This window comes from Ambystoma mexicanum, chromosome 5q, assembly GCF_040938575.1.
Source record: "Ambystoma mexicanum isolate Mex_15411 chromosome 5q, UKY_AmexF1_1, whole genome shotgun sequence".
NCBI lineage: Eukaryota > Metazoa > Chordata > Amphibia > Caudata > Ambystomatidae > Ambystoma > Ambystoma mexicanum.
In genome coordinates this window covers 832,417,951-832,562,129 of record NC_090933.1, presented here as the reverse complement: position 1 = coordinate 832,562,129, position 144,179 = coordinate 832,417,951, and positions in this window count along the sequence as shown.

Below are 144,179 nucleotides of genomic sequence, written 5' to 3'. Positions count from 1 at the left end.
TGTGAGGCCATCCATGCCTGAATGAGGGTGTATATCTTGTTCACCAAGCCTGAGTCTGTCTCGTAGTCGCCCGAGAGGGGTATGAGGATCTGGGTGTCATCTGCGTAGTTTGTGTAGATGACACCCAGTCTGTCCAACTTATCAAACAAAGGCTTGGTGAAGATATTGTACATGGTGGGGGAGACACAGGATCCTTGTGGGACACCACAGGTTATTTTGATAGGGTCGGCTGAGTCAGAGGTGGAGAAGACTTGCAGGGTGCGATTTGCTAAGAAGGATTGGACCCAGGCTATGGCGTCTCCGGTGAAGTTGGCGGCAGATTTGAGGTGGTTGCATAAAACTGCATGGTCCACCAAGTCGAAAGCAGCAGACAAGCCCAGTAAGAGAAGCAGGGCTGTTTTCCCGTTATCCTTAAGTTCCTCGATTTGTGCCTTGAGGTCTAGCAGAGCTGTTTCCGTGCCATGGAGTGGGCAGAAGCCAGATTGCCGTGAACCAAGCAGGTGGTTAGCTTACAGGTAATCCTGGATTTGTATGTAGGCAGCTTTGTCTAGGATTTTAAGTAGAAATGGCACTGTGGTGATTGGTCTGTAGTTGGTGGGGATGGTGGGGTCCAGAGTTTGTTTTTTCAGTAATGGGAGGACCCATGATTCTTTGAGGTTGGTGGGTACCGTGTTGGATTTAAAGGAAGAGTTTATGAGCTTGGAAATGAAGGGAGCTAGATCCCTAGCTGCGTCCTTTATTAATTGTGCTGGGCAGGAGTTGCCCTTACAATTTGAAGGTTTGAGGGAGAGTATTATTTTTTCTGTGTCAATTATGCAGATAGCCTTGAATCTAAAAAGTGCAATAGTCTTATTCTCCTGAGAATGGGGTATTTGTTGGTCCAGTGGTGGGAGTGTGGCCTTTTGTTTAGCAATTTTACATTGAAGCGAGGAAATTTTGTTCGCAAGGGCGTTTTGTATGTTTGTGCACCAAACTTTGTTTTTAGGGGCATTGTCTATTGGTTGAATAGGGGATTCCAGTTCGCGGAGGATGGCGAAGAGCTCTTTAGTATTAGAGTTGGCTTTTGCAATCCCAATGTATAGGGCGTTACCATTGTCAAGACTGGAGAGGATGAGGGCTCTGGCCAGGATAATGCAGTTGTCGTCAGATAGGAAGCGCTTGCTAGTTCTGATGAGCTTGCATGTATAGGCCGTGGCAGAGGCTATGGCGTTCACCTGTTTGGCAAGGGAGAGAGTGGTATCGTGGTAGAAGCAAAGGGTCTTAACACCTTTGGCCACTTTAATGAGGTTACCATTGATTATGAAGGATGAGCAATCCTGACCTAGTTTCTTAAGATTGGTGTGGGTACCCAGGATGATGAGCTCCATTTTGTCATCATTCAGGCATAGACCATGGGTAGCCATCCATGGCTGGATGATGAGATAGATCTTGTTCATCAAGGCTAAGTCCTTAACATAATCCCCAGAAAGTGGGAGGAGAATCTGTGTATCATCTGCATAGTTGTTGTAGGTGATATCCAGATGGTCCAGATCGTTGAAAAGGGGCTTAGTAAAAATGTTTTGTAGTGTGGGGGAGACACAAGAGCTCTGGGGTACCCCACATGAAATGGGGATAGGGTCTGCTGCTTTTTCCACTCTTACATTTCTTTTGGCCTATGTGTTTTTACTCATTGTGTGATCTTGGGCACTGGAGCACACCACTCCAGGTGCCCCTGTTCGTGTATGGGTTACACCCCACCCTCAGTGTAGTAACCCAGGGTTGTCTTTAAGACTTCCCCCTAACTCCATTTCACTGGGGCTGACTACTGTCCCCCAGAGAAAGGTAAAGTTGCCATTTACTTTACATAGTCATTTTTACCACAGACCCAGTTCACCCCATTTTACATGGAGTACTGGAAAGGGCTAATCTGTACCCCTTTCTGTCTGTACCTCCCTGAGCATTGTTTCGCTCTTTTAACATTTAGACTTGGCTGGTGGCAGTGGTATCTACCCTAACTTTTCTACCACGATTATATCTGATTATATCAGATAAACCTGGTACTGTTCTTGGCTATTATATTAGCCTCGAACATAAACCCGCTTGACCAAATCGTCTTTCTTTTGGCTCTGGTTGGGTTTATTCACCATTTCTTTTTGTTAAAGTCCTTCTTGTGTTTTACTTTGCGCGGCAAACAAGGTTCGCCTTCTTTGTTCACCGTCTTTTTGGCGGGCTTCTGCAGAGAAGCCCTCCTCAAGGCGCCTGGGTGTCTAGGGGGGCTGAATGTGAGGGAGGGGTGTAGTCACCCCCTGCACAGGGTATCCTAGGAAACCCAAGTCGCACTTTGCCATGATTGGCTGAGGTGGTTGTCCCAGCTGGACAACCCCCCTGCTGCGTGATTGACAGCCAGGCTGTGTGAATGGGGGTTTTGCGCATAAAAGACAGGTCTCTTGGGCTAGAAGTCAGAGTCGCCTCTGGAACTACAAGGAACCGAAGAGAAGCAGAGAGAACGACGGCTGTTGCATCTACCCCGTCCCGGTGTAGCCCTGCTGCAGTCCTGAGCTATCTACCCTTCGACGGCTAAGAGGAGATCCAATCCGGAGTCTTCTTCCCTTGAGCCTTGTGTGGATAACCAGCTCATCTTCTTCAGCCAGAGATCTCCGCTGTGGTTGAAATCGCTGCACACTGCTGTAGTGGTCCGGATAGCCTCTCCTGTTTTTAAGCAGCGCATCTTTTATTCGTTGTCGCTGCTGCCGGCTTCATCCCTGTGTGGTGCAGACCCCCTTCAGACGTCCTCCTTCACAACGAAGCTCCAGGAATCATGGGTCTGCGGGAAACCAACAGAAACAACTGCCAGGGCTCCAGCTGCATCGTGGAATAAGGTACTGTGTTCTACTTGAGGAAACTGGGTGCATCCCTTTTCATCATCCTCAAGACTCGTCCTTGTCTTCCCTCCTTCTTATAACTTTTGCTTCCGAACATTGGGCTACACTGAACTGTCTAACAGTGTGATCTTCGGCAACAGGTTTCCGGTGTCACTTAAACCTGGCTCCGACCCTTTGACTTTTGAACTCCTGTTTCTGAGTGTTTCTCGATACTGTCTTCCTAACCTAAATATTGCCTGTGATTTTTGCCTCCAACTCCCTCTGGGTATCTCAGGTGCTAAGTGTGTTTATTCCCCGGTAGCATTTCATGTCACGGATACGCGTTTATTGAGTAGACTGAACTGTCAAAAAGTGTTCACAACCGTATCCGCGGTAGTGTGTTTTGTTCATAACACTGGTTCATTTAAACACAGGGTACTTACCTTGAGACATACTGTACAAAGTGAAGTGGTTAGTTGTAGTATATTTAACGTGTGGTTTTGTTTAAAGTTTAATAGAAGTGTTGTGTTTATAACTGATGGTTTAAAAATAAATGTACTTATATTTTTTACCTGAAACCTTGAGTCAGTGTTTGCTTGAGTCACAGTAATTGTGGTCCCTTTGTGTAATCTCTGCTACTGCTCATATACTCTTGAGATAAGCCTGGCTGCTCTGCTACTGCTACCACTATAACTTAGTAGTACAGACTTGTACCAAAGGTAAAACTTGTATTGCCACCTGTAGTCTTAATTGTGTGTAGTGGTCCCTAAGGGCACTGCACAGGATTCTGCCTAACAGACTCAATCCATATTATGGCCTCTTTTGAGAAGTGGGCAGCTGAGTCTAAGTGTCTGCATAAGACCATGTGATCCACAAGGTCGAATGCAGCTGAAAGGTCAAGAAGTAGGAGGAGGGCTGTTTTCCCTTTGTCTCTTACCTCATCCACCTGTGACTTCAGGTCGTTAAGAACAGTCTCAGTTCCGTGTTGGGGGCGGAAGCCTGATTGTCGCGCTCCTAGGAGTTTGTGGAGTTCCAGAAATTTTGGGATTTGAAGATAAGCAATCTTATCAAGTATTTTTAACACGAAGGGTAGTTTTTCGTAATAGGATGGTAGTTTGTGGTTGTGAGGGGATCTAGGGTTTGTTTTTTAGTAGTGGGAGCACCCACAATAGTTTGCGATTGGATGGGACAATGCCAGAAGCAAATGAGGAATTGATGAGTTTGGATATAAAAGGGGCAAGTTCTCTTGCAGCATCTTTACAAGGAGGTTAGGCATACTATTGTGAGGGAGGTGGAGTTGGTATAGGGATGCTTATTTTGGGCTATTTCATTTTTAAGGGTGGTTACATTATTGTAGTGGTCCTGCTGTATGTCTGAACACCATTTTTTATCCTTAGTACAGATGTCAGGAGTGGGGGCGGTGGACTCTAACTCCTTCAGAATGGTGAACAGTTCCTTCATGCTGGACTTAGTGCTGGAAATGTGTTTGTTGTAGGAGTTACGTTTGGCCAGGTACATTTCCTTTTTGTATTGGGAGGAGATTTCTGAGACTTTAGTTTTGTTGGATACTGATGGGAGTAATCTGCAAGCCGATTCACAGCTTCTCTTAAGGAGTCGTAAGTCTTTAAGCCGAGGGGTGAACCATTTGTTCAGGTGAGTTTTGGTTTGGGCTTGCTAGGTCTAGGTTTGATTGGAGCAATAATATCAAGTGAGGTTAGCATGATTTTGTTATACTCCTCAACAAGCGTTTCTGGGTTTAGGTTGTCCATGAGCGAGTTAAGGGTAGGAAGGATAGCAGGGATCACGTTGTCCACTGTAATGCTCTTTTTGTTCCTTGTTGGGCAAGGTTGGGCAGTAGGAGTAGCTAAAGTGAGGGCTCTAGTCGTTAAGAGAGCAAAGGACAGGAGGAAGTGGTCAGTCCATGGTTGTGGGGCGATGGCAGTGATGTTAGCAGTGCAGTTGTATTCTGCCACCCAGTCAAGGGTTCTCCCTTTGTTATGGGTAGGTTCGGTAATTTTTTGGGATAGGCCAAGTTCGACTAGGATGTTAGTGGCGCTGTGGCATGTTTATCTGATGGGTCGTTCAAAACCATGTTGAAGTCTCCCTAGAGAGGTAGCTTTAAGGTTATTGGAGAGTAGGGTGTAAATGTCCTCCTCAAACATCCCAATAAGTCTGGGGGGGTCTGTAGATGAGGTGAATAGTAAGGGTCTGGGAGTTGACTAGTGGGAGTTTAGCTGTGAGGACTTCGCAGGATTGGGTGGTTTGGGAAGGAACTAGTCTCATGGCGAGGCTGGATTTGGAGATGATGGCGATACCTCTGCCTCGTGTCTTATCTCTGTCCTGTCTGAGTATTGTGTAGCCATCAGGGTTTGCTAGGGAAAGCAAAGGCCCTGCTGCTTCGTGCAGCCAGCTATCAGTTATGGCGAGAAAGTCCTAGTTGTCTGCCAGTATCTAGTGGGCTACGTCTGTGGCATGAGCCACCAGGGACATTACATTTATAAGGCTACTTTGAGAGGGAGGGCAGGTGTTGTGGTGGTGGTTGTGGTGGTGTAGAGGTTAGGTTTACTGTCTTTGATTTATACACCATATGATGCTTGGTGGTGGCCTGAGGGCAAGGCTTGAACAAGTTAGGATTATCATTAGTGGCCTTCTGGCTAGTATGGAGAATCGTTCTATTTTTAGCCATAGGCAGGGATCTGGCTAGGGGTTCGAAATGTTTGCTAGGTCGAGATTGGAGTTTAGAATTTGTGGCACCTAAAGTGCAAGGGGTAAAGTGCAAGGGGAGTAGGCTCGGGTGGAATAGCTTGGATGTCCACTAGAATAGGAAGTGTTTGATGTCATTTTGCTCATGCTAAGTGGATCTTGTGCGTTCAGTGTAGCGAGACACCCTAGCGAGTAGAGCAGAAATAGGGTGCAGGTGGTACAAAGTTGTGAGCTAATGTGTGCATGTTGAGCTTGGGGTTACAGAGCATAGGTATTGGTGAAATGGGCAAACCAAATATCGGCCTAGACTTAAGTATAAAGTTGACAGGTGGACCTAGACAGGTATTACAAGTAAACATACTAAACTATATGCTCTGGCATGCTATAGCTGACATGTTGACTTCAAGCTAGGAACTTGAGGCTCTGGCTACCATACTGAACATTTTACATGCTACAACAATGAGGATATAGCTACCATACTGATATGTTACAGACTAGAACAGTGAGGCTGGAACAGTGATATGTTATACAGGACCTACGTTAGCATAGAAGAGGAAATCAATTTCAATCTAGTACATTCAGACCAACTAGGACGAGAGACCAAGATAGGCTAGTCTGATTTTGGCTCAGCTAGGTATAGCTAAGGGCATCTGTGGCCTGGAATAAATCATAGCTGTACATAAGTGGCTATGCAGGAGGAGACAATGGCATTCATAGCTACATCTAAGTACTTGGGGAGGTCAGGCAACATGAAGCGATTAGGCAATTGGTAAACATATGCTTATATTGAGGCAATTAATAGTACGTAAACATGCACACTGTGGATGGGTACTCACTATGCTGACACGCAGGTGTATAATCACAGGGAGAATGTCATCTCACCTAGTGAGGCAGTATTCAGGCGTTCATGCCGGTACTGTAGTGAGTCCGTAGGTGAACAGTTCATTAGTGCCGCAGGTGTTGAGCTCGATAGGAGTGTGTTCAGGGACGCATTGGTCTGCCCTTCTGTAAGTCGCAGATGGTTGCCATGTTAGGACCATAAAATAAAATGGTTGACTCAATGTTTGTACAATTATGAGCCTGTGCACTTTCAGGATTAGATCAAAAGAATGTGGTGCTGCTGAGGAAAGGGCGTTGCAGCATTAATGTTGGTTGGCATGGACAAAGGGCAGTGAGCAATGCCACGCTCTCGTACGTGAATAGGTGCAGAACAGGTCTTTTCCTTCATGGGCCATATCCTGAGGCTGGGCAGGGGCTCCTGCCCACTCCAGGGCTCTGGCTGTTCTGTGGAGAGGAGGCACAAAATAGGCCTTTTCCTTCGTGGGCCTTATCCAGAAGGGGCTGGCTTCCGTCTGCTGGCAGAGGCTTCTGGGATTATCACAGTGATGTTGCCTAACAAAAGGCAAACAACCTTGTTTTCGTGCCGCAAGAAGAGGTCGGCCATTTTGAAACCAGGCACTCGCCGGGAACAAAGGCTTCCCATCTGATCGTGTGCAGCTCCTGGGCAGGGGGTGCACTGGAGCTCAACTCAATGCAGGTAAGTAATAGAGAAACTCTGCATCAAAAATGAGGGCCTCTGCTTCTGGATGCTGGGTAGTGAGGACTCCTGTCCACTTAGTGGGTCGCACGTAGGTGGAAATAGTGGTGTGCGTTGATGCTGCTCCTAGTAGGATGAGGCTGGGGAGGGCCTCCTGCCCACTCCTTGACTCCGGCTGTTCTGTGGAGAGGAGGCGCAGAATAGGCCTTTTCCTAGCATCGTAAAATTGACGGAACAAAAGAACAGATTAATCGTTAGCATATAACAATGGCTGCTATGGGCAAATGGCACCTTTGCCACTACCTACCACGGTAGGAGCCATTTCATGGTAGGTGATGGGAGAAATAACAGTAGGAATTTTGAGTATGTTCTGGAGATTCAGTGCCAGGTACCCTGTTGCTACGAACTTATAACACAGTTGCAAATGTACTGTACAAAAAGTAGTAATACCTACAAGGCGTGGTCATGGGCAGGGATGCAGAACTCGTAGATCATTTTACAGTACTTTCCCGTGCAGTTGCTTTTGATTTACAGGACACATGAACTCTGCGTGTTTAATGGTTGGTATGGACTGTTCAACAGAGGTGATAGCGTTAGATGCACAATTCTTGGATGTAATTGGTGGATGCGTATGTGACCGTTTAACAGTAGCCAATGAGGGAGTGCTGGGAAAAGACTATTGGAAAGGAAAGAAGGACTGGCCCTGCTTTACTGGGGCGCAGCCCTCGCAGAAGTTGGGGTAAGCGCATGTGCTACCTGCTGTCCTTCTTAATGTGCTTGCAATGGAAATAGGACTATGGTTTATCGAATTAGGTTTATCTCTTCTTTTCTGTTCCATGCTAGGAGGTTCTTCTGTGCCCATGAGAACATTAGTGCTTCTAGTGTGACGTTTGTCAGTGGAGCTTATATTTACTTTCCCCGTAATGAAATTAGTCTTGTGTTCCACAATGTAAAATTTTGCAGACACTTGTGTAATAATGTAAGGAGGAAAAGCAGAGAGCAGTCCCAAACAACCACCACACAAAAAGGTGTTTATTTACACGGTGTTTTACAAAAATAAAAAATAAAACACTTTTTCTATGATGCTTCAAATGTGTTTGTGCAGCCCCCCAAACAGGCCAATATGCTCGCGAAAGCCGCACCATTTGGAGGTGCGCAAGTGCTACATCCTGGTCTTCTTGGGGTGGCTGGAATGGAAATGGGACTGTGCAGGAGTTGGGATTGATCAATATGATTTCCTGGTTGTGGTGTGTAGCAGCAGATTGTGCCAGAACGTGTGTTTGCAAATAGGAGTTGCGATGGGTATGGTTGTGCCGTTCAGTAGGTGGACTATATGGCTTTTCGGCAACTTCTGGATACATTGGGTACAAGTTTACGTAAAACACTGTGCACTGGGAGCACACCTTGGGTTCCATAATGTTGATGTGCACTGGTACGCAATACATGGGATGAAGTGGCTCCATGTGGGTCCTCTTTGCGCCAGTTTGGTGACGCTTGCTCATCCAGACATTATTATTGTTCATTGTGGAGGGAACAGTTTAGGACATGTTAGCGGCATCTCACTGCAGTTTGCTATGAAGGAGAAATTTTGGCAACTCATGGAAATGTTTCCAAAGTTGCACATAATTTTTTCTTGTATTGCCCAGAGACAGATGTGGCTGCGTTCTTCTTCGTGTGGGCCACAAATGGAGAAAGTGCGGCAGAATGTGAACCATGCTTTTTGCGCTTTTTTGCGAGACGTTGGCATGTTCTCCTCCCACAATGAAAACATATATTTCGTAGTATGAACATTTTTTGTTCAGATGGAGTTCATCTGACTGATGCTGGCAATGAGCTGTTTCTGTGTAATATCCAAAATGCAGTGCAGCACTTCCTGCAAGTTTAGTAAGCCTTTTCCCTGTGGGTGTTCACCACTTCGAATGTTGCAAACACAAACAGCACAACAAGGCTCTTTTTAAAACCACCACTTAGTTTTGCAAATGCGTAGGATGTTTTTGATGGAGTCCTGCTGCACATTGTTGACAACCCTGTACGCGGCGCTCATAGGCTGCGCCACCGCCTGCATGCTTTCATTCAAATTCTATTTTTGAACAGTACAATGTAGCTCTGAAAAGAGCCTTTTTGTCCACCCCCCTTTCTGGTTGTGTAGCATTTTTCCTGTTGTTATAAGACATGTCACAGAAGGACAGGAATGGAAGGGAAGTTTGGCAAAGGGTACCAACCACAGGGATAATAAATTGCATATGGAGAGCAGAAGATGTGGGGTGGACCGCACTTGGGTAGGGGGCTCTATTTGTCATGCTGTTGGACCAAAGACTCAAAAGCACTTTGAAATTGATAACCCCTGCACAGTACCGTTTCACAGTACATGCACAATACAGTGATGTTTGAAAGGTACAGGTCTGTTGGAGTGCGTACGGCCTGCAACGCTGGTTGCAGGATACGCTGGCCCACTGGAGTGTCCCTAGTGGTGTCAGGAGCAGATGGAGAGGATGCTGTAGAGGAAAATAACCTACTGCCTTCTTGGTTGGATTTCAAGTGCTGCCGCATGGAGGTGGTTCCATAGCTGTACAAGCCAGGTTTTCTGCGACTTAGTACTATGTTGCACTCGGTGCCTCTTATCTGGTTTGCCTGAGATTTTGGCACATCTCCAATGGTCAGAAATAGTTTCCACACCCACGACTCACGCTGGCTGCAGGCAATTGGGATTTCCTCTACTCGTGGTCATTTGTGATGTCATCCTTCATGTCATGGGTGTTAGTGTTTGCAGTGCACAGTGGTGGCGCAACTTATGGTTGCTTAGCTTACCATAACTGGCGAATTCCTGGGGGTTTTCGGTTTTACTTGTAATCATAATATGGATAGGTTGTTATTAGTGCAAAGTAAGTATAATGTTCCTTTCATGAACTTGTTGCACTGAATTTAATAGGTTTTTCTTAGGACAAATGAACAATAAGGTCTCTTTAGCAACATTTTCTGTCAGTGAATTTCATAGGTTTTTAGCAGGGCATTGTAACCAGAATGTTCCTTTAGCTTAGTTTTTTCAATAAAAGTGATAGGTTTTTAGTAGCAACTGAACCATACCATGCCTTTAACAATGTTTATTGTTAGTGATATTAAAATATATCGAAGTAGAAGATTGCAGAATGCAATTTTCTCTTTTAGTTTATATACTCTTCAGAATATTACTTTTACATTTATTTTGTACTATTTATAAAGTACATCCTAGTATCAGTCCATCTCCTACTTTATTTAAAACACTTATTACCCTATTCTTCCATTTCAAACTTCAATTTTGCATGTTTATATTCACAAAGCATGTTACACATATATTTCAAAACTTTGGTTCTAACAACATTAAGTAAGCATTCTTCAAACCCTTTTGGCAATCTAGCTAGGTGTGTGACTATAGAATCATCACAAACAAGCCAATCTAGTTCTGTACCTGTACGCACCCATGTCATGAAATGTCCACATTCAGTGGATGCCCTGGTATGATGAGATTGATACAGCTACAATAAAATACAATGAAATATACAATCAAATAAACTTTCAACCTCACTAACCTAAATACAAAAACTAAATTCCCTGAATCTAAATGTCATGAATTCACAAATCATAATGACCAACTGATACCAGTGGTAAATATAACTAGCACACACAAAACTGCAACTAAACCTTCAAAAGATTAAAAACGTGTTAACACTTACTTACACATCAGCCACACTCCTGACATGTGCACAGTATCAGTTCTGGGATCAAAGCATAACACGGCCGAAAATGGTGGCTTTTATACTTTCCATAATGAATACCCAAAAGAAAGGACTATATACTAATACAACTCTGCAGGAGGCACCTGCAGAGGAGAGAGATCTACCCCCACTCCCTGCCTGGAGAAGCACTTGACCTTTAGAGAGTTGGAGGTAGCTGAGCGAAGGGCTCTTGAAGGAAGGTATTTTGGAAGAGAGTTGGATGTAATGCAGGCCCCGGCCCCAGAAAGCCATGTGGACAATGCAGAGGGTCTTGAACTTGATCCTTGTAGCCACTGGAAGTCAGTGAATAGATTTCAGGTCTGGAGAGATACTTTCCCTGTGCTTGAGGCCAAGGGTAAGTCTTGCAGTCCTGTTTTGAATTGGTTGAAGAGGGCGGAGAGTAGAGGAAGGCGGATTGAGAAAGATGCTGTTGCAGTAGTGCAGCCTAGCAAGAACCAGGGCTCTGGAGACAGTGAGCTTTTAGGGGAAAGTGAGAAAGGGAACAATACCTCTGAGGAGTTACAGCTGGTAGTGGGCCTTCTTGGCAAGTTCCGTGATGTGAGGAGAGAAGGAAAAAGAGGAGTCAAAGATGACACTAAGAGTTTCTGCCTCACAGGAAGGTGAAGGATTGTCAGTCTTCAAATCAAATCCCCTAACCATCGTCTTGCCACCCCCCCGGGCAAGCATGCTCTGGTCTCAGACAATCTCTGACAATCCCCTAGGGGCTTATTGATCACTATACACCCCCTTGCTGCATTTGCATCTCAGGCCCTATGTGCACTGTGTTACTCCTAGATTACTACTGTGGGCACAAATAACATAAGACACAAAGAAAACACAAGAATCAATTCAATTATAACAATGGGATACATTTATTTATGATCACACAGCTAAGCATAATGCAAAGCATAATAATGCAGGAAATGCTAAAACTTTAGCTACTCTTGAATTTGCACCTTTTATGCTTCTGGTGCAATTCGACCATGCAATAACTATAAGCCTTTCAGGTCTCTAATACAAGCCTGTAATGTCTAATGCAGTCTAAATGCAAGCGTCAGCATCCATCTCCTTCATGGACAAATCCACACCAATCCACACCAATCCTTCACACTCTCACTCTAAACAATCTCTGTCTGGTTTCCCCTTCTCCCCTTATGTTAGTGTCTGTTCTTATCAATCAGTCAGTCTAAGCTAATAACCATACTTCCCATTTGCATGTCTCTTGGTCTCCTGCTCTGTTTTTGCCAGGTCTCTCCTCTATGCACGACTCTGCAATCAGTCAGTCAGTGGCAGCCCTCAAGATCTGGTAACTGCCAACTGCCAAGCTCTGCCAAGCTCTCTCTCTGCCTCATCAGGTTCTGCTGCACCAAGCTTGCACCATCTCCAACCAACAGCCAACAACCTCAGCAACTCCTCAGCAACTCTCTCAAACTACTTAACTCCTTTCTCTCCAGCTCTGGTTATAGTTTCCAATTACGCACACATTTCTATGGTTACATACATTCTATAAGCTAAGAATACTGTCTGTCAGCATTTAATAAAATGCCTGCCAGTCTGTGTTTGCGTGTACTTTCATGGCATGTTCTGTGTCAAGAGTGTCTCCTCTCTCTACCACTCCATGTCGCTCACTCCATGGCCCCAACCTCTGTTGTCTCCGCGGCACACAAGCTGATAAAACTCCTTCCCTCTCCCCACTCGGACAAGGGTGACTTCTTATCTTTCAGTGTTCCATAACAATCTTCGCGCTGAGCCCAGTGCAAAACAACTTCTGTGTGTCTCCATCAGAAAATGGCTCTCAGATGCCTCGTGTTAAATGCTTCCTAGTGTTTATGATTTCTCTCACAATGCAAGCGCTAGCTACATGCAAACTCATTCTAAATACATGCTCAACATACATACATACGTGTCAAACATATCTCTAAATGTGTCTCTACAAAGCATAAAAAAAACTGTCATCATACTAAATGGCTCTCTCATGTCATTTCAAATATGCACTGTGTCATTTCCAGGCCTCATTCGTTCTGCTCTCCTGCAAACAATATGTTTCTCTCAGCCTAAGCGCTAAAATGCAAACATAGATGCATGAATATACCGTGTCTCTAAAGCACTTCATGGCACTTTAAAATATGGTGCAAGTGTCAATCTATTGCAAATGGCAAAGTGTCTAGCATATTTCTCTCCTAATGGCAAGCACTATAATGCATAACATGTCAATCTATAAGCAAATTGCAAATGCATACAAAGGTGGCAGTCTAATATATGGATAACTGTAATGATGCAACTTCTGCAATGTACAATGGATAGCTAAACAGGATGAATGGTTCTTAAAGGGATAACACTAGGTAACAATGAGTAATGATTCTCTCCAATGAGTCTAATGATTTTCTATCAATGGATCTTATGATTGTTCTAATGATAACAATTCAGGCATCTCATTTTATCAGATTCCCCAGGATGAGGGCATAAAGAGGGTGGTCAGAGTGAGAGAGGGAAAACGAGAGCTGGGGTCCTAATGAGAAGGATCTCAGTCTTAATGGCTGTGTCAGAATGTGAGCAAGCCGCAGGAGTAGGAGGATCAGAAAAAGTAGAGGCAAAGGCATCTACTGACACACACTTCATGGCCAGAATGACCGAGAAGGTAGGTGGCAGTGCTGGGGTGGGCTTAGCCTGAGGGACAGAGGGTTTCAGATGAGAGGAAAGCAGAAAGTGGCTAGTCCAAGAGAGAGGAGTGGTGAGATGGTTAGAGAGGGGGAAGTCCGAGGAGATGAGAACATCCAAGGTGAGAGAGAGCAAGTGTTGCAGAGGTTGCGGAAGAGCCCAGAGGACAGATTGGCAGCATCCAGGTGGATGTTGATGTCTCTGAGGAGAAGAAGGTGAGAGGTAGAGGCAAGGAGAGAGGAGGAGAGGTCAGCCCATTCTGTCCTTGGACCTGGACAGGTTGCCTGTAGATGGAGGCCACAGTCAGAGAGAGGCCAGGAGAGATGGAGTGTCTGCAGACCAGGCATTCCAAGGAGGAGTAGTCCTGCATAGGAATGACAGAAGCAGGGACTCACTCTGGAAAGATCTGGCCTACTACACCTCTGGGTCGGTTGGTTCTGGGCTCGGAGAGGATCTTGTAGCCATCAGGGAGGAGAGTGTCAAAACTCTTGACGGAGCCGGCCGTGAACCATGTCTTGGTCAGAGCCAGGACATGCAGGTCCAGTTCTTCAAGGAGGTGGCAGATGTCGGAGGAGTGTTTGACAGCAGAGGGAGAGTTAAGAGTAGCAATGTGGAGCATGTTACCACATTTGAAAGACTTCCAGAGTGGGTCCAGGCTTGAGGTACACCCAGCAGAGGTGCCATAGATGCCCGTGAGTGTGCAGTGGTAGTAACAGGTGGCATAGTAGCCAGAATGGAGGAAGATGTCAGAGAGGCAGTGGAAGGAGGAGGTGGCAGAGGAGCCTGTGGGTGCTAGTAGGAGAAGCAGGAGAAGGAAGGAAGTTGATAAGATGCAGGCAACGCCAATTGAAAAGGAGGAGATTGGGCTGAGGGCCCTGTACCAATAAGGTGTGATTCAGATAGACATTAATGATTGAAATTAATGATTGGAAGGAGGCCAAGAGGACCGCCCACATGGTGCCACCATTAATGGGAGAGGAGGAGAAAAGAGAGAGTACAGAGACCATATAAGAGGCCCATAGGAGTGGAGAGGGAACAACAAAGAGGATGTCAATGAGAGACTGTCTGGAGGAAGTGCTGATGTCGGTATCAGTGACGGGGTGGCTAGGTTTGGAGACTAGGATATCCCTCTTTAACTTTTTCCTTCCAGGTTCGTGAGAGGGATAGGAAAGCTGATAAAGTAGCAGCTAGAGAACATGGGGGAAACAGAGAGCACCATATAGGTTGTGATACATGTGTAGAAAAACAACATAAATACTGTTCAGGGGTTTGTTTAACTCTTTCAGTAATGCCGTTGGTCTGGGGATGGCTTCCTGCTGTGAGTGCCCTTTTGATCCCAATGATTTGAAAAAGACAAGACCAGAAATTTGAGATGTATTGGCTTCCTCAATCAGAGATGATAGTGGTAGGTAGGCCATGCAGCCTAAATATGTCCATAACAACACCTTGGCCATTTCCTTAGCAGATGGTAACCTGGCTAAAGGGGGGAAGTGAGCCATTCTGTTGAAAAAAGTTATACTAAGCATTATTGTGGTACAACCCTTTGAGGGATGCAGGTGAACGATGAAGTCGGAAGGTACATGTGGATGTAATAGGCCAACTAGTTTGGATCTAGGTATTTCGGTCTGAGCACAAATGAAACAAGCTTTACCATGTTGTTTGGATGCGTGTTTCATATTGGACAACCAAAAGTGTTGCTGAAGAGTGTTCAAGGTTGCTGTCCCTCCTTTGTGGCCTGCGAGTAGGGAGTGTTGACAAAGAAGCAAAGCTAGGTTTTGAGCCCTTTATCTGTTGTAACCTCCAGGGGTTCTCCTGCTGTAGTCCATGAATGGTTCATGTGTTTTTAGTTTCTTGTAATACCCGAGCTAAGAAGGTGTCAATGTAGTAGAGGAACGTTTTATCTTGGAGAATGGTAGAGTATGGCATAATAGGTGTTCCAATAGTGACATTCATGTGGGATAAAGTGTCTGCAATTTGATTTTGACTTCCTGGAATGTAGGTAAGTGTAAAATTATATTGGGCAAAAGGGAATGCCCATCGAGCCTGAAGACAATTCCTGCACTCAAAGGCTTGCAAAGCTTGCAAGTTCTGATGGTCGTTTCTTATCTCGACTGGAATGGAAGACCCAATAAGGAGCTTTCACCACACAAGACATGCCTGATGAATGGAAAGCAACTCTTTTTCCAAAACCTTATAGTGCCTTTCACTTTCATTAAGCATCTGAGACAAATATGCAGTAGGGTGTTCTTCTCAATCAGGTTGTTCTTGTTTCCGAACAGCTCCCAGAGTGGCCTAAGAGGCAACCGTCTCTACTGTAAAGGGTTTAGAGACATCTGATTTGCACAAGATAGGAGCCTGTGTGAACAGCCGTTTCAAGGAAAGAAATGTCTGTGTAACTTCATGGGACCAGTGGAAGGGTACAACTTTTTTCAGCAACTTGGTGATTGGTAGGATAATGTTAGAAAAGTGTGGTATACATTTCCGGTAGAAATGAGTTAGCCCAAGGAATTGTTGAATATGATTGACACAAATGGGTGTTGATCAATCCAAAACAGTGGCCAATTTTCTGGGGTCCATAGACATTCCTGATTGGGAAATAACATATGTAAGATATTGGATTGAGGCAAGACAGAACTGGCATTTTTCAGGTTTGACTAAAAAGTGCTTCTCCTGCAGCCTGGTCAATATCTGACAGACATGATCCTTTTGTTCGGAAAGGCTGAGAGAATAGATCAGGATAGACAATTACAAACAGAAATAATGTATCTGAAAATATACAGTCCATGAACTTTGAAAGATGGCTGGGGCTTCATTATGCTGAAGGGCATCACGAGATACACGTAATGCTCGAACAGGGTGCGCTAGGCTGCCACTCATCTCCACATTAAATACGGACCAAATGGTAGGCCCCCGTAGGTTAAGTTTGGAAAAAAATCACTGCCTAAAAGATGTCAGTTATAAAAGGCAAGGGATACTTGTCTTTCAAGGTTACTTGATTCAATCCATAGTAGTTGAGGCATTGTCGGAGTTCTGCAGTCTCTTTCTTTGGAAGAATGAAGAGAGATGCTCCAGCGGCTGACTTTGATTTCCTTATAAGCACGTTTCTGAGGTTGACCTCTAGGTGCTCTTTCAACGTTTGTTTTTCAGCTGTGGACAGAATAAACATGATAGCATTGGTAAAGGTATCAATGGCACAGTCCTCAGGTCTGTGAGGAGGCAGAGACCTTTCCAAACTCTCAGAAAACACATCCTGGAATTACTGATATTCCTGAGGCACTTGTTGGAGATGGGACAGTTAGGTGGTCTTTTTCAGAATGATTGAAAGACTGTTCTATACAGACTTCTTTGTTTGAGCAGTTTTAGACATCATATTTTTACCCCAAAAACAGGGTTCCTGCAGATCAGTTGATGTGAGGATTGTGTTTTTGAAGCAAAGAAATTCCCAGTACCATGGGAAAAAGTGCTGCCTTTCTCAGATCAAAACACAGGGTTTCAGAGTGTTGGGCTACTACTATTGTGAGATCTGTTGTTACTTCCACAACAGAGGTTGGCCATCTATCTCTTGGTCCTGCCGAAGCTCCCACTCGTGGCAAGAGCGCAGCTCCCTGCTGAGGGAGTCGAGGACAGTGTTCTTCACTCCTGCCAGGTGAAACGGCATGAGGAACATCCCCTGGGCGATGGCCCAGTGCCACAGTTCCTGGTGCCCACCTGCTTCCTGATATAGAACATGGTTGTTCGTGAAGACCCGCAGCACCTTGCCCTTGAGGAACGGAAGGAAAGACTCGAGGGCCCAAAACACTGCCCACAGCTCCAACACATTGATGTGTGATGCCTTCTCCTCCGGCAGTCACAGGCCTCTTGCTTCCGATGTGAGCTCCCCATCCTTCCAGGGAGGCATCCATCGTAACCGTCTCCTGGTAAGGAGGGGTCTGGAAATCTGCGCCGCCGGACAGATGTGCGCAACCTCCCCACCATTGTATCACTTGGCAGAAACTCTCGTTGAGTGTAATCTTGTATCCAGAAGGTGTCGAAGAACTCCTGTAGTGGACGCAGCCGCAGCCTGCACAGTCTAATGCGATCTTCAGGGCCAACAGCTGTTGTACCTTGCCTAAGATGTCCGCTATCCTCTCCTCCAACTGAGACGTCAGGCACAACACCGTGTTGAGTCGGGCTCCCAGAAACAGCGTGTCCTGCAATGGAGTCAAGTAGGACTTTGCATAGTTTATCGAGAACCCAAGATCTGTCAGTTGCCGGACGGTTCTTGCTGTGTGGTCGACGGCGATGTCCTTTGAGCTTCCCCAGATGAGCCAGTCATCCAGATAAGGGTATACGTGGATCCCTCGTAGACGCAGCTGTGCCACCATCGGTGCCAGGTGTTTATTGAGAGCCAGTGCCCATCGTCGCCGTGTCCGACTCCGTCTCATCCCTCGGGGTGAGTGGGAGTGGGAGGCGAAGGTTGGCAAAGAGGAGGGGGGTGAACTCTCCTCTTCTTGGATGGCGGTTCCCCCGATGGTCCCGGTGCAGCAGGTGGGGCCGTCCTCACAAGAGCCATCCTCGTCCGGATCTCCGAGCTTAAAATATGCAGAGCATAGCAGTGAGAATGTCCACTGAGATATCCCCAGGTGGATTCTGTGACGACGGAGGCGAGGGCATTTGCAGCTTAGGCTGGTCCTCCAAGGCCCTCAATGCCTTGCTGCTCCTCGTCGTCACCTTTGCCGTCGCCCTTGTCCGGATCCTTCCCGTAGGGCCTGCTCTCGACACATCGTTCCTCCTGAAAGGTCTGGAGGTTGGTAAGCTCCTCCTCTGAGGAGATATCCGTGCCCTGGAGGGCTACCGTGCCCCCCCTTTTCGGCGACCAAGGGAGATGGTTTTGGTGAAATAATAGGGCATCATCTTCTCCGATGTCTTTCCGATGGGCTGAAAAGAGGACTCCCTCCTGGCAGGCAGGGATACTCTTGCATTTGGGGTTGTGCAATGAGAATCCCCCTTGGCGGCCTTCACAAGGGACGCCACCACTCCTTCGATGGAAGGGGCCTTCGTCAGATGTACCTGGGCCTTCACGGCCTTGGTCGAGCCTGAGGCCTTCACGTTCTGCAAGAGCTTGCCCGGATGGTCCGACTTCCTCTTCTTTGAAGATCCTGAGCGTTGGCTCGTGGTCGAAGGCGCTGGAGATGCTGTACTCTCCCTGGCCACCACGGACCCCGTTGCAACGGCGCTCCCAGTGGCAGTGGACTTGCAGTGCTTAGCCTTATGTTGGGCCCCCACGGAAGGGGTGCCCTCAAAGGTCTTACAAGACCGCTCAACTTTCTTCTCCTGGGCAGGGGAGCCATGCTGCCGGGACTCACCCAGAACAGGAGCCTTGCCCTTCAACCACTCGTTGAGATGCCTGCGCCGATCGTTCAGTGTGCGGGGTACCATCTCCCAACAAGATGCACAGTCATCCTCCACGTGCGTCGGGTCCGAGTGCAGGCAGTGAAGGCACAGGGAATGTCTGTCGTCCGAAAAGACATCCCGTAGTTTGCAGCCGGGGCAAACCTTGAAAAGAGGTGCCGAGTCCTTCTCATCCACCATGTCCACGCAGCATAGGCTTAGAAAAAGCTACTGGAATCCTTCAAGAAGAAAACTCGATGAAATTTGCCCATGAGGGGCGGTGAAGAATCCGAAAACGGGTACCCGTTAATCGGACGGTGGATTGATGGAGCTTGAGGGTTGATTGACCAAAAAAAGAGACCAAAACTCTTAGAAAAATCGCAAAACACAGTAAAAGCATGAGAGCTATAGCACGAGGACTCCCAACACTTGAACGTACGGTACCAATCTGAAGATGGCTGCCAGAGGAGGGGCTTAGGTAGAGGCAGTCATTGACTGGGGGCAGTATGACCCAGAGACCAGTGATTGGTTAGGAGAAAGACAGTTCAGAAATTAAACAAACTGATTTTTTCTTTACCAAGGATTCCCAGCCTGACGACGGGGAATATTCATGAGCATGTGAATCCATCACAGACCCCATGCTGGAGAATAATATTTCTTACCAATCTCAAAACAAATTTTAAGGGCAAAGAACATCTTTTAATAAGCATAAAGTATTCCTGTTGGCTAATTACTTTTTTTACTCCCTGAAAAATAATTTCGCTCTAAGCAGGAAGCAAAGCCTTGCTTGTAACCCTCACATAGGAAGTAAAATGACAGGGCACGTAGTACAGCCTATACTTTTGCCTGCCCTTCCTCACCAGAGCCTAGACAAAATTCAACAAGAGACTTACTGAGGTTTCTTATTGAGCCATGCTGAAGTAAATCACATATTTATGGCTTTTATGTTAATAGCATCAATGCTCAGAGGTACAACAGCTTGGAAGCCTTCTTCTGTAACTCGGAAACCCTCTGTAATACATTGTTATAATTTAAACAAGATGCTACAGTCAGTAAACAAAGAAAACATGTTTAAACTGAAATGCCCTCAGCAGCTAAGCATAGAAAGAAACAAAAAGTGCAGTTCTCTAGACTGCTATTAGAGTTCCATTACCTTCAGCAAACAAACACATGTTCTACACTGTACTGTACTGCCAAAACAATTGACTTGGTTTTTTAAAGTTACTGATTTGTTCATCACCTGCAAGGAGTCGCCTTGTGCCCTTTCAACAGTACCCTTCCCCACCTCCTGTGCTCGCCTCCAACACTAGTTGACAGGGCACTGTAAAACATGAGGGATTGTAGCAGTGAAACACTCATAGGGATATGTGTATACCCATAATACTTTGCAAGCATAACATATTTAGTGCCTCATCATATTATATGCATTTTAAGAAAATGTCATGAATCTGCAAGTTCAGAATTATTTTGCAGAGCATACAAGATCGTTTGCAATTATTCCAGCCTTATATTGTTGGGTAGGATTATCCAAATGATAAGTGAAATCATTATTGTATAACATTGAATTACAATATAATTTGTTAAGGTCTATGCTCAATGCAACTCTGAACACTTAGAAAGGATGCAGATTGTGTGAAAAGCATTCTACTGTCTGAATATCCATTGCTCTAATAGTATAGATGAGTAATACCTGACATAGCCCATACCCATTATCCCTTGCTGGCCGAGTAAGTGATATTGCAATGTTGCTCTCCACTTATAGGGTAATTTTAGCAATGCTAAAGTAGGAGACTCTGAGCAGGACAATGGTCTACTCAAAATTCTTAGAGAAAAATCATATTTGAGTTTTATAATGCGTTAACATGCAAGGGACCACTTCAAAGTGCCTGTGTGACATATGCATTAAGAATAGGACGCACGGGGTGAGGTTACACATCCAAGTAGCCTGTTTACTTACAGTCAGTATCCGATATTTGAGATGATAATTTGGTTACCTAGTTTGGATGATGCTTTTATTATTAATATTATTAGTGTATTTATTGAGAGCAGAACTGCCTTCGGGAATCAACAGAGTGCTTTACAATCGTGGGGGGGACACAGTGAGGGAAAGAGAGACAAGGGAGTGGGAGCTAACAGGGGAGGGCAATAGCAGCCAATTTGCAGTAAGAGATCTACAAGCAACTAGGAGAAGGAGACAGTGGGGGGCAGATCAGAGTCTCGGGTACGATGGGGAGTGGAGAGTGTGTGGACCTCTGTGTTATGGCGGAGCCATTCCTTGAAGAGAAAAGTCTTGAGCTCTTTCCTGAACTGTAGCAGCAATTGGAAGTCTGATGTTGATGGTAGGAGGTTCCAGAGTCTTGGAGCATAATCGGAGAAGGATGTTCTTCTCGTTTTTTATTTCCTGCACCATCAGAGTTCAAGCCTTCAAATTTCCTTACTTCTGGTGGATTGCATGACTCTGAAGATGCAGAGTTTCTCAGTGAGGTAGCTTGGGGTCTTCAGGGTGATCGCTTTGTAGATGATGCAACAGGATTTGAAGATGATACAGGCTTGAAGCGGGAGCCAGTGCAGTTAGAGGAGGGTCAGGGTTGAATTTCCAGAGTCCTTTAATTAGTCGTGCTGCAGCATGTAGGACACATCTCAGGGGTGCCAGGGTAATCGCTGGAAGGCCTTTGAAAAAGGCACAAGGAATAACAGAATAAGGAATAACAGAAGTTCTGGTACTTCAACACTATTCAAATTACAACAAACATAAAATAAGTGGATGCAGGTACATGTCTAGTAACCTCCCGCATAGTCAAGGTTGTTTGGTAATATCTAAATATTTTAACGGTAGAGGTTAGAGTAAGTGGCTCATAGACTAAAGAATAGGATTCATGGGTGGGGAGGGAACAGTAGTTGGTTAATGTGTGCAAGCATATCTTAGATAGATTTTTCTGTTCATTGAGCCACTTTTTCATCTTAGATTTTACCTCTTGTGACTGCATTCTATTCTTAGGTTTTTAAGGTCACGCCTGCATAGTAGGATAATGTAAATGAGCTACACCAGAATATCATGACTAGTACATTTTTTTAAGAGAACGCAAATGTCAGGTAATTGCTGTGGCTTGTGCCTTATTAAATCTTTTTGCATAGGTGGGAATTGTCTGTGAGCGCTGCTAAATATCTTCTGAGCGGCACCCAGAAGGAAGCTGGGCATGCACACATGCGCACAGCTTAGAGGGAACACTGATTCCAACTATCTTGTCTTCTGCATGCATCGTTTAACCTTAAAATGGTGGTCAACAATGGTTCCATATAGTATTTCCTGCATGTTCTTAGTGGGTCATTGTGAATGATTGACAGCAGTTCTCTCACCAGCTGCACAATGTCTGATTCACCTTGTTATCATGTTCTGTTGCTATTTTGGACAGTTCTTTTTGATTACGTAGATTAATGGAAATACCCCACTTAGTGAAACAGAGTTTAAGCTTGCATACTCTAGGGCTTTAACGTCATTGCTCAGGTACAAGTCTATCCGACTTCATGGGCCAGAAGTGTTATTATCCCTGTATTTAAAAAGCAGTGGCAGAGTGATCCCCAATGCTATCGCCCAATATCTCTTTAGGATACTGCTGGAAAGATGTTTGGCGACATATGGGAAACATGAAGCTTGGGTGGTAGGAGCCAGTGAGCTCTGCTGGAGATACTTAAGATCCTGCTCTGATTCTCTAATGCTCCCAGTCTCTAATGCCTGAAAATTGGTACTGTGAGTAGGCGTGTGTCAGGAGGACACTGTAAGGCCAAAAGGAAAAATGGTATTGTGAGTAGATGTGCATCAGGAGGACACTGTAAGGACGTAAGAGGAGTTGATTTATGTCTGTGTTGAGAGGACATTGATACGGTGAACCTGTGTTATGGAATTTCAGGTTATTTAGGCGTTAATGGGTCTGAGGCATTCAGACTACAGTCATCTTGTATGGGCATGAAGATGTTTGCTGAGGTACCCAACGTTCGATTTTGGTGTTAGTGTTCAGGCGTATTGTTTGCGGTTGCATCCAATGCTGATGCAAGTAGTTGCTGGCACCCTGGAGTTGATGGGGCTTGGACGTATAGTATATGTTCATGTCGGTTTATTGTTGTAGTTCACTGAGCTATGTCATGAGTTGATTTTTACTCTTTCATGTGGTTGATCAACTGCTCATCCTCTTGAATCCCTTGTCGGTTGAGTGTATTCTGATTGGCCTGGTGACATTTTCCACCATCTAGCAGTATCCTCAGCAGAGTGTTCCTTATTTAGTAGATGAGTTCTGAGCTGACTGGCAAGCAGTTCTGAAGTTAAGTTTGTTGGCAGTGAGGAGGATTCTGGCTGGCGGCGTCACCACCATGTGGTTGTGTACGAGGTTGAGTGATAGTTTTCCATGCCTCCTGTGTATGTATGTTTGTGCTTTTACCCTTCATGGTGGAATGACGGTAGGGACTCTTTGGTGAATTTTCCACTGGCAGTGGGAGGCACGAGATGCTCTGTTCTATGTTCTTCTTCCCATTTGGGACCCCCACGCACATTGCAGTTGTGTGGACCTTAGTTACCATGAGTCCCTCTAGGAAGAAAGGTGTGTCATGTTTGCTACTCTGTTATGGTTGCCCTTCCATGTCCTTCTCTCCCTTTTCACCGTGCATGCTTCTGTCATAGGTCTAAGGAAAGGAGCTGTGTTGTAAGTGGTTTCAACCCAGCACTCCACCTAAATCAATGCCTAGCGTGAGGTGCCCAGCTGGAACCCTTAATTATATATTTGTATCGCTAAAGTTCTTTTATTTCTGACTGATGTACCCTTATATCACGCCCCTCTCTTTGAATCCCGCCCCGGTCTCACTGAACCAAGAAGTAGGTTGTTTTGCAAAGTTAAAAGATTTATTTTATGGATTTGAACAAGATATATATCACACTTTTATGAATTTGAACAATAGTTAGATATCACACTATTAATATTTATACAATGATCAGCGTTGGGTGATATTACAATCAACAATCTCTTTAATCAGTAGGAGTATGGATGAGAAGAATACTGTAGCATAGAATAAAACTTTGTGTGGGTTCAGTCAAATGCAATGATAGGAAATTAATGCAGCACAGAAATAAAAACTTGATATGAATTCAATCAAATGCAATGTAATCACTCTTTCCCTCTGATACTACTAAATCCCCCCTAATATGCAACATAGAGATGGAAGGAGAGAAGACAGGTTTCAGGAATAAACACTCTACAAATGCAGTTTCAATCCCAATTCCCCCAGCAAGCTTAGAGAGAAACAGGAATGATTTCAAAACAGGTCAATTGCTTTTGAATGTGATTTTAAATGAATGGGAAAAATGCTAAAAATGGATTTAATTCTCTAAATGGGATTCAAAACTAGTGGGAGCCGCTTTAGATAGCTTCAGGTAAACACTAGCAATGAGGATTGAATGACAGGCAGATAGGAAACTGAATTCAGAGGTTGAATGCAAGAAATAGCTATTTTACATGTGTTGAAATTGAGCCAAATGCTTAGATTCGTTTGAAATCTGCGGATGTTAGCTTCAATTTGACACTTAAATTGCATTTCTAGCTTGTACGGTTCAGAAGTTATGAAGGTTTTAGTAGAGGTCGATTTTATTTAGAAAGAGTCAAGATTTTCAATGAAAGATGCGCTTTTGAATATTACAAACAATAATTTTCTTGGCACTAAGGAGGCTATGAAAATGCAAGATACCCAATGGTACAGCCACCAGAACAGGGCGCCTCTGCTCTGACTTTTGCCAGCTGAGACGCTTGTCTTCCTTCAGCAAATATATTAGCGCAAAGTTAATATTATCACTACAATTAACAAAAGACTATATGATTAAGAGAAAGATTCAGAACAGACAAAAGAGATTCTACAATGCAGTTCTGGATATGATAGAATGGTTTGGAAGGGATTACTTAAGGATAAGAGATTGGCTATGGACAATTCTATGCTAGATACTCACAACTATGGTTTTGGAATAGGCCCGTCAAGATCTGGTCAGAGGTTTTGGACAGGAATTCTGCTAGCCCACCAGACAGGATTCAGGCACCCAGTTCTGCACTCAGCACGGCACTCTGGTCTCTGCACGGCCCTCTGAACTGGATCTGACGGGTTGGTTCTGGAGTTTACAGCTATCTGGTTTCAGCTCTGCTCTACTGGTTTGTATCTCTAAGTGCTGGCAAGAGTTCTTGGTTAGAAGCAGACAACAGCACAGCCAGTCTGTTCAATTTTTGATGTGCCCCTTGGAAGTATGGGGTTAAAATCAGGTTGCAAGATTTTAAAGGCCAAGCTGAGAAGGGCTCTGCTTTAGAATTGGGCCTTCTGCTTTCGGAGGTTCTGGAGTCTTGGATCTGGGTTCTCCTGCAGAGCGCTTCACCTGTAAATCAGTTGATGGGTGAATGTGTGTGTTTTTTTTAGGTCCTAAAACAGTCCCTATTTATGTATTTTTGAATAGGCTGATTATAATAAGCCCACCCTGTAGGAATCTGATTGGTCAGAGTAATCCCCCTCTCCTGATTTCAGAAGGAAACCTAGTGCCATAGTGATGCTGCAATTTACAATCCAGGGAAAAACCTCTCCTTTGTTTCTACACAGAAAAAACAATTTTTCATAGAAAGCATATCTACAATATCACCAACTTGCTAATAATACATATTCACATCACAAATTTAATAAAGCACATATCTGTCCGAGTCCCATCTTCTTGAGAGTTTCGGTTCAAAAACCGTTTTTCGCACTTTTGGTTGGTTACCCAGTGTCAGATCTGTACACATTTTTCCACATACATGCACATGACATCTGGGAATAATCCTGTAAACTTTCATATTCCTAGCATGGTCACAATTGCTACAGTATCAACATTTTAGTAGTCCGGTCTCTGAATATCGCACAGGGTTCAGAGTCATTTCAAACTGTGAGCAGCATTTTCATATTAACAACCTATAAAATACAGATTTTTCCAAATTGTTCACAGTTTTCTATGAGTCTTTTTCCAAAAAGATATTTCCTTGGAATTTCAGATACACATATTAGTCTAGCTCCGCCTCCAAGGTTTGGCTGGGCCACGAGCAACCTGAGCCTCTCTTCCTTAGCAGTTGGTTTCTGTTGATGCCCGAATTTGCATTTCCTTTCAGTCAAACAAGCCTTTTGTCCCTACTCAGAGCAACAGGCCAAAATCTCCTCCGACTTCCCTTAACAACTCAATGCCAGTTCCTGAGCAGAGAGCAGGAGGAAGATTCCTTTGTTTGGGGAGAAGCGGTGGAATGTCTTTGAAGTCCAGTGTAGCTGACATTAGTCCACTTTTAAAACACAGTTTAAAATGGTCCTTTCTGAAATATAATTTACATTTTCTACAAATATACACACAAATCTCTTCATTCCAGTCTTTTTAAAACAGAAATTGAAGTGTAGCAACACATATTGCTTTTGATGGCAAGTCTCTTCTTTTCTACAATTTGATTTTAAGACACAAGTTTTAACTGATGGTATAGGCAAATGACAGCTTGGATACAGGAGAGCAGCGGTACTGCGCCCATCTCTGACATATTTTTCCAAGGCAAGCACCTTTTGAATGTGGATTTTTTATGATTAAAGGCGTTTCTCCTGACATTGTGCTTATGGGGATTCCTTAAACAAGGTGATGGTGAAAACCCCACAAGGATGTTGGATCTTCTCTGCTGTTTGGGAACCATGATTTTGCACTTTCAATCAGCCAAGGAAAAACGGATTTTAAAACACTTCTGGGTTTTCCTTGGAATGTAGCACTGCCTTTTCAAGCTGTTTTATTTTACTCTTTGGGTAGCCCAATGATAGGTTTTGGCAGTGCGGTCTCCAGTTTTACCACTGACATAGGCAGAATGGATTTGGCAGCCTATTTTTCAACTTTCCCTGCACACTTCTCACAGATTTTAGCGCACATAAGGCTTTTTGATGGCCATACTGTTGTTTTTGATGAAAGCAGCACACAGTGATGTTGCAGGGCAGAGCCAGTGGGTCAGAACATCCCACAGTGTTATAGCCTCCTCTGTGTGCTTCCCTGCTTGCCTGTGAGTAGGTGTGTCTCTGTCATTGGTCTAAGGAAAGAAGGTGTGTTATATCCTGCTTTCATTCTCCGTTTGCCTGTATCTATGAGTGGAGCTGTGACATGACGGAATGTCCTGCAGGAGCTGAAGCAGGTACTCAGAATGTTATGGTTTGTCTGTGGAATTCCGCCAAGGGCAGTTGAAGACATGTAGCCTGGGAGCCAGTGGGCTCTCCTGGAGATACTTAAGATCCTGCTCCCAATCTCTAGTGCCTCACATCATTAATGTTACCTGACAATGGTGCATCATAATAAAGAGCCTAATGACTTAACATGCTGCTTCTCGAAGTACTTCATTACATGCAGCGACCTCGCCCTGCTGTATGCAGATGACAAGATTCTATTGGATCTCACACCAACGTGTCTTGACTGCACCTCGAGCTATGCAGCAAGCTACTCTGAGACTCATGGTCTGTGCTTGAATTTGACAAAGACCAAAATAGTTATTTTTGGCCCCAAAAAAAACTAATCACATTTGGATGATTAATACTGTAATATTTAGGAACTAAGAACACAAAAAATTGTATTTGGGGATCCCACTTGGCTATGTTAGAAAATAAGCTGCGAATGGGACTAGAAGACCCGGCTAGATTTTCTTATGAGTTTGGTGGTCTCCGGTTAGACAAATGTCTTGATGTCCTCCAGGCCAAAGTGTAGCTCAAGGCAAACCTGCGTGCGTTCCCCCGTATTTCAAAGCCTTGAGCTACCCGAAATGATATGCAGATTATGGGGGCCTAGTTTTGGGTTTGTATGCAGTATCACTGGGGTGCTGCCTTGGTTGCGGGAGCACGGCCTGTAGTATTGCCGGGGTGCTTGATGGAGGGGATCAGGTAGGCACAAAGGTTGGTTTTGGTTTGTGTAGAGGCGTGTCATGGGTGTTCTGGTGCTACTTGTGCCTTGGGTTACTTGTGGTTATTTTTCCATGAATATGCAGAGCAGGTAAATAAACTATTGCACGCAAGTAGCTGCAGAGTTGTTTTACGCACACAATACTTTGTGGGGTGTTTGCGCTTTTTCTATGAATCGGCCCTCAGTGTTTTATCTGGCTCTACTTTCTTCCTTTGTGTCGACACTGGTCTTGAATAAGCATGTGCCAAATTATCCATCCGAATCCTGAATCACCCTAATTTTCACTTTACTTAAGATCCACCTAGCTTCCCCAACTTTAAAGCAAATATTGTTAAAGAGTTCAGGATGGCAAATTCACCTGGCTATATATCAAAGGGCATGCCTGAGCTCTTCAGCAGTCATTACAAATCTTTCATAGATGGAGTAGGGTGGTGTGGACTAGTGTCTCTGCTGGAGCATTTTATTTCATTTTCTAGGTGGGAGGTTTTGGGCTTGTAAACACAACATCATTACATGTTGCGCATTTAATATATTTACAGGGAGAGACAGAAAGAAGGAAACATGACAAAGGAAATTCAACTTTTGGTTATACGACAGAATTTGGGTAGGGTGATTTTAGACAGTGTTAATCAGGGTATAACTTTCCTGAGGACAGGCTGTATTTTATTTATGATGTTCCAACATAGCACTAGGGCACCTCGAAAACACAGTAATGTGGCATTTGTGTAAAGTTGTGTAGGCTATTTGTTTTTCATGATGCAAAATTGCTGCCTCTGAAATGAAGTCTTGCTCAGAGCAAATGATTTCTCATTAAAATGCCGTACTGTATATCAAAAAGGTAAACAGCACTGGAAAAATAACATCTGTCACCACTTGATGAGTCCTAATATTAGAACTCTATGACTCTCACTGCGATAAGTATTCAGAATCATCTTATGCAGTATTCATGAACTTCCCAAGTGCATAAATACACATTTTAATGCTAGTTTAATTAATCATAATCAACTAATATCGGGAAGGAGCGATATCAAGTGCTTTAAACATGATCCAACTAGGCGCCTTCCACTTTGTTTGGAAAAGGTTAGCTCCTGACGACTTTAACCGTTAATGTTGCATCATGATGTTATTAGAAGCCACTACATTTTCTTTTCAAATAGTTTAAAAGTAAACTTAAATCCAAAACGTATCTATGGTGAGGATTCAAAGTCTTGCAAGATGCAACCTATTTTCCTGCAAACTCTGTGACATAGAGTGGACCCGATTTATAGGTGAACCTAATTACCATTGGGGACATAAACACAGCGCAGAGGTGAGTGCCACCACCGCTGACACATATGCCAGTTATGAGATGCCAGTACATGGTGCACAGATCATGACACAAAGTAGTCCTGTCTGCCACTACGTGCGTAAAGTACTGGTATAAAATGAATACAAACATGGCTTCAATAGAGCTTGACGTTTCCACTAAACAGACCATCACACGCTCTGAATCTGACAGAAAATAGATAGCATTTGCATACAAAAAATAACTGCCATGTATAAACTGATGTTTAAACTACATAAACACACGCACACCTTGCTGCCTTTATCCGAAGAACAAAGGACAGCATCATCGCTGGAGCACCTGCACACCTGCAGTCAATTTCATATGTCGAGAGGGATGCAAGCAGGACAGGCAATTGATAGCCCAGGGTTATAAACATGCATGTGTAGTGCATGTACAATGGCCAGGACACCCTAGGACTGTGAAAGAGTGGAGTGCAGGACAACAAAGCGGGCAACAGGCATCATACGGGTGATTGTAAGGGTTCTGAGACACAGAGTCCCACCCAAAGTACAGCCCTGACAAATGTGCTGACTACAATAATCAAGAGTAGGGCTGAGGGAAACTTCCGCCCGCAAAGCAAAACGTGCATCATTCACACTGGAGTCCGGTTCCACGAAACTAGCATTACGGTTCCACTGCCACCGAAATTTAACCGGCACAGATTTTTGAGGGGGACCCGTGCTAGTTTGGTCCAGTAACACGAGAACTTTGACCAGGTTTTTTTAAAACCGTGCTAGTGTCGTGCAGTGCCATGAGCAACGTTGTGCTGTGTTGCGATTCATGATAGGTTCACGCAGAGACAGGAGAAACTGCATGCAGGTATTTTTTTAATCTTTGGGAGTTTCGTTCAGTGGCACGAGAAACTTCACACGGTTTTCCCCAATGCATGCTAGTTTCCCCAATACACTTTGCACTGGCTCTCGGCACAAGAAGGTTTGCGTGCTTTTTTAACTGTGCTATATTTGTTCAGTGTCACGAGAAACATTCCACAGTTTTTGTTCAATTTGTACTAGGTTCACGCAATGGCAGGAGAAAGTTTGTGCCACTCCTTTCGATCCATGCTAGGTTCACGCAGCGGCAAAATACATTTTGCACTGGTTGTTTCGATTCGCACTAGGTTCGCACAGCAGCACAAGAAATGTTTTGCCACTGTTTTCGATCTGTGCTAGAGTCATGGAGCATCATGAGAAATGCTGCATGGCTCATTTCGAGTCAGGCTGGGTACACGCAATGGCACGCAAAACGTTCTCACTCTTTTCGATACGCGGGGTTGGCGGATGGTGGATTGGGGCAAAACGGAACGCAATTTGTCAGATTTGTTTTCCACGGCTGGTGGAATGAAATTGAACAATTTCGGCACGCCCTAATCAACAGGGCAATGAGAGAGCAGCACAGGGACCATGGCACATTAGCCCCCAAATGCATACTAACAACCTAGTGAATAAGTCGCATAACATACACACAGATTGGTGTGAACAGATGGGTACCAACCACATGAATTCCACTGCTCCAATCTAGCGATTCCATGGCATGACACAAAAGCTTGGTAGTTTCTTGTCTTTATTATTTCATAGCAGCAAGAATAACACATATTTAATAAACGACCCCTCCCACTATTCCTTGCAGTACTGTTATTCCTTTCCTCCAAATCCTCCAACAATAGTGTCCCTGCATGTACCAAAATGGCTCCATTCAACAACAACACATTCTTTATTCTTGCTGCTACTGCATGGAGACAAGTGTCTTATTCTTTCATATTAGAACTCAATGTTATCTGTATTTTATGGTTTGATATGATGTCTAATGTTAAATACACCCGATATAATGTGAGCGGTTTGCATAGAAACATGATTTGAGAAAATGGGATTTTAACAGGAGACATCATTATTCTGAGCCATCTCCTCCATGTTCATGTAGTATCCAGTGGCCAAGATTGGTGCCGCCATTCATTGAATGAGCCTGGTGACTCAGTTGAAATGCAGTTTGTCCGGTGCTCGATGTGCACACGTAAACTCACACTGGGAGTCATTTCAATTAAAGGATTAGATAACATACATACCTGCTGGTATGTATGTTAGATACTTTCCATACCTATTGATGGAAAGGACATTGTGCTGGTCTTTTACTGTGTTGCCTTTCATTGCAGTGATAACAGCAACATGGTGTAAACTAAGCAGAATAATGAAAACACAATGCCAAGCAAAGGGGATGACAAAGAGACAGGAGATAATGAATCATTCTAAAATACATTTGCCCCATTTATTGATGATTAAAGCCCCAATGCCTTTCCAAGGACGCTGGATAAGGCAATGGTTAAGGCCATTTGTACGTCTACGGCCACCTGATCTCAACAATTTGTTCAGTGGCCAATTTAGCAACAAATGACTATCCAAAGATACATCCATATCCGCTTTTCCTACACCTCAAAGGTGGGCTCATATTCGGGTAATGTGGGTGCACACAAAGGGATATATATAAGACCCACATAAAAAAGACACATGGAAGCACCTCTTTTGAATTCAATAAACTAGCAAGACAGTCCAGACACCTGGGGACTGGGTCATCCCAGAGAGCTAATCATAGCACCTATGACACCAGGGGCCTGCAGGATCGGTTCATAGTCAAGAGAGCACAATTAGACAATACTTTAGACTTGTTGCCAAGGGATGACTAGTGGATGACTAGTGGAGATAATCCTATAGATCTGATTGCCATTATCAAACCCTTGTGAATGATATCCCTGATGCTCTTCCACTATGTCCTTAGGTTGATATGGAAAGATCACTGCAACATCTCCTATAGTAGGTTTCATGGGTGATCCAATAATCGAGCTAGCTAATGTATCAGATCCAAATGTCTGAGACTGGTAACCATTACCCCATGTGCAAACTTTGCCCAAAGTTGCCTCCACACTGAGGGAAAAGGATGAAGCGTCCAGCACATACCATGCAGGGCACGTGTAATTGATCCCAAATTGTCAATGTTCTCTTCTATATTATGGAAAGTGGCAGACAGAGCTTGTTAAACTGTTCATGAACGAGTCCTAAATGCCTCAGGTCTTCTTTTAAAAATACTACACATGGCTGAAGTATATGCGTAGCCCCTGCTAGTAAGAATGTGGGAACAAATGGTGCTTTCATCATAGGAGACACCAATGTGTCTATAAAAAGGAACACAGTAGGAGTTCTCATGAAAATAAAACCACAACTAATGGGGTCAGTATCTCTCACGCTATTGATGACTCTAATGTATGTAGAGGGAGCAGGGAAAGGATTTTAGAAATGTGTATTCACTTCCACATCCTTTTAACAAAACAAATAGGAAAATGTTTCAAACTCATATTTCCAACAAAGGGCAAGCCGAGGCATGGGTCAATTGGGCCAACTGTACTTCCAGAACAGAAGGAGATTGGCCCGTAAGAACATAAGTGCAACACAAACAGGGCCAACACTTTCTTTTTCCCAAAAAGAGGGAATGAGCAGACAGGGAAAGGTCATAGGACAGAGACAGGTAGACGAATTACTTATTCAAGTAAGTACCAACATTTATTCACTGGTGGCATATGGAGGGGTGTTTTAAGAGGGCCATCGCAAGTAACCCGCTTCAAACTTTTCGTATCAAAACTTGAAGCAAACCCCTTTCTATTTCTCATTAAATCAAGCTTCACTAACACAGCAAAAGATTTGACATTTTGGAAGAACAAAAGCAATAAAATGAACACATTTTTCTCCCCATAGTCAATTCAGAAATATGTTTCTTGTAAAAAAAAGAAAAAAAACAGAGGTTTCCACCCAGTTTTCAAACCTAGGTCTTTCAATCAATATGTGACATATTATCATTCAAAGGGGAGAAAAACTCCTGCTTACAAGGTATTTTTAAAGCTAGGAGATTGATTGATTTGAATATCTCTCTGAATTGCATACTTTGTGATCCTATTAGCACCAGTACAGAGAAACTTCATTTTTTTAATAGAATCACTTGATGTTTTCTTTTGTCCTTGTCTTTCCTCTGTTCCATGGGGATGTAGAATACTCACTCCTTCGCATTGTGTTTCTGAGAGCAAGAGATGAAAGATTATTAGTAACCCAGCGAGAGACAATCTGAATGCAACATGCATTCTGATTGGCTCTTGCCAGGTCCCTACCCGGCCGGGAATCCCTCCGTCGGGATTACACAGCCTTTGTCCCCGGCGGGGGCGTGGCAACCCCTCAGCCAATGAGGAGACTCGAAGCGGGCCATACCCGCTCCGAGCCTCCCCGCGGCTGAGAGGCTGCCTTCGCCCCCTGCCGGGGGCTCGGGTAAGTTTTAAATTTCTTTTTTTTAATTCCCTTCCCTCCCTCCCACCCGCCGCCCCAATTTACCTTTTTGGTCCTGCGTCCCCGGCGGGGCACGAGGGAAGCCTCCAGCCGTGTGGAGACTCGGAGCGGGGCCATCCCCGCTCTGCGCCTCCACACGGCTGGGGGCTTCCCTCGTCCACCGCCGGGAACACAGGTACATTTTTTTTTCCTCTCCCATCCGTCCCACTCCTGCCCTCCAAACCCCACTTACCTTCTTTTTGATCCTTTTTCGGGAGAGGACGCGCTGGGAACACAAGCGTCCGTTCGCGATGGCCGCCATAGAAAGAGAAAACGGACTCATTTTCTTTATTCTTCTTTATTTTTTTCTCCCGAAACGCTGCAGCGCCCGAAACGCAGCAGCGTTTCGGGACAAAAAAAAAAAGCTTTTAGTGCCCCGGTCACACAATTTTTGCGGGCCAGGGTACTAATAGCAATAGAACCCTCGCGTCGGGAACATTACCGACTCTGGTAATGCCCCGGGGCCTTCGCTAAGGCCCTCGCTTCGCTCGGGTCCTTACCTATGGGCCTCGGGGCATTACCTGAGTCGGTAAGGCCCCCGACCCGAGGGTTCTATTGCTTAATTAATTCATTTAGATAGTACCTTCATCTTGGCTTGCAAGCATTTCGAAGAAACAACATCCACAGAGGTTTGTGGGCATGATTTATCTCTTGTGGTTTCTAATAAATAGAAAGAAATTAGAGATTTGCCTTTCTCAAAAAGTCCAGTTGTGGGGGCTCTTGATAAATGGCATGAATGTTCCCCTTTTATTTACCCCAAAACCTATATAAGAGTTATTAAGAAAGAAAGAACAGTTCTATTTTCTGAACAATTAATGTCCTTCCCCCAACTAGCCAGTGTGAAAGGTGTATTGGCAGCATGATTGAAGCACCTTTCCGGGGACCAAAACACCACAGCGTGCTTTAGAGGCTCAAGATTGAATATTTCAGATGAGGGGCAGACTATTTAGAATGGCTCCACATGTCTCCATGTGTAAAAATAGAATTTAATTTGTGACTAATACAAAAAGATTGCACGAGATGGAAACTCAATTTTCGGTTACCCCATGTCTTCATTTAGAATCCAATGGAAAGGGTGGTGGGGGGGGGGCAAAGCAGCTCGCATTTGACTGGAGTGAAATGGTCTTATCAGAAACCTCAAGCATATACATCGTATATTAATTCTCGCAGGCTCTTTTAATGCTCAAACACAGACGATCTTCTTTTCTAGGTATCTGATGTGTATAAGGAAAACCCTAAAACGTTCATGCATTGTTATGGTATTGGGACTCATACTGCTACTCATTGAATGGTGGGCAGGTGCTTTACACCTGGCATACTACCCTGGGGCATGTTTGTTGTTTTTACTGATGTAACTGGGGCACGGAACAGAATTAAGGTTCTCACCTGCCTCCTACAATCTACCAGGAGAAACCGAATGCATTCATGCCACAATTTCCATTCTGGTGCAAATGCATTAATTTCCTTTGGAATCTGGCTGATTTTAGCACCCACTAAATGCAGGAGAATTCCATAGGTAGGTATTGTAATGCCTGCTGCCATGGGTAAATGGCAGGTGGAATATACACAATTTGAATTACGAAGTGTAAAGAGACGGTGCACTGTTTGTAGGGTTTTTTGCACATGGTGAAAATTGCACATAGAGGACCTTTTGCGTCATTTAAGTGCAAGTGTAACAGGTCCCCTCTTTGCAATTAACTTATTTATTTAAAATGAGCAAGTGAATGTGTTGCAATATTCAGTTCAGATTGACAACCTGTATCTGGTTAGGAAACAATTAAGGGGGTACCAAATACAAAAACGTAGCAAATTTAACAAAGACGTATTGTGAATTTTTGCGAACCCATGTTATTTTAATTTGTATATTTTTATTTTATTTTTGAAGCTCAACAGCCGAGGAGCTCTGTAAAGAGTGTGGGTAGCCAGCATTTGGGCTGGAATCCTAACAGTAGTGCAGAACTGGGTTGGAGTCTATGGGGGTCATTCTGAGGTTGGAGGTAAGTAAGGGTCCTTACCGGCATGGCACAAATAGCGTGTCCGTGTAGTCAATAGCCCGCTAATAGAGGGCTATTATGACTTCGCGGGCACGAGCTTTGCGCCATGCCGGTGAGGGCATTACCGCCATGCCGTTAAAGGCACGAAAAATGCCCTTAGCGGCATCATGCATAGCGCAGATTGCACTACCAGCATTAACCAATGCGGCATTAGCATTGACTTCTAATAGCGGGCAACGCTATTAGCGGTCACCGCTAATAACGGTCACCGTAAATAAGCGGAATCGGAAATAGCGTCATTGCACAGGAAAGGGAAGGAGCACGACGGCCATCTTTAAAAACACAATCCATTGCGATCCTCAGCAAAGAGGACCTGTGGGAGTCTGCTGTTTGTTTGAAAACCTTCATCTAACACACCACAATGCCCAAGGCCCTTAAGAAGGGGAGCCGCCCGCCAGTGCAAGGAGCGCTTCAACGAAGAAAAGTTGAAGATGCTAGCTGGGACCCTGCAGGAACATGCTGAGATTGGGTTCTCTGACAGCATGAAGAGGGAGGCCATCATTAAAAAAAAAGAGATCTGGGCACTTTTGGCGCAGAAAGTGAGTGCAGTCGGGAACACCCCACGCACCATAAAAGACTGCAGGAAGCGCTGGGACGACTTGTGGCTGCGAGTAAGGAACATACTCTCCATCAACAGGAGCCAGGCAATGGCAACAGGCGGAGGTCCCAGCTCCCCCATCAAGCTGACCCCAGGGGAGGACATCTGGGCCAGCATGATTGGCATTGAGGCGATAGAAGGTGTCGGTGACATGGAGTGTGGCGCCACAACAGCGGCGGATGGAGTTGAGTGTCCTAAGAAAACACTGTAATGCAGAGTCTGATCAAAGTCAACCAATATGTCCGTCCAAAGAGCCAAGCCATGGCCCAAAACACACACACTCCCAGCAAAGTTGCCGGACACATCAAAGACACATGCAGATGCCTGCAGCAAGGCAATGCGGTACCTGACACATACCACACAAAATGTAAATGCCATAAGTCACACAGCATGCAGGCCCCAACAAATATGCATGTCAAATAGCATAGGTCTTGGCCAACATGAGTGACCCCGACGTATGCCTGCATAACCCACTTATGTATCAAACACCGTGATCATCCAAACTCAAATGCCTATTACCCTTGATTGTGTGGATGATAAATTGTTCAAATGTATGTATGATGCCTATCAAAACATCATTCATGCTGTCCTTCTCTTCGACCCCCTCAAGCTCTGACCATGACAGCGATGCCCAGGACTCAAACCCCATGAAAAGCACACCCTGGAAGAGGTCCTGGGATGAGGCCAACCGGCCTTCCACCTCGGAGGGCCAACCCAAGTGCCGCCGTGCACCACCAGTGAAGACACCCCAGGTTACCAGTGCACCAGTGCTGCCAAGGGCCGTAGAGGCGGAAGCGCCAACACCTATTGCACAGCCAGAGGAAACAGCCGAGGCACCACACTCGGAGGAGTCAAGTTTGGCTGGGGAGGTGGCAGCCACAGCACCCCAGGCTGTGGAGAAGGCACAGGATGAGGTATGGGTGCCCGTGGAGGACGATTCCTCAGTACTGCCCCGCATGCCCAGTCCACAGGCATCCCCCCAAATCGCATCCCTTGAGACAGATCATGCCACCACCCCGGAGCAGTCTAGGCGGGAGTTAAGTGAAGGGCCCTTTAGTCCGATAGTGGCGAGTAGTGAGGCCGAGCAAGACACCTAGGAACTGTCCATCTCCACAGGTGCACCTGCAGGGCCGCGGCGTTCTGAGCAGCTGACTGACCTTGTGTGGAAGTTCGTGGAGGACAACGCACAGGCAAGGCAGGAGTGGCGGGAGAACATCACCCTCTAGGCAGGACCATCTTAGACAACACCACCTCCATGGGCAAGATATTTGCGGAGAACACTAGCCGCCTCTGCGAGGAGGTATCTGCCCTGCGGCAAGTACTAAGCCGCATAGCCGATGCCATGGAGTCAGGACGTCCGGCAACCTAATTTGAGCAGGCGGTCACACCATCCTCGTCTAGCTCTATCCAGACGAGCCCGCTCCGCAGGTCATCAGGCACCCTGTGCTGGCCAGACATGCCGCCACCAGGTCCAGGGAGGGCTAATTAATATTCTGGTCAGCCTGATGTAGGCATTAGAGACTTGATGGGACATGTGTGGGGGAGTTGTGGGAGAAGGGGTAGGGGGAGGGGGGTGAGGGTGTGTGGGGGAGTTGTTAAATTCATTACACCCGTTGTGTCAAAAGCAAGACCTGAGTGGACATTCATCATTGCGCATGTGTCATGTATTCCTATACAGTGCATAGTGTGCTTGTACCGCTACACCCAGTGCCCTCTGTCAAACTATCATGTCACCCTCTGCAGCCATGTGTGTCAGTAATATTGTGCAATCACTGACTGACGCACAGCTCGTCCCTCCTGTGCATTGGCACCACAATGATGTGCAGCCACTTATTCTTCATCCCCTTCATCATAACCAGGTGGTTGCAGGTCAATGTCAGGGGGCAGGGGCACGTTGTGTCGGATACACATACCGCCAGATTATCGTTTGCCACATGCACATGTCCCTGGATGTATGCATTTGTATTTTTTCGAGGTGGATTCAGGGGTGTACCAAAGGGCAGATGGTTTGGTCTTAGTTCTCTCTTTCTTCCCTCTTCAGCTCCTCTCTTGACAGTGCCACTTTACATCATCCTACAAGTTGGCAACTGTCATCCTAATCCTTAAGAAACCATAGCTAGATCCTACCTGTCCACTTAACTTTTATCCTGTCTCTCTTCTCCTTCACTATTCCAAAACCCCACGGCATATAGGTTTCAGACGACTCACCGAGTTCCTTGACACACAACCTCAGGCAACCTCTTCAATCTGGCTTCCGACAACCTGTGCACTCTACTGAGTCAGCTCTCAATGTCAGCAACTACATCTCTACCGGTTGGCATGCTAACCTTTCATCTATTCCTATTCTTCTCGACCTCTCTGCTACCTTTCATAACATCAACTATGCTGACCTTCTCTCAACACTATCTCTCATAGATGTCAGCAAGAAAGCCCTCATAGGTTTTTCTTCCAATCTCCCCCCTGACACTTCCAAGTGTCCTGCACCAGCCTTACCACCGCACACCCCCACAACTAATATTGGTGTTCCCCAAGGGTCAGTCCTGGTTCCACTTCTGCTCACTTTCTATACCCACTGCTCTTGGCACATTGAGCTCCCCCTATGGCTTCTCATACAATATCTTTGCCAATTAAACACAGATCTTCTTTTCCTCCCCCTCCTTATCTGGCAAGCTATGGCATAACGTCTAACTGTCTCACCACCATCAAATTCTGGATGGTGTCACACTCCCTCATGCTCAACTCCACTAAGATTGAAGTTCTCTACTTCCATCAAATAGGCTATCTATTCCTCTCCCCCTCTTTTATTCTACTCTCCTGACCACCCTCCCTAATCTGCATCTGCTCGCAACCTTGGTGTCATCTTCAACTCATCTCACAACTTCTCGCTCTTGATCTCTAAATCTGACACTGCGGCCAGACCTAATCGCCTCAACATCAGAAAAATAAGACATCTCCTCCCCTTCAACACTGCTAAGCACCTAATCTTCTCTTTAGCACTCTCTCGCACTGACTACTATGCCAGTCTCCTCGATCGTCTTTTCAACTATACTTTTCACCTCTCGACAAAGTCCTCAAATTTGCTATTTGCACACTCTTCAACCATGAACGCTTCCCTTCCCCACTTCACCTCCACCTCCTGAGCCCATCGTCAGTTAGGCTGGTTATCTGAGACAGAGGGCAAAGTATAAACTCAGTCTTATCATCTTCAAAACTATGCATAGACTAGCTCAGCCTTAACTATAAGCCTGTCACATTCCCTACTCTCCCACTTGCTCCCTACGATCAACCTCAGCTCACCTCCTTGCCACATCTCATGCCCCCTGCTATTCCTTTCATTTCCGCTCTCTCTTTTTCCTCCCTTACTTTGAATTGATCTTCCTCTCCCAATCTGCAGTACTCAGGCTCCATCACTGCTTAAAACTAACCTCCTAGCTCTCCTCCCTTCTGAAGAACCACTTTCTTTTTTTCTTCTTTTTTTTCTTGAACATCGTGAGTATACAAACAGTAGCCAAGTAACCTCTGACGTAGAAACAACAACATGACATGGTAACTGATTTTATTAGCTCCCCAAACTCCCAAGCCCGCCCTCCAATATTAAGGCACTTCGAGTTCCGTTGGATTGTAGACTGATGGCGCAATTGATAGAAAGACCAGTAACAAGCTAGAGCTATTTAAGCTAATTAACGGGGTGAGTTCATGCAAAGTCCTATCAACGTGGTCCAAAAATGGGGTAGGTGCACGGCTGTACAGTACAAATTACAATGGGTTCACTAACACAAATGGCTCACAATCTCATAGAGTCACATTCATCATTCAGTAGAACAACAGATCACTCTTGCACAAAGGAAGACAAAGGGCCTCATTACGAGGTAGGAGGTAAGGGAAAAACGATGCGGTAAAGGATTACTGGCATCGCTTACCGCTCCGGGCTATTACGAACTGCCAACCCGCTATTAGCGGCACCATAAATAACGATGCCTGTAATAGCGGCATGGGCGCGGGCACGCGACCCTACATGCCGGCAATAGCAGCATGGCGTAAAAAGAAGTACATCACAAGTCAGGCGGACATGCAAATAGCGGCATGAAGAAGGCGTTAAAAGTGGTACCGGCATGGCGGAAATACCGGCATCGCGAACCACCCGTAAACGGCCATGTGCAGTGATCTCAACTGCCACAGGTACACACAATTAGCACAGGTGGAAGCAATGTACACTAGGCCAGCATAAAAGGAGCACGCCACACCCCTTCCCACACCCATTCACACACCAAAATGATTCCAATACTAGTTGCAATACTGGGGCTGGAGGACATGCTAGCATTGCTACACCAGCAACAACAACAACAGGCAGCACAGAGGAGACGCAGGAGGAGAAGGAGGGTGGGACAGGCACAGCATGCCCCACCAGTGCAGGCATTTGTACCACAGAGGCAGCCCCCAATACCTCGAATCAGAGCCAGTCCATTCAACCTAACCCCTGAGAAGATCCACACCCTGTACCGTCTGGACCGGGACACCATCACCACCATTGTGGACATGATACACAACGACATCGTCAGCCTTATAGACATCCGTACCGCCATCCCCCATCTACTTAAGGTGGTGTCTGTGCTCCACTTCCTGGCCACAGGCACCTACCAGCACATGGTAGGGCAGATGCATGGCATATCACAACCATTATTCTCACGCATGCTGAACCAAGTGCACAATGCCCTCCTGAAGCACACAAGCGACCACATATCCCTACCACGGACTGCCCAGGAGATCTCCAACACCAAAGTTGGTTTCTATTCACTGGCAGGCATCCCAGGTTGCATTGGTGCCCTCGACTGCACCCATGTGGAATTGGTGGTCCCACATGTCATGGAGGTAGTGTACCGCAACCGTAAGATATACCACTCCATCAACGTGCAAATGGTATGTGACTCAAACAAGATCATCACACATTGTTGTGCCCGATTTCCCGGATCAACCCATGATTCAATGGTTCTGCGGAACTCCACAATACCACACTACATGGAGCGACATGCCAGACAACGTTCCTGGCTACTTGGTGAGTTGCATGGCAAGCACATGGCAGTGTGATGTGGGGAGATGATGGGGGAGAGATGCATACTTCACCTGGCTGAGATTGGGGGGGGGGGTGCATACTTCACCTGGCTGAGATTGGGGGGGGGAGATGCATACTTCATCTGGCTGAGATTGGGGGGGTGCATACTTCACCTGGCTGAGATTGGGGGGGAGATGCATACATTACCTGGGTGAGATTGGGGGGGTATGTATACTTCACCTGGCTGAGATTGGGGGGGAGAGATGTATACTTCACCTGGCTGAGATTGGGGGGGGGGAGATGCATCCTTCACCTGGCTGAGATTAGTTGAGAGAATGAACAATGCCCATCCTGCAATACACTGTGCCCCAAAGCAGGCCAGACTGAACCTGACACCTGAATCCAATATGCAAGACGTAAGCTGCACAACAATGACAACTAGCCAGTAATGCAACCATACCATATACATTCACATGTACAGTGCACATAATCAGACCGTAGCCTCTGCAACAGAATGCATCAACATACTGTTACTATGGGCAATGCAAATGACAGATGAACAGCGCTCCAACAGACATGCGTCCATGAGTGCGTACAAAGGAATCACATGCGGCCAATGTACAGAATTTCTCTCGTACACCACCACAGAAGTGCAGCATGTCAGCATGGGGACATCAAGCATGGAATGGGAGATCACCAAGAGTCTGGTTCCAACGGTGACAGGATCAAAGGATACGATTAACTACACATCACCTTGATCATGGCGACAACTGCCGTAGGCAAGCTCAGTGCATGAACACTCGCAAGGAATAGGACAACCCTGCCTCAACCAGACGATGCTACGCACACCTGTGGAGCATGTGACCACACACATTGCAGTTACTTTGATTACATCCATTCATGTATGGATATGTTGATATGATCAAGAAATAAATGCAGGCTTGTGTGTGATAGGTACAGGTTCAATTTGATGAAATCACTTACACATAACCATTGTTGCACCCATGCAGGTGATGCTGGCTATCCCTTGAAGAGGTGGCTCATTATGCCTGTCCGGAACCCACAGAACAGGCATGAAGAGGACTACAATCATGCACATACCCGTACCTGTGTGGTGATCGAGCAGACATTTGGCCTTTTGAAGGCACGGTTTCGCCGCCTCAGCAGGTCGGGTGGGGCTACTCCTGTACGGGCATGAGAAGGTGTCCAAGATCAGCATGGCATGTGTCATGCTGCACAATATGTACATCAGACGGAACGTGCCTCTGCCCCCTGACATTGAACTGCAACCGCCTGGTGAGGAATAGGAGGAGGGAGAAGATGGGGCTGCACATCAGGCAGCTGGCGATGCACAGGAGGGACGTGCTGTGCGCCAGCATCGGATAGACCAATATTTCTAATACACATGGATGAAGAGGGTGCAATGGATGTGGGACTCAGTGCACTGGGTGTTTGGGGGACATGAACACTGTGCACTGTTCACCAATAAAGCACACATACACAATAATTCATGTCCACTCATATGATTGTACTTGACACAACAGGTGTATTAACCATTATGTGATTAGGAAGTGCATGAACCCTCCACCCCAAACACCATCTCCCCCTCCCCCCACAACTACCCCAAACACCATCTCCCACCTCCCCCCACAACTACCCCAAACACCATTTCCCCCTCCCCCCACAACTACCCCAAACACCATCTCCCCCCTCTCCCCACAACTACCCCAAACACCATCTCCCCCCTCCCCACACAACTCCCTCAAAGATGGAGTGCATGTCAGTGCAGCATTAGTGTTCAAGAGTCACCAACAACAGGCTGCCCCTATTTCCCACGTCCTCGACCAGCATTGGGTGGTTGCAAGTCTGGCCGAAGCAAGGACCGCACAGACCTGCACAGGGGGCTGGTCTGTCTGGAGCTGGCAGAGGAGGAGGTGCTTGGTTGCTACAGTCCCTGTGCAGGACGCTGGCTCTCCATTGCATCCACGATGCAGCTGAGGACCTGCCTCACAGCTGCCAACTCATCACAAATGCGCGTTGTACTGGCTTCTATTGCGAGTTTTATGCCCTGGGCATATTCCTGACACTCCTCCCTCACAAGGGCACCCTCGCTCACGTTCTGGCCAACCAGCGCAGTGAGCTCCTCCTGGGGCTGTTGGATGAGGCTGATTCCCTGGTCTCTGCCCCTGCCTTTGGTTGATCTTCGCGCAGCTTGCGGCATGTGTCCGCCATCAGGTGAGCTGTCCCTGGGACTCCATCTCCCTGCCAGTGACTCACCACCAGACAGCTCTTGGCTGCTGGCATTGGATGAGGGGCGGGGGCTGTGGTGGGTTGACAGCTGCAGGCTGGGGGTACGCTGTCCTACGGGTGCTTGGCATGGTTCCTCTACATCAGACAGGGGTGCTGTGGCAGCTGCTTCTCCAACCGAGCTGTTGGCAGCGGACTGTGAGCCTTCTGCCACTGGCTCCTCTGTGGTGGGAGTGGCTGGTGGGGGTGCCATTACATTGTCGGTCACCCTTTCAGGCCTTGGTGACGTATCGACATGGGTGGCTTTGGGCCTCTGCGACGGTCCAGGTTTGCCAGTGCCCCTTGATGTGCTAGGCCTGGTGCCTCCTTCCATGCCCCTGGCCTTCTTCATCAGTGTTGGGGCCTGCGCTGTGGAGCCCTGGTCCTCACTGTCAGATTGTGAGCCTGTGGGGGACCAAGAGAGGGACAGCATCGATGATGGTCCAATGTGCATCATGCATATGTTGTTATTGCTGCAGTTCTGTGCATTTGGACTTTGAGTTGTGACATACAGGTTGCTTGCCATATGGGTGGCTCATTCAGTCATACGTCTTAGTGACACATGTATGAGGTGCTGCATGCATGGGGATGTGATGGGGATGTGCACAGCATATGGGCAGGGTTGTGTACATGTATGTGTGATGCCCCATGCATTGTCTGATTTCAGTGTCACATTTGGGGGACAACGTCATGCTTTGCATTGCAGTGTTTTGTGTGGACACTCACCTCCACCTGCCGATGATGGCACAACCCTCTCCATTTCCCCCACTCCCTCGATTGTCTCTATGCCAATAGTACCTACACATGTCTCCTCCTAGTGTGTCATCTTGATCGGGGAGCCTCCTCTGTCACCTGTCCCCATGCCCTGGCTACTATTGGCTGCAAGTATGCTCCGTACACGTAGGCGAAGGTCATCCCACGCTTGCGCACGTCCTTTACAGTGCGTGGGGTGGAGCCCACTGCACTGACTTTGCGTGCCACCTCCTCCCAGTTCTCATTCTTCCTTATCTGGTTGGAACGCCGCATGTCTTGCGCAAACACAACCTTTGCATTTGCAGCTAGTGTGTCGGCAAGCATAGTTAGTTCCTCATTTGAGAAATGCTCCTTGAGCTGGCGTGCAGCACCTTGCTTCAGGGCCTTGGGCATTCTGATGTGGTGTTGGGTGATGTTGGGGCTGCTGTAGTGGTGATTCAGAGGTCCTGGGAGCTAAGGATGGCAATGGATCCTGATTTTAAAGATGGCCGCCGTGCTCTTTCCCGTTCCTGTGCGATGACGCTACTTCCGGTTCCGCTTATTTATGGTCACTGCTATTAGCGGTCACCGCTTTTAGCAGTGACCACTAATACAAGATCCATGGATGGCAGTAGTGCTATCGGCGCTTTCCTTGCTGCCGCTAAGGGCGATTTTGTGGTCTTTAGCGGCATGGCGGTAATGTCCTTACCGGCATGGCGCAAAGCTTGTGCCCGCAAACTCGTAATGGCACCCAATTAGCGGGCTGGTTACTACACGGACACGTTAATTGCTCCATGCCGGTAAGGACCGTTACTTACCTCCTACCTCGTAATGAGGCCCATAGTCTCATTGGTTATGGCGGTCAACTTCTCATAGGTGAAAATAGCCCTTAACTTATTAAACCAATCTGTTTTGAAGGGGACCTGGGCACTTTTCCATTTTTGGGCTAGGGAGTATCTCCCTGCTCTCAACATTGCTCCGACCACTTTCGGAAAAGTATACAACTCAGAGTCTGGCATAGGCATACCCAGTAGGATCTCCAGAGGATGTAAAGTCAAGCTAGTGCCCACTATGCTTTTGATCCAGCTGAGCAATTCTGACCAATACACCTGAATGACCAGACATCCCCACCAACAGTGAAACCAAGAACCACGTTGCGAGCACATCCTAGGGCATAGCAGGGAGACATTTTTAAACATTTTGGATAGGGTAGCAGGCGGGCGGTGCCAAGAATGGAGTATCTTGAAGCTATGTTCCATGGCCCAGGTATACAATGACCCGGAGAAAATGGATCTACAGACTGCCCTCCACGTCGGCTCCTCCAAGGACATACCCAACCTCTCTTCCCAAATTTGTCGAAAGGATTGCCTACCCTCCAAATTAGCTGTGATAAGAACATTATAGATCTTCGAAAGGGAGCCCTTCCTCATCGAGGATGCGACCAAGATTTTTTCAAACCAGATCGGAGACCCAATGAGGGTGAGTGAGAATCCCCTTCAGGCTTAAGTATTCGAAGAAAGGGGGAGAGTTATCCCCGAACGCATTTGAGATTTTGCCAGATTTGATGAAAACTCCCTGGCAAAAGAGTTGAGCTGCCCTCTCAAGGCCCCCATCTGACCTTGACTGGGTGTTGCTGAAACCCCTGGAACCGAGATTGAATGGGGGGCCCCAGAGTGACGTTAAGGTTAAACGGCCAGTAGGAGAACTGTTTCTTGTCTTTTTTCGGTTTCCAGGAAGCCCAAAAAACAGCGAGAGGAGGGTGAGATTTAAGATGTATGGGGAGAGATTTAGGGGAACCCATAGTAAATCTCTTACTTTTTTCTGATGGGACTGAATGTCCTCAATTCCAATAAGTTCCCAACTCATCCTTCATGTGCTCCAGCATCACACGAAGTTGAGCCGCCTTATGGTATAATCTAAAGTCGAGGAGACCAAAGCCTCCACATAACTTCGGCAGAGTTAGGGTAGAGTTTTCAACTCTTGCCCCTTTACCATTCCAGATAAAGTGGAGAAGTTGAGACTGCAGACCATCATAAAAGGCCTCGAGGATCACAACGGGCAAGGCCAAGAAGAGGTAGAGATGATGGGGCAAGATGTTCATTTTTACCGTAACCATTCACCCGAAACATGAAACAGTAAGGGGGGGCCCGACGTTTAAGATCATTACTAATTCTAGCCATGATCGAGGGGAAATTAAATTGAAATAGTTGCATCAGGTCTCTGGGAATTTTGGTGCCCAAATATATGGTAACTTTCCGCTCCATTCTCATACTCTGCATCTCGGTCCCTTCCCTGATATGAACATCTCCGACACAAATTGGTATTATACATGACTTGGTCACATTAACCTTAAGCCCTGAAAAGGAACCAAACAGGACAATGAGATTAAGTAACCGTGGAAGGGAGACCTGAATGTTGGTCAGGTAAGATAGAATGTCATCTGCAAATAGAGAGAGCTTGAAATCACAATCGCCACATCGCAAACCGGTAATCTCTTTGTGCACCCTAACCGTGATAGCGAGCAGTTCCATCGCCTCAGCGTATAACAGAGGGGATATGGGGCACCCTTGACGGCTACCCCTGGAGAGAACCAAAGGAACTGAGGTGCAGCCATTAACCAGGACACTAGCCATGAGGCCATTGTACAGTGCCGAGACCCACTCTCAAAATCTGTCACCCAGCCCATTTTCCGGTGTACCTTTCCCATGTAAGGCCATTCGACACGGTGGAAGACATTTTCAGAGTCCAACGAAAGAAGATAGCCCTCCACCTCCTGCCTTGAGACCTTGTTCATGAGGTCCGGGGTCTTCCGCACTTTATCTGAGCCCTGGCAACCAGGAATGAAACTGACCTGGTCCCCATGCACCAGGGATGGGAGGTGTTTCGCCAGTCTATTGGCCAAAAGTTTAGCCAATATCTTAACATCTGCGTTAAGAAGGGAAATGGGGCGGTAGGACTGGCACTGGGAAGGGTCTTTCCCCTCCTTGGGGATGACCACTATGAGGGCGGACATCATAGTGTGTGGGATGGTGCCTGTTTGTAAGGTAGAGTTAAACATTTTGGACATGAACAGGAATGCTTTATAAAAACTAACTGTGAAACCGCCATCCCCGGGCGACGTGCCACTGTTCAGGGAAGAAATGGTATCAATTATCTCTTTTAGGGTGATTGGGAGCTCCAGGGGGCCAGCCCTATCAGGGGGGAGGCTAGGGATGGGGAGGGAGTCCAGAAACCGATCAATGTCGGCGCCGTTCCCTTGATATTCCGCAGAGTAGAGGTGCTCATAATATAGCCTGAATTGTTCTGCTATTGCTTTGTCTCTCAGGATCTTTTCCCCCTCGGGTGAGCGAATAGAGTTCACTCGCCTACTATTCCTAAGTTCCCAGAGCCTCCAAGCCAGTATTCTATCTGCTGTTTCCCCTCTCTCTATGTACTTTTGTTTAAAAAAGGACGAATTCCTTTCCGTCTGCCCTATAAGAAGGGCCACTAATTTAGATTGCAGCTGTTATAACTCCTCCCACCTACCTGGGAACATCTGCGTCTTCAGTTTCCCACCTGGTTGGATAGCCACAATCTTTTCCCTCAATATTTTTTCTTCACGGTCTCTTTCCCTCTTTTTCAACGAGCCCATCCCAATAAGGATACCCCTAATAGTGGCTTTGAATGCCTCCCATATTCCCATGGTACCCACCTCTCCATTATCATTGATAGAGAAATACTCTTTTATAGCGGTTAGGAGCGTTTTCCTCACTTCCTTGTCCTGCAACAAAAAGTCGTTACATCTCCATTGAGTCCTGGAGGAGGGGGGAGGGGGGACACCCAATTTGATCATAACCATATCGTGATCTGACCAGGGTATAGTTTCTACTCCCGACTAAGTGACCTCATCCCTAAGAGAGGAGTCTATCAGAATGTGGTCAATCCAGGAGAATATTGCATGTGGCTTAGAGAAATAGGTGAAATGCGGATCATGTCCCTGTTCAAGAGTATGTGAGTCCCTCAGGCCCAGTTCCTCATTGATCCCCTGGAAGGCTGATGCCAATTTCTTCTGGAGTCATGAGTCGAGACTAGGGTTGGACGATTTCCTATCTCGGTCCAGAGAAAGCACCATATTGAAATCCCCTCCCACCAAAAGATTACCTTCCGTGAAAGCCACAATTTTCCCTTTCATCCCTTCCCAAAAAATATCCTGTGCTTCGTTAGGGGCATATATACACACCAGGGTGAACAGTCTGCCCCGTACTTCCCCCTTGACCATGATGTATCGTCCCTCTGGGTCAGACTTTTGGGCCTTAAGAGTGAAATCAACATTAGGCGAGACCAAAAGGGCAACCCCACGTTTTTTAGCAGTAAAAGGGGAACCAAACACCTGCTGCACGGTTTTAACCCTGAACTTCGGTTCCTTGCCTTTGACCCAATGTGTTTCCTGCAAGAATAGAAAATGGAGCTGGAGCCTCACAAATTCTCCCACCACCATTGATCTTTTAGTGGGGTAATTAAGCCCCCGCACATACAATGACCCCACCATCATAAATCTGGATGTATCATCCACCAAGACGGTGAACAAAAGCTCATGGACCCCCTCAAGGGGCCTTCAGTGACCATTCGTCCATTCCGCTTCTGCACACTATAGATGCCTTTAAAGAGTCCAGCAAAACCAACAATTCCCCGATAACTTGGTGTGGCTGAAACATAAATCACCCAATCCAACCCAAAAATCTCAGATTACAGCAGCGATCCCTATTTTCTAAGTTGTCCAGCTTCAGGGAACAATTCTCCTCTCTTCTCTCCAGCTCCGCCAGGCCTATGTCGAATTGAATTTCAAGGACATCAATTGAGGCAGACGTGGTTTCCAGTGCTTGTATCCGGTCATCAATTGAGTCAACCTTTTTATCCAATGGGCCTCATTACGACCCAGGCCTTAACCATGGCGCTATTAGCGCCATGGTTGACGCCAGCACCTTACCGATTCCGCCATGGTGAATGGCGGAATTACCGCCCCATTCCAAGGTTGGCGGGGCAGTAATTCCCTATTCACCATTGGCCCTCCCTCATTCCCATTTTTGCTCCCATAGGGCTCAATGGAAATGGGGAAGGCGGTAATTACAGTACCGCAAATTGCGGTACCGTAATTACCCCCAAAGTCCCTTTGCGGGTCCCGTCCTTAACGGCTGGTAAAAAACGGCTGTTGAGGGAGGACCCGCAAAGGGACCTCGGAATTGGGCGGTAAGGGATTACCGGCACCAGTGCCCTTACCGGTACCGGTAATCCCTTACCGCCCGGGTCGTAATGAGGCCCAATGAGTCCAATCGTACAGTAATATCAGCTCTAAAGCCCCAGATTTCTTCCAGGAGTGCTGCCATACCCTTGATGTCCGAACTGGCGTCACCTGATTCCAACTGTGTAGTGGATGCCATCTCAGCATGTGTCGGAGAGCGAGGGGGAATGCGTCAAAATCTCTGCAAGGATTCCGTCCAGTTCATGTGCACTCCCGACCTTCTTGACTCTAGGCAGAGATGGCACAGAAATTGGGACCAGGGGTGGGACCAAAAGGAGGCCTCAGAGAGCTCCAAAGAGTCAAATCAGGCAAAAAGGACCATACGGGGCCAAATCCTCTGGTTGCACAACCAATAAGGCCTAGCTGCGACCCCCCACTATGTGTCAGAGTGAGATGTTTAGAGCTCCAGCGGCGGCGTAGGGGGAGATCGGGCCAATCCGACCCCCCAAGGAAGCACCCCCGTCCACCTGAGCCAGTGAGTGCATTGAATAAACTTCTATTGGTCCTGCCCCAAGGCCCTGGAACGTCCCCCCATCACTGCCCCAAACTTCCCCTGGATCCGCGGCACAGAGTTGGCCCCCGGGGGGGGAGACCGGGCCCCCCACCCGGCTCCGGGAAGAGAGTCAGGGGCCACCGGCCCAGTTAGCACGCTCTCCTGTAGTAGCTGTTCCTCCGGCAGGTAATGGGCTTCCAATTTTTATTGTTGCAGGAGATAATAGGGAATGCAGGACACACCGCTAAATGAACCAGGATGGAGCGTTTCAGTGCTTGCTCGTATTCCCAGGGTACAAAGTCCTCCAAGTTGTGTGGATCGGCTCCCGGGGGGTCAGAAGCCCAGCAGAATTGCGTGGAGGGGGAGTGAGACCCATGGGAGGCTGGATAAGAGGGCCCGCCTGCGTTCCGAAAAACCGCGGACCTGTCCCCAACATGGCCTGAGCTCCGAGGAGAGTGCACCGCACAGGTCCTCACCTCCAATGCACTCTGCATCGCCCCGTGCAACCCAGGAGGGCCGCCAATCGAACCAGGCTGGGGAGAAGGCAGCGGTTACGGCCCCTGCAGGGATCCGTTCAGGGCTTCCATCAGAACGCTCCCAAAGGTCGTGACGCAAACCCCTCCCCCACCACGGGAGAGGCCCAGTTGCTGTGGAGCTGCTAGTGGGACCCGCAGCCCGCTCCACAACGTTGGTGGCTACCTTTTCGGATCGCTGGGTCCATGCCACCTGAGGAGCCCAGGATTTCGCCAACCAGGTACGCAGGGGATCCGCTCGACGCCCCAGGGGGTCAGCAACCTCTCGTGGGGTGGTATGGGGGGCTCAAGTCCCAATAATCCAGACCCAGTGGAGGAGTAGACGAAGGTGCATCAAGCCATATCTGCGCCCCCTGGTGGTTCTCTCCAGAACCACTTTTATAGCATTCTATACCACCCGTTCTCCTCTCCCCCTACCTCATCATCATAAAACTAGCACTTCTTCCACTATCCCATTCCTATATCATGCTCTGCAGTCCTCGTCCCTGGTTCTAGTTTCTACCACCCCTGCATCATCTGGTCTTATATCCACATTCTCTAACCCATTGTTACATTTTTAAGGGCACTGGTACATTGCTTTGTAAATCAATGTAACACATTTTGTAAGCACTTTTGTGTCAAAAATGCATTGCTTTCCCTGTAATTTCCATAAATAAATAAATAACTTTCAAAAATAAATATCTGGAGTGGATATGCGCCCTGATGATTTTTGGAGGAAATGTCTTCACTCATTAAGGAATCACTGGCCCCTAGTAAGGACCACTCCTACTGAAATGACAGGAAATCCTGGGTGGGCTGGTTTGGTAAACTATGTGTGGATCATTTTGAGGCAGAGATAGTGCAAAGCATCAATTGCCTAGCACACCTGGCCTTTAATTCTTCATATTGCAGTGGTAATTAATATAGGTCTGCATTTTGACTCACCGTGCATTACTAGATAGTATTCTTATAAATAAACATCATTTCGTGAGTTGTCTACTGTAAGGTATTCCCATTTGGTCCCCTCTGCCCCACCACCAAATTATCCCCACATGTGGGACATTAATTTGGTTATTTCTCTTTTTTCAGACTCGCCCTACATTTCTGAGTTGTCTCTACATGCTTTGTCTGCAAAATTGGGTATTCTCATGTGTTAAGTTGGTGTTCTCCATAATTCTGATGTAAGTGCCTTGGATTTAGAGTATTTGAATGCACAGGGGTTTGCTTTTATATTTCATTCCATACCAAAACTGGTTGAAAAGTTACTGAGTTTCCAGCTTTTTCTGTTTGTCCAAACGTGTGTGTCGTACTTTGATTTAAACAATATGAATTGGTAACTACATATTTGAAAACCTCATCAGAGGATCCCTTCCCTTCCTTTCCATTCCCACCTACCTTTATCAGAAGGGTAAAATAGATTATGCAACTGCGAGGGATAGATGCTTCCATATTCTAAGTCCCATTCTTCACCTGGTGCTATGGCTTTGAAAGCAATTTGGTCTAGTAGCAGAATCGAAGATATTCTCAAATCTGCTGACTTGTCAAATGCATCAATATCCCAAATCTTACATTATAAACCTACTGCAATTGCTTCAACCACGGGTCATGTGGGTATTTCAAATTGCATAATAGTACACATCTGTGCAATGCCCTAGAATAATTATTTGCCCCAATAAATTACAAAGGGCAGTCATGATTGTATGAGTCGAGTATATTCCACCTCCCAGTTCCTGATGGCTGTGATTCCTGTCCTGTCTAGTTATAGCTAGCTCCATTCAACAATACATCACAATCTTTCTTCTGAGCAGTGATCATGTGGGTATAGTTTTCCCTGGTCGTATAGACATGGATATTGGAATCTTTCTTCTGAGCAGTGATCATGTGGGTATAGTGTTCCCTGGTCGTATAGACATGGATATTGGGCATTTTGTCATTCATGATGTTTTTGCTGAAAGTAGAGTGTAGGGTAGGTAATGGTCACATTGTGAAAATGTGTTTTGGTGTTGCTGAATGGAGTATTAATGTTACATGGACGGACACTATTGGCAGAGGACTTGGGTGGTGAGGTGAGAACTACAATACTACAATGGATGTTGCTAATAGTAGATTACTAAATGTAAGTTTGTCTTCCTGCTAAAAAAGTCATGAATAAAAGAGAACAGCCTAACACTCGCCTCTGTGCCATGAACAGATTGATAACAGCCCTTCATAATTTACAAGGACTAATCAGTATTATATACACAAACCTGCACATTGATGGAGCTAGAGATGGTAGGGACATGTAGTAGAGCACATGCCAGCCAGAATGTCCCCACAATGCATGCGACAAAAGGGATATTAATGAACGGTGATGCACCAGTGAAATTACATCATCATGTCACTGCAACAAAATAGGGTGAGGACGATATTTTGAAATCAGCACATGGGTGACCAGTGTTGTGTTGGGGGCGGCCACCCATGACCAATGTGCGCCAGTTCCAACACCCTTTTCCTTAGCACCTGTGGTATGACAATTTGTTGCCCTCTGAGGAGGAGTCCATCATCAGAGACGGATAGCTCGTCTCTAACTCGCCAGAGCACTTGCAGGTACCTCCGTGCCTCCTCGTGGCGCCGTGAGTTATTGCGCAGCACTTCCCTCCAATCTCCGCTCCTCACCGCGGCTTTGATAATGCTGTTTCCGTCGCTATGGCCAGTCTCGAGAGAGCCATTGGCAGTGCTCCTTCCACCACCTGACAGAGCAAACCTTGGCAATCCTCTTCACCGCTCTCTACTTCCGTATTCTCCTTGTTGGCATGGTGCGACAGATAGTCCGCCGGGTTGTTGGTTCCCGGTCTGTATATTAGCCGCACACCGTATTCCATGAGGGCCAACATCCACCTCTCAATTCTTGGTGGCGGTTTTGACGAAACTCCCGCCAATATGGGCAATAGCGGTTTGTGGTCTGTCACCACCACGACAGGCTTGCCCAAGATGTAGAGGCGGAAGTGGCGACAGCCCCACAGGATGGCCAGGGCCTCCCTCTCAATTTGCGAGTACCTCATCTCAGTACTGGAAAGGGCTTTACTCGCGTATGCAATTGGCCGCATGTCCCCCCTTTCATCCGGCTGTAGCAACACCGCCCCCACCCCTACAGGGCTGGCATCCACTACAATCTCGGACTCCACCGATGGATTGAAGTACGCCATCGTGTCTTCATCGGACAGGGCATTTTTGAGAGCTTGAAATGCCTCCTGTTCTCGAGCTTCCCACTTCCATACCGCATCATTTCGCGTCAGGGCCCTGAGCGGTTCCGCCAGCGAGGCCAAACTCTTAATGAAGCGCCCGCAGTACGTCACCATACCAAGAAACTCCTTACTTCTGTGGGAGACTGTGGTGCGGCGGCTTCCCGAATGTCTCTGATCTTTGCCGGGTCAGGCGACACGCCGGCAGCGTGAAAGATGAATCCGAAAAATCCAATTCGGTCTTTAAAGAATTTGCACTTTTGACGGTGTAGAGTGAGACCCAGATCGTGCAGTCTCTTTAGTGTGTCCTCGAGCCTTTTCATGTGTTCAGCTTCAGAGTTGGCGAACACCAAAATATCGTCACTCATATTCAACACACCTTTTAGGCCTGCCAAAGCTCCCCGGATGGTGTTTTGGAACACCTCGGCGGCCGATGAAATGCCAAAACTCAGGCGTTTTAACTGGTAGAGACCCTCGTGCGTCGAATATGTGGTGATGAATCTCGAGTCTGGGTGGAGCTCAAGCTGGTGATAGCCAGCCCGCAGATCCAATTTAGAGAACACTTTCGCCCCCTGTAGCTCCCCTACGATGTCATCCAGGGTGGGCGTCAAGTGTCTTTCCCTTTTCATTGCGGCATTAGTGAGGCGCATATCTACGCAAATTCTCACCGCGCCAGGCTGTTTCGGCTTGGGCGCAACCACTATTGGTGATACCCAGGACGTAGGCCCTTCCACCCTCTCAATGATGTCCATGTTGACAAGCGACGCAGCTCCTCCTCCACCTTCTCCCTTAGATGGAATGGGATCCGCCTATGCTTCAGGGCTGTTGGCCTAATTGAATCGTCAATGTGCAGACGCACAGGGGGCGCCTTCAACTTTCCGACCCCTTCGAAAATGCCCCCAAACTTGACAAGCAGTGATTCAATGTCCGTCAAATAAACCTCATATGCGAAATTAACCAGGTTCAGTGCTTCAGATGCTGCACAGCTGAGTAATGAATGGGGCTCACATCCGTGACAAAAAATCTTGCTTTAATCGTTTTTCCTCCCTTGGATACCGGAGTTATGAACACGCCCTTGATTGGCAGCGGAGTTTCCCAGCCGAACGTGAATATTTTCGCCGCTGACCTGTCCAGTGTGGGAGGGCCTGGAATTTTCTGATAGTGCTCTTCCGCCAGTACACAGACCAAGGCCCTGGTGTCAATTAGCACTTGTGTTGGCACTCCTTGTATGTCCACTACACACTTGGGCTGTCTCTATCTCTTGATTCCAGAGGCAATGTTTGAAATGAAGAACACTTCGTCCTCCTCTTCCTCTTCCTCCTCGGCCAACTGTAGTCTTTGCATTTCCTGCTCCAGGGCCGCGATGCTCCGTTGTCGTCTTGACCCACTCCCCCGAACTCTAGCCGGGCCTCTCTGTACAGAGATGGGAGTAGGGGCACGACACATTCTCGCATAGTGTCCCGGTCCATTGCACCTGCCACACGATCTTGATTTTGCTGGACACTCCTCCAAATGAGGCAGATCATACCCACAGTCTTGGCAAATCACGTTAGACCCATGTGGTGTTTGAGTCCCTTCCCTTCTCTGACCCCACTTGTCTTTCGATCCGGCCCACTTGCTGATGGCAAACGCATCCTCAGATGCGCCCGGTCGCACTGCGGCGTCCATTCTGGCACCTCTCGCTTCCGCCAGCTCATACGTTCTGCCACTGTCTAGTATTTGTTGTAGAGTCCACCCTGGCTCTCTCAGTATTTGTCTCCGTAGTTTCCCGGATCTACACCCTTGGATGACCTGATTACGTATCATCAAATCCTCATTGTCCCATCGACACGTGGTGGCCATCAGCCGCAGTCTAGCACAAAATCAATCCAGGGATTCCTCTTCCTTCTATTTTTCCCCGCAGAACAGGAATCTTTCGAAATCAACATTGGAAAGTGGTATGAAGTGATTCTCCAATGCAGCCTTGACGGCATCATATGTGGTTACTTGCAGGTTAAGAGATTCATATATGCGAATTACGTCCAGACCTGCGGAATAAAACAGGGTCGCCCTTTTTGCATCATCATCAGTTATCCCCGTTGCCGTGAAATACATATCAAGTTTCTTGATCCATAGCAACCACTTTGGACCTAATTTCGACGGGGGACCTGATACATCAAATTCTTGTTGCTCTCGTCGCTACTGCCGCAGTTCCTCCTTCGTCATCACTTTCTGCCATGTTCACAGGTCGAACAGGCACCTCTTAATGCCTCAGAGGCCGCAAACCTGACTGGGATTGATTTCACACGTACCTCAGATTGCTGCTTGCTAATCCACCACCTTGTCGTGTCTTACAGCACTCCTTAACAGGGTGTCTGTGTTGAGAAAAGTCATCCTCAGGGCTCTGGGGCGACCAAAAGTTCCATAAATTGCTTGGTTGCACTTAAACAGCAGCGCACGAGCAGCCTTTCAGGCCGCTACGGCTGTGTGCTTGTCTTTCGACATTACCGGAATGTTCTCGCCGGGTCCGTGCTTCCATCCGACGTAGCGTCGCTGATTTTCCACTGCCGTGTATATGAGGCGAGTGCTACGGCGGGATCCCGCCTCATCGCCAGTTGTTGTGTTGGGGGCGGCCACCCGTGCCTCCGGTGGCCCACACACACTCACAGCAGGCATGCACACACACACATGGAAGGAGACACGGGTCGTGCTGTTGCTCGTTGCGCGTCCCGGCGGCAACTGCCATGGTACGCAGTTTATTTTAACTAACTGGGTCGTCACAACCAGTACCTGAAAAGTTGCCAATAACCACACAAATATCTAAAAGCGTAGTAGCTGAGTTATATATGCCCAATAGTGGATCTACTCACTCTGGCCTATACTGTAGCATATGTTTGACAAATATACATTGATGTACATCATATCAATATGTTTTCCATGAATGTGCCAGATCTATAACACCACAGCTAAACAAAGAATATATTGACCAATACACCTATAACTCATCAGTCTAAGAGAAAGTATTCTATACTTTGATTTTTAATTTGTCACATTTAACCAAACTGTTGACCCTGGGTCTCACTTTTCTCTTCCACTGATTTCAATTGGATCATATGGCAAGGCAACAGAGACACAGAAGTTATAGCATGCGCAATGGTTAATCATATGGACATTCTCATGACCACATATTGCAGACTTGCCTATTTTCAGAGAGAAAACACTTGCCATCTGGTCCTGCTTCTGTTTGTCTCTTTACCATTGCTGTCTACTGAGCCCCGCCTCCCACACGCCAAGGCACCAAGGTGGCTGGTGTTGGAATTCTTGTAACCGTTGCTACCGTCTGTTTTTGAACTCTTTGGAAGCGGACCAAACAGTACTGTAAGTACTCTAAGCCTATTGTTTTATGGCCAGTTGCTGGTTTTCATATTGTATTCTATTGTTTTGTTCACCTAGAGACTATGGGCATAATTTCCCTTTGATCTAGGCCTTCTTTGGCAACATGAGACCGGGACTCAGAAGTCAATTAGCCCAGGTTGACCACCTGGAACTAACTGTACCCCAATATAATGGCAGAAGAAATGGCCATGCGCTTTTGGAGACCTCTTTTCTGGCAAAGGTCACTCCTGCACTCATACCAAACCCTCAAGAGGAGTTGTTGGTGGCCGCTTTAATTCACAGCTAAAGCAGAAAATCCCAGGGGTGACTATGGTTCAGGGAAAATCTGTTGGAAAAGTATCTACTCCGAGTGTTAAAAGCTCTGGGATTCCACTAATTTTGAAGAAACCCTGTTTGGCTCTCAAAACGTCAATCCAAAATACTACTTTTTCACCTATTGCTGGCCAGAGAGTTATTGTCCATTATTTTGCCAGATCTATAGGTACCAGCACTGAAATTAAATCTGTAGTTCCAGTTAAAGGAATTGCTATGCTGGATCATTCTGTTACGAGGGACCAAGTTGTCACAGCAGGGATAAAAGACCTTAAGGATCTCAGTATATCTGAATTTGCTGTTCTAGCCCTGGAGAACAACTCAAACTCGGGTTCTGCCTCTGAATGCATGGTGGGCAGAGTAACTCAACAAACCTGCAATGCCTCCCACCCAGGATCTCCTACTGAATTAATGAACATCATTGACAATGATCATGTTACAAATTAACATGATGGCGATGCACGACTGAGGTCAGATTATTCAATTGAGACAGCAGATTATTCCGGGGATGCAGCCATGCACCATACCCTTTGTGAGGTTTATGAGCGAATTCGACTAACCCACCCAACTGTTTTGGCACTCAACATGGTGCTAAGTTCCTTTGTGGCTCTACATGACAATATATGGAATGAGCTGAAAGCTAAAACTCTAATACTATCAGAGGTAAATGTGAAACTTCACACCTTAGGAATTTGTGGCCAGCTTCAACCACTTGTGGATCACTTCACCAATAACAAGGGGGGGGGTTTGTCTACCTATCCGTAAACCTGGCCGTGCCTCCCCAGATCCCACGGAGAGGGGTGATCACTCTGTGGAAATAGTCTCAGTCTATATTTGGGCAGTCGATGCTGGTCACTCTGCTTATCCAGAGGAAGTTCCATTGACACTGCACACCATACATAGTGAAGAAGCAGTCATTAATTTGACTAGAGAATGGCATCCTCCCTTGAAACCGTGAAATCAGAGTGAGGTTGCTGAGGTAAGAAACTCACTAGATGCCCCTAGCATTATTAACAATCGGACCAAAGTAAAAATGGCTAAAATTGTGAGGAAAAGACCTCTGAACACCCGGAAAAATACTCAAAGTATGTTCAGACTCAACTCCAATGGAGAAGTTTATAAAGCTTCTTAACCATCTGTCATCTCTCCATTACTCAAAGAAAGTACCGCGCATGCAACAACTACTACCAAGCTACCTACAGTGGATATTTCTACTCAGACGGTCTCTAATCCCCAGTTAAGTGTTTATAACTTCCCCTTGTCATGACTGGCTGCATTACCTTTAAGATCAAACATTGGACTTACGTGCAATCTACCGGTGGGGATTCTTCCTGCTCAGGCTGTCCATTCTGACTCATCCTTTATCAATGGAGCTGAGACCCCAAAAATCCTGCCAGACCAGATTTCAACATTATATTAAGTGAATCAAGACATCACAATGAGTAGGACTGCAAATAATCCTGGGCATCCGAATCTACCTACCATCTAGTGCTAAATATGCCCCTGCGGGAGACTCCTGCCCCCCGGTTCAATTGGATATTCTTTCTCGAATTCCATTTATTTCTAAAGATCAGCAGAATTTGTTGAACAAATTCTATTGCCCAGGGTCCTCTGTATTTCAGCAGCTACTGAGTATCTGTGCTGGGGGAACTGTAGGCTCTAATCAACCTACTGATTCAGGGGACAGCTATAGGGGGCATTACATTCAATTCTGTATCTGACGATTGCCATTGGGGTGGGGCAACTGTTCGGGAGGTTGCATATGTCAAAGGTGCAAACTAGACCAAGCGTGTATATGGGCGGCTTGAAAAAGGTTAAACCTAAACCGTTCAGTATACTCCGATAGGCCAGGGAGTCTGATGATCTGAGGGGCCCGAATGGCAGAATTCAGTTGACAACTAGGAAAGAGATGCAACAAACTAAGAGTGAATTTAAACTAAAAGTAACCTGTTTATTGGGCTCTGATGTCCCGCTATGTAGAAACAGGACTAATATTCTATTGATCTTTTCCAAAATACCAGGTCTCGGCTTATTAACATCCTCCGACTTAGAGAGGGTTGCTTTTCCTTACCACAGTCATCCTGAAACTTCCATTATATATTTCAAATCTAATCTGGTGAAAGAGTTGGTTTACTCCAGTAGGTTAAGCTTACAGACCCTTGGGTTTGATGTTAGCTATGTAAATCTGCAAGAGGGTGTGGGTACAGGGCATGGTGGGGGTCTATGGATATTGGTTCACCCCACTCGATACGGTGTAAGATCAGTGCTAAATTGTATTGACCATATGGATGGCAATAATGTAGATTGGCCCACACTCACATCAACATTGTGGTGGAAAACCGACCCATAGCCCCTCCACAGGTGTTTCCACTGAGAAGAGAGACTTATGGCCTCATTCCGAGTTTGGAGGTAATCATGGCACTATTAGCGCCATGACTATCTCCAATACCGGTACCGAGTCCACCCTCGTTCAATGGGGAATTACCGGTCTATTCCGACCTTTGCGGGACCGGTAAATCCCCATTGAAAAAGCCATTCACCATTCCCATTTGAGCCCCCATAGGGCTCAATGGGAAGGGGGAAGACGCTAATCACGGTACCGCAAATTGCGGTATCGTTATTAGCTCTAAAGTCCCTTAACGGGTCCCGTCCTTAACACCTGGTAAAACCAGGCATTAAGGAAGGGACCCGCTAAGGGAATTCGGAATAGGGCGCAAAGGGATTACCGGCACCGGTGTCCTTACCGGTGCCCGGTATCCCTTTGTGCCCAATTCGCAATGAGGCCCTTAGAGTCAAATACTAGAGGGAGTTTCCATTTGTTCAACAATCCTGATGCTATGTTTGTGTTAAAAGAATCTAATGGCATCCTGTTACAAGCGACCTGGTTGACTGTGTCCACAGGATTAGATGGTTTCCAGGTGTATAATCAAGCAGCCAAACGGTCTAGCGGGGTAGAGCATCAGGGGGCTTCTAATTACAGTTGATGTGCAGTTGGGGTTGACAGTAGTACCCTTTCACGACCTCACCTTTGGGGTGATGGCAATTTCACTCACGTCTGAGGATTTGCAGTTCAGACCTTTATTGCTTAATGTGTACTGGCATAAGCGGGTGGCTGACCTCAACTAATTTCTAAGTGTGATTGTTGAGTACATTCAACTGTGGTCAACTAATAATGTAAATGGTAGGGTCATTGTGGATGGTGATTTTAATACAAACAGTTTGCTACTAGTTCCTGGAATTGATCTATTTGAAATGCCTGTGGACATGTTCCCACGTAACCTGGTAAGATTTGGTGAATGGCCTTAGAGGAGTTGGGTCTCTACCTATTAAATGGGTTAGATTTTTATCATGATTCTAACATGCATACATGGTTTAGGGGAGACAGTTCCTCGATTTCAGATTATATTTTTATCGATGCTTGTTTGTTGAATTTCTATCCCTCTTTTTCTGGTTTTAGGAATGCTTAACGGTATCTTACAAAAAAGTTTATTATTACCTAGGAACGGCCTACTTGTCACATTGAAGAACAACTGCCTCCGGGAACACACAATGGTCTGATCCCAATATTGCAATTCTAAACAAGGACCTGTGTTCTATCATGCGATCAATTTCGCATGATTGGAAACTAGAGGCTTTTGAACATTGTATGTCTGATATGATTAATTGGGTAAGATTGAACTCCAGGTTTTGACCTTTGAAACCCTCAAAAACTGTGCACAGGTATAATGAAGAGTTGGGTAATGTCAAGACAGTTATGAGGAAAGAGATTAGGCAAATTAAGGCTCTAACACTGGACTTGAACATAATTATTAACTGCATTAGGAAAATAAAACAAACATGTTTAAAAATGTTTGTAAATCAAGAGCATATAAGAGCATATATGATGCAGTGTGATGTTGAAAGCATGCTCCAAATTATGGTCACCACCAATGTGGGAAGGTTCTTGTCCTTGATTAATGATCAGGATGTTGCTCATATTAACTCCCAATTAAACACTGTTTCTGAGCACTGGTGGATTAAGGTCTATCTGGGCCTTTTTTGTCATTGCGCCCAAGACTAGAAACGTGATTGGGTAAGTCCCATATGACTCTTCTGTCCCTGCTCTCGATATTGAAACTGTGCAAAATCTACTGAAGAAATGCAAGATCTTTGCCTCACTGTTGTTGACCCACTTGGAGAATTGTGCTGCCTCTAAGCATAGGTTAAATAAATTCCAGACTGGGTTCCACAAAGGCCACACTACAAATATCAATGGGCTAACCATGAAAACATCTTCCAGAAATGGCCTGGTCGATACTGCAGAGTGAACTTATTTGGCATCAATTGAACTCTCAGTGGCTTTTGATCAAGTGGATCGCCATAAATTGTGGCAAAGTTAGCTGGCTGGGGACTCCTGCAGGGACTCCTCTGCATAGTGATGGCCCTATACGAGAATTCTGGTATTCGGATCTGCTTGAACAATGAAGGGGACCTATATAGTAGGTTATGAACCTATGTGGGCCTAAGACAGGGTTGTGTCTTGGCCCCTTGGCTTTTTAACCAATACGTGTCTAATGTGGCCGGATGTCTCACTGAAGCAGGTTTAATTCCTCCTAGAATAGGTACATGTAAAGGTTTATGCTTGGCTTATGCTGATGACTTTCTGCTATTAGATCATTCTAAAGTTGGTCTGCAGAGACTCCTTAATTGTTTTTCTAACAAAGAGAACAGGCTCCTAATTTATGCCTCTAAAACTAGAATCTTGGCTATGTCAAAGGGGGAAAAATAGTCAAGTCTGGAACTTTGAAAATACAGTGATGAAGACAAGTCCCAGTGTCATGCATTTGGGTTTTAATTTTAGTGCACAACAAACCTGAAGAATGTTCAGGAGATTTTGCTTCCAAAAGCTTTTATGCTTCAGAATCAACTCTCTAAACTAGATTGTAAATTTGGGTGATTCTCTATTAAACTGGCGCTTATATTTTATGAGGGCAAGATAGTCCCAAAACTTACATATGGCCTGGAATTGTATTTATTTATTCATTGTTTGCTTGTTAGGCGCTTATGCAATAAGAAAATACTGTTTCAAAGCGCCCACAGGGCAGGAGGGAAAACATTAAAAACAACATTTTAGAGCAGAGGGTGAAAAAGGTAGACAGGACAACCCTACTATGCCTTGTGAGTATTCAGAATGGGCAAGTGCAGCAAGGAAGAGGGAAGAGGGGGTAAGCGCTGGGGAGTCTGAGCTCATGGGTGAGCCAAAGATAAAGTGCTAGGAATGTTCTACATGGGCCTGGGTTGCGGGAGGTGTAAGTGCGAACCTCTAGAGCAGAGGGCATGCAGGTGCAAGTGCTGTGGATAGACAGGAGCTTGGTAGACTTGGTGTGGGAGTTCAGGGCCCTGAGGATGCATAAGGGCCCAGGACACTGACTGTAGCATCTGTGGGATTAGCAGAGGAGAGAAGAAGGGAAGGAGCTTCCGGAATTTGAGAAGATTGAGCTCAAGGTGCAGAGGGAGGAAGGGCTACTCCATAAGAGGGAGCCCACTGATGATAGTGAACGACCAAATACTCTCTGTTTAGGAACACACTTTACACACAGATAGTTGGTGCCAGAGGAACGTAGTGGTCTAGAGGTAGAGTATTTAGTGAGATAAAGTTAAAGATAGTGTGGTCCCCTGGACAGCTTTGTGGATAATGCAGCGGGATTTGAATTCAATCCATGCATGAACCGGGAGCCAGTGAAGACTTTTTAGAGCAGGAGGGATGCGGTCCCTGTGCTTAAAGTCAAGGATACGTCGTGCTGCCCTATTCTGGAGAAGCTGGAGTGGGCGCACAGTGGAAAATAGTAGATTAAGGAGGAGGCTATTGCAGTAGTCAAGCCTAAAGGGAACCAGGGCTTGGGTCAGATTGAGCCTCTGAGGGAAAGTGAGAAAATGCAAAATTCCTTTCAGAAGGAAGAGCTGAAAGTGGGACTGTTAGGCAAGATTTTATGCAGTACCCTTTGGGTGCACTACAACAACCTTGACCTCCTGGCAATAGGAACCCAATCTTTGGTATAAGTCTGTACTACACAGGTTGGTAGCGTGATAAGCAGCCAGGCTTATCTCAATAGGGGTCAATGTGAGCAGTACGGAAGTTACACAGAGACAAGTATTCAAATAAACTCTTACACACAAGGTTTCTTGATTAAACAATTATTAATTTATTTAACAGTCAGTTTGAGTAAGCCTTCTTCAGAAGGGGCAATATAATAGTAACACACAAATACACTCAAAAATACACACTCTTAGTTTCTCTAAATCAGCAAATACCCTTTTGGGACGGCACACAGACAATTCCTACACCCTCCGGTGACTTAAATATCTAGGACACTGTGGACATTAATATATCACTGTTGCATTTAGAGCAATACTTAGGACTATGTCAAAGACCAAGTTTATTAGAATAAAACAAGAGATCTCACTAATATTCCGAAGCTGGTAAGTACCTTTGGTAACCCCCAATCCAAAGTAAGTTAACTTCTTCCTGGAAGGAAGACCAAACACAAAGTCAGAGGGAAGAAGTGTTATTCAGGGAGCCAGGCGAGGAGGCCAAAGTCAATTGGACAAAAGGCAAGGTGAGCTGAAGCAATTCTTGCAGGTAGATAAAAGTCTTGCACAATGTTTTAGAAGTCCTTGTAGAAAAGAAGATATCAGAGTAGGGCCACAAGCTGATTTGGCTTGTGAGGTAAAGAAGCTGATAGCAACTGTACAGGAGCAACCAAGACAAGTCTCCATTGAGAACAAGTGAGGCTACACAACAAGAGGCACATTCTCTTAGACTGTACAGTACCTTTGGTGAGAAGAAATGGTTCCAGCTGGCTTCCGTTCCTGTGCAGCTCTGCAGATCCTGTGTTCCTGGGCCTTGGTCGTGGGGACAAGAGGGAGGATGTCTGTGCTACTCCTGCACTGCAACGGGATGGTCGGAGATAGATAAGAGACCAACTTCTATTTAGTGGCACTTCATGGTTTCAGCTCCTCGCGACTCAGCAAATAGCACCAATGCGGACTCTTGACTGTTGGGATGGGCTTTCCTTGCATTTGGGGTCCAGCACTCTGTTGAGGTGGCTCAGGCTCGGTCAGTCCTGCTTCCTGGGAGTCCAGAGGATCTTCCTGGAGCTCTTGGGCAACTTAAAAGCAACGCACACGATCTGGTGTTCCGCTCCCTGGCTCTTCGGTTCCAGCAGCAACTGCAGTGGAAATACAACCAGCTTCGAGAGGATGTCCAGGTGGCTTACGTTGGAGTTGATTAGTCCCACCAAATCAAGAGGAGAAGTCGTCCTTGCAGGGCTTCTCTAGTCAAAGCAAATTCGGAGCTTCAGCACAGCAACAGGGCTTCACCGGGCAAACCAACGGTCCAGGTTTTGCAGCAGGCATCTCTTCCAAGTTCTTCTTCGGATTCCTTCGTCCAGTGGTCGACTCTGCCTTTGAAGCCAAAAAGCCTTGCCTTTTATGCAGGTTTCTCCCATTCATTCCAGCCTAGCTGCCAGTCAAACAGCAGGGTGGCTGTCCTTGCCGGAAATCCAGCCAGCCAATTCCCTTTGGGTGCATTCCTGTAACCAAGGGGATTAAGCACAGGGAGTTTGGGCACCTCCCTCACTTCCTGCCCCCACCAGACATACTGGAGCCAGAGGCGGGCTTCACTTGTGAATCCCGACAAAACAAAGACAAAACAAACAAAGGGAACAAACCTGATTAGGCGCGCAGAGTAAATCTCACGAAGGACCTTTCCACAGAGGAATGGCGAAAAAAGAAGACCGGACCATTTTGACAAAAGTGGCATGCTTGGGTGCTTTACTGCTGCTGCTGTGAATGCAAGTGTTAGGGGAACACTACACACAATTAAGACTGCAGGTGTAAGCACAATCTCACCTTTGGTACAAGCCTGTACTACACAGTTATGTGGTAGCAGTGGCTGAGCAGCCAGACTTATCTCAAGAGGGATGCAAGCAGTACAAGATGTTACACAAAGGACTTGCAATCACAGTAATTCAAACAAACACTTATTCAAGGTTTGTTGGTAAAAGAATATACATTTATTTACACGTTTAGTTAGGAAACATTCCAAAAGCAAGAAACAGCTCAATATCACACTATAATACACTACAGTACACAACCAATATGTTTCTGAACAAGTTAGGCTCCCCTGAAGTGGGAGCAAAATGGCACTTCAGTAACTTTCAAAAGGGGTAGAAAGACAAAGGTTATAAGAATTAAAACACTGTTACTTTCAGAGACAGGGCAAATAGTTTCAGTTCACTACAAGAGGCAATACAATTCAATAGGCCTGGGCCAAAGTTAATGGTTCAATGTCTTGGATAAAATAGCACAGTTCTGGTAGTAAATGGTTAAGTCTTTGCCAATGTTCTTGGAAGTAGTTTGCAAGGAAGAGTTATATGTCAGATTAGGAACAAACAAGACTCCAAAGTTGGGAAGGTTTCACAAACTTTCCCCACGGCAGAAAGGATTTCCACATCGCGTTTGCACAGTACCTTATCAATGAAGAAAAGCTGTAGCTGAGGCAGTTGTTCCTGGCAGTTCCTGCAGATCCCGCTGTTCCTGAGCTTCAGTCGTGGGGACAAGAAGGAGGACGTCGGGAGGTTCCTGCGCTGCCAGGGAAGAAGCCACAAGCCTGGCTAAATGTTGGTTTTAAGGTGTGAGTGCCTTAAAGTCCGCAAACTGGTATCCTTCTCACTGGCTATCCGGTTTTCAACAGCACTCTGATGAAAATTCGACCAGTATGGAGACAGTGTCCAGGTGGCTTGCGAGTTGGTTGTTCCCACCAGCTTAAGGGAAGAAGTCATCCTTGAAGGGGCTTCTCTTTCGAGGGAGTTTCAGGCAATTTGGACCTGCAGCAGGACTTCACCGGGCAAACCAATGGTCCAGGAGTTGCAGCAGTCATCTTCCTTCAGATCGTCTTCGGTTATTTCGTTCCAGTAGTCGACTCTGCCTTCCAAGTCCCAGAGAGCTGCTTTTAAACAGTTTTCTCCCATTCATTCCAGCCTAGCTGTCACTCACCCAGCAGGGTGGCTGTCGTTGCCAGACAGTCAGCCAGCCAATCACGCCAGAGTGCATTCAGTTCTCCTAGGATACTAAGCACAGGGAGTTTCAGGCACCTCCATCACATCCTGTCCAACCCAGGCACTCAGGCACCAGAGGAGGGCTTCAGCACTGAAGCCCGCCAAAGGCCATCAAACAAAGGGACCAAACCTGGTTTGATGCGCAGAGATAAACAATAGAAGGACCTTTCCTAAAAGAAACAGCAAAGAAAGATGACCGGAGTCTGTTTTTACAGGGGGGTCTTGGGCACCGTATTGAAAAACATGGCTGACCCGATTTTTAGCTACCGGTGTTCACAGTCGGAAACATCATGGTAGTTTGTTCTAAAACCACTGCCACCAGCCATTTCAAGAAGAAAGGGTAACATTTGACTGTTACATGAGTGTTTAGATATAGGGGATGCTAGGCAACCCCTCCAGCACTCTATAGGAAGATAGTTTGTGCTGGGTCTATAAATTTAAAAAGACAAGCAAAGTCAATTTAACTTTACATGCACTGGGAGACAGTAGTCAGTCCCAGAGAAGGTATTTAAACCTTGGGAAGTCTAAAAGACATCTCTGTGGCACTGCACTAGAGGTGCTTTGTGACACACAAGAAATAGATGATGCCTATGGAGTTTGTCTAAGATTCCATATCCAAAGAACACAAACACGGAAAACACATTGAAAATGAAAAGTTCAAAGTTACAAAATATAGCAAAAGAGCTGGAGGGCTCTAAGGTAGAGGGAATTTAGCACTTGGGTGAGAATTCTCCCTAACAGTAGTCCGCAGTAAAAGCACACCACAGTAGTTAAAAGTAAACCACTGCCACCAGCCATTCATCGAGGAAAGGATAACATAAAAAATGTCACATGAGAAACTAGACAAAAGGGGACACTGAGTAACCCCTCCAGCACCCTATTGTAGGATAGTGTGTGCAGGGTCTAGACAGTTACAATGTAAGTAAAGTCAATTTCACTTCACTGCTCTTGGAAACAGTAGTTTATCCAATAGAATGTATTTAAACCTTTTGGGAAATCTGAAAGACTTCCCTGTGCCACTGCACTGAAGGTGCTGTGTGGTACAATGTAAAATGAGATGCCTATGGAGTTTTTTAGATTCCACAACCAAAAAGCAAACACAGTGCTCAAGTCATAGCAAAAATAAATGAGAGAGTGGGGAAAAAGGGTCTCACCCTCTCCAAAAATTAAAGTCCTCACATTCCAGCAAAGGTGCTGGAGGCCTCTAAGGTAGAGAGGAATTAGCACATTTCTAAGAATTCTCCCTCACACGCATCTTGGCAATGCCCCGAGTCTGAGGGAGGAAAGAGAGTGGAGTCCAAGATGATTCCAAGGTTTCTGGCTTCAAGTTGAAGGTGCAGGGGCAGAACCTAAGGAGAAAGGTCAGAGTGAGGGAAAGAAGAAGGGATCAGGGGTCCCGATGGGAAGGATCTCAGTTTTACAGACATTGAGGCAGACATCATTGGAGGTGCACTAGGACTGGATGGCAGATAGGCAGTCAGCGATGATGGATGGTGCAAGAGGGTCAGCAGGGAATTTGAAAAAGAGCTGTCTGTCGTCTGCTTAACACTGGACGTTGGAGGAGAAGGAAGTGTTGAGGCGTGCAAGTAGTGCAAGGTAGATGTTAAAGAGCCAGGGGGAGAGTATAGAGCCCTAGAGGGCCACCACAGGTGGAGAGGGAAGGAGGAGAGGAGAAGGTGCCCAGGATGACTTGGGAAGAGCAGTTAGTGAGGAAAGAGGTCAGCTATTCTAGTGCCTGTTCCAAGATGCTGAGGGTATTGTGGATCGTCTGTATGATGATGGAGTGATTGACTGTGTCAAAGGCAGAGGAGAGATCAAGAAGTATATTGACAGCAGGGGAGTTGGAGTCCAGAGATGCGAGCACTTCTTCACGGGTGTTCAGAAGAGCAGAAGAGCAGGTTCCATGCCTCTGGATGCTTGGAATCCAGAATGATGGTCGTGGAGGACACCAACAAGTACAGTTTGTGAGTTGAGTTGGGGCAAGGCCAGTTTCTCAAGCAGCTTCCCCAGGAAAGGGGTGATGGAAATAGGGCATTAGCTGGCAGGGCAAGTAGGGTCTGAGGATGTTTTTGTCAGGAGTGGGCACACGAGGGAGTGCTTAAGGGGGAGGGGAAAGATCCAGTGGCAAAGGAGTGATTGCAGAAATTAGTGAGAGCAGGGGCAAGAGAGACGATGTTATCCATGATGGTCCTGGATGAGCAAGGGGAGACCTGTTTAGCAGAGACCTTCATGGAGCGGACAACTCTGGTAACATCTTCCGGTGTGACAGGGGAGAAGGAGGAGAAGGAGGAAGAAGGAGTGAATGGGGAGTGGAGGTGAGGGGGTGTAGAATGGGTTGTCAGGATGTCCTGAGTTTTGGTGGCAAAGTGTGAGACCAGTGCATTGCAGAGTGCCTGGGAAGGAGAAGGGGAGGAGGAGACTGTGGAAGGGTTGGCTAGTTCCCTGAAGATCTGGAAAAGTTCAGCCGTGTTGTTAGATGCACCGGAGACACATGCCTGTATGTGGGCACTTTTCTTTGCATGGATGGCAAGTCTGTATTACCTTTGGAGCAGGCGGCAGGCCAGTTTGTCAGAGGATGAGCCTGAAGTTAGCCACTTCCATTCTGACACCCTGCACTTTAGTTTCAGGGCTGCAAGTTCATTGTCGTACCAGGTGTTATGCTTAGAGGCAAGTTTCAGGCGGATCCTCATGACTGGGACAAGAATGTCAAGAGTGTTGGTGATGGACAGGTGGAGATTGCTGAGGGCAGATTCAGAGGTAGAGTCAGAGATGGAGAGGGGTGTGGGGGTGAAGATGGAGGCAAAGGCAGCCGCAGTCACTCGTTTCATCGGTCAGATGTTAGCGATTGAGGTTGGTGGGACTTTAGAGGGTGCGGTCAGGGGGCCAAAGGGACCCAGGTGGGCGGAGATGAGATAATGGTCTGTCCAGGAGAGAGGGTTGAATAGGGGGGGGGTAGGGAGAGAGGTCAGAGTTTATGAGTGCATCCAGAGTGTGTTCAGCTGAGTGGGTTGGTCCAGAATGGAGAGGGAAAGCGAGGTGCAGAGGTCAGTGAAAAGAATGGATGCAGAGCCAGGAGTGTCCAGTTGAATGTTGAAGTAACCCAGGAGGAGGAGGTTAGAGGTGGATGAAAGTAAGGAAGAGCAGAAGTTCGCCCATGCAGAGAGGAACAGGGTGGCAGCACCTGGAGGCCTATAAATGGTGGCAATGGTCAGTGTGGAGTTGGCAGAAATGACCAACATGCGGACCAGGCTCTCAAAGGAAGAATAGGATTGGGTAGGTAAGATGGAAGCAGGAACCCCCTATGGGAATATTAAGGCAACCCGCCCCCCCGCCAGTGCGGTGAGGTTGAGGCTTGGAGATGATCTTGAAGCCGTCAGGGAGGATAGTGTCAAAGTCAGTGACTGAGCTGACATTGAAGCTATATGAGGCTATATTTTAACTATTGTATTTGATCGAGGCCAAGCTTTGAAAGTTCTGAATGCTATCCCATTAGCAGCCATTAGATTCGATTTGGGGACCATTTCATTAAGATCTTGTGTTCAGTGGCGTATGTTACTCTTATTTGCTAAACTGCCCTCCCCCATCACTAATTATTTATATGAGGTTCTTAGAGGGGTGCTTAAGAACCCAGCAAGCTCTGTAAAGAATCTCTATTTCTGGTTCGTTTTGGCCAGAAATGTGAAATCACAATGTCAGATATTTCGATGGACAAAAATATATTAATGGTTAACCCGACTAAAGTAAACAGGGACCTGTTTGATCAAGACTGGGTTAACACGACAGAATTGTTCCACTCCTACCAATCGATGAGCCATCTATCCCATGAATACAAAAGACAGGGTATGTCCTTCTTGCTGACACAGTTCCCAAATCGTTACTATAGATCTATTCTGTTAAAGTTTCATTGAAATTTGCTTTTAACAAAGCAAATATTACTTAGACGAAAGATCATTACTGAAAGTAATAGTGGTCGCAGATTCTGTAATGCATCTATTGAAACAATTAAGCATTTCATGCTCGACTGTAATGCCTTGTCCGAATCAAAAAGGGAGTTTTTGGACAAACATCAAGTGAATCAACATCAAGTGAATCGCACTGTTCTGGCAGATTAATCCTTCTGGAAGAGATGTTTAAATATCCAGAGTGTTTTTCGGAAGGCCTAGCAGTGCTGCTTTTATTAAGAGTATTCATTTAATATAACATTACTGTGGTTCATCAAATTTATTCTAATGTATGTTATGTGGATTTATTGTATTTGCTATGGATAATTGTTCTAGTTCTTTTTGATAATAAGTATTGTCTTTCATACTATTTAACCAATCTGATTCAATTTGAAGTGTGGTTTCTATTTTGTAAAGTTTTTTTTAAACCAAAAACAAAAAAAAATGAAAAACAGTTGCCATCAAAAGCGGTTTAGGTGGTGACGTGCAGGTCCACACTGGCATCATGAAATCAATAAGGACACTGTGAACGTACAATCAGCGTGCAATTCCAACACAAGTGAGACATTTTAGATTGCAGGTAGATTTATTAATTCCATGTCACTGCCCATTTTGTTTTCAGACAAAAGCTGGCGCCATTAATCTCATGAATGCCACATTCTACCTCCATCATATGTAATGCGGTTAGAGGTATTGTCCATAATGTGTCAGTCATCTCTCCCAAGGCACACAATCATTTATTGTTGATCCTGTGACATTACTACAGCAGCAATGCAAACCTCATCTTCACGTATTGCTGGACTCAGTTCTCTGGACCACCCATAGCTCAGTGCAATGGCAACACGCTAAGAGTAATGCAGAGCTTGCCCCAGAGAAGGGCATGTCTAATAGAACTCTACAACTCTACACAAGTATAGTTCCAAGTCACAGAGATTGTTCAAGGTGTTTTATTTTCCTTTTGTGAGGCCAAAGGCCATCCCTCTCTCGTTTCGCTGTGATCTTCTGCCCTAAGCCAGGCATCCACAACCCCCATGTATTGCTACTGAATGTTGACCACCTACTGTCTAAAAAGATGGTTTATGCTAGAGGTTATAATCTGAATTCAAATGTCTAAACTCCCCCAGGCTTCTTTACCAAGCCTACTCTCAACTCTCTCTTCTCTTTCCTCTCATCCACTCCTCACTTTTCCCACCTCTCTTGTCTTCCTTTGATGTTCACACTCCTCTTAGCTATCACCTCCACCCTTTGATGTTACTCCTCCTTCCACTACTTGATTACTCGACTACTCCATGCTACTACTCCTACATCCACAGCACTATTCTCTCCTCTACACCACTAATCCCTCCTTCCTCCAACCTACCACTTTTCCCTGCAAACCACTTTTCTTCCCTCCAACCTACCCCACCTCCCTGCAAACCATTAATCAAGCACCCTCCTTTCAATCAGGCACATTTGCCTCACAATCACTCCTTGCTCTATCTTGTCTACACACACACATCACACAATCACGTTCACTCACACTGCAAAATCACTTCAGTCATTGAATGATCCTCAGCTCTTCAACAAATCAACTGCACCCTCCATTACTCCTTTCTTCTTCCTGCTGCTCTCTTGGTTGTCTTCCCCACTATCTCTGACCTCACCTGAAAAGCCCATACTTCCTATCTCCTGTTGCATCCTTGTCCTCCCCATTTCTCTGCCCGGATATACTTCTCCCTGGCCAATCTGGACCTGTTCTCCCCACCCGAGATGTGTGATTAGCAAAACGTCAAAAGTAGGGGACTACGCCCGCCAACTTTCTCTGCATGGGCTTGCCCCGTACTGGAGCGGATAGCTATAGAAGGCCAATGTTTATGTGTTTTTTTCTTGGACCCTTTTCATGGCGTATCTTAGGGGAGTATGTATGCACGTTCATTCCATGGTGGTTTAGTGTCCCCTTGGTTTATTGTGCAAGCATGTCTTGTTTGTTCTGAAGCTCCCTGAGGCCTGCGGCTTTGCGACATTGGGAGGCAGGTTCTTTCTCTTCCCATTATGGCTTAGTGTGTCAACAGGATTGTGTATACTTGACTGTGTCACTGCAGCCATTCATGCTCATAGTTTACAGGTTGTTCCGTCCTCTTCTGTGCACTCTGGTCCTTTTTCTCACTTGCCAGTTTACTGAAACACATAAGAGAAGAGCAACTGTTTGAAGCATGACATGAGCAATTAGTGATCTTTACAGAAACATATCGGCACATGGGGAGGCAGGAATTCGGTCCCCGTCAACTGCCACCGTCCACCTCAGGGATAGGTCTGGCTCTAGATTTCTCCCCGAGAAGCCTCCCACCCTTGGCTGAGAGGAGTTACCTTCCCCTCTTGACAAAGCCGGTTTACTGGCCTTGTCACAGTAGACAAATGTAACATCCCCAAGATTATGCTGCCTCCTGATTAAGAACACACAATCCCTTCAGAAACTGGCAACAAGTCACGGCAAATATCAAAAACCAATAGAGAGTGTCCTTGCCTCTTCCAAACACAAGTCTATTTCCTCCACAATAGTTATGGGAACATGATGTATTCCAATGTAATTGTGTATTGCATTATGACCTCTTGATGCTTGCTCCACAACATTAGATGTCTTTGTTGTGTACCTACTCCATGAAACCAATGAACCATAAAGAGCAAGAGAGCGTCGATGAACAAGGAAACAACATATAAGATGTTAATGCAGGGGGTACAGGGCTTGCACACAATAAGGTACAATATTATTCAAAATGTCCTTTATTTTGGTAAAGTTCCCATTCAACACTTGTCCAATCATCTGCATGTTACATCAGATGATATAGAGACTGCTTACAAAAATGCATTACACTGGTAACATGGGAGAGGCTTTGAGTCTAGAATGAGCTGCAGGCATGACATGCTACGTTGCCAAATGGACTGCTTACAAAGCTTAATTGCACTATGACTCTGGGAAAGTGTTTGGGCCCTGGGGGCCTGCCAGAACGTTTAAACACATGCCCCGTTGAAGACTGAATAAGATGTTCACTTTTCAGTGTACTCTTTCATCTCAGATTATTATGTTTTGGCAGTACCAGATCCCTAATGGTGCCCACACTTATGGTAATGTTGGCATTGTGTGCACTGGCTGGTATTTGTCCACACTGCAGGTGGTTGTGCAGCAAGGGGGAAGGCTTTAGGATACATGGCTTCCTATACTTAAAAGCTCGTTTATGTATTCTCCAAGACAAATCAGTGATACAAAAATATGTACGTGGATGTATGTCTATTGTAGCAGGGCATGCTGGATCTCCAGCTTGTAGCTATCTTCTGCCATACTTGTGTGATGTCTTCCTTGCAATCTACAAGTTGGAGGTTTATGATATATGGCATGATGCTTGCAACAATGACTGCTTGTGGCATACCACATGTGATGACAGTGAAGATGGACAGCTAATTCCTTCCATGGATCTTTTCGGCCATAGGGCCTCATTACGAGGCAGGCGCTCACGGAATGAAGGGGGCCGGTACGGGACAGGCCCCCTTCATTCCGCCAGGGCCGATTACAAGGTTCCCATCGCGGGACCCGGATCGGATGCCTGGTAAAACCAGGCGTCCTTTCCGGGTCCCGTGAGGGGAAGAAGGAGGTAACAATTGGACACTCATAATGTGCCCGTTGTTACCTCCATCCCCATTCCCATTGAGCCCTACGGGGGCTCAAATGGGAATGGGAAATGGTTCCTGCAAGGAGGATTTACAGGGTCCTCCTATGTCGGAATGATCTGGTAAATCCCCATTGCAGGAACCCGGAAAAGGAGCCCGGTTTGGAGGCAGCCATGGAGATAATAGCTCCATGGCTGCCTCCAAACTAGACTGCTAATCGTGTGTACACGCCCACTGCATGTCATTTTGCATGGATGTGTGCTGCTTCTCGTGTACCCTGGCCTCTAGCTCTGGTATTCTAAGTATGTCCCACAGTCCAACTGCAAGATTAGAAACAATATTATATCCAAATTGGATCCACCAATGGGAAAGGTAAACCTTCAAAATAACAAAAATGGAGCCACTACTAGTTCAGACTAAGGGCCTCATTACGAGGTCGGCGGTAAGGGGCTAACAGCAATGGTAAGGGAGCCGTTGCCGTTAACTTCTTACCACCACATTATGTGGTCCCTTAGCGGGAGCCGCTAAGGAACCAGGGAGCTAATAACGTGCCCGCTATTAGCGGCCCCGTGATTAGCTCCATCCCCATTCCCATTGAGCCCTATGGAGGCTCGAATGTGAATGGGGAATGGGTCACAGAATGGGGACTTACCGGGTCCTCGAGGTTGGAATTACCCGGTAAGTCCCTATTCCGAGAACCCAGACCCGGAATGCGGTAAGGGGGTAGCCATGGTGCTAAGAGCACCATGGCTACATCCTACCTTGCAATGAGGCCCTAAATCTTTTATCTATTGCCTGAAAATGATTGCATTATATCAATATATTCAAGCAATATAAACATTAATTCACAACAAATCTCACTCTATTTTGCAAAACACTGCAAAACGTTGAATGTATCCACCGAGGACATCCTTTCAAGCACCAGTTTTTGTTATGTGAATTGTAGGTTTTGCCATTTAGACCAAACAGCTTGTTTTATACTATTTGATGCAGTTTTGTCTTGAATTTACTTTTACATATGCATGTTTTATAAACAGTGTTGTGATTGGCTTAAAGTAAAGCTTACATAAAATAAATTAACTTACATAATAATTATTAACAAAAAAACTTTCATAAACATCACAAAAAATTCGGATGTCATCGTTATTGTAAAATGAGTGCCAAGTTAATCCCCCTAAAATACTCGAACACATTCATAACACGCATGTTCTTATTATTCATAAAGGAAGGATAAGACACCAATGCCGCACCATCTCATCACACAGTCCTGCCCAAAATGTATCCAGAGCCAAAATAAAAGAGAACTGCACACCATTTAAATTCTTCGACAGAAACCCTCACTCTGCAGCATAACTGGAGTGTGCACAACGCCACCTAGGAGGCTCTGGTGAGATCCTTTAAAGCGCCGCAACCAATGCACAGATATGTTACCATTGCTGCCTGTCCGAGACTCTGCAAAGCCTTCATATCTGCATGTATTTGTTTGCTTTGTTTCTGGCACCTAAAACCTCTTTTGTTACGTGTCAGGACTAAGGAAGATGCCAATGCATTTCTGAATTTTCTGGTATGTGGGAAAGAATTTGACATATTCCTGATTCAATGTCTGCCATAATGGAAGTTAGCATCCTTCGCCCACTCATGGTTGCTTCATTGCTGTTCTTGACGGCTTCTATTGACTCTGCTTAATCAACCGTGTACTGATCATCAGCAAGGAGGTCGATTATTCTATATTCTAATCTCTGTAGCACACTAGATCTAGCTGCCAGCAGTGCGTTCTTAGCAAGAAACAGCACTGACGAAGCTTCTGATGTATTTTCATTTTTATCCTTAAATAAATGTTTCTGTAGTTGACTAGAGTTGCAAGCGATAGTAGCCCAAGATGCATTCAAATCTGCTCTCTGCACACAACATGGGCATACCAAGTATTCTTCTCCATGTTGTTCTCTTTCCACTGTAGCCATCTTCATATTCCACGAGAATATCATGGCATTAAAGCATCACAGGCACAGCCTGTTTTCTATAAACGCTATTATAAGGAAGAAGTTGGGGATTCCAACTTTTCTACTTTCAAACGCTGGTGCCGGTCATAGCACACGTTTTATTCCCTAATCGATTCCTGGTCCAGCACTAATTTCTTGTGTTTGTTATTGTAAAGGCCAACTAACACAATTCGGAGGTTATTTCCTAAAGGTTCATGACCCAATTTCCAAATAAAATGCTGATTTTGTTTTTTTTGATGTCATAATCTTGGCTTTTCCATAATTCAGACAATAATGCCTGTTTTGCGAAACATATTTCAAGATGGCGCTAAGACTTCTCTGTAATCCAATTGGAGTTCAGTCAACAGGACATCATTGGCGTAACTAAGACAGTTAATATGCCATACAACAATTGCGTAATATATATCTGCCAAATAAGTATGATAAACAGAAATGATAAGACACAACCTTGATCAAGTCCAGGTTAGTCACAAATTCTTGGGGAAACGTCCCATTTGTATGAGTAGTGATCATATTCGCATTTTATGGCGAAAACAAGATTCCACTGCCTTTGATCAAAGTCCCAGGCATTAAGCTTGCTCCTCAATCGCTCCCTAATTAAGAATCCAAATGCTGCTGAATAGTTTATGATAGCAGCCACCAGTGGCAGGCTGTGCTTGGTTTCTTGAGTGCATTCACTATCAACCCATTAACCACAGTGATTATCTTCGAAACCAGTTTCAAACTTTGATCAAATAGTATTTGAATCAGCCCATTTGTTTTCAATTCCTGCAACAATACTGATGCAACGACCTTTCCAGATGCGTCCAGAGGACAATGAAGCTGTAGTTGCAATACAAATACAAAATCATTAAGTTAATTGTATCCTCCCGGGGACCAAGGAGCTAGTCAAGTATCGGGTAACTTGTATGACTATTATGCTATTGAAGAATCACACAAACATCCAAGCCAAAGGCCTACTTTAAGTACAATATTTGCCAAATTGTCAGTTCTGGGAGCTCCGGACGTTTTTAAATACATTATTGTCCTTATTATATCATCACAAGTAAGCACTCATTCCCAATGAACAAGAGATCGGACATTTAGCTTCTTACTGCTAAGACTGCTTTTGTGAGAACGGATTTCAGAAAGTGAACAGAGGCCGATGTAGAGATTGTATTTACCAAAGGCCCAGTAACCTTTCATTAATAGAACACGTGTTAATGTCAGATTAGGGACTGCACCTATACACCAACCAACTAAGTAGTAAGAGTCCTGTTTTCTGGAGAAAAAAAAGCAAGTACATTGTTATATTCGTTTTCATGTGGTATGACTACATTGTTAAAATACAAACTTTTTTGAAACATATCAAATGATCACCTCATCCATACGGCTCATTCTTGATATAATTGTATCTCACTGCAACCACTTCAGGATTATAGAGGTTTTGTTTGTTGAAACTACAACTACAAGGACTTTCCTGAGGTCAGAAATTACTGGAGGTGGTTTCCGTCCATGCTGGGTATGCTCTGGGGTCCCCACGGTATTTGAGTAGATAGAACGGAATAAACATGCAAGTGTTCAATGCATTGGGACCGATCACCAGAGACACGATTGCAGGTGCCCCCTGCACCAGTCTCATGGATGTGCTTGTCCTATGGGATACATTGTACTTTATCACAGTATCATTGTGTTACATGTTGGGTAGGGGAGGCTGGGTCAATGATGGCAATTGTTCTGGGCAAACGTTGCCTTTATCTGCCCTGTCCTTCTCCCCAAAGCTCATGTGCGTTAGTGTCAGTTCTAAATTAGAGATATATACATGCCAGCTATAAATTAGAGATATATACATTTCAGGGATGGACATCTGAATAGCTTTTTAACACTCATTCTCCATCATCTGCCCCTGACACTTTCTAATGTGGATCTGTCATATGCAGTAGGGCTTAACTGTAATGTTAGCTGCATGCACATATGTGACAGCCAGTATTTGCTCTAATTTACTGTTTGGGGAGAATGGGCAGTGAAGTGTCAGAATCCATGGAGAGGGCCATGGATGTGGTTCCTTCTGTGAGACTTCTGGCCCATTCATGATGAGCACCTGGCACGCTGTGCTAACCGTGTTCTCAGTAGTACTGTAGACAATTACCATTTCAGAAATAAACCTTTATCAATGGGCCTCATTACGACCCAGGCGGTAAGGGATTACCGGTACCGTTAAGGGCACCGGTGCCGGTAATCCCTTACCGCCCTATTCCGAGGTCCCTTTGCGGGTCCTCCCTTAACGGCTGGTAAAACAAGCCATTAAGGACGGGACCGCAAAGGGACTTTAGAGGTAATAACGGTACCACAATTTGCGGTTCCGTTATTACCGCCTTTCCCATTCCCATTGAGCCCTATGGGGGCTAAAATTGGAATGGGGAAGGGCCATGGTGAATGGGGAATTACCGCCCCCGCCAACGTTTGAATGGGGTGGTAATTGCTCCATTCACCATGGCGGAATCAGTAAGATTTTGGAGGCAACCATAGCGCTAATAGCCCAATGTATGCTAACACGATTGCAAACAAAGGTGTAGTAATACTTACAACAATACTAAAGGGAGATTACAAAGTCCCGAACCAAAAGAAATATATCCTATACATATTACTTATTTTAACAGAACTTTCAAACCCCACCCCATCGGCCCAAAAGGCAAAAGCATAGTTAGACTTAGTATACTTCCCTAGCTCTCTCCGTCTAGACAATCGCCCTCCTACCTTCCTTTTCTCCAGTAGCTCGATGCTCATCTGTTGGCATTGTTTTAAAGTGAATAATGAATCTAGTTGTATAGAAAAGACAATTTGTTCATGTGTGATATATGGGTCTGTGACGACTACATCAAAAGCAGTCTCCCCTTTTGTCTCAGGTGAGGTGCTTACCTACCGAAACTGTCTTGACGGACCCATTCTATTCCTACACAATACTGCTGAGGGCAAACACAATATTGCACATACCCACAAAGAATTAAATTGAGCAAACACTTGTACTATTGAAATGCAAGTTGTGTTGTTTGCATTTGTCGTGAGGTGCCTATAAGAGAAGATATGTCTACTTATTATTTTATGTTGCATGTCACATTATCTAACTATCAAATGCCATGCCCCAATGTCATGAAACTAAGAACTACAGCCTGAAGAACACAAACAACCCAGACTTAAGTTTGATGGTCATGGACAAAACAAGAAAAAAATACAGGTGCCATACTTTTATCATTGACTTTCTATATTAGCCACTTTATATGTAAATGTGTCTGAATGTTAATTCCATATGATCTTTCATTTCCGCACTGTAGTGGGCGTTTACATGATACATCTAATAGTCATTTTGTTAATTGTTTCTTTAGAAATGGACTGTCTCTATTAGTATAGTCAATCTATGAGGTTTATGTCCTATTTTCCTGAAGGTCCTGAACTTTGAAAAAAAGCAACTTCCCATTAGGAATCTCTGCATTCTTTTTAAGTAGAACAAATATTCTTGATGTCGCATTTGTAACACTGGACACAAGAATCACCTTTCGGAACTTTTTCAACCTCACAATTCCTGTTGCATCTTTTAAAAAACATATACATTACATGGCGAGCGGGAGCGGCTGTGTAGTTATGTTTAAGTTGCTAAATCCATAGGAAGGTCTCTTTTTGGGCGGCTTATAACTTCGCTCCCCCTAGACAAATCCTCACAAAACTTTGCATAAAAAGAAAATGGCCCACTCTGAACCTTTCTGACAAGTATGGTGAGGTCTCTTCCAGAGGGGGTAAAGTTAGAGGGGGGTCGCAAACTTTTAATTTTTTCCATAGACTGAATGGAAAAAAAAACTTTTCTCACGCCTACAGCTCAAACCACTGGATGGATTTTCATCAAATTTGCGGCAGGAGCAGCAGCTTGGTCCTGAAAGAGTGCTTTTGTAAATTTGTTGAAAATCAGTCCAGTACTTTTTTTTAAAACGGGCAAAATGTAGGTAAAAATAAATTTGTGATATCTGGGTCAGCTCCACTGACTCACTTCCCATGTTCGCTCCGCGGACAGGACTCTGACTGGCTAGAAAGGCACTGTCATGTCTGCGGACATATAACGTGCTCGCTGATTGGCTGGAATGAAACGTGCGGTTCGTCACATTTTCCTGATGCGCCCGCCATGTTGGGTCTGCGTATATCCGCTGACAGCGCATCGTCGAACACAGTCGAAAACCAATTTTGGGAAGTGTGTTGGGGGAAGGGTGGTTACAGAGGGTGGGGGAGTGAAAGATGGGTCAAATGTTATATTTGATTAGGTGGAAGAAGGCCATACTGTGATCACGGTTTCCGCGGACACTGCTGTAGTCGTGGACAACAGCACCACTCTGTAGATTGTTGAGTATTTTACTATATTACGATGTATTGCTTTTGGGTAGTTAGTAGAGTATTGGGTGGAGAGGACATGCATTGAAGAATGTGTGCATTGGCTGCAATTACTGTCTTAATAGGTGAAGTAAAGTTGATAGGGCTTGAGGTGGTGGTGTTATGTTTTTGGGTTGTGGTAAGTGGGCAGGTGTTTGCTTCCATGGCTGTGTTATGCTGCGGTGGTTGTGGCCAGGACCTACAGTCATGGGTGCATGCCCAGATGCCATGCACCCAAGACTCTAGGCCCTGGCCACAACCACCGCAGCATAACACAGCCATGCAAGCAAACATTTTCACAGTGGCATCTGGGTTGCATGGGTGGTACGTTCTCAAGGGTTTGTCCACTGGCTGCCAGTAGTGTAATCATATTTGTAGGAAAGTGGACATGGTTTAAGGCAGTTAGTTTGTTGGACTGTGTTCAAAATGTTAAGTGTATGATATTGTATGACTGGCATGGTATGCACTGAATTTTGTGACTCTAATCATTATATACTTACTCTTTGCATTGTTGAGGCTGTATGCAGTTCTTTGCATGGTATGGGAAAATGTAGCAGAAATAGTTTTTTCATTCTCTGTGATAAAAGAAAAGATCACATGTTAGGGTAGGTACTTTGTAATGTGTTAATGCATTGCATAACAGACATCTGTGTACTCTGTGGACCCTCATAGTTAGTACTTTACAAGTGCTATGCTTCAAACCAGTGTACTGTGCAATGTGCTCAGTTCCTGTGTTTGTTCGCATAAACATTGGGTCTGTGGGGAAAAAAATCAATGCAGTTTCAAAAAAACCTTTCTACGTTTATGTGTTGTAATATGGTACAGTCCTTTTCGGTTGTTGATTCTAGTAGGAGGAATTGAAAAGGTGTATGATTTTTGGTTTGCAAGTGGTGGTACTATTGTTGCAGTTAGATACCAGTTGGCGTATTGTAATAGTTTATTTCTTGTTGCATTTTAGCAGTATTCATTTATTCCTTTGGTTGTTGATCTTTTGTAAGTACTGTGGTATTGCACAGTAATTTTGCAGAATTTTGGGGCAGTCAGATACCTGTTGGCGTATTGTAACTGTTGATAGTTTCGAAGTTGTTGAGAGTATGTTTATATGTAATAAGTGTTGCAGGGTTTCCTCAGAAAACTTATATTGCAGTATTTTGGTTGTAGTTGGATACCAGTTGGTGTATTCTAACCTTTTACAGTTTTTCACTTCTGCAAGGTATGTTTTCAAGCTTTGCTTTCTCATGTTGGTGGATCTATATTTTCACTGTTAGATAGCTGTTGCCTTATTCTATCAGTTTGTGGATCTAAAGGTTATTGAGGACATTTTGTAAACACTCATACTCAGATTAGTGAATACATTTTGGTTTTAAGAATATTAAGTACATATTTGCAAGATTTGCTGGTAATCTCTGTTTCAGAGTAATGGAAGTATCATTAAATTCAATCTACTCACATTTCTTTTCAATGCTTGCAGTATAGTGACCTGCATTGGTTGTGGCTCCTGCGTGGTAGATTATGGCAACTGTTGTGAAGGTTTTTTTGCCAAGTGATGCTTGTCCATGTGTGAATCCAGTCAGCTTGCAGTTGTTTTTGGTACCATCTGCATTGCAACGCAAAAGCATTACTATTATGTATTTGCTATGTGATTGTATCTGTAAGGTGGAACGATTATCTGAATTGCAAGTATTACATAATATGCCATGATTTGCATTTTGTACAAGCTGCTGAAATGGAATGGATTCACTGTTAGGTATGGTTACATACACAAAGTGTTCATTAGGGCCTTGTTTGTGCATTACATGGCTGCAGAGAGTGCTTGTATGTTTCTACATGTACGAAATCAGGAAGATTTCATTTATAGGTATGTTTTTGTTTTCCAGTACTTGTAGTAAGTACATTAGACCTTCTTGTAGATCTTCTTGTGTGTTTATAGTGAATCTCACCATTCCTGCACAGTAGTAAAATTCCTGCCTTATTCCAGAAACACTTTAAATGTTGTCAGGATAGTTTGTTGCATTTCTGTGAAGGACTAAAATTTGCAAACAGAATTGGTCTGTGCCCTTAAAGTAAATGTTTTCAACAATGGTGGCAATTGGAACAGAGTATTGATTGCTACATATGCATAGCAATTTACACCAATTGTATTGGAAAATTTGAATGGACCAGACAGTTCTGTGTCTGAGTCATTTCATGGAAGTGCACATTGTTCCTTTGAAGAGGTAGTTGGCTTTGTTTGTGCAGTTCAGTATGCATTTTTTTCAGTAGATCCTTCTTTGGTTATGGTAGTTGATGAAGTATCAGCTGCTTTTATCTTGTTTGGAGGTATTGTTGTGAGATCATGAAGAAGTGGAGTCTGCACTAGTTTTCTCTTACAAAGTGATCCTTTTTGAGGAACAGGGTACATTTTGAGATGGGGTGTGTGGAGTGCACATAGTCTATTGGACTCTACAATGCAAGGAATATCAGCATTTACTTTACTTGCATCAAAATGGACTAGAAATAGTCCTTCAAGTGTATGTAGGCGTGACAGTGCTACATAACTCATGCCTTCTTTAAACACTGTGCTGCTAATATCTATCAATGCTTGATCTAGGGAAAGACATTGGGGGTGTCATGATCTCTGCTTCCAAAAGATCAGGACTTGCCCAACTCCCTTGGAAGCAGACCCATAACCCCGGTTCCGAGTGCCAGCCAGTCCCAATTGGGACCTTTTGGACCCTGTCCTGGCGCCAGTGGCACCAGGCTCATAAAGATGCCCAGTCCCAGCGCTGGAAGCACCAGGCTCATAATGCTTGGGTGGACTTACCTGCAGCAGACCATGCTGCTTACTTACCTGCCAGTTGAGCCCCTGATCCTCTTCTGTTTGGGACTACTTTTCCTGTTGGGTGGGGCAGGAGCCACTCCCTAGGTTCAGAACACTGGAACTCTTCTGGAAAGCAGGAACTCTTTTCTTACCTAGGCGAGGCTGTGGAAGGAGACACCTAAGCACTACAGGAGGCTATTTAAACCACACCCGATGGATGAATCTTGCTTTGCGTTATTCTGCATTCTCTGCAGCAGAACGCTCATCGTGTCTTCTGCTTCTGATCCTGGGCTTAAGGGGACAAAGGCTTATCATCCTGGAATCCAGTCTTCAGCAGCACCTGTAAAGACAAAGAAAGAACAGGTTAGCACTACGGTCTTCAGTGGCAGCGCATCTCTTACCTGGTCCATCGGCTGTCACCAACGCCTCGCGCTGCATTCCGGCATCTGAAATACAAAGGCTTACCTACTCTTCGCATGCTCCGGAGGTCTTCGCACTGCATTCCGGCATCTGAAGGACAAAAGCTTACCAGCTCTTCGCACGCTCCGGAGGCCTTCGGCGCTGCATCCCGCATCTGAAAGACAAAAGAAGGTGCGTTTAAAGACATTGGGCAATTTTATTACTCACGTGCCATTACTCCTTCCCACGCCGAATCCAGTGGGTATTCCAGCACCCTTCAGCTTCTCTAAAGCTCCGAACTTGTACCTGCAAGATAAAAGGGACAGTTAGTGCGCATCGTGAAGCAGGCTACAAGCGCTTACTTACGTGCTTCCAGGCGCTTCTATTCCTCACGCGGGTTCGATCCTCAATTCTCTTCAGCCCGCCATCCGCCATCGCCGGAACCCTGCAAAACAAGAGATATCATTACAAAAGACTTTTAAGACATTTGAAGTGCCCAGAACTTACCGTTCGTGCAGTTAACGACAGACAGCAGTCATCTGAGGTCAAGAGGCGTGCACCCTTATCCAGTGAAGAAACTGGTTACGGCACCCTGCCCCGAGGCAGATGGAGAGCTCGGCGTTCACTTACCTAAGGTGAGGGCGTTAACCTTTGGGGTTCTACAGGAGAAGAGAAAGGGAAGAGGAGAGAGGCACCCAATAACCCCAGTTCATTAATCCCATATTTTCTATCTGCAGACATGTTACTCTTCGAGTCAGACATACAGTGCACAGAGGTCCAGCCCAAAGAGCCAACTGTGTGTTACACATCACCTTTGAAGATACGGCATTCACCCAGTCAAGACCGGCGCCTCTGCGGGAATCAGGTGAGCGTTACAGAACGCAAAGCCTACCGCAAAACTCCCACCCAGGCGCTATGGAAACCTCAGATACCGACCAGCTAGCCCAGTTACTTGGGGAACTAAGAGCAGAAGTGCATGCAGCCCGTCAGGAAACGAATGCTCTAAGAAGGGAACTGATTATTCGCAAGGAGCGAACAGACGATCTCGCTAGACAATTGCTACAGTCACAAGCCGGACAAACACCGTTACCCGCATCAGGGGCAAATCTTCCTTCAACATCCTCTACGAACCCAGTGCAGATCAACCTACCTGGGAATGTACCTCTGGCTCCGCCCGAACGATTTTCTGGTGACCCAAAGAGGTTTGCAGTATTTATTAATCAGTGCCGGTTGCACTTCTTATGCCGGCCAGCAGCCTTTCCAACTGATCAAGCTAAGGTAGCTTTCGTGCTTTCGTACCTTAGTGGCAATGCGGCAGACTGGTCGATCCCTCTAGTTAATCAAGATGATCCTGTTCTCCATGATTTTCAAGTTTTTCAGCCCAGTATGGAAAAACTGTTTGCAAGACATTCACAGGGGCAGGCCTTGGACAATGAGCTCCTTTCATTGCGACAGGGTAATCAAGACCTTTTGGCTTATATTGCGTCTTTCAACAGACTGATAGTGGAAACTCGATGGCCTGAGGACAAAAGGATTACGCTGTTTTATAGAGGTTTACGTGGAGAGCTCAAAGATGTGTTAGCCCAAGTAGTGAATCCCCCGCAAGACTGTTCGGACTATGTTGACTTAGTCGTTCAAATTGACCACAGACTGCAGAACAGGAAGGCCGATCGTTGCAAGTTGCAAGCCCGTTATTAGCGCCCTCCCCATTCCCATTGAGTCCTATAGGGGCTCAAATGGGAATGGGGAATTGTCTGTTCAATGGGGACTTAGCGGTCCCGTCATGGTCGGACTACACCGGTAAATCCCCATTGAACGAGACCAGACACGGGCACTGTATGGGAGGCAGCCATGGAGCTAATAGCTCCATGGCTACCACCCATCTTGTAATGAGGCCCATTCTGATTTATGAATGGATGCTAGAGACAGAGAAAATTGTTCTCTGCATACATACATGCCTTTGAAAAGAAGGAAACAGTCTGTTGAGCATCCTATCCTTTTCATTCTGAAAGTTTATCAAAGTGAATATTGACAAACTGAATGGTGTTGTCACGTGGGTATATTTGAAAGCCAACAACTGTACCAAGTGTTCCATTAACTAATCCTTGCTCCACATCAAGGTTACGCTTCAGCATCACTCTACCGTTTAAAGACAATGTTAATATTTTCTCTAAACCAGCTGTGTTAGAGATAGAGTTTTCTAAGGTATTTAGTCGTGCTGTGGCTTGTTGACACATGGGCAGTGTCATACCATGCACATCCAGTTTGTCTGTGGAGTAAATTTGAACTATTGGTTGCATTTCTTTTTTCAGCATTGTTTTATTGAATTGTGCACAGCTTGCAAGAGTTGGCATCAAGGACACACAGTTTACATGTTTGTGTGCTAAATGTTCCATGACATCAGTAGAACATGAGTTATGGCTGTAGAGTGCATGGATGTGTTTGGTATTTAATATAGATTGTGCTTCTTTTGATAGTACACCAACCCTAATACATTTCAAAATGTTGGTGTAGGTGAGGTCTGCAGACTGACATATGTTTTCAGTTAGTTATTTGTATTGGAAATGTTGTCAATGATTTACATTTCCTATGCTGCCAAGAGTTTTACAGAACAGTTTGTGCCATAAGGTTTTAAAACTAGGTTGACCTTTCACTGGTGTTAATTGAAGAAGATCAACAAAAACAATAATGTGTTTTCCTCCAAATAGTTCTTCATAGTCCATTTTGAGGACCTCTTGTAATCTGAGGTGAATCAAAGCCAACATTAGGTTGGAGACAATGCTCACCTCATCTATTGGGAGCATTTTTATTTGTTTCAAAACTCTGTGTAGTTCCATAGCAGCTTCTGCTGAAAGTGTTCTACTGGAAGGAGTAGCAATCAGTGTAAAGTGATACCACATATGTTGTAGGCAGCTAAACCTGTGGGGGCAGTTAAAACAGCCGACAGTTTGTTGTTTGTCAATTGTTTGAGGATCTTGCTGATGATTTTTATAAAGAATGTTTTCCCTGAACCAGTTTGACCACTTAGATACAGCAGTATAGGTTTGTAGTCTTGACAGATACAGGTTTTAGTTTCGTGCTGCACACCATGCTCAATTTGCTTAGTTACTTCTAGGAAAATGCTACGTTGTCCATTGATTAATTGTGATTTGAGTATAGCAAAGTCTTCTGCAGATTACTCATATCATACTGGCACATGGTGTTTTATACTTCAGTCACGGCTAATTCTGCTTCATTTGCTATGAGTGGCTGTCCAAGTGGTTCTTGGCTTCCTGTTAGAGAAGGTTGACTGCTGTCAGGAGTGCCTATATTTAGTTGTGCCTGGAGTTCTTCTTCTTGTTGGCATTCATTGTCTAACATGGTTTTGTACTGCATAAAATGTGCATCTGTTATAGTGCTTTCATTTGCTTTGAAAGCATCATAGGAGGCATGGGTATCTAATAAATCCTCTTCTTTTCTCCATGGTTTAAAAAGTTGCAGTAGGGCCATGTAATACAGTTCTTTATGTTGAGGAGTTTTTAATGATAGTTTCATATGATTAATGAGGCTGCATTTGGTAAGTTTAAACAGGCTGCCCTCACAACCTTTGACTATGTATTATTTTTTTTTCTCATCTGATTTAATATTATATTTGTATGTGAAGTTTTGGGCTATTTGGTATAGACACATGTTTCCAAAGCAATACTCCTCTTTGGGTAGTATGTGTCTAGTAAGTTGTTTTTCAAAATGTCCTGGCTGTTGGGATCATTTTTGGCTATTGTTTCTATGTCTTCGTATGATTTGAGAACTCTTTTTCTGGATTTAGCAGGACCAAGGCTTAGCCATACTATGTTTTCAGATTTCCCATACAAGGCGGTGCCGGTTTAACAGTCTGCTTCTTCATAGCAGGCACATTCTTTATGGGAGAGCATTTTTATGCTAAACCTTATAATTTCTGTGACAGTGTTTTGTCAGATAATATGTCGTCCCAGAGGTCTTTGAGCTCTGTTTTCTCTGCTTTGGTTAAGTAGGCTGTGACATATCATGTTACTGCAGTGGAATTGTCTGCATTGTACTGCATATCTGTTTATGCTAAAACCTTATAATTTCTGTGACAGTGTTTTGTCAGATAATATGTCGTCCCAGAGGTCTTTGAGCTCTGTTTTCTCTGCTTTGGTTAAGTAGGCTGTGACATATCATGCAACTGCAGTGGACTTGTCTGCATTGTACTGCATATCTGTATTTGCATTCCAAAGAAGGGCAATGATTGTATTGTCATCATTGATGTACTTTGTTCCTTCTGCTCTTTTTATGCAGTATGTGTTCTTAGGTGATTTGCCTTTGACACTGTGTCTAACTGAAGACATGAAGTTGTTCACTTTTCCTGTTTCTGAAACTGGTTTAGGGAAACCAAAGCAATATTTGGTGTAGTATTTCCCTTTGTTTTTATATTTGCACTGAAAATACTTGCCACACTTGTGTCTTTGAAATTGTAAAATGTGTGCATCTAGGTCGCTATGTGTAGTTTGTGAAGGGATTTTGCAAGTGACATATTTGTGGATGAACTGCAAAACAGTGCCATCACTGTCTTGACCAAATTTAGGAGCATCTTTAATCAACAAAAGCATGTTGATGTGTGTTGCTCCTCTGGCTTGATATTATTTTCTCCAAAAGAAGTATTGTACTTCTCCGAGGGGAGGAACTGTTTTATTACAAATGAAGTGCAGCATGGCAATAAAGTGATGATGGAAGTACCTTGATACAATTGCAGGATCAAAAGAGCAGAGTTCTCCGAGTGTTTTTATGTCTATATTTGTTTTGTTTTCATTTGCTATGCATAGGAAATCGTGCAAGTCTTCCCTTATGTACTCTGCAGAACTTAACGTCACAAACCATGAGGGTGGGCCAAGGTTTCGTATCATACAGCGTACATCTGCGTGACGTCAGAACCAGTATTCTTTTGTACCACACATGTTTGCTAAAAGATTTGTAATACTTGACTGTAAACTTAATCTTTTTCTTCCACCTTTTGAAGTAGCTGCATAGCAGATATATTTAGAAAATTGGTACCTGTTTTTAATGTGTGTGCAACTCCGTAACATAGAGTTTCAAGTTCACTTTCAAAGAGAAGGTGAAATATGTATTCAATGTTTTGTCTGAATCTGGGGTCTTCAGAGCAGTATTCTGATGCTTTTATATGTTTGGGTCTTTCATTGTACCTTCCACCTTTTCCCATAGGAAAAGGTAGAGGAAAGGCTTGTCCTTCTATACTTTTTTCCCATATCTTGATTGGCGATCCTTTGGCTTGCCACATTTGGTATGGTTCCAGTGCATCATCTATGGAGTCTTAGGAGTGCAGTGGGTGAATTGTTTAGTTGTCTAAAATATTGGGTGCTGTAGTAGGATCTAGAAGTTGAAATTGGCCAATTCCTGATGAGTCTTGAATTATTTTGGTGGTTTCCCTGAGGTTTTCTTCAATGTTTATTTCTTTGTAGTATTCATTCTTGTCTTTTAGATATTGCAGGTTTTCTCTATCTTTATGTAAGTCCGCTAGTTGCTGCCACATTTGTTTGTCTTTATTAAGTACGCCAATCACTAGGATAATGAAAGAATGATCTATTGTCCGTTGCCCACCCAGAGTGTCTACATTTTCTTTGAGATCTAATGGCAAATAAACTACTTTGCCACAAATGCCTTTCAGTAATTCAGAAGGAGGTAGTTTTGCTGTTTTCGGTTGAAAGCATATTATTGCTTGAAATGGGTGCACTGTTTGAATTATAATGCTCTCATACAAGTTAAATTGTTGGAGTGGTTTTGGCAGTGTGAATATTTCCAAGTTATTAGTTATAGCTCATGAAGGTATTTGGTTGTTGTCAAGTTTTGCAGTGCAGTATCTGTAATGTATTGAGGGGTTAGTCATTTCATATTTGTTTTCTGCTATAGGATAGAGAGCTAACTGGAACCACTGGAATTCCTCATTGCCTTCTATTTTGTACATTATGTCTACAGTTTTTGTGTTCTTTTTATAAAAAGTTCTGCGCAAACACACACACATGGTTTGGTACTTCAGCAGATGTGCTTTTAAACTTTAGTATTTCTTTTTTGTATGTGTGTAATAGTAGGTTGACATATGCAAGGTTGTTGCTACTCTGTTCTAAAGATATTGAATTTTGTAAGTGGGTTTCACTTCCAAAATATTTGCTTTGGATGTGCTCTATTTCTTCGAGTTGTTCTTTGGCTGTACCATGTAGAAGAATGTTATTTAAATTGTCCAATGCTAAAGCAGGACTTTTTGCATAGTACAGTTTATGAACAAGATTTCATACAATTGGATGGTGTGTTGTTAACATTTTGATATGGTGGAAGGTGATTTGAATGTCCTTGTAGTCCAGTGTATTTGTGCACTGGACAGGAGTCTATAGTTAGTAATATTTTCATTTTTAATGTGTCTATGCCTTTCATATACTGATTGAGAAACTGGCATAAAGATGTGAAAGATGTTTTGCATATGTTACACATTGATGTGCAAGGCCATTTGCAGACTGGACATATTGGTTCAGTGGAATGGAGTGTTGATGCTGTGTTTGCTGGGGATATTATTGTGAGCAGCGTTTCTTGTTGCATTATGGTATTGTTAACCTTTTCATACCCTCATCCACTGCTATGTACGGCAATTGTGTTTGTTTGCTTTTGTTTGTATGCGTCTTCATTGAAATATGGCTTTGTGCTGGTGGTGTGACTCCACTCACCTGCACAGATGTTTTCAAAGCTATCTTTGTTGATATTCCATCTTTTACAAAGTCCTTGTTCTAGTTTAGTGATTAGTTTTGTTAGTGGTTTCATTCTGTTTACAACTAATATACATAATTTCCTTTTGAGAAGGATTGCACTGTCGATGAGAGCTTCCAGGATTAGTTTTCTGCAGTAGGTCTTAAGGGTTGAGCATGATTTGTCCCCTGTTTTTATAAGGGTCTGAAGGACTCTGTGGTGGAATACTGTTTGTAAAATAATCTTTTTGGAATTCTTACTTGTGGCTACATCAAGATGTATAGGTGCAGTGTTAGCACTAGTGATAGTTGCAGTCTTCTTCATACATTTTTGTTTAGTTTTACATTTTTAAAGACGAGTCAAAGTTTCTTTCCTGCTAGCTGCTTTAGTTTGTGACCGTATTAGCTGTTTTGTTTGAACGTTTTTTTCAAATTCTGCTTGAGGCAGATGCCTATTTTGTACGCTTTTAGTTTAATCTGCTCTATTTCTGCCTTGTTTTTTATGGAGTTGCTTTTTGGTAGGCATTCTTTGGTGTCTGTAGGAGAAAAAAGAAAGTGTGGGTTGGGAGGTTGTGCAATGTATGTGTGCACTGTGGATGAGTTTCTGGGTATGAGGGTAGGCATATATGTAGAGGTGTGTGATTGTGGAATGGGCTGTCTGTTTCTTCAGGTTGGGAAGGCTGTACATTGGTGTTCAGATGACAATACAAAGTTTGCAGCTGCTGATCACTAATACTGATCTCAAATGCTGTAGGGTGCTGTAGGGTTGATACAATTGTGTGTCCTACAATACAATAACACAGCACTGTCTGAGTAACAGTCAGAACACTATGACAGTATTGAACTTACTTTGTTAGAAGCAAAGAGTAGGTTTCTTCTGGGTTCTGTTTTGTACTTGAGACACCACTGGCTTTGAGGAGTGTGGTCTTCACTGCAATTGCAAAAGAAGGAAGTTAGTACATGTGTGTGTTAATGGCACAGTAATTTCACTTGAAGAACAGATTAGTTACATTTGCAGAAGGATTTCTTGCCAGGAAGAGGTATTGTATGTGTTACGTTGCACTGCTTTGTATATGAATGGGGACTTTGGAGCATCAGCATCATTGCTAAGGGGATTAGTGGTGTATTTGTAAGTTTGTCCTATGAGGTGCACTTTTGATAGTGTATGTGTTGCTGTTGCACTAATTAGCGTGGAAATGGATTAGTGGAAGTTGTAGTAGAGCGAGAAAAAAGCTTGGAATTATGTACAAATTGGAAAAGAGAATGTTTTTGTGTGCGGAATTCCATTAATTTTTCTGCACATCGATGCTTGCTACATGAGTGGAGGAAACCTTTCAGTTTTTTTATTTATTTATCCACATTTCAAATGGCACTGTTCTGAATGTACAAATGTATTTGGTTTTATAAGAATGGTATGTTCTGTTAATTGTGGAAAGTATGTACTTGCCAGGATTTGCCAACATACATGCAGTTTCCCTTCTTGGCTTGCATTCTGAGTATTTTACATATGACCTGCCACTTCAACTTGCTTTAAAAATGATTCCAATATGGTTTTCTTTTTTTCATGTGTAAATACATCAGAGAGAATAGTGATTACATGGAAATATGACGTTTGAAACAATTATGCAAGTAGGCATTAAAAGAAAGGTTTGTGAGCGCACAGCTTTGTAAGTGCCACTTGATGGTAGGAGATGGGACAAATGAATGTATGATTATTAAGTAGATTATGAAATGTAAGTGGCAGGCACTCTGTTCAAATGCATGCAATGTATGTACTTGCAATGCTTTGGTAAGATACAAGCTGGTTTCCTGTTCTGTGTGCATTCTAGGAATTTCATAATAGGTGTTTTAGAGGGAAGTGGTTGTTAAAATGACAGAAGGAAATACGAGAATAACAATTTGCACATTACAATGAGTGATATGGATAAATGTAAACTTGGAAAGCACACAGCTTTGCAAGTAACACTTGAACATAGGAGATGGGAGAAATTACACTATGCTTTTTTCAGGTTATGCAGGGTAAGTGGCAGGTACCCTGTTCATATGCATTTATAAAAGAGTTGCAAATTTACTGTACACACAATGTTCATACCTGTAGTTTGCGTTGATGCATGTAGATGTGGATGAATCTGGAAACAGAAATCTTGGAGAGTTTTACAGTAGTTTTTGATGTAGGTGCTTTGCAATCACAGGCGACTTGTGATGGCATTACTTTGACAGATTGTGGTAATACAATATCTTTCTAAGTAATATTCATAATTCAATCAGAAGGTTGTTGTGAAGTTTTGTAGATTGCATTTAGTAGTTGTAGCAAAGAAAATCTGAAACGGTCCACAAAAAAATTAAAAATAAATAAAATAAAGGCTCTTTTCAGAGCTACCACCAAAGATGAAATGTGCTACTCTGGTTGCAATTTCTGTCCCCACCCTCACACATTGCATGATATGTCCGTGGACACTGAGGAAGTCCGCGGAGCGCACATGACACATCCAGGGATTTTGAGGCTGGCAGGCATGGTAATGGGACTCTGCAGGACAGGGGATTGGTCAATAAGGTTTGCTGGTTGTGATATGTAAGGAGATACTTTGGCAGAAGGTCTGTTTTCTGAGAGGAGAGCAGATGGCTATAGCTGTTCTTTCAGGAGGCAGAGTGTTTGGATTTTGAGAGACTCGTGGATAAATTGATTGGAGGTGCAAGCAGAGCACTCTGGAGTGGCTCCACATCTTGGATTCCATCATGTGGATGTGCACTGGTATGGAGTGCGCGGAATGAAGTGGCTGCATTTGGTTCCTCTGTGTGCCCCTTTGATGACACACCGTCATCCAGACATTATTATTATTCATTATGGAGGGAACAGTTTAGGACATGTTACTGGAATCTCCTTGCAGTTTGCAATGAAAGAGGGACTTGGGAAAGTCATGGACATGTTTCCAAAGTCCAGAGTAATTTTTCTCGTATTGCACAGAGACAAATGTGGCTGCGTTCTTCTTCATTTGGTCCGCAAATGGAGAAAGCGAGGTGCAATGTCAACACGGCTGTTTGCGCTTTTTTGAGAGATGTTGGCATGCCCTCTTTCCACAATGAAAATATTACGTTTCGTAGCACAAACATTTTTTGCAGAGATGGAGTACATCTTACTGATGCTGGCCATCATATTTTTCTGCAAAATTGGCAAAATGCATTGCAGCCCTTTCTGCAAGCATAGCAACCATTTCTGCAGTATAGCGCACAACCCCAAAAATGTTAAAAGTCCACGGACTGTCAGTGGACTTCGCAGGTTGCACGGGGGCCTGCACTAATTTATTGACACTTATATTTTGAAACTGTGGAAGGTGATTTTGAAAAGAGCAATTTTTTCTTTCGGTTTTTGTTGTTTTGTATTTTTTGTACATGACACATAATGAAAGGAAGGGAAGGGAAGGTAGGAGAGGGGCACCAACAACAGGGATAAGAAAGGGCAAGTGGGGAGAGGAAGATGTTGGGTGGGCCTCAGTTGGGTAGAGGGCACTTTTTCTCATGCTCCCAGACCGAAGCCTCAAAAGCACTCCGAAATGGTTCCCCCATGTAGCGTACCACATCATAGTACATGCACAATACAGTGACCCTCAAAAGGTAAGGGTCTACTGATTGCATAAGGATTGTGAGGCTGGTTCAGGGATGCACTGCCCCACAGGAGTGTCTCTTGTGGTGGCAGGAGCAGATACGGAGGATGTCGTAGAGGAACTCAACCTACTACTTTGTTCAAAGGGGATGACCCTCCGAAATGCCGCCTTGTGGTATGACCTCAGGTTTCGCCGCATGGAAGTGGTCCCATAGCAGTACAGAAGACCAAGTTTGCCATGACTGAGCACCATGTCACACTCAGTGCAGTGCACCTTGTCTGCACATGTCTTGGGTACCCTTCCAACGTTGGTAAAGAGCCTCCACACCAAGACTCACGCTGGCCGGCAGTAGTGGGGACCTCCACTACCTCATCTTCGCCTTCCTCTTTGTCCCTCTCTACATCTCCACGCCTGTTCCCCTCTCCAGGCCCGGACACTTCGAACACCAAAAAGGGCTCAAAAGGTTCCACAAAGTATCCAGATTAGTAGGGGCTTAGTCTGGGACCAATACAAGGGTGGAGTTTCATAGAAAAATATCTTGGATTGCTCATAAAAGTGCTTTTCTGGGGTCCTGCAGCCTGGACTCTGTCCGTGGTAAAGGGTCTATGCTCAACGTTGGCGTGGTCACATGATGATGTTGCGGACACATTCGCGAATGGGACCGCTGTCCGTAGGACACCTATTGTGCGGGATCGGTTGTACGCATGCATATAGGTGTTCTACAGACAGGGTCGGGGTCCCCAAACTAATTAAATGGGCGACACACGTACGGCAGACAGTTCCGATGTTCTTGGGACCTCGAGGGTGGGATGCGCATGCACACAGGTGTCCACCGGACAGGGCTGGGGTCCCCAAACTAATTAAAGGTGCATCACAACTTTGTGGACATGCGGATAGGCAAGGTGTTCTACGGACACCTCCATTTTGATTTCGGAGAGTACAAACAGGTTAAATGTCCGTAGGACACCCCCATTTTGATTAATTACAGACATTCCAGACAGTCGCGCTGCATGAGGACTCGCAAACAGGCTTTTTAAAAAAAAAAGGCAGACACATACAGCAACTGTATACATATAACTTTATTTACATAAAAAAATATACAAATTATGAAAGAGAGGGGGAAGCAGCAATGGAGACACATACAGGGGAATTGGGATTTTCTAGAGGTAGGATGTTAGGGGAGGAAGGGATTGAGGTCTCATCATAATGTTTATTATGGTGATGGGGAGTTTTTGGGGATGGTTGACTGGGACAGGGAGAAGGGGTACAGGTGCAGGTGGGGTAGTGATAATTAATGTTCTCCATGATATGTCTCTGTACAAAGTCTTTAAAATCAAGAAAATTGTTTAATAATTGATAAATGTTTTCTTCTAAGTGCACTAGATGATATTCCACAGTGTCAGTTTGTTGTTCCATATGTTGTTGGAGTTCCACATGATGTACTGTTTTTGGGGCATTGTTGTATTTTCTGTATGTGCTGTTAAAGAAAAAATTATGTGTGAGGTACATGTGCAATAATGTGTATTAATTGCCTTACTTTGGAAACTGCAGTGTGTACCAGTAGTATCACTGTATTCACTCATTTCATCCCCGGGAACATTTTCTTCAAGCCAATCCAGGGTGCTAGCCATTTCAGTGTAAAAAAAGAGGAACTATTTTTAGTGTACCTTACTAAACAAAGTGTGTTGCTATATGAATTAATGGAGTGTACTTACCAGTTTGTTTTTCGGTTTTGCTGTTAGTGCTTTGTAGGTGTGCTGTTGACATTTGAGGCCTCATTACGAGTATAGAGATAGCCATGGTGCTATTAGCGCAATGGCTGCCTCCATACCGGGCTCCAATACCGGGGTCTGTGAATGAAGAATTACCGGGTCATTCCGACTTTGGAGGACCCGGTAATTCCTCATGCACAGAACCATTCCCCATTCCCATTTGAGCCCCCATAGAGCTCAATGGGAATGGGGATGGAGCTAATAATGGGCTTGTTTATAACAGGCCCGTTATTAGCTCCTTGGTCCCCTCGCGGGACCCGGAAAGGACGTCTGGTTTTACCAGATGTATGTTCCGGGTCTGGCAAGGGAACCTCGTAATAGGGCATCCTGTAATGAAGGGTGCCGGGCCCGTACCGGCACCCTTAATTACGGGAGTGCCTATGTTATAATGGAGCCCCTGGTGTGCATTTTCTGCAGAAAGCAGCAGTGAGGTAATTCTGCTGGAGGCATAGGTTATTTTTGTTTTTGGTGTGTGGAACTGCACTGTTGGTTTCTTAAGTATACACTTTGTAATTCTAGTTTATTTTTGTTTGTAATTCATTTATGTGCTGCTCTTTGAACATATTCAGTGGGCCTCATTACGAGGTCGGCGGTAAGGGGTTAATGGCGCCGGTAAGGATGCTGGTGCTGTTAACCCCTTACCGCTGCATTACGAGGTCCCTTAGCGGGTCCCGCTAAGGCCGGCTGGTAAAACCAGCTGCCATTAGCGGGAGCCACTAAAGGACCAGGGATCTAACAACGGGCCCGTTACTAACGGGCCCGTTGTTAGCTCCCTCCCCATTCCCATTGAGCCCTATGGGGGCTCGAACGGGAATGGGAATGGGGATGGGTTCCCTGAATGGGGAAATACTGTGTCCTCCAAGGTTGGAATGACCCGGTAAGTCCCCATTCAGGGAACCCGGACCCGGTATGCGGTATGGGGGTAGCCCTGGCGCTAATAATACCATGGCTACCGCCATACTCGTAATGAGGTCCAGTGTCTTTGTTGTATTCTACAAGAATGTAAGATACCCCCTGAGCTTTTGGACAGTGTGTATGTTGCCCAGGTCCGCGGACAGTCGTATAGTCCGTGGACCCTACGGCCATTAGCATGGGTTAGGGTGTTCAGTATGTGGCATGGTATATCTATATAAAGTAAGGGTATTCTGGTAAAAACCTATGAAATTCAGCCAAAAAACGTTGCTAAAGGGATGTTATGGTTAAGTTGCGCTACTAAAAACCTATCAAATTCAGTGAAAAAACGTTGCAAAAGAGACATTATGGTTAAGTTGCGCCACTAAAAACCTGTCATTTGCGATGTCATCTTTGATGTCATGGGTGTTAGTCTTAGTAGTGCACAGTGGAGGTGCAAGTTATGGTTGCTTAGCTTACCATAACTGGTAAATTTCTGGGGGTTTTCGGTTTTACTTGTAACCGTAATATGGATAGATTGTTATTAGTCAAAGTAACTATAATGGCGCAACTTAACCATAACGTTCCTTAAGCAATGTTTTTTTCCAAATGAATCCCATTTAAGACCTTTAAAATTATACTAATCGGCATTAAAAAGGTCAGCTCCTTTAAGAAAGTCCACCAAACTATACATAAAATCCTTGTCCTCACAATTCATCATGTAGCTTGTTGCTGAATTGCGCGTCCTTATTCTATTTCAATTAAAAAAGGGTCTCAACCAACTACTACAAAGAGCTTTAAATGAGGACAGTTTAACAAAAAATGTATCAGATCTTCCACTTGGGCCATGTGACATCTGCACATGGTGTCCTCATGTTTCCATCTTGTACGTTTCTTTAATGATAATCGATTTAGTCTGAAAAGTAGCAACCATCTGCTACATGTGGGTCAGACAAGCCTAAGGATGTCTCCTTTGTTATCATGCCGAAGTACTAGATACAGAGACATACATCAATTGATTGCTACATTATACCATTGGCATTTTTTACCCACATGTGCTGTAACCATTTCCATTATTCCACTGTTAACATCGTATTGATGATAGAGCCCGAATGATTCTATAAAATGTAAACCAAAAATTAAAAATTAGCTTCTAAGCCAATAGTCAATATCCCTAATTCCAATGTTAATGCACTGTTCATGGTTCCTGGTGGTAAAGCTACTATCTATATTTAAAAAAAGCGATTTTACACAATTTCCAATTCCGAGCATATAGTGTGTCCTCAAATGTCATTACCATAAAGTGCCATAGCTCGTACCTTTGTTTTATACACATGAAGGCACTTATCGAGCCATCTGTCTCCATATGTATAATACAATCTCAAAAGGCCTATAGTTTCAGGGTAATTCTTTCTGCTGTGTTTTTATGGGCTTATATCACTCCCTGATGGAAGTAAGCATTATGCCCTAAGCTAAGTCTGTCCAGCAGCCATTTGTATGTTGTGCCTTTCTTCCCAAAAACCATCATATTGGATTTAAGCGTGTTTATTTTTAATGTATGCCTACTCGGTTATTCTTCAGCATAGCTTAGACCCTGCTTATGCCCCGCTGGAGTTAGATCCAGAATTACAGTATCATCAGTGTACATAAGCACACTGTATTACAGTATCATCAGTGTACATAAGCACACTGTATGCGACCGATTTCAGTAGAGGTAGGGACACTATGCTTCATGATGTGTTTGGATCAAAGGAAGTTAAAAACATAATAAACACAAAGAGGCCAAATGGCAGCCAAGCTTTATGCCTCGTACATGTAGGGAAGGAATCTATGCAGGTGCTGTCTCTCTTCATACAAACAGAATTCGAAGTTTCTTTGTAACATAGTTGAGCCAGTTTTAAAAGACCTTTTGGCGTGTCTAACGAGTCTAACTTGATCTACAGGATATTATGATCAGTACAGTCGGAAGCCTTTTCCAGGTCAAGGACGGCTGCATATAGGTGTCTCCCCCTCACGTTACAGTACTTCTCTACAATGGTGATTAATGTAAAGCAATGATCTATTGTACTAAATCTGCTTCTGAACCCCGCCTGCTATATAGTCAAGGCCGAATTTTCTTGCACCATTCTTCGATTCTGGACTGCAAAATGTTTGCAAAGATTTAATAAGAAACATCAATTAAAGATAATTTGACCCGTAACAGTGAGGGTCATTAGCTCTACCCTTTTTGACTATCTTAACTATTGTGCTTTGCTTTCATGGGTCTGGTCACATACCCGATTTACAGATTGCGTCAAAAACATTTAACAAAATAGGGACCAATCATTCCGATAGATAAAAAGATAACAATTTCCAGGTACAAACCATCTGGACCCGGAGCTTTCCCAACTTTGGGGTTGGCAATTGTTGTTTTGACCTCTTCCAAGTAGACTATATCGCTTATGGAAGAGTGCGTCTCTTGACTGACAGTCATCGGGTAATCGTCTCTAAATAAATAATAATAATGATTCATCCATTCGTCCATTCGTCACATCTGCATTGCTTATCAAACAATGGCACATCCTGAGAATGATGGCGCATTGGTTATACTGCTGAATCCTTCTCCCACATCTCAAAGAAGGTCTTCCAAAAAAAGTAAGGCAGTCATACGAGTTACCGTCAATATTGATTACACTCTTTATCCCTTGTTCTATATCACACGCTCTTATTAGTTCCACGATTTCCTCTTTAGTTGGTTTGCATCTGTAGTGTGTAAATCTCTGTGTGGCCTTATCTACGTTAACATTATTTTTGTTACCCTGCAAGCCAATTACCAGCTCAAAGGGAAAGTGGTCACTCTCGGTTCCATTTGCAATTTCAAACTTGCATATACTGTTTAAAAAGTAACAGTCTGCCAACACATAAAAAACAGTGAGTACCATTTAACTCAACCATTACTTGTCCTATCATGAACTCCTACCACCTGTATCAAACTTGGGGTTAGCACCCATTATTCATGGGATGTCACACATAACCTCTAGCTCAATGTTCTCCGAATCCTCCTCGAGGCCTTGGACCAAACTTGGCATTTAAATCCCCCAGTATAATTATAACTATCAGGTATTTGTTTAGTTGGTGACAACCCATTATATCTTTTAACTATGTTATACATGTGTACCCTGATTTTGGCAGGTTATAGATATTAACAGTCAACGGGCCTCATTACAACCCAGGCGTTAAAGGGTTAATGGCGCTGTAAAAGGTGTCGGCGCCATTAAACCCTTAACGCCTGATTACAAGGTCCCTTTGCGGGTTGCAGTTTAACGCCTGCTTTTAGCAGGCGTTACAAAACCAACCCGCAAAGGGACCTAGGAGCTAATTACGGCACCGTAATTGACGGTGCCGTAATTAGCGCCTTCCGCATTCCCATTGAGTCCTATGGGCCAAAAATGGCAATGGGAAGGGGCCATGGTGAATGGGGAACTACCGCCCCGCCAACCTTGGAATGGGGCTGTAATTCCGCCATTCACCATGGCGGATTCCGGCATGGACCATGGTGCTAGTAGCACCATGGTACACCGCCTGGGTTGTAATGAGGCCCAGCAACTTTATTTCTTGTAAGGGATTATTTCCACATTAAACAGACTGGACTTGCTTACTAGAGTTAACATCTGTGGCGGGTCAGAAGAAGGCTATCCTAACCTGACTTTTTCCACTGGAGCACAGCCTTCAGCTGTGATCGCCTGGACTTTTGCTCATTTGTTATGTGGACGCTGACATGTCCTTCAGGTTGTCAGTGCTGGGAAACTATATTTCCCTTAGTCTTTTACTTTGTTTCCATTTCTTTGTAACTTTTTGTCAGTGCACAAAGTACATTACTGTACCGTGCCCTGGGGCCCTTTTGTGTTATGGCCCTAGACACGCTCTAAGGAATGCTTGGTGAGTGTGCGTGGGCAAGTGTGCCTAGCACATACTGGTGGCAGCAGTTTACTTTTTTGGTATTTTAACTACATTTTAGTGAACCATACCACATTTACTGCAGATGGCTCAAGACTGTTCAGTCCTTTGGCCATTTGTCCCTTGACCTCCCCCATGGCTGGCCTGAACCGGGACTTCCTTATTTGAGCCAGCAGTCATTCGCGAAAAATGCATCTTTCGTGGGAAGATGGTTGGGACTGTCTGGTTCCAATCCACACTACTTGGCCAGGATGTCTGGTTTGCATGAATACATGAGGACCACCATGAACTATGATTGGACGATGACTGGCGTGCATACAAGGGAGCAGAACTTCCATTGGTTGTCCAGATTCGAACATGCATCAAACTTTGGATGAGAGAAGGGGCACTGCATCAATTCCAGGTCGATCTACAATAGTTCCTAAAGAACTACCGAAGGAGCCAGACATCCTGTGAGCTGAACCAGACCATTGATCCCGCCAGAGATGAGCTAGAAGGTTTGGCACCCTGAGCCCACTGCTGTACCGTCAGACCCCTGTTTTCTTCTCAACCTTAGAAGGCCTGCAAGGGTACTTCAACCCATTTGAGTAGTTGGAACAACTTCTCTAGGCGTCTCTTCATTTCCAAGCATAAGAGCCTTCTCGGAAGTGTTCCTGGGCCATCCACTGAACTGACCAGCTCTTTCTTGGGGCATCGCATAGGAGCGTGTCCCAGTATCTTGAAAAGGTACTGTCTTTGCTTTCTGCACAACCGTGTATTTTTTCGCACTGCTGTTCATTGAGCCGAAGGCTCTCCACTTTGTAGGGCTCAACTGCATAAGTTAGGGTTTCCATCCTGAAGTCTGCCTAATGCATAATTTGTGTTAACCCCCCTTCTGTTGCAGGTAACGGATGTGTGTACTCCCTTTATTGCATTAAGCTACAATAGTTTTATACATGTTACATAGTGATATGCTGGTGTGGCAACTTTCGCATTATTAGTTTGGTTATTTGTGCTGTTTTATTGGGCCTAACATAAATATATATGTATTTTTGATGATATCCACCTGTCTAAGAGTATTCTGTGGTGTCTTTACTGTGTGTGCTCATTGTAGGCCTCTGGTCAGTTTCACCGCTCCTGAGACTGCATTTAAATCGGCTGCCAAGCTAACGTGATTGGGCTGGCATGCCCAGAAGGTTCCTTGTTTCACTAAACATTTTCCTATATTATGCGCCATCCCTATCTAACAAACTAATGTGATCGTCAGTGAAAGTCTAAAGTAATCAGTCCACTGTCCAAACTACCCTTACCTGACCCTACCCCTAACCTAATAATTAAAGACATGAGAATAACTGCCTTCTTCTGGTGTGTTCAGTTCTTGCAAACTTTAGTTCAATAGGGTATTTTCAAATAGTCTCTCGTGACTGTTTTTATGAATCCATATAGTTCATTGAGGACCTTCGTGGGCTTTCCTTTCTTTTCTCTTAAATTATAGTTTTCAGCTTCTTCCTTGTTTTCCTTGTAACTTTGTTTATCAGTAGGGGTGATCCTCCTTTCCCCTGATGAGATTATTATGGATTTACAATTCTCTCCTTTGATGCTTTCTCTGGTTTTTGGTCTCTCAGCTTTACTTAGTCACTCTTGATTGAGCTGAGTATTAAGGCTCCTTCTTCTGGATATTAATAGAATGCTTTCCTCGCACTGGGATGTGTATGAGCATTACAGTAATGATTCTCATTCACTCTTATCAACTTCATATACTCTTCTTCTTTACTCGGATGACTATGAGTATTCCAATAATGATTCGTATTGGTTCCACTGGTTTTCAAAATTATTGTTGCGTTATTTGCTTCACTGGTTTTTAATATGGTAGTTCCATTTTCTGTTCTGGGACGAGTATGAACATTCCCATAAGGCTTCTGATTTGCTTCATTAGATTTTAATATTATTGTTCCTTTTTCTTTACTGTGATGAGTATGCTCATTCCCATTAGGTTACTCTGTCCCCTTCCTGGGTCCATGTTCCCTGTTACCTGCAACTGGTAGTGATAACATCAACAGGGTTTCTGTTCTCTCCTGCTCTTCTCTTTGCTTCGTCAGGTGGGCCATTAAGATTTCCTTCACTTCTCTTTCTCTGTGCCTCCAGGTATGCGGGCTCTCCCGTCTCTCAGTTACCGGTTTGCTTCATTTTGCTTGAGCGTTATCAGCGTTGTTTAAAGGACCGCAGGTCCACCATGCGCTTTGTGCCATGCCACCTCTCTCCTTCTCATTTTTTTCCAACTTCTGTGATGCCGTGCCTACAATTTTGGTTCAATTATGTAACTCGCAGGTTTCTCTCCCAGTCCTCCAGCCTCCTCCACTTCCATGTACTACGTAGCCATTGGACTTACCCGGTGTGGTGTCATATTCCTTTCTCTCTTTCTCGTATTGCTTCTCTTCCCCTTCACAGGTCTTCATCTTCATCTCAGTTAAAAGGAATTCCTTAGTTAAAGGAATAGTCACAGTGTTCTGTTGGCAATAACACATATTGATTTTTTTTTCTTCACACAACTCTTTAAAAGATACATCTGAAGAGGTATTATTGATATGTTCGCTATGGAGTTCATCGTCGGAATGGGAGTACTTGTCCCCAAAGGGGGAGTCTCTCACAGTGAGTTCCCACTTGCCTATATCCCTATGGCGGGTATTGCGGTGTGGGCTCACCTCCCTAGCCTAACAGGGCAAGTTCCCCTTGGGGAGAAGGGACAAATTCCGTCAATACCTCACACACCCCACACTTATTACGCCCCATTTTACTTTCGATCGCATTTTGTGAGTATGTATGCTAACCTAGCAGTGTAAATTCATCAACCAGTCCACATTATATGCCTTGTTTTTAATGGCCGCAATATTCCATGAAACAATATTCAAATAATTTGTCAAGCTGCTTGATTCCAGCCTACACACCCCACCTTATGCCTTTTGACTAAAGCGATTGAGATTTTAAAAAATATATGCTTTGGTATTCCATGTCTCGCGCCCCTGTTGACAGTTTTACTATTACACTGGATCGGTCTCCCCCTTCCTTCTTAAGATCTATGTTTGAGAGTACATTTGAGTCAGCAAGTGCTTTGTCAATATTGCTACTTGTGCTTGAGGTAGCATTTATATTAAAGATTCCTTCATCCATAATACAACCTGTGTTTGAGCTTATATTTTTGAAGCAAAAATCATGCAGATGACAATTCTTCAATTTGACATCCTTTTTCTCCAGTTCTTCCCTACATAAAATTAGACATGTACGTAGGTGCAGGTTATTAAAACCAAATCTGACATTACATCCAACACAATATATACCTCCATTGGCCCACCTCTTCCACCCCTCACACTCTCCTTCTTCTATCCCATTGCACAAGAGGAGATCTCTAGAGTCGCCCACTCTATGAAAGTCTCCTCTAAACATGTGCCCCCCTGCTCCTCCAGAACCATCAAGGACAACATCACCTCTCTTCCTCACCCCAACCTTTGGCTGACCTCTGCAACCACTCATGTGCCACTGGCTCCTTCCCACAACCCCTCAAGCACTCTCTTATGCACCCTCTCCTCAAAAAGCCATCTGCTGACCCTTCTTGCCCGGCTAATTATCACCCTATCTCTAGCATCCCTTTTTTGGGCAAACTCATAGAGAAGCTGGTCATCCCCTAATTGACCCTCCACATTGAAGTGGCTGGCTGCATTCATGACCACCAGTCTTCTTTCAGGGCTTCCAGAGGCAGGGAAGCTGCTCTCCTGAACACCCACGAAGACCTACTCTCTAATCTGGATTCATCCACTCCCTCTGTTTTGATCTTCCTTGATCTTTCTTCTGCCTTTGACACAGTCAACCACTACATCCTCCTAAACCAATCTCCATGATACCCTAGGCATCACAGACAGGGCACTGGCATGGCTTACCTTCTTCCTTTCAAACAGACCATCCCAAGTGCAAAATGGGGCCTTTTCTCTCCTCCAGCTCACTCTCTACCTATGGTGTCCCTATGGGTGCTATGCTTTCATTATGGCTTTTCAACATCTACCTGGCCCCCCTGGCCCACCTAATCTCCACCTTCTCTCCTCATTTCCAGTGTTATACAGACGACACACAGTTCTCTTTCAAGCTGCCATCATCTACCTCCTCCTCCCTCTTACTTGATTGCTTGGCTGAAATTGAGACATGGGACTCTGCCAATGATCTCTGTAGATCCCTTTCCTAGGCTGGTTCCTCACTCTGGAACGGCCTCACTGCCCTCCTCAGACTTGAGCCGGATCTTTTTAAGTTCTGGAAACTCCTCAAGAGTGTCCAATTCTCCTTTTCCTTCCTTCTCCCCCTCTCTTGCTAACTCTCCATCTGCTGCTGTGACTGGGCCTGGTCTCTTCAGAGTCATACAGGGGCCATACCACCTCCTACCAGTCCCCTCAGCATCCCTATCCAGCTCTTGCCCATGGGCTCCCTTTCCCAGACTAGCCAAACAAGGCCCTCCCTGTCCACTGCATTCATCTTCCCTTCCTCCCTATTCCCCTGGCACTTGCTGCCTTGGCCCTCCCAGCACTTGCCCACCCATACCCTTCTGCATCCCCCTCCTGTACTTCTCCCTCTACCCCCCCGTACTTACCACCTTGTCATGCACTTGCACGGTAGGATTATCACAAGGCCAATATAACAGTTTTTTGTTGCTCTCCTATGCCCATCCCCCATCTTGTGGAACCTGGAAACACTTGTGTATAGGCGCCATACAAATGTCCAAAAAAATAAATAAAATACAAAAATCATCCCGTCACTGTTTTAGTATGTTCATATGAGCAGGCACCAAGTTGCATAAGCACTTTTACATTTGATATATATTTAACATCTTTTAGAGTTGTCCAGTCTAGGTTTACTTAACGATGATGAAAAGAAAATCAAAAACATGCCCACCTCTAACAAAGGCTGCAAAATGATCAACCATAATTAGCAAACCTATTGAGAAGCAAATACCGTTATTTTTTTTATTGAGGTATTATTGAGGTACATCATCACCGCTGACTGATGTGAATTCCACAGAACTACCAATGCATGGGATAACCCCCAGCATTACTAATTGCTCCATTCACAATTACAACCGGTTGTGCCAAATTGACCCTAGGACTGCCTCTCCTCCAATGGGCCCCAGCATAAACCACATATTAAGCAATGTAGGGAAGGCATGGTATCACAATTATTGACCCTGACACAATTGATTCAATTTGTAAAACCTTTATTGAAAATGTTGGGGTTGGCAAACTCCTATTTTGCCCTATAACTACGACGGGAGTAGTCTCGACCATCAAACAATAAACAAAACAGTCCTAGTGGAGTCTGTCAAATTAAAATGGTCTGTGCCTGCCCTATCTCTTGTACAAGAAGTGTAAAAAACAGAATTTGTATTTTTTTTTGTTGCATTTATATAGCGCTACGAACCCTCAGGCATCTGAGCGCTGCTTATTTCCCACATTGTGTGGTGCTCATTTATCTACCTCGGAAGGATGAAAGGCTGAGTTTGACCCTGCCGGGATTCAAAACTGCGTCGCTCTGCAGAGATGTCAAAGCAAGCGTTCTACTCGCTGTGCTATCTGACCGGCTGAAATGTATGCAAAAGGAAAAATCAGTGTTCAAATGATAATATGACTGAACCAGCTCTCCTCCCTATGTTAGGCCTCATGAAGTATGGCAATCCTTTTAGGCAGAATGACACCCTCTAACTCTGTTTCCAACACAATACACATTTCAAAACCATGGATTGAGGCCCGTCTGGCTTTCCACATTAGAGTCTCTTTCTCTGACTTCCAAAATAATGTTTCAACCAAAACATTCAGAAAGATCCCCTCTACCGGGCTCAGATCTTTCACCACACAGTTCTCGTACACCCCCCTCTGTCAGGCTCAGACCTCTCACAATAAAGTTCAACACCAAGTTGCAAGGGAGCTCCATTCCCCAAGCTTATTATACTTTGGGTTTCCCTCAGTCGGGCTCGGACCACTTTCGGATATCAAAATCTTTCGAATGTGTGTGGCTTTCTTTACAGACTATCGCAGGACCACTTCAACACAACGTTCACTATTTTACATTCACTCTTCCTGTTTGTTCGCCTTTTAGCTTTAAACAATGTACCTTTCACTGAGACTTTTGAATGGGCTACTTCCTTTCAGCAGACCACTCCGTTACTTAGTATTGCTGATCTTGCAGCTGTATTTTACTTTAAAGTTCATTCATAGGTCTGCCTTTCTTCACATTTCATCCTCCACTTTTGATATGATGTTGCTACTTTATTCACTTTAACACACACTTGTCTCTCAGGTTGCTTGCCAAGTCACCGGCTGTGTGCGCTTCGTTCTTGTTTTCTGATTTCGAATTTGCAAGTTAAGGTTAGTACCACAGGCTTGGCCCCAGCTCTCCAACTCTGATGTTCGCTCGGGAGGGGCGATGGCATCCTTGAAACCCAATGCAATCTTCACTTGTGGGATCTGGCCTTCTCCACGTGACTTTAGCAGTTTGTCAGAGGCAACTACCGCCAGTAGGGAAGCCTTGGGGTTTTCGGCCTGCTGCTCCCGTCCCTTGGTCCGTTGCTCTGCTCCAATAGGTGTGCCTTTGTCCTGGAAGTTCTGCTCGTACTCATGTTCTGTCTTGCTCAGAGTGTGTCTTTAGATGTTGCCTTTTATTCGTGTGAGGAGAGCTAACTCGTATCAGGTGTATGCACTCAGTGTAAAGTGCCTGACTTTGCCTGACCTGATTGATGTGACATGTTCCGTATGATGTCAGAGAGTCGTGCTGGCTACTCTGAGTCACCCTCTTCCTTGGCCCAGTATTTGTGTAAAAGGGGGGGGGGTGGGACTTCGGAAAATCCTAAAAAATAGGATGTGGTAGATTAACAAAAAGGGGAGAATACTGCATCTCACCATAGGCTATCACCCCCACTCCCGGAGGCCCCTCGCCCAGGTGATGCTCATGCTAAGGTCCACCCAAGGGACTGGATCTAAAAGCTATGGCCATGTCCTGGCTACCTGGCCACCTGGATCACAAGTCCCGAGGTCTAGCAGGTGAGATACCCTTTGGTTTCTCACAGCAGGCAAACAGAAAGTTGTCCAGTCCACCAAGGAGGCCGCTGCTAAGCATGACAAGAGTTCTAAAGAAAATAAACAAGGAAAATGTTGTCATTACCCCAAGTATAGGCAACACATTGGGCCTCATTAGGACCCTGGCGGAGAGGGTTTTACGCCAGCGTAGTGCATGGCGTACCTCTCCGCCATACTACGAGTTCCCGTAGCGCCATGGCGGCCTTTTCCGCCTGGTTTTACCAGGCGGAGAAAACCATGGCGCTACGGGACCTCGTTGTTAATTACGCCACCGTATTTTACGGTGGCGTAATTAACTCCTTCCCCACTCCCATTATACCCTATGGGGCAAAAATGGGAATGGGGAAGGGCAGAATGGGGATTGGGGATTTACCGCCCCGCCAAGGTCGGAATGGGGCGGTAAATCCGCCAACCCCCATGGCGCTATCGGCGGCTTTCCGCCATGCTTCGCGGTGCATTTAGCACCGCGAAATCCGCCTGGGTCCTAATGAGGCCCATTGTCCTAATTTGAGGCTCCAAAACCAATTGGATAAATTGATGGTAAGAAATTCACGGGCCTAAGCCTAACAAGGAGACATGCACTGACTCCATCCGGGAATCCACACGTGACCATGGCAGCGAGATAAACAAAGTGTACCATCCTAATATCCCATATCCCGGTATCAAACAGATTTGAGACACTAGCCATGGTAGACAACATTGGCTACTTAAGATGAGTACAAGAGAAAGGGATACTAGGGAGAGGGGACTAGCTCACAGTCCCCGTAGTTGGAAGATGCTGGGGCAATAGTAGTAGCAAATGACCCTGGGACAGAAAATGCCACAGAAAGTACAGGCATAATAATGATATCCTGTGACTACACATGCTCTAGCAAATTATGGAAGATAATAAATAACCTGACATGACTAATTCAAGACATCCAGAGAAGAGCTTGTTGAGGTGAAAGAGAAGCTAACAAATAAAGTAGAAGAATGCCACAGTAATTCCCTAGGAATGACCATCAAGGGACCTTTGGCTCAAAGACAGTGACTGGAAATACATAGCATGAGAGAGGAATGCCTGTTGTGTGCATACAATCTGGCTCCCATGATACAATGGCAACTAAAGTGAACAATGTACTTAACAATTACGTATCTAACAAAACCCCAATGAGAAGGAAGGAGGTCCATCCTACTTTCCATACTTATGCTAATAGTGTATTTCCTATGAGCAATGGTAGCACAAGGAACTGACCCTTCAATAATAATAACATCAGAGAGCTTCCAACTGTAAGGAGAAGATTCCTTGTATTTGGAAATGCAGAGAGCAGACATTTCATTAGTACAGTTTATGTACCCAAACTGGGTAACAACGTCAGAGAGTTGAAGGATGCATTATTAAATGAATCTATTCATTGGATCAGGCACAGATGAGGCTATTGCTCTGTCATACCACATGACATTGTGTATTGTGTCATTCAGCACAATATGATCCCACCAAGGATTTCATCTGGCTGGATCTCAAAAGTAACCATCTGGTAGAAGGTCTACTTTCATTGGAATACATAACCTACATAACCTACACTCTGTAACCCTCTGTGGCATTGTGTATTGTGTCTGTTTATTGGCACAGAACGATCCCACCAAGGATTTCATCTGGCTGGATCTCAAAAGTAACCATCTGGTAGAAGGTCTACTTTCATTGGAATACATAACCTACATAACCTACACTCTGTAACCCTCTGTGGCATTGTGTATTGTGTCTGTTCATTGGAACAGAATGATACCACCAAGGATTTAATCTGGCTGGAGCTCAAAGGTAACCATCTGGCTTTGGAATACAGATCCTACACTCTGGGCCCTCTGTGAGAGATGCTGGGGATGGAAGAGCTGTGAGTTTACAGATTGCGACTCTAAGAGAACTTCTTGAGGTACTAAAACCTTGGGCGCCCCAGCCGCATGTGGTATTAACGAACACACGTAGCAGCTCTCATTGGACGTTCGGCTTCCTGTGGCACTCATATCCGAATACCAACTGTTAGACTACCCAGGATGACGAAGGTCTTCCACTTTATCTAGCCCAAAACCATGGTAAGCATCATATTTATATTGGCGTGTCTGTCTTTTCTTCCTTCTATTATGCAGAAGGGATTGTCATTTCCCTGGAAAACTTTTACAATAACTGTCATTGCTGCATAATGTTCTTTGTACATTTGTGGGTAATAACTGAAACATTAGGCTACTGCACAATGTGGTTTGGGAGCTGCTACATGCATATTAGTGGTGGCTGGCGTCATAGGTTGCTTACAATACATTGGGGAAACATCAGTATTTACACTTGCATCAGGGTTCACATTTACTTGCTTGTATATCATAGTGGGGGAGAAGGAACTTGGCATCATATTGGGTATTGGGGTGAGTAACACATTAAATAGTTTATCAAGTATTGAGGTAGATATTATGTAAGGTTGTGAGGTAACTAGTTGTACAGTAAACACACTGCATCGGATACATATTTTGTCACGCCATTCACAAATAATTCAGTCACTGGGGTCACTCTTGTTACATTTTTGTATAGGGTTGTCAAATTGGAGGACATATTGCTGCTGCCCATCCATTTTACCCCATCCCCCTTCTTTTATATGGGCCCCCTAAATAAAAGAAGCACCCCAATAAATTCTCAAAATGAACATCATAATTGTAGAAACCATTACAACAAAGTGTAGCCCACAGTCGTAGCTGTAAACTCTAGTTGCACTCAATTTACTGCTACCACTATCTAACTGAGCATTAGGATTAGGTGGCGTCAACTCCAGCATTGGTGCACCTATAGAAAAGGATCAAATGGGGTGGGCATTAATAAGGTTTTAGACCGGATGAGATAGAGATAGAGAGAGAGCGAGAGAAAGAGAGAGAGAGAGCTTTTATCATTTTTAAATCAATTTACATTTAGCACCACATGTCACTTTCATTATTTACATGTTTTCTGGCATTACTTCTCCCCAGTAACCTTTTAAAGTACTGCAGCATTTGCTTGTTTGTTATCCAGTGTCTCAGGTGCTACACTATTGTGTGCTTTTCGGACGTCTGAGAGATGGATCCAGTACCGCAACCCCTTTACTTTTGCAGCAAGGGGCGTAAGTAGATCACCTCATAGGGTCCATGAAATCTCGGAGAGTTCCATTTCCGCACAAAACTGTATACGTATACTAACTCCCCTGGCATCAGAGGTTCTGCTGGGCTGTCTTGGGCTGCTGTTGTTGTGTCTGTTTTACTGTCTGTGGTAAATGGTGGTGGTGGGATTTGTTTCGCAATGCATCTTACTGCTCGAATGCGCAATGTGAGGTACTCTTTGAATTCCTCTCCGAGTACGGTGGCTGTTCTGTGCCCGTCAGACACCCTTCTCACTGGTGACAATGGAGGTTTCATGCATCAACCAGTAACTATTTCATGGGGGGACAGGTGGTAGTTCTTGCTAGGCTGTGTGCACTGCTAGAAGAGGGCTAGAGGCCCTCTTTCACCTTGGGGTAAACATCTCAGCCTCATTATCTATGACCGACCAAATCTCTGCTGTCTGTCAAAAACCCCACTACAAACTCTGGACTCTTCGGGAGGGTTTGCCCTTCATTCCCCAGAAATTCCATGCTCCAGTGGTCTCTTCACTTATTTTTAGTAATATTGACTACTGAAATGACCTTTATTTTGCCCTTCCAAGGCATTTGCTTCATCACCTCCAGCTGTTGCAGAATTCGGCAGCTAGGATTGTTTTTTGTCCCCCTTTTGGAGCCCACATGTCCCCTTTTTTGCGCAAACTCCATTGTCTTCCGGTTGAGCAAAGGATTAGATTTAAGTCCTTGTGCCAGGTCGACAAGGCTCTGCATAAACTTGGAGCAGAGTTTCTCCAGGACAAGTTTTGCTTTTATTAACCTGCTAGGCCACTGCTTTCACAGGCATTGAGGACTATTCAGCCCCCTAGCTGTCGGTTTGCTCGCCTAGGTGGCCAGGCTTTTTCTGTGGGTGCTGCCATAGCTTGGAACGCCCTTCCTCTTGCCCTGCGTAATATTGAAGCTCATCTGCCTTTTCGCCAGGCCTTCAAGACCTTTCTTTTTTAAATTTTAGGACTCCATTATGTCTGATCTTACCTCGATAGTCTCAGTGACAAGATGCCTTCAGGCTTATGTTGCGCTTTACAAGTGTCATTAAGATAAGATAAGATAAGATAAGATAAGGGAAGACAGTATACCCAGTTCTTTTTTACCGAGTGGCATAGTTTTGATAATCTACTCTTATGGAGGAATGTTTATTTTTCCCATAACCTCATTCGCTTGTGGGTGATAAATCAAACACATTTATGTTTTATTCCTAGTAGTGATGTCACTTCTTTGAACAGGTTGTTGACAAAATGCGTTCCATTGTTGAATCGTATGATGTCACATATCCTCCATCGGTGGAATACTTCTCTGACGGGGAAGTTAGCTGCACACTTTGTATCTGGGTGGGCATAGGGCCCTGCTTCCACCCATCATGAAAAGGGACATACCATCACAATGAAATATCTTGCTCCTTGCGTCTCTCCCCTATGTCGGCGTAATCAATATGCAGCTCATGGAAGGGGCCTACAGGGCAGGGCAGGGTGCCCTGCATGGTTCTTAGAGTCATCCCTGAGTTAAACACTTGGCACATTAGGCACTCAACCACCATTTCGTTTATATACTCTTGGAGGTTTGGGATGAACTAATCTTCCTGGAGATCGGCTGCTATGTGTTGTTTTGAATTATGGGCTGGGAAACGCAATTGCTTGAATCCCACATACAATCGTTCTACAGGCATAACATCTTTCCCTGTTGTGTTCTGTCTCCATAGTAGATTGGTGGGTGACTGCTTGCACCCTCGTTTGGTCCATTACCCTTGCTCTGTTGGCAGGGCCTTCTTTTGGAGCTCTATTATTTGTGCAATGGGTAGTGCGTTGTAACCCTCTGTTCTCTGCTCTTCCATATTACTGATTAAGATGCATTCTGACTCATAGGTATGGGGAGATATGCTGCTTCTTTTGCCGCCGTGTCTGCTGCTGCATTTTCCAAAGAGATTTTGTCTACATTAGGTGTGTGTGCTTGGCATTTCATTATAGCTACTACAGAAGGTTCTGCGAGCACTTCAATTAATTTATTCAGTAACTCTGCATGTTGTACTGGGGACCCATCTGCTCTCTTGAATCCCTTCTTTCTCCATCTGGATAGCCCAGCATGTACCATTGCAGTTACATATGCTGAGCCTGAGTATATGCTAACTGCACAACCTTTTGCTGCATGGAGTGCCCCAATCACTGCTACCAGCTCTGCTGCCTATGCAGAGTAGTGCATGGGCTGGCGTTTCTTCACTAGTGTCTAATATTCTCCATCTTCCATCCTCACTACTGCTGCCCCTACATGTTTTTCACCCGTTTCTTGGCTAATGGATGGTGACCCATCAACAAAAAATACTTCTCCTTCCTGTAAGGCATTTTCCCTTGCTTTTGGAATGTCATCTACTTCTCCCTCGTATGTAGCACAATCATGTACTTGCATATCTTGGCCCATGCATGGTTCTGTTAGGAATGTGGCTGGGTTTACCGATTTACATCTTACCACATGATTATTGGGGCTTGAGATGATGATCTCATATGCTGCTGCCCTTTGTGTGGTCAGGGTAGAATTTGACCTTTCTAGTATTGCAAACAGGGAGTGTTCCACGTATAGGGTGACGGAGCACCCCATGACAATTGTCGAGGTTTTCAATAGCAAATGTGCAGCTGCAAAAGCCTGTTCGCAAGCAAAGTCACCTTGCATTACTGAATCAATTGTGCCACTGTAATAGGCCAGAGGTTTGTGACCCATGGAGCTTTTTTGTGTCATTACTGCTGCCATTACAGTGAAATTGGAGTGCGAGAAAAGATAACATTCTCACTCCTACTCGGGTGTGGCCAGTACTTGGGCCGTAGAGATCAATTCTTTTAGGTTGTTGAATGCTGTTTGCATTTCTGATGTCCAATTTATATGTGTCTTGTCTTTCTGTGCTTCTTTTAGACCTTGCAACAGGGGCCTTGTGTAGGCTGGGTAATCTACTATCCATGCCCCATCTTTTGAGATCAATTGGCCCCAGTACAGGACCTCAGTCAAACAGTATTGTAATTTTGTCATGTCTACCTTGTACCCCTTGTGTGCTAGGAGTTGAAGCAAGACAATAGAATCTCTTCGACAACTCTCCTCGCTCTCACTGCAGACTAGGAGGTCATCTATGTATTGAATAATGGTGCTTGGAACTTGAATATTTCCCAGATGTTCGTGCAATATCCTATTGAATATACCAGGGCTCTCACAGTACACCTGGGGCAAGTGACAATGTTCATACTTTATCCCACACAGTTTAAAGGCTGTGAGATATTGCGAACCAGGGTCAAGGAGCATCGAGAAGAAGGCATACTTTAAATCCACCACAGTGAAATGGGTGGCCAATTGGAATGCTGCACAAAATGGACTCATTCAGGGGCAGAGGTCCTGGATCATATGCCACGACCCACCTGTCACTTTCATAATGGGGTATACAGCCATATTGCATGGGGAGTTTGAGGGGACAAGTATCCCTTGTGCTAGGAGCTCACACAGTGTTTCTTAGATCCCTTCGTCGGCCTCTCTAGACAGGGATATTGTTTAACTCTGGGCAATATCACTCCTGGCTTTAGTGGTATTTTTACAGTCTCACTTCTCTCAATAAACCCACATCATGGTGGTTGGTGGTCCATAGGTGGGAAGGTACTTGTTGCATATCTGTGTCACAGAAGGGAGGTGGTCCACTGACGACAGCCATTAGGGGGTTTGGCACTCTCCTGTACTGTACCATGATATCACTAGGGATGCTTATTTCTAATACAATCTCCCCGTCATTGTTGTTGTCAGCCAACAAGTCTTTGTCAGTTAGATCGCGCAATGGTATATTTGGGTCAATGCACAAAACTATGTGCCATTAGCATCCATGAATGTCCATACCTATTGCTACAATTCTTTTGGCTGACCCCTGCACCATTTCCAGATCTAAGGAGAGGATTGTGCCAGCAACCATCTCAGGGGCAGCTCCAGGGTGCAACACAAAATCCAAGGGAACTCTCCACTCCTTACTTGTGAGCTTGGGCACGGCTCTAGCCAAGACCCTAATCCCATACACAGACATATCAGGATTTACTGGTTTTCCTCTCACTTTTAGTTCATTTGCCATAGTGTGTATTAGCAACATTGCCCTGAAGGAGCACATGCAAGGGGTCGAACAACAATCCTTCTTTCAGTGAATGATATGGTCATATTTAGTTTGTTGAGTATGTCTCGTCCCAGCAAATTGACAGGGGAACTTACGTAGTATAGTAGGGGTGCTCGCACTGTTTTTCCCCCTATCTTAACATTCAAATCTTCTCTATAAGGAACCATGACCAAAGCACCAGAGAACCCTTGTGTATTGAGAATTTGGCCAGATAATGGAAAATAACCTTCACAAATGCATGACTTCTCCGCCCGAGTCCACCATAAAGATGAACTGTTTGTTCCCTATCTCTGCCCCACCAGTGGCTCCTCTTCTGGATGCAAGGTAGTGGATAGGACTGGATACACAAGTGCTCTCTGTGGGCTGTCCTAGTCAAGATAGGTGTCTGTCCCCGGGCAAGACATTTATTTTTCACTCACTATTGTTCTGGTGTGCTATCTGGGGCGAAAGCGTTGTTGTTTCGTTGGGCCTCGGGACTGGGGCGAATTTGGGGTACCTACACCATATGGGAGGGGTGGCGAAGTGTGTTATAGCCAGGCAATGGAGGTGGTGACTTTGGGTGCTGAGGTTGTACTTTGTACACCCCTGGTGGAAGCCTGTGTGGGCTTCCCGGGTGGGTGTGCGAGAAAAGATAACATTCTCACTCCTACTCGGGTGTGGCCAGTACTTGGGCCGTAGAGATCAATTCTTTTAGGTTGTTCAATGCTGTTTGCATTTCTGCTGTCCAATTTATATGTGTCTTGTCTTTCTGTGCTTCTTTTAGACCTTGCAACTGGGGCCTTGTGTAGGCTGGGTAATCTACTATCCATGCCCTACAGTAATTACATATTCGGAGGAACTTCTGCATGTCCTTTACTGTGTACAGTCTGGCTGAGGCGTGCACTGTGGCCGCCCTGTCAGGGATTATCCTTTTGCCATCTTTTGAGATCAATTGGCCCAAGTACAGGACCTCAGTCAAACAGTATTGTAATTTTTTCATGTCTACCTTGTACCCCTTGTGCGATAGGAGTTGGAGCAAGACAATAGAATCTCTTCGACAACTCTCCTAGCTCTCACTGCAGACTAGGAGGTCGTCTACGTATTGAATAATGGTGCTTGGAACTTGAATATTGCCCAGATCTTCGTGCAATATCCTATTGAATATACTAGGGCTCTCGCAGTACACCTGGGGCAAGTGACAATGTTCATACCTTATCCCACCCAGTTTAAAGGCTGTGAGATATTGCGAACCAGGGTCAAGGAGCATTGAGAAGAAGGCATACTTTAAATCCACCACAGTGAAATGGGTGGCCGGTTGGAATGCTGCATAAAATGGACTCAGGATTTGAAACGAGGGGAAACTCAGTTTTTGGACAGTATCATTCAGGGGCAGAGGTCCTGGATCATATGCCACGATCCACCTGTCGCTTTCATAATGGGGTATACAGCCATATTGCATGGGAAGTTTGAGGGGACAAGTATCCCTTGTGCTAGGAGCTCACAGTGTCTCTTGGATCCCTTCATCAGCCTCTCTAGACAGGGGATATTGTTTAACTCTGGGCAATATCACTCCTGGCTTTAGTGGTATTTTTACAGTCTCACTTCTCTCAATAAGCCCACATCATGGTGGTTGGTGGTCCATAGGTTGGAAGGTACTTGTTGCATATCTGTGTCACAGAAGGGAGGTGGTCCACTGACGACAGCCATGAGGGGGCTTGGCACTCTCTTGTCCTTACCATGACCTCACTAGGGATGCTTATTTCTAATACAATCTCACCGTCATTGTTGTTGTCAGCCAACAAGTCTTTGTCAGTTAGATCGTGCAATGGTATATTTGGGTCAATGCACAAAACTATGTGCCATTAGCATCCATGAATGTCCATACCTATTGCTACAATTCTTTTGGCTGACACCTGCACCCCTTCCAGATCTAAGGAGAGGATTGTGCCAGCAACCATCTCAGTGGTAGCTCCAGGGTGCAACACATAATCCAAGGGAACTCTCCACTCCTTACTTGTGAGCTTGGGCACGGCTCTAGCCAAGACCCTAATCCCATACACAAACATATCAGGATTTACTGGTTTTCCTCTCACTTTTAGTTCATTTGCCATGGTGTGTATTAGCAAAATTGCCCTGAAGGAGCACATGCTAGGGGTCGAACAACAATCCTTCTTTCTGTGAATGATATGGTCATATTTAGTTTGTTGAGTATGTCTCGTCCCAGCAAATTGACAGGGGAACTTTCGTAGTATAGTAGGGGTGCTCGCACTGTTTTTCCCCCTATCTTAACATTCAAATCTCCTCTATAAGGAACCATGACCACAGCGCCAGAGAACCCTTGTGTATTGAGAATTTGGCCAGATAATGGAAAATAACCTTCACAAATGCATGACTTCTCTGCGCCGAGTCCACCATGAAGATGAACTGTTTGTTCCCTATCTCTGCCCCACCAGTGGCTCCTCTTCTGGATGCAAGGTAGTGGATAGGACTGGATACACAAGTGCTCTCTGTGGGCTGTCCTAGTCAAGATAGGTGTCTGTCCCTGGGCAAGACATTTTTTTTTCACTCACTATTGTGCTGGTGTGGTATCTGGGGCTAAAGCGTTGTTGATTCGTTGGACCTCGGGACTGGGGCGAATTTGGGGTACCTACACCGTATGGGAGGGGTGGCGAAGTGTGTTATAGCCAGGCAGTGGAGGGGGTGACTGTGGTGCTGAGGGTGTACTTTGTACACCCCTTGTGGGAGCCTGTGTGGGCTTCACGGGTGGGAGTGCCCATACTGGGGTGGGTTGTAATAGGGTTGGTTGTATTGATAGTTCCCTCCCTGCCTGCTGCAGCATTCCCGCGGAAAATGCCCCAACCTCCTGCAGGACCAGCATTTCCCTTGGTTCCCCCCTCTGGGGCCTTGTCCTCCATATCCTCCTCCCCTCTGCCCATGGAACCCACCTCATCCTCTTGTTGGTCTTCTTTGCCACTGGGGCCCCATATATTGTTGTTCACCTCCCCAATGCCCTTGCCCGTTGTCCATCCACACTGCTGCCATTCTCGCCTGTGTAGCCACAGAAACACCCCATTCCTCTACCAGCTGCTCTGAGGGCGGTGCTGCTGCTACTGCCGCAACCTTCACCAACTTTGTCTGCACTAGTTTAACTTCTTCAGCTAATCACCTCTGAATAGTTTCCTTTTCTCTTTCTTTGATCCTCCTACAGTGATGTACTGTAATGCTCTGAATCTCGGACCAGCCCTTGGCTTCTCTCCCTGATATCTTGTCAAGGGCCTTCTGTACTTCCTATGGGAGGCCTCGCTTAATGATGAAATAGAATAGGGAGGTAGACTGGTCACACTTGGTGCCCGTCTCTGCGTGCCACATCCTTTGAACCCGGAGAATGAACTGCACAGCATCTTCCTCATCCCCCATGGTGCATTGCATTATGGAATGTAAATTGGGGTTATCGGGGAAGGTACTCTGCAGTGCATCCCAAACTTGTGCTTGGACATTATTAAATTATGCCCCATCATGAGGCATGTACTTATAGTCACACCCGGATAACCTGCTTTCAGCCACACGAGTCTGCTTGATCATCCACTGTGGACACCAAGAGGCTTTTAATCTCTCATATTGCAAGGGGCACACCTGCTGTGTTTTTCTAAAAGGCATAGATCAATTTTCCTGTGCCCACCGTAAGTGGGGGAGGGTCTTGAGGAGGTTGTTTTTATCCATCTGTGCCCAAGGACATAGTGGGGACGTGCAGCTCCCTTGTGGATGAGGGGCATCTGTAGTTTTGATTTAACTTTCCCACCTTTTACTCCCGTTCCTTTCTTTTTAGCTAGCGCCATCCTTCCCATTCTGTTTCTGAGCCTCCCTTCCCATGTATCTTCTACTGTAGGGTTGGCCCACTGCACATGCTGAATCCTTCCTATGGCACCCTCTTACGATTCATCAAAGTCACTCCAATACTCCTCGTCCCTCACTGATGCCGCAGTCTCATACCCCAGACTATCAATTTCCACTTCCTGTTCTACCCATACGGCCCGTATAGGTGCACTGTCAATCCTGAAAAGGAAGTCTCCCAATTTCCATTCATCTTCCGGGATGGGAGGGGTGCCTCTTGAAAGTCGGGGCTCTCCCTCCGATCCTCGGGTTTCCTCACATACAGCTTGTAGTCGAGCCAATTTTGTGCGCGTGGAGGTTAGCACCACCTCAAGATCTTGGGTACTTACTCCAATGTGGGCGTAGCTGGTGGTCGATGGCTCATAAGGTAGGGGTGGGGCTGTGCTCAGTGTTACCGGTGCACTTCCCCCGACACATAAGTTGGATTTGAATACTCTTCTGCTGGTCTTGTACGCAAGGGATAGATTTTCTTGGGCTCCCCTCCCCCTTCTCCTTTTCTCCTCCATCTCCCCCCCACCATGACTGGTATTTCTGTCCCTTTCTCCCTCTTATTTGTGCCAGAAGTTTCTTCAAACATCCTCCACAAATCTAACACCTCCTTTCTGTTTTGTAGCTGCTTCCCTTTGTATTTTGCTGTTAGGTACGTAGATAGGTGCTCTAACGTTCCCTTATCAAAAGACCGATCTTCTGGCCAGGCATGCAACATTCCCTCCCCATTTGTTTCTGTTACCCACTGACCATGGTACTTTTTGATTTGTTCACTATATAGTGGGAGGTGTTCGCAAATATGTGATAGAGGAGTATCCATCCACATGGCTAAGAACCTTTGCCTTTTTTGTACGGTTCCCCCATTGCCCATAGGGACCTTTTCCCCTTATCCTATATTCTATACCTGGGGCTTTCATTTCTGAGCAATCAATAACATTTTTGTTACATCTGTCTCTAATATCAATATACGTTCCACAATTACACACAACGAAACATGGAATAGTTTTTAAACCAAAAAAAACACAAATAAAAAACAGAAAAGATATGACTTATCCCCCTTTTTAGAGCAATATCCACTTTCTTACTCACTCATCATTCACATCTCCTCTACCACTCCTGGGCCTTCCTCCACATATATAAAAACACTGAAAGTAATAGGCTAAAAAACAAGTTAAAATAATAACCACTACTTATACCCTAGCCCTCCAATTATATGAGGCTCCTACTTTTATCTCCACATCTGTTTCCCGCACTGGTCGAGCCAGTGCACCGTGGCGCTACACTCCAACCCTTTTTGAAGCTAGGTTCCCGTATTTCCTCTGTATTTCATCCTTATTCATCTAATCAAAAATAATAACGGCCATAAAAAGAAAACTTGCTTTACTTCAAATAACCGCCCCAATTCATTCACACTCAACCACTGCGTGTTCCCTTCAATCACACTGCTCTATGTTCCCCATATCCCATTATTTGTCTGTCCTTGCAATTTATACTCACATGCCCGTGTTCTTCCAAGAATCTCCATTCGGGTTCTAACCACAACGTCTGGGCTTCTCCCTGGGGCTGCACCTGGCTCCAACGAGCAACGGGGTATTACAAAGCCGAAACCCACAAAACAGTTTTCTTCTGCGTATGTGTTTTTTGGGACTGGTCCGCTCTAGGTGGGCATGGCCTTTCCAGAGAGGCCCTGGATCTCGCCGCAGGTACAGGGATCTTGAGAAATTCACTCTAAGGGGTCACCAAATGAAGGCATCCACTCATACACGTGTCCCAATAATAATGTTAAATAAAATAACACACCCTGTCAGGGAATGAGACCAGGAGATAAGTTGCAAGGATAACAAGCTATATTGCATATAAAGGATACCAGCAAATAACTCTGCTGTCCGAGAGCACTCTGTCAAAAATTACACGGGCAGCACATTATAAAAGACATTTGCATCAGTAATGACGATTTTCGACTATAGTAGATGTGAGGTTGCTGGTTGGTGGTGCATTATGAAGGTGCCTGCTCCATAAAAGATGCCAGGTGACGATTGGTGGTTGCTTCCCAGTTGATCTTGGTGCACGTGGATCAGCTGGGCTCATCTTTGCGGTGAAGGTCAGGGCAAATGTGATACACAACTAACTAATCTAAGCTAAACAACAGGATATGACAATTCAAGAATAATAGCAAGCATTAGATCATTGCATGAACAAGGGTATTTTAGAGAAAATGGAATAGTTTATTGGCATGCCAACCTCCTCATTCAGGGCTTCACTGATATCGTGGTTCCCGCTCCCAGGTGCCTCTCCCTGTGGGTTTCATCTACCGTCTACCTTCCTTGGTGCCTCATGGTATGGATGGATGGGTGTTGCTTTAGGGAGAATATACTGCTGCACGGAATTAGGTCTGTGGTGGTTGTTCTAGAATGGTCAGTGCTAGAGGGTCAGATGTGTATCAGCATAAAAGAGATTGGGGGTTTGGGACTGGTGGACCCTGGCCTGGTGCGGTGTGGGGTGAGAGGGTACAGGCAGTTCAGTGTATATGGATGGGCACTTGTGCTGGGGCCTGTTTTTGACTCACGCTCTGCGGAGAGCACATTCTTTGGAAAAAATACTAAACATTTGCAACAGTAAATGGCTGGACTTCAGTGAGAACAAGGCTCGCACGGAGCGGAGCACGGAGAGGAGTATCCATCCACATGGCTAAGAACCTTTGCCTTTTTTGTACGGTTCCCCCATTGCCCGTAGGGACCTTTTCCCCTTATCCTATATTCTATACCTGGGGCTTTCATTTCTGAGCAATCAATAACATTTTTGTCACATCTGTCTCTAATGTCAATATACGTTCCACAATTACACATAACGAAACATGGAATAGTTTTTAAACCAAAGAAAACACAAATAAAAAACAGAAAAGATATGACTTATCCCCCTTTTTAGAGCAATATCCACTTTCTTACTCACTCATCATTCACATCTCCTCTACCACTCCTGGGCCTTCCTCCACATATATAAAAACACTGAAAGTAATAGGCTAAAAAACAAGTTAAAATAATAACCACTACTTATACCCTAGCCCTCCAATTATATGAGGCTCCAAGGTGATGGCTTGGGCCCTCTGTGAGATATGCTGGGAATGGGAGAGCTGTGAGTTTACAGAGGGATGGGTTTTGGGCCTAGTAAAAAAGATGGTGTCTGGCTTAATACAAAATGGTGTCTCATTGCTGGGACATACACTATGTTATTCATGTAATTGTTCTTGTTGCCTCCTGTGGATGAGTATTATGGGGGTGGGGGTGTCTACCCCCTTACTCATGCCTGGTTTATTTACCTTGATTGCTGCGGGGGATGGGCTAGGATCATCTTCTTCCCAACACCAGAGAAAAAGCAATTCAATCTCCACCTTTAATTCAATACTTGCCTCAATCTCTGATTGGGATCTCATGTACTACTGCAACAGTGGACAATCTACACATAAAACTCAGGGTGGCTGCTTTAACGCCACATTGTTTGTCCAAGAAAGTCTCCCACATTGAGCCCAATGCACTAAGAGAGGGGACCGACTTCAACCACCAGGATTTATGAAGCAATAGCAGCAAAGTGTGAGTAATGTTTGTGAAAACAGGCGGTTGAATCAGAAATTAAATGACTACTGGGCTTGAGCGAACAGATGGGGGCACCTGGAGGACCCATTATTAATCTTCCCCCATAGTGCTCTCGAACCGTGTTAGAATAAATCAATGTTCAGAAAAATCCTGCCCATCCAAAGACAGCACACTTCTGGCCTGATAAATAACAGCCTCCACTGGCTGACCATGAATTGCCCAGCGGCTCCCATTACTAGGAGAAATATTTTGATGACAAGTACATTAGATTAGACTGAATCCCAGAGATATTAGAGGAGACCCTTGGGGCAACATTATGTACATTGCTGGCCTTTATATGTCTCCAAAAATGCTCAACCATCTATTAAAATGGTCCTTTGGGGTATTTTCACTGTCCAGAAGGTACTCATCCACATGAAACTTGGTACAACACCAACACAAAAGGGCAATGGAGAATGTAGACTCTGGAAGGGAATATTGGTTGTTTTGCTTCCAACGTTGTTCATCACAGTCAATCACTTCCAGTTCCATCCAGTTCCATCACTGAAGGATCTCAACTGAGTTTCCTCAGTAGATAAAATATTTGGGTGGGCTTCTTTGACTCAATTATCCGAAAAGCTCAAAACATCACCACAGGACCCGCGCTTAGAAACCTCTGGGTATTAAGCGCGTTATAAATAAACTATCATATCATATTAGTAGGCCTCTATCATATTATAGTACCATTTCTGGCTCCTGGAATGTAGCTCTTGTAAATACGACTAATGGATAATGAATATGTCACATCCTACACCGGGGACTTTGACATCCTTATACTTCAGGAAACTTGGACTGAGAAGCAGCCAATTGTTAAGTATTTCAATCAGGCAATACACCCTGGTCTCAGCCTAGTATGCAGCGCACAGCTGAAATGCTTATTTTATTATGTCTATAGGTTCAATATTCTGAGTGATATACCACTCACATCACACCCCTTATGCAAATACCCCGGGTCACAATGGACCAGGAATCAGGCTGGCTGGTAAGGTGATATTTATTTATTTAAAATTCAAATCAAACATAGGCTTTTTAATAGGGCGCAACAATCACCAATGTGGTGACAATAACAGATAGGAAGGTATGTAATGCACCTATATTCACTCTTTAGCAACACAGAAGAAAAACATAGAGAAAACAACACTTTTGGCTTGTTAAAGGTAGCATTTAAGTTAGGATTTCCCCCTGCAATATTCCTCAAACCACAAATAAGCAATTCTGGATAGATATAAGGAAGCAGCAGGTAATCAGGAAAAAAGAACAACAAACAGAATTTGAATACAACGTTCCCTCCCCAAACAAGAGAGAAAAATGGGTTAGCAATCTTACACTTTTTAAAATGACATTCGAAAATGGCTGTGTAAAACAATGAATGTGTACAAAAATCCTAAAATCAGTACACATTTCTATGGGAGCAACATTGGAAAGATTCTAACAATCATGAGCTATAGTTTGAGCAAAAGTAAACACTTTGAATCTGAATGGAAGGTTGAAAATAATCTTGAATGAAAATTACACGTGCAAAACTTTGCAGAAATGCGGATTCCCACCTAAAATTAACCAAACGATTTATAAGAAAAACGGTTGAAATACCCTGATTTTCTGTTTGTTAGTTTGGGATATAGCTATAGGTTTTAGGTATAATCCAGAGTTGAAATGAAGTCTCTAGCTATTAAATTGAGTGAGTTATGCAATGTTGAATGAGAGACGTTTTTGGAAAATAAAGGCGCGGAAAAAAAAACAGAAATCAATTTTTACAAGGATAGTTATACACTACACTAGGGCATTCAGGCTAGGTTACCAGATTGAAACACAGTAAGCTCTAGAGTTGATCCGTGGAACTAACCCTAGCACCTCCGCGCCTGTCCTGGTGGTCCCAGTCCGATTACCCGAGGGAGGATTAAGGGTTTAGGATTTCACAAGACAAAATTATTTAAAGAAGTTAGCACTAGCGCAAGGAATGAAAGGCAAGTTGGCAATAAGGATTCTGACAATGTTATAAGTTCTCAGGATAAGGATTGGATTGTTTAGAGATTGGGATAGGAGAAGGCAAGGTATGCTATGGTTTGCTATGATTCCTATTAATACTTACAGTCCACTTTAATTTAGGATTTTGGACCGCCAAGGGTTCTGGTCATCACACGGATTGGGTCTACCGAGGACAGCTGGGTTACTCGGGTGGAACAGGATCAGGTGGGCGGTTCTGGTCACCGGACTGCACTGGTTACTGGAGACTGGAGATCAGTGGGATTGCGAGTTTGCAGCAGGCATGCATTTAGTAGTAGCAAGTCAGACTGGATCAAAATGCTTCCCTTGGGTTTTTGGGATTTGTTTCAGAGTTTGAAGCCTAGCTGAAAAGCAGTTCAGCAATGCAGAGGCCTTGGCTTTGTAATGAAATCAGGAATCAGGGTCAAGTAGGATGAAGAAATCAAGAACGAGGTGCCACGCAGAAAATAAGGAAGACGTCAGGAATCAGTGTGTGTGTGTGTGTGTGTGTGTGTGTGCTGTGAGGTTCCCTTGTTTATCATGCCAAATGACATCACTAAAGTATATGGCAAGGGCCAGTTTACTGTCCAAACCTCTAATGCTAGGATTGGGCAAAAGCATAGTTTCCGCTTTGCTTTTCGCTGATTGGATCACAGAAAAGGGATGTCATGTTTATGGTGTAACTTTTACAATGTCTAGAAACCTCCACTAGCTATTGGGACCAAAATCTAACTTTCCCACAAATACATATTTATATAGTTATAACCTTTGAGAAAATCAGATGCACAGGTTACATATTTTGTGGGTCACACTTCAATACATTCTGTCGGATCTGGTTTTGCCTTTCTGCTACATTTTAGCAATTTTAACCATGAAAGATTTGGCCTAAAATTTCCCAATTTTGTACAAATATGTGCATTAACCCCCAGCATATGTGTATAAAATGTTAAGTTCACAACATTAATACTTTCTGCGCAATTGGTCATTCTTTATAACTTCTGTTCCTTATGCAGCAGTAAGCCCTACTAAGTCTTCAAATTAATAACATAAAATAAGATTTAGAATTATGCACTTTTCAAATTTTTTCTCATTCTTGTTGTCAAGTTAAATATAAAGTTCAGCTGCAAAATAGGCATTTTAAAACAAATGGAAGTCTATGGGCCTCATTACAGGTCAAGCGGTCTGGAAATAACGGTGGCGTTAAACCCTCCGCCACCGTTGTTTCCGGACCGCCTGATCCCGATTCCTGCAGGCGGGAGGTGATGTTCGCGCGAGGTCTGACCTGGCGGGTTTACCACCGCCCGCCTGCAGGCGGACGAGGAAACACCGGCATCATCACGAGATGGTGCTGGTGTTTCCATGATCCCCATAGGACTCAATGGGAATGGGGATTAACACTATTCCGCCTCCGTGATTCCCGGGACACCGGGGTTGTAATGCCCCGGTAATTCCAGGAATCACGGAGGCGGAATGGTAATACGAGTCCGGCGGTAACCAGGTGGTTTTACCGCCTCGTTTACCGCCAGACTCGTAATGAGGCCCTATGTCAGTTTTTTTTCTTTCTTTCAACTGTAAGCAAATGTCAATTCCTTTGAAGCAGGGTGAGGGGCCTCTCTCTTGTAATTGAAGCTTCCTGCCCCTCCCACTGGAAGGATGAGTGTCTTAGCCTGCTATTGTCTTAGCCTGGGGCAAAGACAAATGTATAATGTGACTTGAGAAGTCCCATGTCCTGGGTATTGAAAGCCTCCAAGCTAGCAATTAGCCCTTTTCTGTTCCAGCAGTTTAAGGAATCAGCCTTTCTCAGGGCTAGCAACTTGCAGAGCAGGTTTTTTTTAAATATAATTTGCCAACTCATACTGGGTTTAGTTTTTACCTGGGTTTAGTTTTTATTTTCCCATTTAAAATCTTGACTTTAAACCTATAGAATTAAAACAGTTTATAGGTGTATGTTTAACAGTAGCAAATCATTTTACATTTTTAAATAATCAAGACTTTACACAATACTATACGTTTAAAATAGGCGATTTTGCTCTTTTTTCAGGGAAAAGCACATTTAACTTATTTCTTTAAATTCAGTTTTCATCTGCAGCAAATACACATTTTAGTCAGCTCTAGTTCTTTCCTTGAGTGCTGGAGTAGTTTGCAGCATGGATAAATGTATCATGCATCTGTTTAGAGTCTTTCTCTGGACAGCTGTTCCTTGATACTTGTTGCAAAGAAATAGCTACGTTTCCTAGGTAAAATGAAAAACAAAGTCCCTGGGTTGCTTTTTCAAAGATACTTTTGGTAGGAGCTGTCATTCAAATGAGGCCTGTTTCCTCTGAGACTCAAGAAATTATCCTGGGCATTGCAGGGCCTTTTTGATCACATTGGTTCAGGAGAAATGATGGATTTAGCGCCAAAACAGCACTTTTTAAGGTTGAAAAGCTGACATTTTAAAGAGGCATTTTGGGTTTTCAGCACAATGATGCTGCCTCTTTCCCTTCACTCCATCTTAAATGTTGCAGAGCACACTGGCGTACTCCTGCAGTGATTACTCTGTTCCACCCCAACTGAAATGTGTGTTGGCATGGCGGTGCATCCATTTTCTGTTTGTTGAAAAACACAGTTTAGGGATCTTGGTGCGCATAGGGCTCATCACAGCCATTTTGTGTTGTTTCTTGCACCAATGCCGCAAAGTGAGGTAACATAGCACATCTGAATGGGTCAAAATATACCACAGCATCCCCCCCAACTTGGTCTGGAATTCCAGTCGTGGGAGAGTCTGGAAAATGGGATTTTTTTTCTTGAAAAAGCAGGTTCTGTTGGCTACGAGTCCTTCTTCCATCAGAGAATGATGCAACACGCTCTCCTCGCTGCCTCTGGTTGGAATGTGGAATGATACCCCCAGCCTTCTCTCAGGTTTTCTTTTTTGGTGTGGAGTGACACTCCGGATTTCCTTGGGTTTCTCCTTCAGGGTCCCCTAGGAGGTCCTCCTTGGTTGTTAGGTATAATCAGTGCAAATCTATAAAATAGAACACAAACCGGTTATGACAATTTTCCCCCCTAGTGTCCTTCAATCGGGATTTCAGCAGTGGTATATACACATGCATTCAATAACATTGACATATTTCTATGCTTCAGAAGTATCCTCTATTTTCCGCAAAGTGTGCCTTGGGTGGCAACTCTTTAGCTGATTGATCTGGACCCATCTTTCTCCCTTGGAGATGCGGATTCTGTAGGCGACTGGTGAGATTTTGTCCACAATTTCAAAATGTCCCTGCCAGCTAGGCAAAATTTTGCGCTCTTTGGTTTGTTTCCTTTGGAAATTGTACAAGTAGACCCTGTCTCCTACTTGAAATTCCTTTTTTGTTGTTTGTTGTTTTTAGATCATAGTGGGTCTTCATGCTGTCTGCAGATCTTTCTAGAGTCCGCTGAGCATACGCAAAAGCATATTGAAGGTGTTTTCTCAGATTATCAACATTCTCATGAGTTGTGGAGGCATTTATTAGTGTCTGCTCTTGGGTTCTACAGAGCAGATGCTGGGGTAGCACCATCCTTCATCCAGTTATCAGCTCAAATGGAGACATTTTAGTTGCAGAAGAAGGGGTAGACATGATGATGGTAATCGAATATCCCAACTTTGCCCTGAGTCTGCCACATACTTTTTTTGTATGCTCACAATGGTTTTATTGTACCTCTCAATTCCACCAGTAGAGGACTGGTGATATGCAATGTGTAGTTTCCTTTTTGCCCCAAGTGTCTCCCAAATATTTGTGATCACTTTGCTGGTGAAGTGACTACCTCGGTCTGACTCAATTGTTTGGGGTTGTCCAAAACCAGAGAAGATGTGATTGATCATCAGGGCAGCTGCTGCTTCTGCCTTGCAATTTGGGGCCGGGAGACATTCCACCCATTTAGTAAACAAGCATGTTACGGTTTACATGTACTTGTTCCCCCTAGAAGAGCGAATCACAGGCCCGATGAAGTCTACTTGTATGTCTGACCAAGGCAGTGTCATCTGGAGGGGAGCTCGGTGTGTGAGTGATGTTGGCTGAAATTGTGCACACACAAGACACCCCTTCAAGTATTGGTCGAGGTCCTGCCCCATGCGTGGCCAGTATGCAACCTCTCGCAAGATTTCTAATGTAGTATGAAACTCCTGATGACCGGCTGTGGCCATATCATGGGCGTGACTTAGCATCAGGCTTCGGAATGAGGTAGGGGCCACCCACTGGTCGCAGCCAGATATGGATCTCCTCACCAACAAACCATCTTGGATTCGGAACATTTTTGGACATTTCATCAACACTCTGAGGTCCTCTTTCCTAATGCAATCAGTATCCATCAGGGGAAAGTTCTCAGGGTCCTCAATGTGTTGATAAAACATACAAATGATTGGATCCCCTTTTTGAGCCGTGATTAAATCAGCATCTGGGGTCTCTTTACTCCACTGGGAAGTTAAGAGTTCATTGTGAGCATTTGTCTGGGACCTAGTGATAGCAGGGACCTGGATTTCCCCCAACAGGGACTTGATCTCAAGGAGATCCTCCTGGATGGCTCTGTTTTGGCCAGTTGATCAGCTAGGTCATTTCCAGTTTTGTCTGGTCCCTCTATTCTGGAATGACCCTTGATCTTTTTCCAGTAAATGGTCATCCCACTAGAGGTGACCAGATCATCAATATTTTGTATTAGCTTGCCATGTTTGAGTGGTTTGTTGTTAGCACATAGCATGCCTCTGGTTTTCCAATTAACCAGGTGCTCCACGATCCCATTCCGGACATAATCTGAATCAGTGATTAGGACCAGTTTGTGGAATTGGTGTTGGACAGCAGTGAGGATGGCTTGATGAACTGCCATCAGCTCTGCCACCTGACTACTACAGTGACCGATTTCGTACCCAGCGGATGGTTCCGGGTCATCATTCACCCAGGTATTCCCAACGCCAGCCACCAGTTCCTTTTCCCTGTTGTTGTCAAGATGGTAGGAGCACCCATCCACATAAACAGTGGGCATTCCCTCGCACTTGTCTTCTTCATAGACTTTGTGCGGGGAATTCAGGTATGCCTCCATGTTGTCCTGGGTTGTAAGACTTTTGTCATTGAGACAGTTTTCTCTGGCACAATCATGCAAGTCAGCCAGACCTTGCGCGAGGGGACTCTTCTTGTTTTGGCCATATCTGACCTCCACAGGAAAGCCTTTCATTGACAGAATCGAGGAAGTAATTCTGGAATTACTCACATTTCCGGACCGGATTCTGTCACTTTGGAGGTATTGCAGAGGCTGGTGTGGAGTCTCCACTATGATGTGCTCCCCCGGACAGGGTTGGATTGGCCCCTCGGCATTTTGGCCCATGGCCGGGCCGAAATCGTCCCTGGGGAGTGGGGGCCAGTTTCTGGCCATGCCTCGGCCGGTTTGGAAAAAAAAATGAAAAAAAGATACTTTTTTTCAAAATGTTTTTCTTTTTTTCCCCAAAAAGCATTTAATCCTTCTTAGGTCGATAAATGAATACCAACACAGGTTGGGTGATATTGTATGTATATTTCTTCTATAAAAAAAGAGCTTAAGCATAAGTGCTATACAATAACATATTATCATTTGGCCTTCGACGTCTGCTTGGATTCACAATAATTTGACAATATGGATCTATACACATATATATTAATGATACATATGGTGATCCATTCTTGTATGAAATGTAGATCACATTAGTGAAATCATAACCATATTTTTCGTAGTGTACTTAGGAACAATGCCATTTAATGCCACTTCCTGTTTTGTCAAGGGGTGAAAGATCGTGTTTCATTGCTTCCTGGGATGTCACTTTGGGATGGGGTCATCACTTCTTGTGATGTCATCAGAGGTCAAGGGTTGTGAGGCGACGGGTGGGCCACTTTTTTGAGGTCAGGGGTGGCCCACTTTTATTTTGCGTGACCGGTCCTATTTCTTGTCCCAGTCCAACCCTGCCCCTGGATGAACGTGCAGTAACTTTTCAATGCCTACACCGTTGCCAGGAGTGCCTTCTCACAATTGTTGCATTTTTCCTCCACAGAAGTCTTACTTGCATAGGAGATTACTTTATTGACCATGTCATGCTTTTGGTATAATACTGCGGTAAAGTATGTATTTGAGAACCCTGTCTCCAAGAAGAACTCCTTTTTTTTGACAGGGTAAACTAGGCAAGGCGCTTGTGAGAGGCTTCTTTTGAGTTTCTTTACTGCCTTGGCTTGTTCTGGACCCCACTCCCACTTGACCCCCCCCTTCAACAGATGGATCAGGGGTTTTGTGATCTCTGCGTTATCCTCAATGAACTTCCTACTATAATTAGTCAGTCCAAGGAGGCTTCTTAGCTCACGCAGAGTTGTGGGGTCTTTTAGTTTCAGGAGTGCTTCCACTTTCTTTTCCTGGGGACAGAGACCCTCAGGAGTTATCTCATGCCCCAAGAAATTGACACGGGTCCTGCACCACTATGCGCTTCGGAAACCGGCAACCCTCAACTCTGTCAGAACATAACGGATTTCCACTATGTGTTCCTCCACAGTTGAGCTTTTGATCAGGACATCATCTACATAGACCAGGTTACCCCTTTCACCCAAGTCGGGCATGGCCTAATCTAAGAATATGTTAAATTCATTGCCCAAGTTGATGTATCCAAAGGGAGTCCGGGTCCAAGTGTATTGCTGCCCCCCAGAAGGTAAAGGCCAGATTGTATTGGTCCTACTTACTGAGAGGTACAGTCCAATACCCATTGGTCAGGTCAATGGTAGTGTATACCTTACACCCTTGGATCTGGGCCAGCCCCTGGTCAATGTAGGGGAGGGGCCATAGGGACATATGGGCCCATTTATTTAGCTCCCTTAGTTCAGCACAGAGTCTTCACTGGCCGTTGGGTTTTAAAATCCCCAGCACCGGATTATTGGGGGATTGCGGCCCTCCCGGGGAAAGTTAGGAGGGAAGTTTCCTGGGGTGGTACCTACCTGGTTGGATCCCCCCATTGAGCTGGGGGCGTCCAGACATACCCCAGGATGGGTTTATTACCCTTGTATCAGGGGCTAATGTAATCAGGGGAGTTAGGGGTCCCATTTGTGGGATTACCTCCTTGACTACCACCTGTCTGGATTGGCCCGAGGGCCTTCTGGTTCTTTGGCTGGATGGATTTTGAACTGGTATATTTTTAGGCCCCCCTTCTCCAGATTTAAAATGGGGTCAACCTTCACATCTGCCGCCTTAGCAGCAGAAGGGGTGTTGGCTGTTTTGGGGTTTTTATTTGTGTTCTTGTTCTCTACAGGTTTTTGTACTTCATAGATACGGGCCGCCTGTTCTATAACCCAGTCCAGTGATCTCTTCTCATGAAATTCCCTCACCTGCTGGGTCATTATATATTTGGGGAGTGCATGGGAGAAGGTGGTGATGAACTCCCGACTATCAGTGCGCATCCTCCTGGTGGTCTAAGAAAAGGCACATTTGAGCTCCTGTACAAATTCTTGTGGGGCCTGATCGTCCCCGCACTGCAAATTGTAGGCTACCTTGCGGGCCTCTTGTGGGTTTCTATGTGCAGAGAAGTGTTTTAAGATGGCTGCCCTGTAGGTGGACCATCTTCAGTGGTTCTGATCATCCAGTCCTGCAAAGAAACTGGAGTATTCAGAAGAGAATGTCCACTTCACATACTGTATGCAATTCTGGCTGTCCTTCAGATGAAAAGTGTCCATCATTTGTTCATATAATCTAAGGTGTTCCCAGACTGAATACTTTGCATTTTAATGATAGGGAGTTATAACACTCCAAAAGGCCTTGATCTGCTTAAGGGGATCTTTTTGCATAGCTCTCTTAATTTTGTTTGTCTTTTTGGTTTTAGTCACCCGAATCCACTCGTTCTCAGACTCAGAAGCAAGGCTACTGGAGGTGGCTTCTTGATCCTCTAGGCACTCCCTGATTCTGCAAGCTTGAGAAGGTCTTGCAGGATGTGGGAGCCTAGTTTCCCTATTCCTGTGGTGCTCAGAAGAGTCTTCTGACTCTCCCCGGCTCCCGGGATTGGCGGAGTACCCCACCCCCCAATGCCCTAACTGGGTAGAGGTCTTCAGGATACTCTTTTTGGGCTTTATTTCCTGGAGTTCCCCACCAAATTTAACAAACTGATCTTTTGGAAGGCTGTATTTTTGTGGATCCAGTTTCCCGACTCTCCCCTCATATGAGTCTTCCTGGTCAGAGATGTTATCCCTAACATTTGGGGATCTGTACAGGGACACCCGTCCATCAATTTCTGGGGGGAGCTGATCTGTTAGTCCCATCTTACTAACTCTGTTGAATTCTACCATACCCATGGCCCCTGGTTCATGTGAGCCAGTGGACATGAAGCTGGCAGAGTTCATGGTATTGAAGTGGTTTGAGTCCTTGAGTACAGGGGTCCTGATGTTAAGATCAGGGGTTGCTCTATCCCTCTCTACCTTTTCTCTTTCAGCCCCTATTCCCTGGTAATAAGCAAAAATCTGGGCCTTTTGTTCCTCTATCAAGGCCTTACTGGCCTCAATAATTCACTCTTGCATTGCTACTTGTTGGTGGAGTACATCATTATTTTGACAGAGATCCTCATTGTCTATCTGTGCTTCCTGCCTGGTCTGGAAATACTGGGCCAATTTCTGCTGCAGGAGACTCACCTCCTGAGTTTTAGCATCTTTGGTCTGGGTGTTCTCTTCCAGCGCCTCTTCAACCCGTCTGGTGTGCTCTAGTAGCTTCCCATACTCCATCTTTAATTCATTGACCTCCTGGAGGGTCAGCTTTCTTCCCTCTAGCTCAGTTTTTAATTGGCTTACTTCCTGGCCTAATGCGTCCTTCTCCTGGTTTAGGGTGCCCCTCTATTAAGCCAGGTCGTCCCTTTGTTTTTTGATGGCATTGGATTTCTGGCGCTCCTCATCAAATTCTGTTTGAGAGTGTAGGCCTCTCATAATTAATTTATTATTTTCCTCTTCCAAGGTTTCTATATGGTTTTGTAGGTTAAGTATCTGTTCTGCGCAGGCTCTATTAAAATGTCATTGTTGCGCTAGTTTCTGTTGACTCTGTTGCAGAGAGTCAACCCTGTCCTGACACTCCTCTTTCAGTGCCTGTAATTGGGTGTCTTGCTCTGCATTCTCTTTCTGTAGGAGAGCCAGATCTTCATTTAATTTTGTGACATACTGTCTAGATTCTGCCTCTAATTCTTGGCTCTTCAGTAGCCTTTGATCTGCAGAGTCTAGATCATTCTGGACTCTCTCTAGTGATTCAACTTGATTCTGTTCCAGAATTATGTTTTCAGCGTGTTTTTCGCGCATCACTCCTATGTGGAGGTACATGTAGGCCGCAACTCTGGCAATTGTACTCTGCTCCTCTTTAACTTTTGGGGACATGTACAATTCACTAAGAGCTTGGTGTAATGGGCCTTTGTCTTGCCATCTATCCAGGTCCATGGCTGTGACCTGTTCTGTGTTTCCTGCAGCCAGACATGTTCATTCTGTTCTGGCCACTCACCCCTGACAAAAATGCTTGTGCAGGGGGTGCTCCCTAGCTATTTTGATTTCTACAGCAACAGCCATTTTGGTAATATCAATTACTTTATTCATTATTTTGGGGTTGATTTACTTTTACTTTTACAAACAGGCCTGGTCTTCGAATATTTGTTTTGAGGGGTGCTTGTACAGTGTAGCACAGTACACCATCCAAGCAAAGTGTCTCTACCCTGCAGGTTAGTCTGCTGTGTTAAACTGTCATGGGTGGTAACTCAAACTCAAAATCACGGCACAAGCCCCCAAATCTGTTAAGTATTTCAATCAGGCGATACACCCTGGTCTCAGCCTAGTATGCAGCGCACAGCTGAAATGCTTATTTTATTATGTCTATAGGTTCAATATTCTGAGTGATATACAACTCATATCACACCCCTTATGCAAATAACCCGGGTCACAATGAACCAGGAATCAGGCTGGTTGGTAAAGATAATGTTTATTTATTTATTTAAAATTCAAATCAAACATAGGCTTTTTAATAGGGAGCAGCAATCACCAATGTGGTAACAATAACAGGTAGGAAGGTATGTAATGTACTTATATTCACTCTTTAGCAACACAGAAGGAAAAGAGAAAAGAACACTTTTGGCTTGTTTGAAAAGATAGCACTTAAATTAGGATTTCCCCCTGCAATATTCCTCAACCCAAAAATAAGCAATTCTGAATAGATATAAGTAAGCAGCAGGTAATCAGGAATAAAGAACAGCAAACAGAATTTGAATACAACCGCCCCCCCAAACAAGAGAGAAAAACAGGTTTGCAATCTTACACTTTTTAAAATGACATTCAAAAATGGCTGTGTAAAACCATGAATATGTGCAAAAATCCTTAAATCAGTACACATTTCTATGGGAGCAACAATGCAAAGATGCTAACAATCATGAGCTATAGTTTGAGCAAAAGTAAACACTTTGAATCTGAATGGAAGGTTGAAAATAATCTAGAATGAAAATCACACGTGCAAAACTTTGCAGAAATGCGGATTCCCGCCTAAAATTAACCAAATGATTTTTAAGAAAAATGGGTAAAATACCCTGATTTTGTGGTTGTTAGGTTGGGATGTAGCTATAGGTCTTAGGTATAATCCAGAGTTGAAATTAAGTCTCTAGCTAATAAATTGAGTGAGTTTTGCAATGTTGAATGAGAGGTGTTTTTGTAAAATAAAGGCGCGAAAAAGAAAACAGAAATCAACTTTTACAAGGATAGCTGTACTCTACACTAGGGCATTCAGGCTAGGTTACCAGATTGAAACACAGTAAGCTCTAGAGTTGGTCCATGGACCCAACCCTAGCACCTCTGCGCCCGCCCTGGCAGACCTAGTCCGATAACCCAACGGAGGATTAAGGGTTTAGGATTTCACAAAACAAAATTATTTAAATAAGTTAGTACTAGCGCAAGGATCAAAGACAGGGTGGCACTAAGGATTCTGACAATGTTACAAGTTCTCAGAATAAGGATTGGATGGTTTAGAGATTGGGATAGGACAAGATAAGGTATGCTATGGTGTGCTATGACTCCTATTAATACTTACAGTCCATTTTAATTTAGGATTTGGGACCATCAAGGGTTCTGGTCATCACACGGATCGGTTCTAACCAAGGACAGTTGGGCAACTCGGTTGGAACAGGATCAGGTGGACGGTTCTGGTCACCAGACTGCACTAGTTACTGGAGACTGGAGATCAGTGGGATGGTGAGTTTGCAGCAGGTATGCATTTAGTAGTAGGAAGCCAGACTGGATCAATATGCTTCCCTTGGGTTTTTGGGATTTGTTTCAGAGTTTGAAGCCTAGCTGAAAAGGAGTTCAGCAATGCAGAGGCCTTGGCTTTGTAATGAAATCAGGAATCAGGGTCAAGTAGGATGAAGAAGTCAAGAACGAGGTGCCACGCAGAAAATCAGGAAGAAGTCAGGAATCAGTGTGTGTGTGTGTGTGTGTGCAGTGTGGTTCCCTTGTTTATCATGCCAAATGACATCACTATATGGCAGGGGTCGGTTTACTGTCCACACCCCTAATGCTAGGATGGGGCAAAAGAATAGTTTCTGCTTTGCTTTTCGCTGATTGGATCACAGAAAAGGGATGTCATGTTTATGGTATTACTTTTACAATGTCTAGAAACCTCCCCTAGCTATTGCGACAAAAATCTAACTTTCCCACAAATACATAGTTATAGAATTATATCCTCTGAGAAAATTAGATGCACAGGTTACATATTTTGTGGGTCACATTTCAATACAGTCTGTGGGACCTGGTTTTGCCTTTCTGCTACATGTTAGCAATTTTAGCCATGAAAGATTTGGCCTAAAAGTTCCCAATTTTGTACGTATATTCGATTTGCCACTAGCATTTGTGTATAAAATTTTAAGTTCGCAACATTAATACTTTCTGCGCAATCGGTCATTCTTTATTTTTTTTTTTTTATTGTGTTCCACCGTACAAAAGTACTTTTAACACAGTTAACCTCTAGAAATACAAATATAATACAAATTCACAATACAAAAATTAAGAAAACATTCCACCCTATTATAAAAATACTGCAGCGTTCTTTAAAAACTCTAAAACATGAATACTCCGGCTCAGTTCATTACAATTCATAATCCTCCTCCACAACTCAACACATAGATGCCTTAGAGTCTCTGTCTGAAGTTTACATTGACGACACAGCCTCTGGTCTCGTGGAATGTTATGACGCCGACCCAATATTTCATTAGTTGGTACCAAGTTCAACCTAAGTCTTAATACTTGAAACCTAAAGCTTCTCGACGGATGTTTTTTTTAAATAAGGTGCTGGTACATTAAAGCTTTTACAAGACCATACAAAATGATCACCAAAACATTTAATCGGTCATTCTTTATTACTTCTGGTCCTTATGCAGTAGTAAGTCCTACCAAGTCTTCAAATGAATAACATAAAATTAGATTTAGAATTATGCACGTTTCTCATGTTTTTCTAATTCTAGCTGCCAAGTTAAATATCTTGAAAGTTCAGTTGCAAAATAGGCATTTTAAACCAAATGGAAGTCTCTGTCAGTTTTTGTTTCTTTCTTTCAACTGTAAGCAAATGGCACTTCCTTAGAAGCAGGATGAGGGGCCTTTCTCTTGTGATTGAAGCTTCCTGCCCCTCACACTGGGAGGGTGAGTGTCTTAGCATGCTATTGTCTCAGCTTGGGGCAAAGACGAATGTCTAATGTGACTTGAGAAGTCCTATTTTCCTAGGTATTCAAAGCCTCCAAGCTAGCAATTAGCCCTTTCCTGTGCCAGCAGTTTAGGTGTCAGTCTTTCTCAGGGCTAGCAACTTGCAGAGTAGTTTTTTTTATATAGTTTGCCAACTCTTTCTGGGTTTAGTTTTTATTTTCCCATTTTAAGTCTTGACTTTAAACCAATAGAAATAAAACAGTTTATAGGTGTATTTTTAACAGTAGCAAATCCTTTAACATTTTTAAATAATCAAGCCTTTACACAATACTATACTTTAAAAATAGGCGATTTTGCTCTTCTTTCAGGAAAAAGCACATTTAAATTATTTCTTTAAATTCTGTAGCAAATACACATTTTTGTCAGCTCTAGTTCTTTCCTTGAGTGCTGGAGTTGTTTGCAGCACTGATACATGTATCAAGCATCTGTTTAGAGTCTTTCTCACAAAGACAGCTGTTTCTTGATACTTGTTTCAAAGAAATAGCCGCGTCCCATGTAAAATGAAAAACAAAGTCCCTCGGTTTGTCTGTTTGTTTATTTGATATAGCGCAAAACCAAACCCGAGGGTAGAAGGGAGCAGACATTACAAGAATACTTGAGAACTTGGTTACAGAGTGGTACACAAATAAAAAGCAGTTGAGACATATATTTACAAATGTTGGTAAGGTAAGATGAGATAAGCAAGAGGTAAGAGGGTGAGCATTGATGGCATAGTCAGGAGGGTGGATTGTTCAGTCAGGTTATGTGTCATTAGTACGTAGCCAGGTGAGGGCCTGGCGTCTGAAGCTTGGGTAGGGTTGGTCAGTTCTGAGATTAACGGGGAGTCTGTTCCAGGTTTGGGCTGCTATGACCGGAAAGCTGGAGCCGCTGGCAGTACTATTTTGTATCTGGGCACCATTAAGGTGTCTGCGCTGGCCCTTCTAGTTGGATGGTTTGACGATCCCTTGGTGATTCCTTCTGTCAGTTAGGGAGGGGCAATGTTGTTGAGGCATTTAGATGTGAGGGAGAGGGTTTTTAGGGTAATCCTGTCCTTGATTTTTAGCCAGTGGATGTTTCTTCTGGCGGTGGATATATGATTTCTGGGTGGGATGTTTAAGGCTTCTCTTAAAGTGTTATTTTGGAGAGTTTTTAATTTATCGAGGATGTTTTTGTTTGATCCTGCATACAGAGTGTTGCAATAGTCCAATCTGGAAATGATTAGAGCATTAGCCAGTGTGTTGCAGCTGGTCTCGGATAGGAAAGGTCTGCAAGCTCGGATTAATTTACAGGTGTACGCTGTGGAGGATGCTAGGGTATTGATTTGCTTCTTGAATGTGAGTGCTGAGACAAGATACACCCCAAGGGTTTTGACTGCAGGCATCACTTTAATGACATTGTTGTCGATGTTAAATGAGGTATAGTTGGGGTCAAGTGTTTTTTAATTGCTGTCTCTGTGCCAAGGATTAGCAGCTCTGTTTTGTCGTCATTCAGGCAGAGGCCATGGGATGCCATCCATGCCTGAATGAGGAGATATATCTTGTTTACCAAGGCCGAATCTTCCGCATAGTTGCCCGAAAGGGGGATGAGCATCTGAGTGTCATCAGCATAATTTGTATAGATAACACCCAGTCTGTCCAACTTGTCAAATAAGGGCTTAGTAAAGATGTTGCTTTTTCAAAGATACTTTTGGTAGGAGCTGTCATTCAAATGAGGCCCAGTATCTCTGAGACTCAAGCAATGATCCTGGGCATTGCAGGGCCTTTTTGATCACAGTGGTTCAGGAGCAATGATGGATTTAGCGTCAAAAAACACTTTTAAGGTTGAAAAGCTGACATTTTAAAGAGGCATTTTGGGTTTTCAGCACAATGATGCTGCCTCTTTCCCTTCACTCCATGTTAAATGTTGCAGTGCACACTGGCATACTCCTGCAGTGAGTACTCGGTTCCACCCCACCTGAAATGTGTGTTGGCAGGTCGGTGCATCCATTTTCTGTTTGTTGAACAACGCAGTTTAGGGATCTTGGCGCGCACAGGGGTCAGCGCAGCCATTTTGTGCTGTTTCTTGCACCAATTCAGCAAAGTGATGTAACAAAGCACATCCGAGTGGGTGAAAATATCCCACAGAATAATGAACAGCTTCATGGGATTCTATGCTAACACAACAAAGTTGTGCAAGGGGAAGAGAAAACGCAGTTTGTTTTTTGACTTGGGTTTCTCTATCCCTTAATGTGTCTAAAGTGGAACAAGTAAAAAATACTGTGAACATTCAGGCAGTTAAGCGCTAAGTCTTCCTTTTAAGAAATATTTAATTTTAAGAATCCTTTATAGTGCCACAAGGGGTGGTGGGCAGATGCCCGGTCATCATTAAATCAAATGCAACCCTTTTTACGTGAGTACAAGAATGATTCCTTGAATGCCGATCATATGTTGATAGTGTGGGTCGATTGTAATATGAAAATGAGGACTCATCATGAAGACCATGCCTGCATTTGTTCCCGGCAGGGGGTGTGGCAGCCCTTTAGCCAATGAAGAGGCTCGAAATGGGGCAATCCCCGCTCCGAGCTGCCCCACAGCTGGAGGCTGCCTTTGTCCCCCGCCAGGGACTCAGGTATGTTTTTTCTTTCCTCCACCCCCCTCCCCTGCAAACTATCCCCTCCCCACCCTCTGAACCCCACTTACCTTCTTTCCCTTTCCCGGTGGACACTTTATTTGACTTTTAATTTATTTTTTCTGTTCCAAAATGCAGCAGCGTTTCAGAACAGAAAAACATGCTATTAGTACCCCGGTCTAATGGGTCGGCTGCTATTGGCAATAAGCCCCTCGACGGCGGGCCAATACTGCCTGCGATAATGCCCCCGTGGCCCGCCGTCTCAGGGCTTATTGCCACAGTATACCATCAGCCAAACTGCTCAATGACAGGAGAGGTACTAACGGGTTCTGATTTCTCTCCTTTTTGCATGAGCTGGGGGTGAGATCACTAAATGGTCGAACAACATCTGGATGTCCAGGTAGAGTAACACACAAGAGTTTAGCAAGAAAGAGTAGTACAATAAACTATTGTATGGTTTCCAACTGTTTTTGAGCACAAAATGAAGCGAGCATAACCCTCTTGTGACAAGATACATTTTTAAAGGAGCAAGAAGAAATCAAAGTAAGGCCCTCCAACAGGCAAATTATGTGGTTTCTGTTAGGACGTAGATGGTCATGCTGTGATTTCCAGTGTATATGGCCCAGGTTAAAAGGCCACTATAGCCAACACGCCTATTCTATTAACGCAGGAACAGAGTGATTGCAAGCTAAGCGACTTCCAAAATCTGCCTTTACAAGTTTCAAACTTTACGGTCAAAGAAAACCTAGAGTGGTTTAATGTAGGCTGTAAACGTGCTAAGAAAAATCTGTTATCTGCACCACTTCTTGAAATGTATGCAAGAGAGAAATTACAGTAGAGAAAAGCACTCAAAGAGAGTGGACATGGGAGACCTTAGTAGAGGTAGCTGGGCGAAAGGACTTGAGAGAGTTCTCGCTACTAGTTTCATCTGGATGCAGGGGAAAAGATGTTCATAGGGGCGGGAATGCAATTATTATGGAGACCTCATGGATAAACCACTTACTGGATTGTTTAATGCTGAAGGAAGTATAACCACAATCCCTGAAAAGGAATTCTCAAATGGCATATCCATCAAGGCGATTTTTCTAATTTTTACATTGGAAAAGATAAATAAAGCTATCGGTTTTTGGGAAAAGTGCTGGGCCCGATTATTGAGCCTCATTCCAAGTCAGGCGGTCCGGTTAAAAAGTGTCGGTATTCAGGGATAGCAGCACTTTACCGGATGGCCCGACTATGGATTTGCTGGTGGGACACCTTGGCTTGCCTCCAGCTAAAAGCTGGAGGTAAGCCAGGTGCCCTATTGGCAAACAAAACCCTCATTACCCACATCTGCATTACCGGTCCAGTAATCATGGAAAACGTCCCTCATTAAGTCCTATCGGACTCCTTGAATGGGGATTTACCCGGTCCCTCCAGCACTCGCAGTGCCGGAAACAGTAACAGCCTTTGCCGGTATCCTGGTGGGTCTACCTTCAGGATACTGGCAATGTTGTAATGAGGCCCACTGTTCTGTTATTGTCTATAAAATAGACATCCCTTTTGGGATTATATTACCACTTGTTAACACAATAGGCAGATCTTACAATCCCACTGATTCCTGGAAACTAGCGATTATAATGCCAATATTTAAAAAGGGGAATGCAGCTGATCCAGCCTGCAATAGACCAAATTCATTACTGGATGCAGCAAGTAACCTGTTTGGGAGGGTAGTTTAAAACTGATTTTCCTGTCCCATCTTAGAAATCCAATATAGTTTCAGACGGGGTGCAGTGACTCAGGAAAAGATCCTGAAATCATTACTCATAGCCTCAAAATATAATGCAGGATATGGAACTCCAATATACACAGCATTTATTGACCTTTCAATGGTCTTCACTTGTGTGAATAGGAACTTTATGTGGCCTATATTACTGAGACACGAAACTCAAGGTCACTGTTGGAAATGTTGAAGTCTATATTCAGACCTAAAGGTACAAATGTCCTATGGCCTTCAGGCAATGTAACAGCTCCATTACCCTCTAATTTGAGAGTAAGACAGGGGTGTTTACAAGCACCCTTGCTCTTGAAACTCTACACTAATGACTTGGAAAATGAACTAAAAAATATATTTGAGAAACTGTGTTCAATCAGACACCTTTCTGCTTTATATGACACTTACTGTACTCATTGCCCATTCCCTAGCAGCAGTCCTTGAATGCTACGGTCAGAATAGGCTAGAAGGTTTTGGAGCTTGCAGGAGTTGGACAGAAGTAGTATCCCAGTGGCGACAAAATATGCATTGACTGCAGGTGCACATACATTAAGACACAACAACAAACCACGCAATCACCACAGGCACACAGAAATCAAGACACTTGACAACACATGATACTTAACAACATTTGGCAGTTACTTTGCAAATATAGATCTCCTTATTTCCAGCCTCTCTCATTTCTTAATTACCTCTTCTAAGTCTGTACAAGCCAGAGGTGGGGAAAATAAAAGAATTATATGCAATCTTGTGAGCAATGTGCCCTCTAATTATTTTCTTTCTGTGTTCGATTTGACAGCCTCTTGTATTAATTTTAGGTTATGACACGCAGAAACAGCTTTACTATTATCTTGCAAGACAAGCACAGAGCAACCTATGTCTATCAAAAATTGACCGCTCTAACCTGACCCGCCATCCGGACTCCACCTCTTCATAGGTCACTAATCAGCTGACAGATTTGAAACCTAAGAACACTCTGGAAACTCTCTTTAGGCCTTCCAGCAGAAATATCCTGCCACATCACATGAGTCCTCCTTCAATGTGTCCTCCTACTGTGTGGTCATTCATGCTCTGTAAGCAATCCTTGATCTGTACCTGACCTAACCAGTTTATGCAGTCACGTGGTTCCAAAAGACCCTTGGCTACAATTTCTGAACGACAGCACTTTTCCACTCCTGCCTTATGCGCATGCTCGAAAGTCCAAAGGGAAACCGCTGTTAACGAAATCAGTGTATTAAATCGAAGTCTGCTGAAAAAAAATAATAGAGGCACAGAGAAACAATAAGATTGGATTAAGGAGGGCGTACTCAGGGAGTGCTTACATTCTCCACAATGGAATATTTGTGTGCACACTGGAGTGATTTGGACAAACGAGACATGCTTAAGACACCATTGAACAGATTGTAGGTGGTGAGCTATTGTTTTTGAGGGGGGAGTGTGTACACCCAAGATTTACTTTAAAGCTGCCAGCAAAGGAAGGCTAAGTAGATGTTCTGCTTTGTCTAGGCGTACAACTGTACAATTTGCATGCTTTTTTATGGGGAAAAGCCTAGTCCTAAAAATGTTTATAATTGATGCTTGCCCGCACTGCACTGAACTTAAATCTGTTGATATAGAAATTCGATAAGCTGATGATGAACATGTTTATCTTACTCTAAATGGTCGTAACAGAGAGAGAGAGAGAGAGATAGAGAGAGAGAGAGAGAGAGTGAGCATGAGACAATGTTTTATAAGCTAAACACATAAGTTTAATGGGCTCAATATGAAACTCCTCAATTTTAAAAGGTAAAATAGTCAAATTCCTTGATGATGGAAAATGTAAATGTATAGGACACGATTCACGGAAATATTTGCATGGAAAATAGAGGTTTTACGTGCCAATTTGCGTGCAAATCCCTATTCAGTGATTCATGGAACTGAATGCGCTGGACTTTTCTGGGTCTTGCGAGGATTCAGCAAAGGCCCAGCATGCATACTTGAGTGGACAAGCGCCTTGCGCGAGACACTACGTAGAGTGTGTGCGAGACCTGCGCACAGGGGTCTAGGGGGCAGAACTCAGAAAATGAGGAAGAACAAGGGGAAAAGTGGGCATTGGGACGGGCTGCAGGCAGTCCATAGCATGTCCACAAATCCACACAACAAAGCGCATTCATGGAGGTGACCGTGCAACCTCTCGCCTGTGAAATGCCCATGCAAATCCCTCGATCGCTCTGCCACACAAAGGCAGGCGTAAAGACACTTGCGCGTAAGAATGACAACGTGGAGGTGGGTTTGCATGTCAGATTTAGGGGTGCATATATACAGACGGGGATCGGATCAGACTTAGGGGTGTGCGTTCAGAGTGTAGTGTGGTGCAGAAATGGTTTACTGGAGTTTGCATGCAGATTTTCTGAGTTTTACCCGAGTTGCAATAAATTGTGCGCATGTTGTCAGGGTGCCAGTACCAGTTACGGGGGAACTCGCAAAGGGTTCCCGAGATGTAGCCATGCTTGCAAGGTCCCCACGCACTGTTTGAAGGGTTTGTGTATTCACGCTCGGGTGAGCAGGCAAAGGTAGCTGTTCTGGCTGTTTTTGCTTTGCGTGGTGGGTTTTTAGGGGAATTTCCGGCTGCAACTTGCATGTAGGTTACTTTGCGCAGAACATTTGATGAATACACGGGGCATGCATTTGTTATTCTGCGTGCAGATTCG